General features: G+C 42.4%; 7 protein-coding genes across 23 annotated transcripts; 6 read left to right on the forward strand and 1 right to left on the reverse strand.

The window, feature by feature from the left end:
- Positions 1-3,652: 3,652 nt before the first annotated feature.
- On the reverse strand, positions 3,653-17,612 carry SAR1B (secretion associated Ras related GTPase 1B). Of its 2 annotated transcripts, none has more exons than XM_053956490.1 (7): positions 17,395-17,612; positions 12,869-12,939; positions 9,898-10,017; positions 9,033-9,098; positions 8,382-8,485; positions 8,100-8,231; positions 3,653-6,582 (listed from the first exon to the last, which is right to left on the reverse strand). In XM_053956490.1, the coding sequence occupies exons 2-7, from the start codon at positions 12,921-12,923 to the stop codon at positions 6,466-6,468; spliced, it is 594 nt and encodes a 197-aa protein (XP_053812465.1). In that variant the 5' UTR covers positions 12,924-12,939; positions 17,395-17,612; the 3' UTR covers positions 3,653-6,465. The 2 variants fall into 2 exon arrangements, with proteins under 2 accessions (XP_053812465.1, XP_053812466.1); XM_053956491.1 differs by having other exon boundaries at positions 17,323-17,396.
- A 130-nt stretch (positions 17,613-17,742) lies between these two features.
- On the forward strand, positions 17,743-41,287 carry SEC24A (SEC24 homolog A, COPII coat complex component). Its single transcript, XM_053956467.1, has 23 exons — positions 17,743-17,865; positions 22,490-23,011; positions 24,414-24,572; positions 26,253-26,330; positions 26,645-26,811; positions 27,436-27,608; positions 28,561-28,663; positions 29,449-29,575; positions 29,907-30,016; positions 30,391-30,503; positions 31,159-31,277; positions 31,918-31,973; positions 32,284-32,490; positions 32,781-32,901; positions 33,455-33,613; positions 34,124-34,297; positions 34,388-34,498; positions 34,879-35,054; positions 36,031-36,168; positions 36,842-36,946; positions 37,083-37,175; positions 37,678-37,781; positions 38,181-41,287. Exons 1-23 carry the CDS (start codon positions 17,817-17,819, stop codon positions 38,293-38,295), a joined length of 3,279 nt encoding a protein of 1,092 aa, XP_053812442.1. The 5' UTR covers positions 17,743-17,816; the 3' UTR covers positions 38,296-41,287.
- A 1,683-nt stretch (positions 41,288-42,970) lies between these two features.
- CAMLG (calcium modulating ligand) lies at positions 42,971-49,352 on the forward strand. Its single transcript, XM_053956488.1, has 4 exons — positions 42,971-43,149; positions 44,257-44,711; positions 45,582-45,647; positions 47,361-49,352. Exons 1-4 carry the CDS (start codon positions 42,987-42,989, stop codon positions 47,550-47,552), a joined length of 876 nt encoding a protein of 291 aa, XP_053812463.1. The 5' UTR covers positions 42,971-42,986; the 3' UTR covers positions 47,553-49,352.
- A 147-nt stretch (positions 49,353-49,499) lies between these two features.
- On the forward strand, positions 49,500-69,186 carry DDX46 (DEAD-box helicase 46). Of its 4 annotated transcripts, none has more exons than XM_053956469.1 (24): positions 49,500-49,571; positions 51,862-52,044; positions 52,324-52,464; positions 53,386-53,503; positions 53,675-53,840; positions 54,141-54,292; positions 54,616-54,729; positions 55,335-55,500; positions 55,858-55,978; positions 56,329-56,504; positions 56,936-57,057; positions 57,868-57,946; positions 59,744-59,826; positions 60,673-60,837; positions 61,185-61,347; positions 62,276-62,469; positions 63,006-63,143; positions 63,785-63,934; positions 64,556-64,753; positions 65,338-65,556; positions 66,048-66,192; positions 66,744-66,817; positions 67,279-67,357; positions 67,457-69,186. In XM_053956469.1, the coding sequence occupies exons 1-23, from the start codon at positions 49,555-49,557 to the stop codon at positions 67,324-67,326; spliced, it is 3,132 nt and encodes a 1,043-aa protein (XP_053812444.1). In that variant the 5' UTR covers positions 49,500-49,554; the 3' UTR covers positions 67,327-67,357; positions 67,457-69,186. The 4 variants fall into 4 exon arrangements, with proteins under 4 accessions (XP_053812444.1, XP_053812446.1, XP_053812445.1 ...); XM_053956471.1 differs by having other exon boundaries at positions 68,923-69,186; XM_053956470.1 differs by having other exon boundaries at positions 68,936-69,186.
- Positions 69,187-73,712: 4,526 nt separating this feature from the next.
- C15H5orf24 (chromosome 15 C5orf24 homolog) lies at positions 73,713-85,915 on the forward strand. 3 transcript variants are annotated; one of them, XM_053956494.1, is made up of 3 exons: positions 73,714-73,818; positions 81,247-81,676; positions 83,550-85,915. In XM_053956494.1, exons 2-3 carry the CDS (start codon positions 81,250-81,252, stop codon positions 83,588-83,590), a joined length of 468 nt encoding a protein of 155 aa, XP_053812469.1. In that variant the 5' UTR covers positions 73,714-73,818; positions 81,247-81,249; the 3' UTR covers positions 83,591-85,915. The 3 variants fall into 3 exon arrangements, with proteins under 3 accessions (XP_053812467.1, XP_053812469.1, XP_053812468.1); XM_053956492.1 differs by lacking the exon at positions 83,550-85,915 and having other exon boundaries at positions 73,713-73,818; positions 81,247-82,323; XM_053956493.1 differs by lacking the exons at positions 73,714-73,818; positions 83,550-85,915 and adding an exon at positions 79,084-79,103 and having other exon boundaries at positions 81,247-82,323.
- Positions 85,916-87,922: 2,007 nt separating this feature from the next.
- Positions 87,923-91,644, forward strand: TXNDC15 (thioredoxin domain containing 15). The gene is made up of 5 exons (XM_053956495.1): positions 87,923-88,171; positions 88,259-88,614; positions 89,138-89,301; positions 89,490-89,620; positions 90,277-91,644. The coding sequence occupies exons 1-5, from the start codon at positions 88,120-88,122 to the stop codon at positions 90,471-90,473; spliced, it is 900 nt and encodes a 299-aa protein (XP_053812470.1). The 5' UTR covers positions 87,923-88,119; the 3' UTR covers positions 90,474-91,644.
- A 721-nt stretch (positions 91,645-92,365) lies between these two features.
- Positions 92,366-117,358, forward strand: PCBD2 (pterin-4 alpha-carbinolamine dehydratase 2). 11 transcript variants are annotated; one of them, XM_053956501.1, is made up of 6 exons: positions 95,202-95,306; positions 96,972-97,058; positions 98,028-98,092; positions 99,939-99,996; positions 113,952-114,032; positions 115,494-117,358. In XM_053956501.1, exons 3-6 carry the CDS (start codon positions 98,037-98,039, stop codon positions 115,587-115,589), a joined length of 291 nt encoding a protein of 96 aa, XP_053812476.1. In that variant the 5' UTR covers positions 95,202-95,306; positions 96,972-97,058; positions 98,028-98,036; the 3' UTR covers positions 115,590-117,358. The 11 variants fall into 11 exon arrangements, with proteins under 11 accessions (XP_053812473.1, XP_053812484.1, XP_053812475.1 ...); XM_053956509.1 differs by lacking the exons at positions 96,972-97,058; positions 98,028-98,092; positions 99,939-99,996 and adding exons at positions 92,397-92,467; positions 97,410-97,502 and having other exon boundaries at positions 95,175-95,306; XM_053956499.1 differs by lacking the exons at positions 96,972-97,058; positions 98,028-98,092; positions 99,939-99,996 and adding exons at positions 92,399-92,461; positions 93,077-93,459 and having other exon boundaries at positions 95,175-95,306.
- The last annotated feature ends 23,317 nt before the right edge of the window (positions 117,359-140,675 follow it).

Here is a 140,675-nt window from a genome sequence, read left to right on the forward strand (position 1 = left end):
CCCAGCAGGCTCCAGCCAAGGACTCGGGGTAGGAGCAGCTCCTTCCCCACCACAGCCTCGTACTGTGCAGGCCACCATTGGTACCATCTAATGAGTGCAAAAGCAAAGTCTCCATGAGCCATTTCTCTCACATCTCTTTTTCCTTCTTTTGCAATCTTGAGATTTGCACTTTATTTTTATTTTGCAGAAAGGATCCAAATCTCAGCCACACATCTGTTTATTTCAGATCTGGAACATACAAAAGAAAAATTATTGTGATTTTTTTTTCTAGATGCTGTCTTTGTGAAGTGCTCTTATGCCCACAAGGTGTCTAAGATATTATTACAGAAACTCACAGCATTTTCCTCTTATCTGGTAACACAGAGGATGTTTTTTTTGCTTTATTGCATGAAGCTGCTTCCCTTTCACGAAACATCTTTCAGCAGCACAATGTTCTGCAGCAAGTTTAAATTCGCTCTGTTCTCCCAGAGAGGTGCAAGCCAAATGACAGTTGACCAGGTCAGCCAAGGACTTCACCAGCCCCATCTCCATGGTGTGCATTTCATAATTTCATGTTTACAGAGACATAAATAGACTCATCCCACAGTCACATGTGTGAGGATCTGTTACACATTCTTCACTGCAGTCGGACTCGCAGCAGCTCAGATAACTTCAACTACTCACAGAGGAATTGTTTGGGTTTTCTTCACTTCTCACAAAATAATAAAGCCAAACAACATGTGTAAACTTCATACTGCTTCTCTCTTGCATTGTGCCTGACAATGGCTCTGAAAACACAAGCAGAATTTCTTCTTTGATAGAGGTCTCTCTTTCTCAGAATTTTTAAGTATCAAAGTGTTGGAATAAAGCTTCTCCCAAAACAGCCTTGGACAAAAAGAATCAGATTTTTTTTTTTAAGTTGGGAGACAATTTAAATCACAGATAGGCTATTACAGAAGTGGTAATAGCAGATAGAAGGGTTAGAGGGGAACTGAAAAAATAAAAAATACTATAAATCAAAAAGAAGTTCTCTTAACAAACAAATCTTCAGGTCCAAGTGTCAAATCAACATAACCTTCTTTTGAGGATTCTTCACTTCCTCCATTACACAGGGGGAACTTGGTCAAATATTTCCTAGAGATGCTGACAATGACCTGCAGGGCAGCCCCTGCCCCATGTCCCCAACACTGACCCCTCCTTTAGCCTGCTCAATGCCCACTAGCAAAGCTTTTTGCTTTCACCAAAATTTGAACAAACTCGAACTTAAGTTCTGCCCTTCCTTTCAAGATCCACATTCACACTGAAAACCGAATCCCTTTGCTCAGAACCCCTGTGTGCTACAAAAGCTGAGCTACTCCAGACCTCTCAGCTCAGCTTTGCCAGTGGCTGCTGCAGCACCGGTCCCAGCCCAGCCCAGCCCCCTCGTCCCCAGGGCTGCTGCACCTCCCCTGGGTCGAGTACTCAAATATCACCAAGTGGCCAAAATCAGATCTTCAACAGCTCATCCCTGCCCCAAGCTACTGCCAAGGGTTTGCTCCAGCAAGTGCTGTGCTCCTGGGAGTTCATCGAAGCACTCTGACAGTAAAGTACCACTTTGTGGGGGGAAAAATTAACCAAATATAAATTCTTACTTGCCTGTGCCAAAACCAGGCATTTGGACCCAATACTGAAAGCATGCCTTTACATTCTCCTTTTATGAAAACGTTTATTTAGATTTAGGAAGGAGAATCAGAAATTTTAAATAGATCCAAGCTTTGTAGTGTACACATTGCAAGTTTTTCTGCTGTTCTTTTACCTTGTATTCTACTGAATCTTGTCATGGTTGGGTGCAACACAAGGAATGGCACGCACTTTGAGTGGCTGTTGTGCTGTGAATGCCAGGGACAGGAGCCAGTGTGCCACTAATTTACACAAGGTTTGTGAGGCATCTCCAGTAGCTTCTGTGTGAGGGAGGCTTCTGTCATCCTGTTACAGACATGGGTAAATGCTGCCTACGTTAGGGAGGCACCTCTTCCTTCGAGGCTGCTGTGAGAGCTCTTCTTGTTCAGGCAGAGACCAAGCATGATCCAATCCCTCCAGCCACCGCTGTCACCAGAGGTAAACCAAGGACAAGAGCCCTTCCACTCGCATTAGAAGATTGAAAGTTCTGAGAAATGAAAAGAATCAAAGGCTCCAAAATATTACTGCACAATTTCTTTCTATGATGCAACATGTGCAATAAGAAATAGGGTCATAAGAAAAACAAGGGATATATTTTTAATTATCATTTTATCATACTTGCTCATCAAATTTTTAATTGTAACTCAAAAGCAGCCAAAAAATAATTTGAAAAATGCAACCTAAGGAGAATGTATTTTTAGGGTTGGAAAATAGTTCTCTAACAGTAGGTTAACACACTCTCCTGTGGGCTACACTCGGTTTATTAAGTTTCAACTCAGTGGCAACCCCCACTCCAAAGTCCCACCAACAGGGCCAATCCTAGAGCACAGCTGGATTCTAAGGACGTATCAGTCACCTCTAAGATCATATCTTTCCATCTTATTTTAGAGCTGCAACAAAGGAAAGGCATTTTTTCCATGTTCAAAGAGTTTTCCAAACAGAGGATTTTTTTCCATACACCCATGAACAAAAATGAGACAGAACTATTACTATACCCACCCAAGAAAACCCAAACTCACTCCTAGACCATATACTGAGCACACTTTTTTCCTGATTTTGATAATTTGACAAGAACTACCTGTTTAAAACTCCTTCCAATTTCAAGCAGAATTTTATTTTCTACTCCCAATACTTGTATTTCCAGCATAGGATGGGACAACATAATAACAAATGCATCGACAACATGTTAAAGAACACTTTCATCTTTAGCTTTTCTTCTGCAGTTTATTATATAAATTACGATTTTCAACATTTAGCGCACTCACATTTCAGAACAGAAACACCAGTGCAAAGAGTGGTTTGTCCAAGTGCAAGAAGTTACATGTCCCCACTGACCCCAGTGGATGAGGCTCAAATGTAACTCCTCAGTCCACAACTAACAATAGTGTGACCTAAATGTGAGCACACTGTAGTCAACAGAAACACTGGACTTTGGTTGGTAACAACCAAATACTTTTGACAGGACAAACAAGAGAAGAACAATTTGACCTCCAGCAGACCTGCGAATTCACTGGGATTGGAGACCACCTCCATCATTTTCCTGAACTGACATTATTATAAATAAGTGAATGCCAAATGTTTTATTTGATGCTCAGATCCAATTATCAAAATACAATAAAGCTCCCATGCATGCAGGTACTGTACTCCAGTGAATGCCACAGGTCACCTTTGGCACATCATAGTCAGGACCTGAACACAGAAATAATCCTGATCTGGCAGAGGATAAATGAGAAAGCTTGGAGAGCTTTCCCATCTCCAATGCCAACAATTGGTGCTGAAAAATGTATTAAACCAAGACTGAAATACAGCAATCACCTCTCAGTTATACAATGCATACTAGACCCCAATTTTAATTACATCCAAGCAAAAGGAATCTTATTCAACCCAGAGATGTTAGTAAATGGGGTCACTGCCATGAAATACAGGCCACTGCCACAAGTAGTTATTAGGATCTTAGAAATCTGCATTCATTTCTCTTAAGGAACTGTTGCAATGTAAAAACAAAATGAGACAATTCATAAATAACATCTTTATTAATGAGTTTTCTTTTTCACATTCTTTAAAGTGATGTTCAATTAAAATCTGCATAGTCAAGAGTGCAAAAAAAAAATCATATAAGTCAGACCCAAATGTGAACACTACATTTTTGAAGCAAGACTGGCCACAGTCATAGGAATAAAATAGAAATAAATGGCCAGGGGGATATGGAGGGGGTGGGGATGAGAACCACCAGGAAAATTCTCATCAGTATATTTGTCTATTAATAAAGTCTTCACACAAAGACACACAACACTCATTCACATTCATGTGCACAACAGAATGTAAACTACAGAAGAAAGGTCCTTCCTCTGCTGAATGAAATGAAATAGAGCAAGATTATTTATGTATTTCACTGAGCATTGATCACCTATTCCAACAACATACCCAGCTGGGTAACACAAGGTCCAGGTTTCTTCATGCCCTTATTGCAATAACATTTCAGCCACCATCCCAGAGCAGGAACCAGGAAATCAAGAGTGTTTCCACAACACTGGGAACTATTCTTAACACACACTTTTAAGCACCATCACCTCCCTTCCTTTTAATTTTTAATAGGATTACCCCTTTCTTTAGTGCTGTTGTTCACAGTTGGTTGGAAGAGCAGGTGAAGAGGACCCCTCCAGGCCCATGCAATGGCTCAGCCTGTGGAAGTGCAGCAGAATATCTCCACTTCCAGCTTCATTTCCATAAGCACAGGCAACACAGTCCCAAATCTCTCACATCAACACCACAACGTGACTCTGCAAGTAGTACTTTTAATATTTACACCATCTAGTGATTTAGCTGTGGTTCTCTGCATTATAACCATCATCAGAAACAGCTAGAGAAAAAAAACAAGAGGCACATCCCCTACATAATGGCTGTAGGTAGTAAAGACACACACTGTCCACACAGTGGTGAGAGGCCACTTCTTGCCTCCAGTTTGGATTTATGCAGCAGAGACACCACTCTACAGCTGAGCATGAGTTTAAATGCAGAATTCTCTATGTTGGTCATTTGGAAAAGCCCTCCAATGCCCTCACACTGAACTGCACCACACACAAACTGGGCTTAATGTTTTGCATGTGATTCTGTAGTAATAAACTTCATTTACAATTTATATTAGTTAGGTTCTGAATTATTCAGATGCACAATCTAGGACTGTGGGGAACTGATCATCAATATTCAATCATACCAGTTCAGGTTTGGGCAAGGAATAAGTCTCATTTATTTGCTTTGTGCCTACAGCCTTTAGATCTGAGCTTCAAGCCCAGAGGTCAGAAGAAAGTCATTTGTGAAATCAAACCAGTCAGAAATACATTTGCTGCCATGGATGTTGGAAACATAAGGCCTAAAGTATTTTGGAGAAGATATACAACATGAAGTAAAAGGGATTCAGTACAACTTGCAGCAGTTTGTATTTGTACAAGGGCAAAACAAACTACACAGTGAAACTCAAACCCATCATAGTGAAATGGTGACTTCAGGGCTTGAAACCCCACATTCATCTGACAAATTAGGAGCAAAACTTGCCCAGCACAAGAAAGCACCCACCACAGCTCCCAGCCAGCATCAATAAAATGTGCTGCAACACCTTTTCTTCAAAGAGAACCTGCTTTCTCCTTGCAGAACTAACACTCAAAAGCAGGGAAAAGCAGTCAGGAACTGGAAGGAGGGACTGAATTTTACCCCAGAAATAAGTGCCCTGGGCAGCCAGCAGCTGCCACACTGGCCAGGTTTCAGGGCAAAAACCACATAAAAGAATCCATCTTGTCCTAAAAATAAAACTGGCCAATGAGTGTGAGCTCGTAAACTTGCAAAAGCAGCAATGGCAACCCCATTTTTCTTCTCCTGGAAATTTCATGGGCAAGTCTTCTGGTAGACCCAAAAATGAATGAAATTGGAAATGGGATATTTAGTGCAGTGGTATTCTTATTTCTTCAGAAAGAAACTATTTCTTGTGTTACATCAGGGGTTTAATTCAAGAGACCAGTAGATTAAGACCACTTTTGTCATTAGTTCAAGATTTACTTTGGCACAATTAATTTAGAGTTTTTGTATTTGTGGTAATTATAAGGGCATCACAGTAGATTTTTCCTTTATTATGGAAAAACCTAAAATAAATACAATTTAGTAGTCTGAAAAAACCCACCTTACTCTAATCTACAGCAAAACTACTTTGTGGCCTGCTTGTGTTTCAGGAAAATATCCCACATATTCAGATCAGCCTCACTAGTTAAGACACATTAAAATGAAACATTTTAGATGCCAAAGACTGGATTTAAATTTATTGCATGACGTTGCATAAGAAAGTGTATTATTGAAAACTGTAAGGCATCATGCAATTATCCATCAGCTAATTATTTATTATTCCTTGAAAGATGGTTATATACTCTAAAGTTATAAAACCAGTTTCAAAAAAGTACATAAAAAATTTAACATAAGCATTAAATATTTTTCACATGTTCATCGTTTTCAGCTGTTAAAAAGTGCATTCAAACATACTGTACTGGAAAGTTGCTCTGACCAAAAATGGTGCAGGAGACTCATTAAATTAAAAGCTGCAAAAGGATGCTGCATGGGATTAGAAAGCTCACAGGTTGTGGTATTTAAACTTACAAACTTGCTTGAAATAATTTTGCAATCCTCACACTTACAATTTAGCATCAATGATATAATTAGCTAAAAATGTGTATTTTTAAAATTGAACAGTCAAATGAATTCAAGTTACGTACACTGAGTGATCAAATAAGGAGCAGACAACACTGAGACCCAGGCCAGGATGTGCTGCTGTGATTTTGGCAGGGATCAGTTGATGTACTGGGCCATCCAGCGGAACCCCTCCCCGTAGCCTTGTCTCTTCAGCACGCTGCACATGAACACCTCCAGGGGCCTGGCATTCAGGTCCTTCAGTGGTGTGCTGCCCTGCAGAGAGACAAAAGCATGCCCTTACAGTTCCCTTAGAAACAACATCTATTCCACATGGACATTTGCATCCATGGAATGCTCCTACTTAACTCGTGTTTGACACTGGAATTTTGGAAAATAAATTAATCTAAAATCATAGAATGGGTTGGGTTGGAAGGGGCCTGAAAGCTAATCTCATTCCAAACCCCTGCCGTGGGCAGGGACACCTTCCACTAGACCAGGTTGCTCCAAGCCCTGTCCAAACTGGCATGAAAACACTTCCAGGAATGGGCCATCCCCAGCTTCTCTGGGCCCGACACCTCCAGAGAAAGACCAGAACACGTGACCTTAATCTCAGTAACTTGTGTACAACAACACTGTGCATGTTCTCACGTGCATCCACACTGGAGAGGGGGAGGTACATGAAACCAGAATGGAACAGCAAACATGCAAAGAGAATTTTAGAGCTTATATTTGATGTTCAGTCACAGTTCCCTGCTCTGTTTGCAACAGTTTTCCAACCAGATAAAAAAACCATTTGCTACAAATTTTAGGGCTGAGCAAAGCAAGAGTGCCATGTGTTTGCTTGCTAAGATCAGCACAGTGCAATAAAGCTGCTGTTCAACTGGAGATTCACACTGGCGTCCATGCTTCATCAAATACATGTGATGTAAAGACCAGAAAACAAGAGGGCAAAATGCAACAAACAAGAAAGTAAAGATTTGTTCCTGCCTGACCTGAACTATGACTGGCACTGAACTTAAAGGGAGGCACCTAAGAGTGAATAAGCAAAGAGGAATTGCAAGGCAGGTGCCCTCAGCAGAGCTGGTCAGCTAATGGGAGCTGTGATTGGAAGCCACAGTGGAACGACTCTGTCAGCTGCAGGGAGGTTTCTTTCCAAGGGCCAAGGACACCAAGCACCGTTTCTAATGCTCACAAACAGAGCACTGTATTAACTTTACATTAAGAGGAGCTGAAGTATCACAAAGATCCTTACTAGAAATCTGCCTTGTTGCTACGGATGCCAATAGGAACTTTTTCCTTCCCACAACCTACAAGCTTAGACTTCTACAATGGTGTAAATCTATCTCTAAGCTTTAGGCAAATATGTTAGGTAGAAAATTATTAAAGCTTGCACTTGAAATGAGAAAGATTCTATTCAGTTTTCTCTCATAATTCACTCTACAACTATAGCCTCTGAAAACTGTTTGAAAGTAGTGCATAAGAAAGTTGAAGTACTAAAAATTATTCTAGATACAAGTACATTTTCTCTGAAAAAATATGGCATTATATGACGTAAAAAGTTGTAGTAGACATACATTTTACACACACACACACAAAGAGACTCTGGGATCCGTTCTATATATTGTTATTATGTACTAAGTACTTTATAAATTAGAAAAACATTTATTTTGTATAGCTGGAGCAAACCAGAGTCAACACACAAATAAGGCAAACTAACTGCCTAAGCAAAAAACCTCCTCCCCCCCAAAAAAAAAAAAAAAAAAAAAAAAAAAGAAAAAGAAGGAAAATACCTTTCCTGTTGTCTGGCCATACAGACCAAATGTCTCTCGTAACCTCTCTTCACTGATGGCTTCAGGTCTGTCAATCTTGTTACCAAGAATTAGGATAGGCACATTAGCAATAGTTTCATCTGTCATTAGTGACTGCAAAGGAATGGACAAAGGAGGACTGATTAATTTAAAATACAGAAGGACAAATCACTACTACTCATTCATAGGTGACAGCAGAGGTCTGTTGGGTATTTGGGCTTAGTTCTTAGAAGTTCAAACTTTCAAAAGCTTATTTCAACTTACATCCAGTTCTTCTTTTGATTCAAGCAATCTTTCATGATCTGCACAGTCCACCAAGAACACAACACCATTAATTGCAGGCAGGTAGTTTTTCCACACTCTGCGAGCTACAGGGAAAATAAGAAATAAAAATAAAAGGGAATTATCCCCAAATACAGAGCAATGCACACTGGTAATTAAGAAGCAACAGGTGTGTGTGGGTTTATTAATTTGATTTTTTTTTAATTCTTAGCTTATGTTCCCAGTCTTTGGAATGCAATTTCATGTTTTACAAAGCCTGAAATAACAGAACAAAATTATCATTTGCTCTAATGTTATCACTGTTCTATCCCACATGAATGCTGATGAGTGGAAATGGTTTTTGTTTCCCCAAGAATTATGTCAACAAAGGTAAGTTTGAAGGTAAATGCAAGGAATTCAAAGTACAGAACTCCTCACAGTATTAGTCAAAAGTTTCTCCTCTATTGCAGCTCTTGCTAAAGCATATTTGTGATTTGTGATAAATGGTGGAGATGGGCAAAAGAGCAGCCAATGTCTTTTATGCTGTCACAGAAGAGTTTGGGAAGTCAGTCTCTGCAACAGGGCCGTGTTTCTGATTGGAAGCAAACTCCAGCCCAGTTCAGTGAGCTTAAGTGAGTCAATATACACTCTTACCTTGAGCATGTCCACCCAGATCGAAGGTAGTGAAAGTCATGCCAGCAATTGTCAGCTCTTCTGAAGCTGGAAACACACAGAATTATATTCTAGGTGAAGATTATGCAGTGCTTTGGAAAAGTCCGGCCTTCTAGCATATAGATTTTACTTTCTTTTGGTTCTTTCCAGTATTTTGTTATTCAAGAAGAACATGAAAGTAATACATTCTCTCAAAATCAGTGGCACATTCATGTATCACCAAAATGTTATTAACCATTAAAGCATGTGTGAAATACCTACAATGCTAAGAAGAGCAGAGTATTCCTACATTATTTATCCCTACATATTATACAAACAACAGTTGGCTCTGACATCTGGTTTGCAAAAAAGGTTTTGCATTTGGCATTTTGTTTTCAATACTGTTCAAGGTTTCTCCTCTTCACGTCCTTTCCCAGTTTCTCACCTCCTTACTAGACTTCCTCAATCCACATTTTCAACCTGTGTTGAACTTCTTCTCCTGCAAGGTTACCAGGATAACAATTACACAGCAACCTCTGAGACACAAATACTGATTTTCTAATTATGCAGAGAAGATGTTCCCAAAAATTGCAAGCTCCTATTTCTTGCAGCTTCTATAGTACAAACTCTCTGCTTCATTGTTCTGCTTGTTATTCACCTCTTAATTTTGAATATAGCACTCTGAACTATCCTACACACATTGTTTTTTAAGATTACTTGAACTATCTATGGATTTCAATCCCAACAATCCCTTTGTATCTCCCCAGTTACACTGCTGTTCTTATAATCAGATCTGGCATAATCAGAACCTGCTTTTCTTGCAATCCTTCAAATGCTCTCTAGCTAAGGAACAGCACTATTAACTTACTGGGGTGTAACGTGGGCACATGTTGTCCCAGTCTGTCATCTTTGAGCATGTGCAGCAGTGTAGTTTTTCCAGCATTGTCCAGTCCAAGAAACACTAGCTTGCCTGATTTCTTGTACAGTCCTAAAACAAAAAAGGACCTAGTGATTAATCAGTTCAACTAGCAGGAGTTCATTTTCAGCACTAGAGATGATTTCACTCCTAGGAACAAGGTGTTACAGTCACGGTAGAAAATACAGACCAGGCAAACTCCACCACAGCTTTATCAGTGCCCTTCATCCATGTTGTACAAATGACATTCCCACTTACCACAAGCCTGCTGCAGGTAGCATGCAGCTTACAGGATGCTTGGCAGGAGAGGCACAAATTGGTGTGAATGTGTCAATCATGGAAATGCATTCCATTATCTTAGGAAAAACATGACAGAACAGGACTAAATGCTACTAGTGCAGTTTACTCTGCCCCAGCAAAAGGACAGTTCTGCTCACAGGTGGTGGAGAGGTGGGCATAGACCCAGCATTAACAGCAGGCTCTGGAGCATGGACCATTCTGAACCTGAACTCTGTTCACCTACCTCCAATTACAGCAAAACACTTGTCCAAGACAAAAAAGAAAATTCAGACCTCAATCACAATAATATAGAGAAATTGGATTCAACATCAATCATCATAATTTGTGTATAAATTCTTTAATATTGGTTAACATATTATTTGGACAAAAAGTAACTTTCATCCACACTCCCAGGAAAACTGTTGGCTACATCCTGAATGGCATCGTCAGGACACTTCTGACACACTTTGTCCCATGTGACAATGCTTTCCTAACAGGAATAAGAAATTTTATTTTCATTGGTTGTCATCTTTATAAAAATGTCTTCTGCCCTTCTTCTCCCCCTCCACTTGTAACCCCAGAAATGCAACAGTTGCTATGAAGGAAAGATGTTTAAAACACGAACACCATATTTTCTTAAATTGGAGATTATCAAAGGGCAATTCTCTTACAACTTGTCAACACTGTATCCTCTGCCAGAATTAGTTTTCACTTCAAACTCATTGATATTCAAAGTAAAACATTAAGATAAATTAATTTAAAAACAAAACATCACTCCTGTTCTGTACTGGAAAAAAAACCCATCTTCTGTAATGTGCTATCCTCGTGTGTGTTGGGATGTTCAGCCAGCCCCGCTGATGCCGCAGCATTCCAGGGGCAGAGGTGCCTCTGCCCAGCAGACCTTTACACCACTGCTGTTTGCTCACCTCTTCCTCTGCCTTTGAGCTAATCTCAGGGATCACATTCCAGCTGGGCATGTTTTGTAACTGGCAGGAATGAATATTCTCTCCTATTCTTCATCTTATGTCATTAATGATCTTTATTACTCTAGGTCCTGCAGAGTGTCTTCACAGTTCTTTCAAAGACAACAACTCTTATTTCCCAAACTCATCTTCTCACATGCCCATATACATGCTAACTATTAAACTACAGAGTGGAGAAGAAAGTGTTAATGTTTACAGAGAAAGAAGTGGACAAACATTTTCATATACTAACTTATATCACAGGAGAAACTCCAGTTCACACTCACCTTATGAGTTAAACAAAACTCTACCAATCTATAGGAAAACAATAGTATTTTTCCCACTCTCAGCCTGCAGATCCAGGAGTCTTTGCTTCCCAGTCAGATGTTGCTGATTGCACCACAACATTTCAAGTTTCCCAGGTGTCTTTCACAGAAACACAACACTAACAAACAGCCATACTTCAGCTACTGGCTACACCAAGACCCGAGTTTTCATATATACAAATTAAAAAATGTTTTTGTGCCTTCCAGAAGTATACTTGTGCAAAGTTGTTCTTCCTAAAGTGATCCCATTAGCCTTCTGACAGGACAGCACGGGGAACTGTGGGCAGTTTCCCAGATGTTATGATCTGCCTTCTCCAACTCTAACTGAGAATGCAAAGAGAAAGTCCCTTTTAGAAAAAGAGGGACATAAAAGAGGGAGCTGCTTCAAGCTCCTCTATCTTTCAGCAGAATTAGCCTTTGCTTGCACAGGAATGGAAGAGCAGGCCAGTGTGCAGTAATCACTGTGCAGCTAAAGAAGAAGAGATAAGAAAGATTAGTCAACTTAGTTAAAATTTCACTGGCTAACATTTTGATAGCAGGCCAAGGGTCTGACATTCAGTGCAAAACTTTAAACTTTCAACTGATAAAAGGTAGGTGCCACAGCTTGCTATGACTTCTTAGCCTCAAATGCTTTTTGACCACTTCAATAAAATCTTTTGAACTTGGGAATTGTGCCTTTTACCTATGCGATTTGCAACTTCTGATCCTTTTTTAGTATCCTAAAATTAATTGTATCCTAACATTAATATTCCTCATGGTTGTGTTTTTTTTTTTTCACCTTGGACTGATATGGATTGCAGACTTTTTGAACAGGGAATAATTTTCTGAGGCTCTTGAGTAGACGCCAGTGAAGTTTCACATTAATTTCTGTGGCACAGAACAAAAAATCACAGAACAATGCGCTGCTGAACATGAGAAAGGGTTTCAATATCTGACGCTAGTTTTTTGCAGACAGTCCCTCCTGTTTGCATTCTGAAATTATATCCTCATGTGCAAAAGAACTGAATGAAAATAACTGAGTTCAGTTCTTTACAGCAGAGAAAAATCAGGAAAAGACCCATAAAGGCCAACTGAATCACACCAGCTTAAATGTAGTATGATTAGAAAAGTCTAATCTATTGTGATCATGAAATAAAATGTAATTTTTTTCAAGAAGGATTAATGTAAGATGGAGTGGAGAGCACACTCTGGAAATGTTCAGTATTGATAAGTGAAACTTTTGTTTGAGTGTTACTAAATGTACACCAAACCAAATATTATTATTTATCCAGCAGTCTTATTTGAAGATAACAGAGGTGAACAGATATTTTACACAAGAATAGCAGAAAGGAAAAGTCCCAAACAATAACGACTTACCTAAAAACTGCAATACACTACTGAAACCACTGTAAATCCAATCAAATAGGAACATATCTGAATCTTATAGTCTGAAATAAAGAGAAAACATAATGCATTTAACTTCTGTCAGAACAGCACATTAAGCATTGTAAAGTACTTACAGGTAACAAAACTAATTTAAAATCCTGTGTTAAAAAAAAGAAAAATTAGTTTTGGTAAACTGTATCATAGACCAATTAAAGGACAGTAGCAAAGATTTTCCCCTCTCTTGGGAAAACACTACATGGACGGAAGTCTTTGCAAGAAGTAAAACTAATTTTATCCAAAGTACAATTTCCTGAAGGTGTGTGATGATCCACTGAAGATTTTAAACAGGATTTTCACTTTTTAACTGGGGAAGAGTGGTACTTCAGAGAGGGCACTAGAGGGATATCACTGCAGATTTAGTGCTCCAGACACCCCTAGGAGCTGCTGGGGTTCAAAGTAGAGGCAGTAAGAAGTGAAGAAGTTTTGCAGAGCTGAATCTAGAGAAGTTTGATACCAAATAAATCCTTGTCCACACAGAGCCTGTCTGTTTGGCTTGTTATGGAAAACAATTACCTAGCACAAAGCACTGGAATTACCCTTCAAAGGCAGTGACCTCCTGTATTGCCCTGCACAGTCTGACACAATTCAAACCTTAAATGCAAAAGTTTTGTTTAAAAAAACCCATCAGACTCCTGTATTTCCCCACTGAATTCCTTCAGCTTGGATTCAATAACAGAAGGCTGAGCTGAGAGTCCATACTAAGTTCATTGTGTAGCCACGAGTGATTAATTTCCGAGCTTTCATCTTAATTTCCTCATTATCTAAAGTGAGGATAATCATAGAATTATTGAGGTTGAAAAAGACCTCTAAGACCATTGAGTCCAACTATTAGCCCAGCATTTCCATGTCCAACACTTAAACCAAGTCCCCAAGGCCACATCCACAGGACTTCTGAGCGCTTCCAGAGATGGTGAACCCACCACTGCCTTGGGCAGCCTGCGCCAGGGCTTGGCCACCCTTCAGTGAAGAAATTTTTCCTAATATGTAATCTGAAGCTTTGCTGGCACAACTTGAAGCTGTTTCCTCTTGTCTTGTCACTTGTCACCTGAGAGCAAACACCAACCCCGACCTGGCTACAACCTGTCAGGGAGTTGTAGAGAGTGATGAGGTTTCCCCCTGAGCTTCGTTTCTCCAGGCTGAGCTTCTCCAGCTCCCTCAGCTGCTCCTCATCAAACTTGTGCTCTAAATCACACTGAAAGCACCAGTTTGATACAGTGAACTGTGAGCATTTTAGTTCTCTTGGAGACTAAAGGGCAACATCCTTAGAAGCCTTTAGCCAGCTAATTCCTACTGAAATACATGATCCCTGCAGACACCAGAGTCTGACTGCCCTGGAAAAACTGGGCTACACTGCTAAACACAGCTGGCAGAGGTATCCACACTGCTACAGGGTCTCACCACACTTGTTTAGAAGCTGCAGGGCTGCCTTGGGGCATCACAAGAGGACTTCAGGGCAGCTCTGAGCCTAGAGCACAGTACACAGGAGTCAAAACACAGGTCTGAACCAGCCCAAAAATCCAGGCATCCATCACAGCAACTCATGACAGAGTTTCTTTGCTACGCAACAGCAGGTACATCATACAGAGATAATGTGGAAAGAGGAGTGGATATTTAAATGACCTTTGATTGCACTGGAACAAAATCTGTTCAGATGACGAAGCACCAGGTGTCTTGGTTTCGCCACAGCAAACCCGTAAACCTTTAACCACGTCTACATTACTCTGAACAACACAGCAGCTGCAACAGGCACAATTTTTAAGAATACCAATCAAATATGCTTGTCAATGCATGAACACCCAGTTACACAATGTCATGATTGAAACTGTCCCTTGCATGGCTAAAAATCAAAGGTCAAGAATAAGCAAACATGGCAGAACACACACGTCAGCAGATTTATTTATTGCTTGAGCAAAATACCAATCGAGAAAAGCGTCTGTGGGGCTTAGGGAAACGATCGACTCAAATAACCTGCAAATCAGGGCAAACAGCGTGATGTAAGAGAAGTGCTCAGATTACTGAGGTGAGAATAACTTCAGTGTTCAGTTGTATAAACCTGTTCCATCTATTACACTTAGGTTTCCAAAAACATCAACCAAAACAATCTTCATGCATTACAGAAAAAAAACTTTAAGGGGTGAGATTAAAACGATTAATCTGAGAACAGGATTACTCTACAAACACAGCTGAAGTGGCATTAATACTGGTTCAATTTCCATCACCATAAGAAAAGTGGTGCTGGAAGCAGAGCTACCCAAATCTTCCCAGAACAACCTCCATATCAGCTGGCAGCAGTTAAAGGAAAACCCTTTAAAAATGGGAAAAAAATGGACAGCTAATTGTAAAGGCACACAGGTAATATTTGAATAGCGATATTAAATCTACTCTTATCACATAGGAAAAGTAACTTCATAATTCAGAGCTGTGTCAAATCAAAGCATTACAAAACCACAGTGGCTCTGCTCTGGTTCGAGAGTGGTTACGCTGAGGGCAAATTCAGGGAAGAGCTGAGGCTGTTGAATATACACAGACTCAAACTCTCAGGCTCACGTTAAAAACACCACGAAAGCAGAACAATGAAGACACAGCAATCACTGTTCACAAGCCATGATGGAGACGAAGGTACTATTTTAATGTTATTTCAAGGGTTGATTTGAAAATAATCCACTGGAAAGAGGCAAAAGCTTTGAACAAAAGGCTGTTCTGGACCAAGACAGTCTTTTGATACCAACTACTTTTACAGACATCACTGACTCACTGTATCTCCACTGCAAAGATACCGAAGTTAACTTTCTAGTATCACTTCAGTGACACATGTCTACCACTGAAAAATGTCCCCTTCAACCCTGGTCAATGTTATTTCACCAGCAAAGTGAGTATACACCACCCAGTAACTCCTGTGCAGCCAGGTCCAGCACTCCATAGACCAAGGACGTGGGTTCACTTACTGAGACTCTGGAAAATGAGGAATTCCCCACAGTGGCTCTGGTAACACCAAGCCAGCCTCCTGAAGGGAAAGCTGCTGACAGCATGGACTAGCAAGCAAACTCACTCACACCTCTTTTATCTTCTGAAAAATAGGAAATTTTTTCCGCCTACACTCAACTTGCTTTTTTTCTAGCTAAAAATCATTTCACTTCCAAACCTTAGGACAGTGCTCACTTCTGAAGACTCCTGAAGTTAAGGTAAGAGACAGTACCAGGCTTTTAAAGAGCATTTTAAATGCCTTTATGGAACAATTAGGAAACAGAAACAAGTGACACCCAAGTGAACAGCTCCTGCATGAACTGGGAACACACTGTGCTACACCTGTGTGGGGACTGTCAGCAGGAGCCACTGACGAAATCTCAGTCCAGCCTGAGAGCACCAAACCATCGTTTCAGCCACAGTTCAGTCTGAAACCACAACCTGCAAGCAATGGCTTAAAGCCTACTGCTAAGGGTGTATTTTTAGTTTTTCAAGTAGGGTAGAAACATGATAACTTAAAAGTTATAATTTCACACACGATCACCATAACATTATAAAATATTACCACAGGCAACAAAAGTAAAAATCCCTAGGAAAGCCAGTGGATAAACTGAGATTCTAAACCACAATTTATTCTTTGATTTGAAACTGCACTTGGATGTTGTATTTTAAGAGCTAAGGAAAGGCATAGTTAGAAAATGAGGTAAAAGCACAGACTTTCTTAAAGTATTTTAATAATGTTTTGCCAGTAACTAATTTTTGAGACAGCAGAGTTTAGCTGTGAAGACAGCACTACAACACACGAGTTCCTAAGGGCGCCTGATGTAGAGGTTTAGGCAGCCCTGGCTCACAAAGCCCAGCTGTCAGAGCACATCCTCGCCGCAGGGCTGCTGCACCATTCACTGACTTATGAACAAAACCCTTAAAAGCAGTAACTTCTAAAGACATAACAATACTTCAAACAAGTATTGCCAAGTCGATACAACGTGGCAGACGGCTGCCCAGGGAGGTGCAGGGCATCGGTGGGTTATGGGGTTACTTAACACACCTCACCATCGCAGAGCCACTGAGGCAGCGCTGCTCGGGACCTGCGAGCGCCGTGACAGCCTCACGGACCGGCCGGTGCCGCCAGCGGCCCGAGCAGCCCCAGGGCTGTGCCGGGGGAAAAACAGGGAGGCGCCAGCAGGGATAGGAGGGAAGGGAGGGGAGCAGCCGCCCCCAGGCCCCTCGCAGCGCGCTGCCCGCGGCCCCGCGCAGGCCGCGGCTTGTCGGGGCGCGCAGGGACCCCCGGCCAGGCCCAGCCGCGGCCCAGAGGCCGCTCCCAGCAGGACACGGGAATGGCCCAGCGTCCTGCGGGGCTCGCCCGGCTACCCCGCCGGCCGGGAAGAACAGACCCCTCGCCGTCTGCCCCGCTCACCCACCGCCGAGCCTGAGGTGCTCCGGGACTCGGGCAGCACCGACACCGACCGACACCGACCGACACCGACACTCACCCGCGGCTGCGCCCGCTCCGCCCCCCGCACTCCTTCCGGCACCGGCACCCGCGGCGCACACACTCGGGTGGGCTCGTCTGTCTTCGGGTGGGCTCGTCTGTCTTCGGGTGGGCTCGTCTGTCTTCGGGTGGGCGGGCGTGGTCTCGACTGGGTTGCCTTCGGCTAGGTTCGGCTGGGCTCGCCCCGGTTCGGTCTGTTCGGCTCAGTTCGGCTGGGTTCGGTTCGGCTTCGCTCGGCTCCGCCCCTCCGCGTGCCCGCCCAGCCCCGCCTCTGGCCCCGCCCCCTAAGCCGCAGCGCCGGTCCCGGAAGTGCCACGTGTCCGCAGTGCGGCTGCGCGCGCCGCCCGGCAGTTCCGGTGGGTCCGTCCCCCCCGCCCGGCCGGCGCCGCCACACGGGCGGCACCGAGCGCAGCCGGCCGAGCCATGGCCCAGCCCGCCGGGGCCCCCGCCGGCCAGCAGCCCTACAGCAACGGTGAGTGCGGGGCAGGCTCGCGGGGGTCGGCGCGGGATAGGGCCCGGCGGGGACGGCTCCCGCCCCGGGGCGCTTCCCCCGGGCCCAGGCCGCTCTTCGCCCCGGGGCCGCGGGGGCCGGTGGCCGCGGGCAGAGCGCAGGGAGGGGATTCTGGGGACGGCCCGTTCGCTGCTCGGGCCGCTGGGTTACCCCCGGCTGAGCTCGGCGGTGCCCTCCCTGCAGCCCGGACAGCCGCGGCCCGGCTGGATTAGGGGGGAGAGCAGGAAAGGAGCGGCAGCGGAGCCGGCTCCTGGGGCGACCCCGGGAGCGGCGGGGGCGAGGTGCTGCCGGACCGGGCCCTGCCCCAAGTGTCACTGAGGAAAGCGCAGAGCGGCTCATTAGGCAAAATTAATCTTCGCTCTGGTTTATTTTAATGGCAGAAGTGTCCCAGAGTACATTTGTGTGTCGGTATGAAAAACAGCGTCTTTCAGAGAGCCCGTGTCTGGGCTGCCGGGGTCACACGCACGGCTCGAGCTGCCCCGGGCCGTCCCTTAGCCCGGGTGGGTCCTGTCGGTGACACGGGTGACACAGCCGAGGTTTGACCCTTTGGAACGGGGCTGTACATGTGGCACTGTGGTTATCGCTGAGCTCAGCCTGCGGCGCTGTGGGGCTTTCTTATCTTGTCATTCTCGTAAAGCCGACATTATCTGGTTTTGTGTGCTGCAAACTGGGAAAATCTTGATTGCTTTCTTCCCCTCAAAATGTATTTCTTCACAACGAGATATTGAAGGTGAAACTGAGCTTACTAGCCAGTGTTTTAATATAGGAATAAAAAATTCAGGGCCAGGCTTGTCTCTGTGTCTGTTTTCGTTGCATGTGTGCAAATCTGTGCTGATGGAAGTGTCTCCTGATTTCACATACACATCCTCTGCACTTGCTTCCTTAATTATACACTTGTGTGTTTCAGTAGCTGTGCTGCATCATAAGCAGTTCAGTTATAATGAGATCTTTTGATTTTTCTTCCCCCTCCTGCACAGTGTGTTTATTGCTTTCCTTCAAAGTCATCAGCAAAACGACAATTTGCAATTAACTGTGTAGCTGCTTCTAGGGTCAAGAGAGTGGGAAGAGTATGAACATAATGTGGAGAGAGAGGCTCTGTCCTGGAGAGCTTATGGTCTGAGCAGAGGCTGTACAAAGAGAACGTTAGCTAATGGAGTAACTGAGTGGGATGATTTACAGACTGGCATTGCTTTATGTTTGCTCATTTCCCTAGTGTCAGATTAAGCACATAATGGAAGTTATGGAGAAGGCAGCCGAGAAAGAGGAATTTCAGGCTATTCAGCTGTCAGGTGTATGAAAAATAAAGAACTGAAATGTAGGGTTATGCAAATTAAACAGTTGTTATGGTATGTTAGAGATAAGGTCTGGGTTGCTGGCCTTTGAAATAAATCAAATTGTTCAAGCATGGACTGTTCATAGCGTTGTTTAAAATGTATGTTGAGAGGATGCTGTGATCCTTGATGTTTATACTAACACCAAAGCTTTATAAAAGAGTTTTGGGGGTACTGAGTGCTGTAGTGGTGCTTACAGTAGCCTGTGAGGAAAGAAAACCATCAGCAGGATGATAAATTGTTCTATAGCTGTCAGCCCTTCCTTGCAACTTGTTGCTTGTGGAGTCTGCAGGTAACTCCCTGAGCTTGCATGTCCACTAAGGCAGTAGCACAGAGCTTTGGGTTGCTTAGCAACAACCTTCCTCTCCTTCATTTCTGTTTGTCTTTTAATAAGACCAGTATTCTGTACTCATTTTGCAGGTGTCTAATTTGCTTTCCAGTTGATAGATCTGAAGTGCAAGCAAGAAGGAGAAACAATTCTTTTAGAATGTTTTGCTCTTCTCATGTGATACTTTAGCATGGTACTTTGATGTCATGAGGTGCTTTAGGAGCTGCTGGGTTTGGAATCCATTGGGTCAGCCAGATGAAGTGGACACTGGTGGTGACTGATTCCACGGCATCCGTTGGGATGTATTTTTTCAGAGTGTTTATCTTTGCATCTCCCTAGAGCTTGTGACTGGCAAAAGTGATGTGCTGAGTAACTGGCTTGGACAGTGAAATTCTGTGTGGTAGAAAATATTGCTTGAATCCTGGCCATCCACATTATTACTTTGACCATTTTATAAAACCATCAAGCAACTTTCATGTATATTCTGGTGCTATTCCTGATCTGTTAGAAATATTAAATGGCCTTGTGTTGTTGTAGAGGAGACTTTTGCTGTTAAATAGGAGGCCTTTCTTCTATTACTAATTCATTTCTGTGGTCTCAGAGGGTTGGCTGTTTTCTGCTGTGCAGGTGAAGTAGCTCTTCAGTCCACACAGAATTCCTTGTTTGTTTCTGACTTCCCAGAAAACCAGCAGCATTTGGGGAAAGCTGGACAGCCTAGATCCTCCTTGATGGGTCTCGGTGAAGAGGTCAGGTCAAGATGGGTATCTGGCTGTAGCCAAACAGTGAGTCCTGAAAAGTTTTTGTGCACTGTGAAACTCTTTGTAAAGGGGTTTTGTCCCTTAGTGCTATTGCTATAGCTTTTTTTGGCAGCTTAGTGCAGACTTGTCTTGGAAACATGAACTATTATATGAGGATGTCAAGACTTTTCATTGTGCTTCTGACTTTAAAAATAAAAATTGAAGTTGGGACATTTATATTTTTGCATAAAGTGCTGTAGAAAATATCAAGTAGGTCAGTTTTTGGTATCGCCTCACTTCCATTGTTTTGTTCTGAAGCAGGGAAAACAGTGCATAAGAGAACAATCCAAATACTCTGATTTCTGCCTGGGATAGAGTCATGCCCTATGGTGAAAAATCAAGTTATTAAATCAATTTGCATTTGTTCTGTTTTTTTCCTAAGGTTTATAGTGATGATGTTATATCAATGTTTGTGCGGATGCAGTTAGGTTTGATAAGAATTCATAATTTTTAAAGTTAGCAAGTTTAATTGCCAGTAGGGTTTGTAAATCGATTGTTGGAAACCCATCTGATACACTGCAGGGTAGTTTTTGAAGGCTACTCATAACTGTAAGCATTTTCCTCTTGGTGAGCTTTTTCTTTAAACACCCTTGATTTTAGAGAATTATTAATTGCAAATATCTATGAGCAGCATTGTAAGGACAGTAGGATATAACTGGATTTCCTAACTGAATGATAAACTGCATGTTGAAATTAATGGTTGGAGAATAATATGGGGTGTACCTTTTATGCACAAAGAAGAGGCAGTGAGGATGAGATCACTGGCACTGTAGTAGTTATATGGACCTGCGCAATATTCGGTGAATTAGCAGCTGTGTGTGACCCAGAGCCTAAGGTTTTCTAGGGAATGAGGAGCTGAATGATCAGTGCAGTGTTTGTCCTAACTAAGAATTTCAATGCATTCTGCGTTTAGCTTCATTTATTGTGTGAGTTACTTTAACTTGGAAATGTGAACTTGCTTGCCTTTCAGAATTTAACCATTACATTCTAATAGGAAACCAGCCATCATTTTTTTTAATGTGTAACTGTGTGTGTTTAAGTCTCCAGTATCTAAACTGTGTTTTTAGGGGATGAGGAGAGCCACAGTGTGACTGGCTGAACTGAATGATACAACACTGGAAAATGTTTTGGTAGTTGTGAAGGAGTCATAGCTGGCTATGGCCTGCAGCATCTAGTGTGTTCTGCTCAGAAGGATTTCACTCGAAAATTGATAGCCTCTCTTCAGCATGTCCATTTTGTGGCAATGGTATGAGCAATCTGTAGTAGTACCTTTCCTGATGGAGCTGTTATTGCACTGGAAATCCCATGGGATTCTGTCAATCTGTTCCTCTGTAAAGCAGAAATCTGATTATGTTCTTGCCCACGTTGTTTACTCTTTGGAGAGTTATTAACCTTTTTTTCAATTTTTTTCCTTTAAATGAGTAAAACTTACTTCATGTATACCAACCAACATATGCATAGAGAGCATCATCAACCTGTCAAGTTTTTTTTTCCCTGACTGATGAATTATTTTATGATCAACTTACCCTTCATTCTGTGTTGGTGACCAGCTGGCCACTCGCATGAGCTGTATGTGTATGAATAGTTCTCATACTAAAATTAACTGCAGAAACTTTCATAGATTAACTCAGTCACTTGAGAAGTACTGTGGTGACCTATGCTGGCACTTGGCTGGCGGTGTCATTGTGGTAAGCTGACGTGCATGTTGGTGTCAGCCATCGTGTGAAATGCAGTTCTTGTGCAATGGATCTTCCGCTTTCGATCTGCTCGTGTGTGCTTCTGCCGGTGCTGTGGGACAGTGCTCCTCTGTGGGCAGCTTGCTTCTGGGGCTTTCTGAGGACTGGATGGGATCCTGTGTGAGTTTCAATTCAGGAGCATTGATGGTATTGGAATGCTTAGTAGTTTCAAGGTTACTGTGAAACAAAACAAAGATGTAAGTGTCAATAGCAAAATACTGCTGAATTCATGTCCCTTGCAGTAGTACTTCTGTCACACCTAATGGTTTAAATTAAAAATGGCTTGGAGACTAATAAAATCCTAAGGAAAGACATTCACAGGAACATCTTTTATTTTCAGAAGTGAAACACAACACTGACTTCCTAAAGAGTGTAGTTTTTTTTTTGTTCCAGGCCCTGTTCAAAATCAGCTGATGCAGTCCCCAGATGGTCAGGGATACAGCCCTGCAGTTCCAGGATCGTACTCCCATCAGATGCCGGCAAAGGTTCCTCCACATCAGTCTTCTGGACAGTATAGCTATAGTGGCTCTCAGAATGTTTCTCATTTAAACAATTACCAAGGACCTGGCCAGACTCTCAACAGACCACCAGTGGCAGCTTTCTCTGGGTCACCAGTACAACAGCCAGATCCTGTTCCACAAGTGCTGCCGCCTGCATTACAGAACTCAGCTGCTGTATCATGTGCTGGGAGCTTTCCTCCTGGAGCCAGCCCACCGGTGCTTTCAAACTGGCAGTACAGCCAGACTCCTGTGAGTCAGCCTCTTGGGGCTCAAACAAGCCATTTGGCTCATGTGCCTGGGACAGGGTCAGTTCAGCCACCATCCTCATTACCAGGAAGTACAAATCCTGCAGGGAGTTATCAATATGCTGCTTCTCCGGGGGCTCCTCCACTGCAGAACAGCTACATGAAGCCAGGTAATCAGATTCTTTGATACTCTACCAATGTCCATTTTTCAATGATCTTTTAAAATAATGAGTATAGAACTGACTCTGCAGTGACATTTTGATTGTGGAAGATGGTTAAAGCAGATACACCCATCAGAACTACCTGGATGCTTTCTCTGGGTTAGAAATGAAAGTTCTGTGCCCAGGGTGGGTGTTTCAGCTGGCTGGAGCAGGTAACTCCTGAACGGTGTCCCATTGTTTTGGGATGCGGTGTGTGGGTGATGCTGTTTCTGTGATCTAGACCATCTCCTGGGGTAACTGTTGAAGCATTAGTATGTTTCAGTCCAGGACTTCACCAGAACTTCAGTCCAGGACTTGAAAACTAGTTCTCTTCAGTAAGCATGGTCAGTAACCACTTGATTCAGGTAATTTTCTGAATAGCCTGTCAGGTTGATGCAAATAACTGGAGCACAGCCTGGAAAGAAAACTGAAAAGCATTCTGTACTGTTGAAATAGAGGTCAGTTCAATGGAAAGCTTCCTTTCCCCAAACATGTAATTTTCACATTTAATGATAATTGTAAGTCTCAGAAAGTACTCTAAAGATAGGAGACTTCGCTCCTGCTGCTTTACTGCTGGTATATGCAGTGGTAAGAACTTTTCTAATACAAAATAGCTCTATTGTGCAACTTGTGATTATTGTGGAAACACAGTTAATACTCAAGTTTCTCTTTGCCAAACTGCTGTACATTGTTAGTTTTTTTCTCACTAAGCATGCAAACAGGACTTACGTACAGAAATATTTTCCATGTAAAAGCAAATAATTTTTCTTGTTAAGCACTTTTAGCCTCATTAGAGATTTTTATTGATACTAGTTTTTTTGTTATATGCCTGTTTAATTTTCTTATGTTGTTCAAAATGTCTTAAGCTTGCAGAATTTATTAAACAGATTCTGGCACGTAATTGGAATAAACAGTTAGTAGTTTGGAATTAGTGAGGCGAATGCAGAGAAATTTTGGAAAGTGGCATATGAAATGAGAGCAAGTGTTTGGAATAAGTAATTTTTATAGCCATTCAATCCTCTTGAGTCATTTCCCTGCTATTTTTTTGTATAACAATGATCACTTTTAATTAAACTTGTTTGATGATCATTCTGGACTTGGTTATAGAGTTGGGATATTTTCTGTACATCTTGAAATTCTTGCCAACAATAGCAACAAAGATCAGTAGATACAGGAACCCAGAATGAGAAAAGCATGATAGAAACAAGTTGAAGTTGAGACCCTCTACCCACGTCTTAGGATTATGTATATCATGCCATTCATCCTCTGAATAACAAAAACATTTAGAATTCAATTGGTGCATTTTTGTAACAAAACTTTTATGATTTTTTCAGCTGGGTTAAACTCCTCCTAAAAGTTGATCTCTTTATAGGATCTGCACCTCCACCAGTGACTCAGCCTTTAACACCGCTCCACCCTCCAAGGCCACCTTTAGGACCTCCACCAGTTGGTGGTCCACCTAGGCCACCAGCAGCAGTAGCAGGACCACCTAGTGCACAGTCTCTGCTAAAATCAGCTGCAAGCCAAGAAGGTAAGAAACAATTTGCTCTTCATGTTGAATTCAAGCACTGCAACTTGCTGTAATATGCAACCTTTAAAGCCAAGCGCATCGTTCTATTAGAAACTCAAATTGTAAAATTGATACTAATACAGCTAATAATTTAATCTGAAAAGAGTAGGTAAGGACCTGGAAAGAAAAAAAATTCTTGTAAACAGACATGATAAAATTTAAGAAATTAACAGTTGAAAATAGTTTTCCAAGTGCTGTTTTACATGGCCGTGTCTGCTGTAGTTCGCATCATTTTTTTCCTTTTGTGTGTTGTAAAGTGATAGGGATCTCATTTCTCTGCATCCCTGACTACTGTTAGCACAGAAATCCATGTATGACTCCCTGTATTGTTCATTCTACAGGGAGAGAGAAAATGTGGACCTTGCAATTCCTTGCTATTTATGTAGCTGTACCTTATTCTTCTCTGTTTAAAATCACTGAAATACACATCTTGCATTTGTTAGCGTTCTGAAGGAAGGTACTAGAGGCTGTGGAGTGTCAGCTGTTGAAGACAGATACCTGCTTTAGTGTTTCCTGTGGGCCCTGCACAAATATGCCATTGTTTAAGAACTCCTCGGGGCTCTGTATCAGACAGACTCCAGTTGTTTGGCATTTCGTGCCCATGCTAGATGGGGCCATGTGCGAGTCGGCAGCTTTATTTTTACAAACACAGTTCTGTCAAAGCTGTTGGTCCCTTCCATGTTCAGATTGACAGTTTCTCATGTGTGGTAGCTCTGTGAGCACAAGAATAGTATATTCAAATTTAACTTTGTTTGGAATGTATTAAATGCATTAGAAACAGATTTTGCTTGGAAAATATTTTCTTCATCATGAAAAGAAACATTTCCAGAGCCCTGGAGAGATAAAAATGTTTAGTCTATGAAGCAGGTTGACTGCTGCTAGGAAGATTCAATGTGTAATGTAAGTTCCTTTCTTTGGGTCATCTTTGAAGATTTTAATAAAAAATGGTAATAAAAATAGAGCACCTACTTGTCCTTAGTAATATATAGTTGTGTTAGTATATTTAGACATAGTTGGCTTACCAAAAACTGTCCTTTGGGAGCACTCTCTTAGTCTCAAGGTTTTTCCTATCTTAGATTGAATTTCTGTCTTGACTGGTATATGACTGTGTCAGAGCTGTTGCTGTTTGGTGAGCAGTAGTGAACTAAATGTCTGAGTTTGGTGTTTCTGTGAATGATCAGGGGAAAAAGTTCTTCAGGGTTAAGCTGAAGGTTACTAAGGAAAACTAAGCTACAGGTTACTTGAAAAACTACAGCTAGCCTGAAGAGACTTCCTCTGCTGAGGAGGGAGCATCCCCTGACCCTTGTTGGCTTAGAAGCTATGGCAAATCCCTAATTGGAAGGAGTCATAAAAGATTATTCAACCAGAAGTGTAGGGACTTCTGTTTTCCTTAAGAGAAAAAAAAAGATTATGATGCTTTATGAATGTCCTTTGTTGAGGTCACATCTGCAAGGGATATGTGTGAGAGAAAGAGGACAAAGTGTATATTTAATTCAGTTTCATCCTGGGTCAAAACCAAAGTAGATTCAAACTATGCTTATCTTAATATTCATCCAGCAAGTAGGATATTTTTTGCAGTTATCTCATTAAAACTTCTTCATAACTTGTGCAAATTTTCCCTGTGGTTGTTTTTCTTTAAAGGTGATGCCAGATCTGCTGCCAGTGATGGGTCTGTAGTGCAAAACAGCTACGATGCAATTGAAGGTGGTGGCCTCATGGGTAAGGCTTTGGGAGTAAAAATGGTTGTTATTATTATGGAACTTTTAAGAGTCTGGGAAAGATAGAAGTTTAAGTATTTGTGTACAAACATATGTACTTGGTTCAATGCCTATCTTGGAGCTAAATGCAAAATTTGAAGCATTGACAATTAGCATGTGTTTGTCTGTGATATGTAAAGTAGGTGAGAGCCCTTTGCAAAGTTGACAGCAGCTGTATTTTTTAGACTTAGAAACTAAACAGGCAGCTCTCCTGTTCTACTAATGCCTCAAGTAAGATACAGTTCTTCAGCAAGTATCTGTCTACTCTGCTTCCAGCAACTCCACATCATTCTCCTGCAGCCCCGAATCTTAAGATGAATAGAAGTGTTGGGTATTCTTACCCTGCCTTACCTCCAGGCTACCAACATACTTCTCCACCTGGAGCACCAGGAATGAATGCATCTGCTTTGCAATATCCAGATGGATCAAAACATTTCCACCAGGTAAAGTGGAAATGTCTGGTTTCTGTCTCAGTACTACCACTGGTGGGGGTGTGTGGATAAAGAAAAGTGATGGTTGGCATGTGTTGTGCATCCCTAGGATGCTGCTTCTTTTGTTCCCTGTTAGGGCACCATTTGTTCAAGAGGACAAACATAGCTCAGAATTAATGCTTTTACCTGTGCCTTGGTACCAGTTTGGAAAAGCTGTGTGCCAGCTCTTTGTGAAGTGTTCCACCCTCAAATCTGTTCAGGATGTTTCTTTTGAAACCTTCAGCTGCTTTTGGCATGTTTCTCTTCCATGGATTTGTTATTGTTAGCTGAAGTGTTTGGTTTTTCTTTCCCTGAACTTTCAAAGTGAGCTGACCAACACTTTGACCAGCTGAGCCTCTGTATTTTCAGGAGTTTTATATAAAAAAAGCATAAATTGCTTTTTTCCTCCTCATAACCCTGTTACATTACATGCATAATTCAAGTTCACGTGACAACCAGCATTTCTAAATATATTTATACAATGGCAGTTAGTACATGAGCAAAGCAAACTGAAAGGGATATAGATGTGGCTTTAAACAGACTGTGGGTTTCATCCAAGGAGTTGGTGCTAATTTGTGAAATTTGATTTGATTCTAGCCTGCCCTGGGCACTAATCACTTAACTGCATCAATGGCTGGCCTGAGTCTACAGCAGGAAGGGTTAAGACCTGTGAATCTTCTTCAAGAAAGAAATATTCTTCCTACCACCCTTTTGAAGGCTCCTGTCCCCAACTTGCATGAAGATATCCAGAAGCTCAACTGCAATCCTGAGTAAGATCATGCATTTGCTATAATACATCAAAACAGAAATATACATTCCTACGTACAATTTCACAAAATATTTTCTTAATTTTATGAGTAGAAAATATTGAAAATGGGCTTCACTGTTGCAATAAAGACAGTAAGTGGGTTTAACTTTGAAGAGGGGAAAATCATCTTTGTAGAAAGTATGAGGAAAAAGTTGTTAACAAGGCAGTTATAGATAGGTACAGTATAAAAGTTTTATGCCTGGCAGTGAGTATGGATGAGAACATATAAAATAGGAGTTAATTCAGTCAGGTGAGGTACACCAAAAAGATTGTGCCTGAAGAAACATGGGTGACCTCTGTATTGAAAAGTAACCATTTAAAACAATAAAGTAAATGAAATTTCAAAGAAGAGACTGGCAGTTGGTTAATTAATTATTCTCCCTGAGGAGACCAACCAAACTGTATATAGTCAGGGACTTCTGCTTTGCAAATATTTTTATGGTAGATAAAGGAAATAACAGCGCCTTTGTGACGTTGTTCATGCAAACAAGCTGGACAGGATTTGCAAAACTGCCACATACATCTGCACCTGCTGCTGAGTGCTCAAGACTCAGAAAATTATTGTGGGATTGTTTATAGTTACTATGTTTTTAAAACCACCTTTTAAACATTGCTGGTTCTGATTTATTCCAAAATAACATTTAGTATATAAAGATTTAGTGCAACTTTGAATATTTGACTTGAGTGACTAAAATGATGCTCAATTCTGTGTAAAGAGTATTTGTATGAAATAACAACTCAAAAGTATGAACTGTGGGTCAAGCTCAGACAGAAACAAAATGATTTGACAGAGATAGAGATCTTTCATCTGGAAACAGAAATTCACCATTAACAGCTCTAGAAAAATATACTGTACTACTGAAATCATAATTTATTTGAAAACCTCTGAAAATAACCCTTTGTCATCCATGTAGGTTGTTCCGCTGTACCTTGACTAACATTCCTCAAACTCAGGCCTTATTGAATAAAGCCAAACTTCCTTTGGGGCTCCTGCTTCATCCTTTCAAAGACTTATCGGTATGAGAAATATTCAAAACTTTACATGCTGAAGTACCAACTGTGCCTTTACTAGAGTCCAGACAATGGACAATGAATTATAAAACAAGGGCAGGTATCTTGGCCCAGAAGAATTACCATAGTAACTGACATTTCCTTATTCCATACAGATTGCTGTATTTTTTCTCAATTATTTCTTCCTACCATATTTAAATCTTCAGGTCTCACTTCTTATTAAAAAAGAAAGCCTCCAAAACCTCAAAAACCCCAAAAGCTTAAAGGCAGCACAGAATTTGGACTGTGGTAGAAGACAACACCTAAATTCCAGGTTGTCACATATCAGTTGCAGTAATTAATTTCAAACCTAGTACTAATTCTAAACTCAAGACTTGACAAAGTTGAAGGGATTTGGATGTCATGAAATAGCCAGAAGACTTTGAATTTAGCAGTATCTTTTTTAAACACTGGGGTTTTTTTCTCAGTTTAACTGATTTCTCAAAGATGTGGGGATTCTTTTCCCCTGCTTTTTGATCTGTAATGGCTGCAGGACTTGATCTTAAACCATCGGTGTAAAATTCAAGAATTTAGAGGCTTGGAAAGGGAATCCACACAGTCAAATATGTTAGAGTTCAGTTCCTACCTGTCGTACTAAGGAATTGCTGTGATGCTGTGAGGATGCAGAAGTACTCCTTCTTTCAACAAGGATGCTTTGCCTCACTAGCCAGCACAGTGTAGGTGGTGTTGTTACCACAGATGGGCAGCTGCAGGGTGAGGATGCTTTAAAACAGGAAGTTTTTCCTTTCCAGCAATTGCCAGTGGTCACTTCCAGTATTATTGTGAGATGCCGTTCCTGCCGGACGTACATCAACCCTTTTGTCAGCTTCCTAGACCAAAGGAGATGGAAATGCAATCTGTGCTATAGAGTCAATGATGGTAAGTTGTAGATGTGCTTGAAAGAGTTGCAATTTACCTTTCCCACCTTGGCCTTTGAGACTGGAGTGTTGTTGGCCACATCAGTAGGGGGATTGTTGTCAGTCATGTTGGGAGTCATGAGCAATGTTTCCCAGTGACAGTGGTGTCCCTAAAGAAACACCATGAGCCCAAGTAGTCCCTCACAGTACCCTGCACAAGTGCAAGAACTCCACTGCCTGCTGTAGTTCTCCATGTGTTGCCCAACAGCTACAAAAGAATTGATGCATTTGTTTTAAAATGTAGCACAGCCAATACTAGTGTGAAATACTAATATATAAACTTATCTGCTTAGTTCCTGAAGAATTCCTGTATAATCCTGTGACAAGAGTTTATGGAGAACCTCATAAAAGACCTGAAGTCCAGAATGCTACTATTGAGTTTATGGCTCCATCTGAATACATGGTAAGGCTTTATTTATTTATTCTCTCTCTTTGTTTTATTTTCAGAGGGAAGTCAGAGAAAGCTTTGTTTCAGAGGATGCTTTCCAGTTCAGTAGAACAGCTGTTGCCTTAAGGAGTGTATCTGAGAACTCATTGGGAGGACCTCAGAGTTCACTTCTAAACATTTATGATGTCAAAGTTGTTCTGTATTTGGAATATGTAGGTATCTTTGGAAGAAAACTAGAATTCTACTATTACCAAATAAGAGGCAAATGCATCCAGAAATTTTAGCTATCATCTGTGTGCTGTTTTAGCAGTTTAAACTTGCAATAGAATGAATAAACCAAATCTAACAAATGCTATTTGAAAATGAAAGCTAATCCTTTCTTTGCTCAGCTGCGTCCACCTCAGCCACCCGTGTACCTCTTTGTGTTTGATGTCTCTCACAATGCAGTAGAGACAGGATACTTGAACACAGTCTGCCAGACCTTGTTAGACAATCTTGACTCGTAAGTACTTCTTTCTTAAAATCTCCAATTTTCGTTTGTCTTAAGAAACTTGTGATAGACACCAACATGCCAATCCTTTCTGTCTGGAAGACAAGTTTCCTAGTGTGGGCAAACAATGGCCAGTGTTGTATTAAAATGTGCCATAAAGCTGTGGTCTTTTTCCCATCACAGCTACACCAGTATAAAAGGTAATTTTGAGGCTTGATTTTCAGTCTGACTCTTTCCTATATGCTTCATAAATCCCCAAAAGAATGTAAGCATCATGCTTATCTTTTGAACTGTATTTTTTAAAAGCTGAAATGTAGATAAGCATTTGCTGAAAAGAGTCATACATCTAATAAACTTCTCATAAAATGCATACTATTTGAACTTATATAAACACTACTTGGGATTTTGCAGTTTATTTATTCCTTTTCTTCCACTTCTGATTACCCTATTAAAAGGTTTTCACCTGCCTGCTAGGTGACTCTACCACGAGCTCCATTTTTGTTGTGGCTTTTGTTCTTTCCAAAACGACTTAGTGAAGCTCTTGCAATCTAGCTGTTAAGCTAACTGCTTGGTAACAACCACAGAGAGATGCAGTGGATGTTTAAAAAAAAAAAAGCCTGCAGAAATGAAATTTCATCTTGTTGAACACCATATGTCTCATTTTCAGGCTTCCTGGGAACACTAGAACAAAAATAGGCTTCATAACATTTGACAGCACAATCCATTTCTACAGTCTTCAGGAAGGTCTCTCTCAGCCTCAGATGCTTATAGTTTCAGATATTGAAGGTATGCAAAGATATTTTTTGTGATCAGTACCTATTAATGACTTGTGGTTATGACAGCCTTTAAAAATATATCTGGTGGGAGTTTCTAGATCACACCATTAGTCTCTCTAGTAATGACTTTAGAAGTACCATATGTATGAGTTTGTTTATGGAGACATCTCCCTGATGTCTGAGCAATGCTGTGGCTGCTCATGACTTCAGACATGAAGACAGCTTTCCTAACTTCTAGTTTAATTTGTACAAATCTCTAGATTCCTCTTGAAATCCCAAATACTGATGCTAGATACCTTTCTATAGATTTTCTTTTAGCTGGTGCTTAGTGCTTGCCCTTCTGCCTTTTGTTTCAAATCACCTTTCACTGGATATTACTGGGCAGGGTAGAATAAACACTGGAAATATTTGCTATGTGATTTTATTTAACAGTCTTGATTATCCTTCAGCCCTGTTGACTGCTGCTCTAACATGGGATTCTAGCCACAGGAATGCTTATGACAAAAAAAAGAAATCCAGATAATTATGTTTACATGGGTTAATACACTGATACTGTGTATTTTTTTCCAATAAGTATGATGGTTAGCAAATAAAGTCAGGGAAAGCTTGATGTGTTTTAAAAGATAACTCAAATATTTTTTCCCTTTCAGATGTATTTATACCAATGCCAGAAAACTTATTAGTAAATTTGAATGAAAATAAAGAGGTAAGAAGCAAGGACTTTCTTACATAACTAGTGACATTTACATAATTGGGGATATGTTTGGCAATTTTTTGATTAATTAATGCTCATTAACACCAGCTGTTCAAACACTAGGTTTGAGGTGAAAAAAGAGGTCTTTTATCTATGTCACTGTAAGTTCTTACCAACCTGAAACAAGACAGTACTTCAGTTTTTCGAGGACTTTCTCTTTAATATTAGAAATGTTAATACTTGGTTATGGTCAGCTGTTTGGTCTATATAAAGTAGAAAACCTTGAAGACTCATGGGCCTAATACTGTTTTCTCACTTGTAGCTAATTCAAGATCTGCTGAAGACATTGCCACAGATGTTTACCAAGTCCCTGGAAACTCAGAGTGCTCTGGGGCCTGCATTACAGGCTGCCTTTAAACTGATGTCCCCCACTGGAGGTAGAATCACTGTCTTCCAGACACAGCTCCCATCTGTGGGAATGGGAGCACTAAAGTCACGAGAGGAGCCAAACCAAAGAGCAACAGCAAAGGTTAGGAGAGGAAAAAGGTTGAGAGTATTAACAACTCTGTTCTGTGCATGTAGGTGGTTCTGGGATTTCCTCTCTGGGTTAATTTTGTGCTTGTCTTGCTTCTTTTAAAGTAGCAGAAAAAAACAAAAGAAAAACCCAACAATATAAACACAAATTAATTACTTGATTTTTTAAAATGAAATATTTTTAATCAATGATGGAGAATTTATTGTGTCTCTGAAAACAGGCAATAAATGTATGAATCGATTTGAATTTCCTTTGTATTTTGTAATACTCCACTGTGTTAACAGGATATACATCTGACACCATCGACTGATTTTTACAAGAAGTTGGCCTTGGACTGTTCAGGGCAACAGGTTGCAGTGGATTTATTTCTGCTTAGTGGGCAATATTCTGACTTGGCTTCTCTAGGTAAGTCATATAAAGCTCTTTTGGGGCATGTAACTCTTGTATTTTGAGCAAATACATAGAATCTATATTAATATTTAGTAGATTAACCTGATTTGAATTAAACTAGTGTGTCAAGATACAAACTTGACCTTGCAGAGCAGTGACAGTGAATAGAATGTAATCTTTAAGTCCTGATTTAACCTACTTATTTTCATGTTCTCCCTTCGTGAGTCAGGATTCTTGTGCTACTGATACAAGTAGTGGAAATAATTTCTTCCTTTTTTATGCCTTTTAACCATCAGTGTCATTGCCTTTAGAGCAAATTTTATTAGCATTTTAATTTTTTTTTTTTATTTAACCAAACTTTCAAGTGACAATAATTTCAGGTCAGTGGAAAACTATTTCACACCTGAAATTTATCACATATTAGAATATATAGTTGTAGCTACATCTGTCTCTGTAGGCAGGTCTGTAACTGTGTATTTGAGTGATTTGCAGGTGTGAACAATTGAATATTTTAAAGACTGCAGCAGCAACTGTCTCCACTCTCCAATGTATACTGGTTTTGTTTCAGGTTGTATATCAAGGTATTCTGCAGGTAGTGTCTACTACTACCAATCTTACCATCATAAACACAACCCTGTCCAGGTGGAGAAACTGCAAAAGGAACTGAAGCGATATTTAACTAGAAAAATTGGGTTTGAGGCTGTCATGAGGATAAGATGCACCAAAGGTCTGAATTCACAAAAAACTACTTAGATTTTTGCGGGGTGGAGAAGAGGGAAGTGGGTGTTTGCTGCTCTTTGGGAATGTTTTCATTGGTATTCTAGCTGTTTTCTAACCTCAAATGATTAAAAGGCAATGATTAGAAAAGTAAAATTCAGTACCATGGATAAGACAATTTTTTTAACACTGTATTTGCAGTATGTTTTCTGGCATCCAGGTTCCAGTTTATAATGGTCAAAACTGGAAAATTGCCTGAACTATTTCAACAAGGGACTGGTTTTATAATCTAGATACTTTCTACTACTCTGCATTGATTTGCCTTGCCAATTCCCACTTTTTGTTAGGCTTTGTGGATTTTTGGATGAGTTGTCAGTTTGCAGTACTTACCTTTTCTGAAGATAATGTATTTCATTGAGAGGGAACATTCCAGTACAGTCATATAATTGATGGCAGATCTGTATATGGTGCCTGTACTTCACGGCTATAAGACCCATACTGATTCATTATTGTCTTGTAGGTCTTTCCATTCATACTTTCCATGGGAACTTCTTTGTACGATCTACAGACTTGTTGTCATTACCCAATGTAAACCCAGATGCAGGATATGCTGTGCAAATGTCAGTGGAAGAGAGTCTTACTGATATGCAAGTTGTTTCTTTTCAGTCAGCTCTCCTGTACACCTCCAGCAAAGGTAAGGTTAGATTGAGCCAACAATGGCTTTTGTAGCGTTGCTTCACAAAACAAGTATGGAGGTTACAGTTGTCTTTCCTTCACCTTGCAGGTGAAAGACGAATTCGTGTCCACACTATGTGCTTACCTGTTGTCACAACACTGAGTGAAGTGTACCTAGGGGCAGATGTGCAGGCCATCACAGGGCTCTTAGCCAATATGGGTGAGTGTGCTAAGAGCTTGTTTGGATACATGTGGATTGTATCCTTAAAGGTCTGAGCAATAATCCTCTGGATTAGAAGAAAAGATTCTCCCTCATTCTAAGAGTGCTTTTGAAGTTGCAATCCCAAGAGAGTTTTGGTTTTAATGCTTGGCTTAGATGAAGGATTAGTAGAGCTGTGTATAATCACCTGGGCTTAGGCTTAGTCTGGTGCATCATCATGGGCCCCCAGCTTTTTCCTGAAGCACTTGACTTCCCCTAGAATGTAGTAAAAGCTTAAGCTGCATCAACATATTGGATAAAGTGAGAGAAATGAATGTTTGTGACTGTATTCCTGCCAAGGGAGGAGCCCCTCTTGTTTGAGCCTTGCACTCTGTTTTCAGCTGTGGACCGCTCCGTTTCCGCCACGCTGAGCGATGCTCGGGATGCCTTGGTCAATGCAGTGATTGATTCTTTAGCTGCTTATCGCTCCTCCGTGCTGAGCATCCAACAGCCTGGGCTCACAGCTCCCTTCTCACTGCGGCTCTTCCCACTTTATATACTGGCACTCTTAAAACAGGTAAGAGGGGAAAGGAAGCCAGGCAAGAGGATGATTGTTTGGCAGGTCAGCCTGAAGTAAAAGGACAGCTCTTTGATGGAGAATGATTTAGTTCAAAAGCAGGAATTTAGAAGTGTGTATAAAACCAGAAGTATAAATGTTTTAAGCAATAGAATGGCAAAATAATAAAGACACTGACTAGTGAAGAGAATGTGTCAGGGTACTGATAGTGTTTTCTCAGGAATCTCAATTTTGTGTGTCTCTGGAAATGTAGATCCACACAGCAGTTCAGTGTGGATTAGAAGAGAGCTGGGTGCAGCAGAGAAGGGAGTTGGCTGGCTGTTCTTGCAACAGGTTTAAAGCATTTCACAGTATTTGCTCAGTGTAAGTATTTTTTAATTGAATTTCCCTGATCTGATACTAGAAGTCATTTAAGTGTTGGACAAACTGGTTTCTTGCTTCAAAAAGAAGTTTTGGATTCATAAGTCTTGTTTAGGAATTAACCAGCATGTTCATACTGAGCTTTTTCATGTGAAAGGCTTGATAAGCATTTGATCCAGTCAGGTGGGAGGAGTGAGCCCTACTTTGATTTATAACTTTTTTTTTTTGGTCCCAGCAAGCCAGGACTATCTCTTTCTTGTTAATACAGACCTAAGATTCTGTACATTGAAGCCAATTGTAAACTGCTCCAATATTTATGCTTTTAAATCTCATCAAGTAGCATTTTTGAGGTGTATGTTAGTATTTCAGGGTGCTTTCATCTCAGCTGTAAGAGAGGACTGATGGTGCCAGGTCGAGGTTAATTCTAAAATCCAGAAATGGGAGTGAGACTTGTTTGATTTCTATGTGAAACACTGAAGAGAGCTATGGAGAAGTAAAATACAATGAGAAAAGACTTAGGGTACATCTTTAAAACTTAAGTTAGAAATAAGCAGAAGGCGATGTGTCTTATCTGACTTTGCTTTAATGGTTAAACTAAATGCCTGATTGTTTGCAGAAAGCATTTCAAACTGGGACAAACACACGTTTGGATGAACGCATCTTTACCATGTGTCAGGTGAAAAACCAGCCCCTTGTTTACCTCATGCTCATGACACATCCCAGTCTGTACAGAGTAGATAATCTCACAGATGAGGTGAGTCTTGGCCTTGCTACATAATCTGTTTGATTCCAAAGATCTGTGTGATGTGAAAGTAAATGCGTTAGAAATCTCCCAAGTTTTCCATATTAAAGCTGAGCAGCTAAAATGCAATGTTTCATATTTCCCCACTTGTTGGATTTATGCATTTGTTATTTGGAACTGGATTGATGAATTCTGGAGAGGAGCTGTGCCTCGCTATGGATGAATGGGGAAAGTTTTTTCCTAACTTATTTCACCTTTGCCTTGTGTCATTATCTTGTGCTATAAAATCACATATACATAAAGACATCATAATGTGGTTTTTGTCCCTTTGTAGCTTCCTTTATTTTAAAATATCAAGCAGTTTTGAGAACAGGGAATGTTTATGTAAAACCCTGAACAATTTTAGAAATCACATCTTTGGTACATAACAAATCAGATATTCCAGTTCTAGAACTAATTAACTAAAATACATTTGATGACATTCCCCCTCTCTAAATAAAACATTAAGATTTATTAGTAAATTACTAATTAATAAAGTAAATAATCACTTTAAGTATGGCTTGGGCTAAACTGAGAAAAATGGTCCAGCTCCAGTATTAAGTGTAATAGATCCTCCTCTTACTTAGCATTCTGCTCTGGTTTTTTGCATCTAGATGTGAACTACTGTTTTTCATTCTTCTTTTAGGGAGCTCTTAACATAAATGACAGAACTATACCTCAGCCACCCCTTCTCCAGCTGTCAGTGGAGAAGTTGAGTAGGGATGGTGCTTATCTTATGGATGCTGGCTCTGTAAGTTGTGTGGTGGGGGGGATTTAAAAAAGTATCCAAGTTTATTTGGTGTGTTCTTTCTGAGAACCCAAAATATGTGTGACACTGCTGAGGTGTGTTTTGGGTTTGATTGATGTTATTGTTGGGTGTCTTTCAGGTGATGTTTCTGTGGATTGGGAAGAACTGTGGGCAGGGTTTTATCAGCCAAGTCCTTGGAGTTCCAAATTATGGCTCAATACCACAGAATATGGTACGTGCTTGCTCTGCACATCAGTCATACATACAGTGCTGCCAGAATATCATTTGCATGAGAATTAAAATACACTACTCAGATATTAGCCCTCTAGTGGTATAGATCCAGATCCAAGGAAAGAAGTAATTGCTGTTACCTCTTGGAGTTTCCCCTCATGAAGACACAGTAGGAAGAGGCTGACAATGATTGAGTTTCTCAGACCTGTGGGAGCAGATTAAGAACGCTTGCAAATAGTGAGCACACTGGGTTGGTGGGAAATCCTTCAGTTTCTGCAACAAAACAGGAATCAGTCACAGCTCAGTCATCACCATTCTGACAGCTAATTGCTGAAAGGAGTTGACTGCTCTTCAAGCCCCTTCACAGCAGACAAGACTGAAGCTATACATCACAAAACGTATCTGTCTGGGTTTTCTTTATACCTAATGAGTTGGGCTATTTGAAATGTTCCTTTTACTGTTTTTCTGAAAACTGTGTATTAATGAAACCCTTTGGCTTTTAGACACATCTCCCAGAACTTGAAACGGCAGAATCCATCAGAACACGAACTTTCATTTCTTGGCTGAGAGAACAGAGACCTTTCTTTCCTATACTATATATAATAAAGTAAGTGGTTTTTAACAGTCTTTTTGCTTCTTCAGCAACCTGTTAACAATACATACTTGGATATCATATACTGGATTTTCTTAATGGAATTTTTAACAATAGTGTGTGCTGTGCCTGACAGATTTGACTACAGATATGAGTTGTCTCCAATTAGAATTTCAAAAGACTAAAAAAGACTAAATGTCACAGAAGAATCTTTAGGTAATGTCAGATAAATGAAGTAAATGCTGGTAAGAGCACTTATTAGGATTAATCACTACTAAAGGCTATTTGAGATCCTCTTTTCATATGTCCTTAAGCTTTTGAAATGTCTTGCCACTTGACCTGTAATTTTATTAGTGCATGGTAGCCCATGGCAAATGTTAATTCCACCCAAACACTTATATTTTTGTTTTTAAGGGATGAGAGTCCTTTGAAATCAAGTTTTCTGCAAAATATGATTGAAGACAGAACAGAATCAGCCTTATCATACTATGAATTCCTCCTTCATATACAGCAGCAAGTGAATAAATGAAACACGAGCCTCTGGCTTACTTCTTTAAGGAAAGATTTTGCAGTAAAGAATGATTGTGCTTGTAATATCTTCATTAAATCTGTGGCCTGAGGCAGTTGATGAGAAGTTCTCACTGTGATTTCAACGAACTAAAGCAAATAAAGGACCACATCTGAGAATCAAATGTGCAACTACATAATATTGTACCTTAAAAAAATCAAACTGTTGGAACTGGTTGAGCACCTTTAATTTGCTGCAAATTGTGTTTTTACTGTAAGTAGTTGCAGCATGAAGTACATTTACAAAGGCAATACTGAAAAGGTGAAATACATTTTGTAAAATAAAGAGTTCTTTGTTGTTCAAAATGTATATTTCTGTAACTTTTTTTTGTTTGTTTTGGTTTTTTTTTTGTTGTTGCTGCTAGATATAAAACCTCACAATACTGACCATGATTTGCAGGGAAATTCTTTCTAAGTGCATCCAGTGATTACAGACAGAGCATCTCAATGTTCAACTTAATGCTTAAAGTAGCAATGAAAGAAGTGTTCATTGTGAAATGAACAAATGCTTGTGAAGTGTAGAATCCAGTGCTTGGATTGGATTATGGCTAATAGGACTAAAGGTAAGCTTAACCTGGATAAGGTGGCTGAATTTGTTGATGCTTTTAATAAAGTCAGTATTCTAATTTTAAAAACAGTGGGGAAGAGTGGGCCCTACATGAGACAGATTTTAAAAAGTCATTGCCTGAGTTGGCAGCAAAAGTAGACTTAGAGAGGTTGTAAGCTTTGCTTTTCCTCAGTAAAAGGAATAGTTTTAATTTCTACTTATGAATGGTGTGGGAGGGGAAGAGCAAGGAAGGTTATCTCAGATTTTGTTTGGTTTATGTTCAGTAGACTTTTGGCTCTTGTTTACTTTAAGTGAATGTTGGGCCCTTCAGATCTGGTGTGTTTCTGAAGCAAGTTTGTTGGCAGCACTTCAGATCAAACGTTGGTCTGCAACACTGAATATTCTGACAATAAAACTGGAAATTATTTTTCCAAGAACAAAATTATTATATTGAATTTGAAGATTTGTATATGGTTGCAGACATGCCTGAAGTTTTCAAAAAAAAAGGTTTTTTGCTGGAGCTGTGTAATAAGCCCAGGTCCAAGGCCAGTGTGCACCAAATAAAAGCTTTAAATATACTCTGAGATCCTGCCAGAGCTACAGATTGAAGCTGATATCAGACTTAAAGTAAAAACTTATATGCAAAAAATATTTAAATAATTTTATAGAGGTGTATTGCTAATTCTTCTATTTTCAAGATTAAGCTATAATTGATAGCTACCAATGTAAGAAGTATTTTAAGTTACTGTATTCCAATGCCCATGGAAGTGTTGCATATGGAAAAATCTTGGTTTGCTTTTTTGTTTAATAGTGGTAAGCTTAAAGGTCTTTCAAAACCTACTTTGTGGGGCAAGTAACTTGAAGAGGTAAAACACTTGTGAGTGGTCAAATGTTCTGTGCTTAGGATGTTTGGAGATAAAAATGTCAGTAGGGTCAATGTTTGGGTAAACATTTCCTCCCATTTCAGGCTGTAGCTGATTGTGATTGTCAGGATTTGCCTCACTTCAGGGGAGGAGTTCCTTGGGAAAAATTGTTCTTAAGCACAAGAAGCTGAAGTTCAGAACAATGGTTAAAACAGCATGAAAATACTATTAAAGAACCAATTTAAGTTTCCCTGTCTGCTGCCTCTGTAGCAAACAGGAGTGTATTTACTTGAACTGCTTTTCAGATAATTGCACAGTTTCTAGTCATGGTGAAGAGATGTCTTTTAAGCTTTGACAGTCTGATTTCCACCCCACCCCCCCTGCCCAGGGAGGGGGAAAGGGGTCTCTTTCATTTAAATCATAAATGGAACCTCTGTACTTGCATAGCTTCTGCCCTAAACCTTGTGGTTTTGGGTATATTATCACTCAGAAGTTGAATTGAAAACCATCCTTGCATCAAATAGCCCACCCAAAGTCTATTTCTTACTATGACTGTATTTTGCTCCTATATCCCTTTTTTTAGGAAACATAAATACTGGAGATGGCCTCATTGCTTTATGTACACCAGACTAATGGCTGAAGATGTCAGTCTTTGTGGCAGTTAACAAGTTTGAAGTTGAGTCCCTAAGTTTTACAGAGCAAAACATGATAAATGAGTCAGATGAACCCTCTGGGAGTTCTCTTCGGCAGAAATTCTCTATTGAACTTTGTTCCTTTATTCCCTTCAGTGGGGAAGGCCTGCTGGTTCACTTGTAGTGCTGTAATGGCAATACAGGGAACATGAACACACACACACTACCTGTGATTGCTTTTTTACATACAATTGAAAAACGAGGACACTGAAGATGGACTGCAAAAGTAGGCAAGAGTGTTCTGGTACTTAGATCTCAGCACCACAACTCCACCACTGTAAATGTGTGGTGGAGGTGTGTCTCTCTTTGTAGTCAAACACTTTTTTTTTTTTAAAACTATTTCTTATTTTGACACATAAGTGTTCAGCCAACATTGTTACCATCCATTTTACTTTGCTTTCATTATTGTTTTTAAATTAATATATTTGAGTCTAAGTCCACATAGACTATGTTGCAATAACTAGAATGATTCACTTTTATTTAGAATCAATTTCTAACAGAATTTAATCAAAGATGCAGAATGGCTGTTAAGGGACCATTAAATGTGATTTTAAGGTTCTGTTTACTATTATGGATGTAATCCTTATGGTAAATTTAATTTTGTAAAGTAGTGTATAATATTGTAATATTAAATCTTTGTTCTCTGAACTCAAAGATTTGATCTTCAGTATGAAGTTACAAATCTTCCCCCTTATGAATTTGAGACAGGATTTACTTGTCCTCCTTTTTACAGTTTGTAATTTTCACTGTTTTATTCCTGTAAAAAGTCATTTATAACACATGCAAATGCTTATTTTATCTGTGCTAATTTATCAGATTTGGCTACTCAATAAAATTAATTGAAAGAACTCATGCCAGTCCATCACTCTTTTCTTATAAATAGAAGTACAACAATGTATTTAATTGAGAGAAATACCATGTTGGTCACAGGAACTAGCTGGCAGTGATGGTTGGAATTTAGCCTTCAGCAGCATTCCAAGATGGTGATCAATTTTATTTTAGGTAATCCTGTATCTTCATCTAACATCCCATTATTTCAGCAGCTTTTTTGTAAAAGCCATTCCATCTTAATGCTTGCAAATTTTTTTGAGATGTTGTCACTGCTGCCTCTGGCCCATTATGGATGAGTTAATGCATGAGCTTGGTAGTCTGACTTCTGTATTTAACTGGTTTTAAATACAGAATTCTCTCATTCAATATTGTAGCAATATTAATTGAATTTGTCAGCTCTGGGGTTTTTTTTCCAGTACACATAACACTGTCCTGCTGCTGCTGAACTCCAGCACTCCTGTAGTGGTTTGGGGAGCAGCAGGCACCTGTCCTGGCAGTGGGATTTGGGATGCTGGGCTCTGGAGGTGAGTCCTGTGAAAAATGCCAATCACTTGTTTTTAGAATTTTTTAAAGTTTAATTTAAAAATGGTTATAAAAATAGTAATACAATTAGAGTAATAAAAATTTAGAGTTAGGACAATTACAAGACAATAAAACCCAAAGAATTACAGATGTCCGGATGCTCTTGGACACTTAAGCCCTGACAAGCATGCCTTGTGAAACAAAGGAATAACCCTTACAAGCACTAGCCTCTTGCATATTCATATATCTCATACATGTTGCATAAATTCCTTGCAAATGAAGAATTTTTCTGGTTTTTGTCAACTTCTTCCTCTTAATCCCGGTGGTTCCATAAAGACGGAGAGAAGGTGGAAGAATGTTTGTCTTTTCCGATAAGGAGGCTGTAACTCTTTGTGTGCTGTCGCTGTTATCTCTGTGCAAAGAGTTTCTTGATTATCTTATCCCTTCCTTGAGCTAGTAAAAAATCTTACATTGCAGAGTTTCTATTTTAACATTGTTGTAAAAACTATTTTTAACACACTACTTAAGAGAATTAATACAGCATAACTTTCTAACATTACACATAGAATCTTCATCGTAATATTTGCAAAAAGCCGATCATAAAATACGCATTTTTCCCAGGCCGGTTCCCGTGGCAGTGCCTCCGAGCAGGGCACTGCAGCTCTTCCATGCGAGTGCCGTGTTGACGGGAAGCCTCCGTGTCCTGGGGCCGCTCAGGTAAGGGAGGAGTAACGCGGCAGTTCCGTCACCTGGCACACAGGAGAGCTGTACCGGGCTTTTGGCGTCCATAAAGACCAGTGTATGCCAACTGCATCTTACTGCAAAGAAGTCAATACGCTCCCTGTTCGATTAGGCCAGTGGCTCTGGCGTCCTCGAGAGGTGCTCGTCTGTCGGTGTTTCCTGGCGTGCCCCACCAGTCCCGCGGCGGTGCAGTGCCCGTCACCGGGGTCCCCTTAGCGCCGCCATCGCCCCTTCCCGGCCTCGCACCGTGACGTCACTTCTGAGGCCGGGGCGGCCATCTTGAGTGCGGGCACCGCGCCGTCAGAGAGGGGCGCGCGGAGCGCCCCCCCAGCGCGCCCCGCCCTTCTCCCGCCCCTACGCAAAATGGCGGCGCCCGCTTCAGCGGCTGGAGGCGGGCGGTGCCGGCGCCTGCGCGCTGGGCGGGGCGGGCCCGTGCGCCGGGCCTGCGGTGCCGGGGATGGCGGACGGCGGCGCGGGAGCGGCGCCCGCACCCCCGGGGCCCCCCGCGGGGCTCTCGGCGTCCCAGCGCCGCGCAGAGCTGCGCCGCAGGAAGCTGCTCATGAACTCGGAGGAGCGGATCAACCGCATCATGGGCTTCCACCGGCCCGCGGCGGGCAAGGGTGAGCCCCGTGGCGGGTGCGGCGGGGCTGTGTGAGGGCTCCGGGGCTGCGGTGACGCCTCGGCCTCTCCGGCCGTGACCGCTGCCCGCGGTCCCCTGGTGAGCAGGAGCGGCCGGTTGCCCGCAGGGACAGGGCCGGCTGGCTCCCCGGTCCCTCGGTGCCGCCTTCCTTCGTAGGGATGCTTCGAGCAGCACGACCTGCCCTGCTCCGCCAGGGACCCGCCCATAAAATCCCTGTGCCGTCAGAAAGGCCGGGATGGGCCCGGCACGCTCCCTAGATAGCGAGCATACAAGCTGTCATTTCACTCCAAGTAGTTTTTTTTAGTTGAAGAAACGATGAGCCTCCCCTATGTTTTTAGTCAGTAGCTGTTGGCTTTCATAGCTGGCTTTTTATAGCAAAGTTATCTCACATTTGGATAGTGACATAGATGTTTGTGGTTGTTATGCAGAATTTTCTTGCAGAGCCATATCCTGGGTAGCTCACTTACATCTCTGTACATTCTTCAAATGGGCTGTCTTGTCAGGAAAGAGTTCTCAGATTTTGGTTTATAAGGATGCCCATGAGCTGTGAATCAGTCTGACTTAACACTGAAAATAATCCTGAAGTGTTAGTTCTTGCTCTGTGGTAGGTCCAGACTCGTTCTTGATTTGCCTTTTGTTCTCTGCCTTCACCTCTGTCTCTGTAAGATGGGTGTTCAGGCTTGATACAGAGCAGGTTAGCACTGCTCTGCCTCTGACTGCAGAACAGCAAGCTAGAGTGTGCTTGTGTTGTCTGCTTATTTGTCAGGTATTAGTGCTCTTCTGGTTGATTCACTTTCTGCAAATCTTTGTATTTTTTTTTTTTTAATGTCAGTCCATGTATTTGGATCTTTCTGTTTGTGCGTGCAATGCTCTTGCTTAAGGAAGTTCAGTGTTTTAATATCTCCATTGCTTCAACTTCTGACCTGCATTGCACAGCTTTATGTCTTATGTCTGCTTCATGAAGAGCAGACTCTTTAATCATAAATCTGTCTTTTCTCTTGGGAAGCAGAGACCCTGACCCAGTATAGCTGAAGTGTTGTTCCATGTACACGGTGTGCATAACTCTGTTTTTATTTTTCTTCCTTAGATGATGAAAGTCACACAGAATTAAAGCTTCAGCACGAGCAAGATAAATCAAACTCCCTTTCCATTCCTTCGGTTTCCAAGCGGATCGTGCTTGGTGATTCTATGTGTAACGTGACAGGCTCGACCGACCATGCAGGCAGCGTGGCAGAGCTCCGAGGGGACAAGGACTTGTTTGGTAAAGCCCCAGAGCTGGTCACCGAGGGGACAGGCGAGCTCCGTCAGCGTCACAGGGGAGAGCTGCCCTCTGAGGCTGCACCACGGCCACCGAGACACGGCTTGGAGCAGTACCTGTCCAGGTTTGATGAAGCTCTGAAGCTGAGGAACCAGCTGATGAGCGAGAAGCCAAGCCAAGAGAACGGGAATGCGGCGGAGGAGTTTGACTCCTTCCGCATTTTCAGATTGCTGGGCTGTGCTCTGCTCGCCATCGTGGTCAGGGCTTTTGTGTGCAAGTACCTGGTGAGTTCAGGGACACATCCTGCTGGGGTTTGCTGCTCGCTGCAAATTACTGGGAAATATCTGGGGCTGAAGTCTATTGGCAGTGACCTAGTTGGGAACTTCAGGCACTCTTTACATTTCCAAAAATTGTATAAAACCTAAAAAAATTGCTGAATTCTATGAGATTAATCTGCTACAACCACAGCCACTGTGTAACCACTGAGAGCAGCACATTTGGTCTGTTGTGGTTCAGGAGCACTGGAATAATTGTTGCAGCTTAAATCCCCTGCAAGTTTATTCCTATCTTGGTGAGCATATGAGTCAGCTGCTCCTCTAGTTCAGGGTCTACAAAAGAATAATAGACTAAGAATAGAGTTCTTCTCTGTGGAAGTGTCCAAGGCCAGGTTAGATGAAGCTTGAAGCAACCTGGTCTTATGGAAAGTATCCCTACCCATGGGTTTGGAATGAGATGGCTTTTCAGGCCACTTTCAACCCACATAATTCTGTGATTCTAAGAATAATAGTTGTACCAAGATAAGTAGATCCTACTCATTTATCAGCCTGGGAAAAGTAGTTCCTCAGTATTCCCAGTGCCAGCCAGAACAGCTCAGAGGTGTGACTCAGGTACAGCCATCCAGCTCCTGGATCCCTGGGCTCAGTTTTACACGCTGCCGTTCTCTTCTGCCATTTCAGTTCTTTAGGCTCAAAGAATATATTTTTGGCATGTAACTTGTCTACTTAGATTTGTAGTGTTCAAGAACAACTTTGCTCTGTTCCACAAATTAATTTTTACCTACTAATTTTCTTTTCTGCTTTGGAAGCATTAAATCTTTGTGTTTCTTAGCTATCCTGACCAAGTTAATTTTTATATATTCTTTTCTGTTCCTTCAGTCGATATTTGCACCATTTCTTACTCTACAACTTGCTTACATGGGACTGTCCAAGTACTTCCCAAAGGTAATTTTTTTTTTTCCAGAATTAGATTAATTTGAAGTATTTTCAGTTTAAATTTGTATTTAGATTGTATTGTTTTAGGACCAATGCATGTGAAGTATTCTTCCCTTGTTTTAAACTGTATAGTTGAATAACCAGTGCTGATAGTTTATACTAGTTTTTAATCTTTCCATATTTAATCCAGGATCTTTTTAAAAGTTGCAGTGAAAACTAGCAGCTTGTGTAGCTGTAGCCTAATTAAAAGTGTTTGACCAGGAAGTCCAGGTGGTTCTTTCATGTCTTCAGGAAACTTGCTTTTCTTCTAGACCATGCTCTTCCCTGGTTATTATTTGCTTTGCTAAACAGCTGTTCTGCATATAATATCTGGATGAAATCTGGGAGAGTGTTTGCTAAAAAATGAGGCAGAATGGTGAGTTTTTTCCACTGCTGGTATTGGTTTGAACAACAGCTTGAAATGAGACATTTATCTGTGTGTGAAACTTGCTGCTTATTAGCAAGATTTGCTATACCACTTGCTTTATATATTTACAACAGGTAATTGTTCTTTAAGCATTTGTTAGGTTGATGATTTTGTCAGGTCTGTGGTGCAGAGTGGGACTGAATGATGTTCATTCCATAGATAAAAGGGAAAATTTGCATTTTAAAAGGAATAATAGATTACTTGTAGAAAATCAGAATAAATCAGCTGTTGTTTTGTAGTTAAGTATATCATAATAGTCATTCTAAGCTGATGTGTCACAACACTAAACAGTAAGATTAGTCTTAGATTTGCACCAGCTCATCTGCTACATTATCTTGATCTTGTTTCTAGTGTACTTAAAATCTGCTCTTCAGTTTCAGAATCCAAGAGGTGGCTCCTTTCCACAATTTGCTTTTACTGCAGTTAGACGTGGGTGGATGAGGTCAATCCCTTTGTTAACCTTCATTTTTCTCCCATGAAACACAGAAATATTCTTGAAAGCCTAATTTAGATTGGATTAAATTAAAATATCCAGCAAGTATCATCAAATTATTAGAATTTTCAGCCACTATCACCTTTTCCTGCATGTCACACTTGCATCCTTGGGATTCCTCATCTTAAGGATGGAACAGCTTTCAAAAGGTTTTGGAGCATTTCTGAGTCCAGAGGATAAAACTGCCAAAGTAATTTGTTCTAAAACAGAAACAGTTGGTTTTCAACTCTAAATAATTTTTCTGTTATAAAACTTAACAGTATTTATGGGGTTTTGAGCAACCTGGTCTAGTGGAAGGTGTCTCTGCCCATAACAGGGGGTTGGAATGAGATGAGCATTAAGGTCCTTTCCAACTCAAACCGTTCTGGGATATTGTTTTTTGCTGAATAGTGTGATGGATTAATCCAGTTCTGACAGTGGAGATGCCAGGCTTGGCTGCTTACACCTAGATTTCCCTTGTCTGGGAATGTTCCCACTCATGCAGGAGTAGCTGTTCAGCCTCACATCTCAGCCTGCTGGGAGTAGTAGTGTGAAGGAAGCAGAATATCCAGGATGGATTTTATCTGCTGCTAACCAGCCTGTCTCTGGTAGATCCATCACAGCAGGAATCTGTGTCTAGGATAAGTGCTGTGACTCCTGGAGCGTGTCTGGACAGAATCAATCCACACCTGCTACTGTGTGAAATTGGCACAACATTGGTGACATGTAAAGCAAAATTGGATTAGGAGAGCTAATGTGATACTGGTTTTTCTTTCCCTTCTAGTGTGAGAAGAAGGTGAAAACAACAGTACTGACTGCTGCTCTTCTCCTCTCTGGAATCCCTGCGGAAGTGATCAGTCGCTCCATGGACACCTACAGCAAAATGGGAGATGTTTTCACAGACCTTTGTGTCTATTTCTTTACTTTTATCTTTTGCCATGAACTTACTTTGGTTTTTGGCTCTGAAGTACCATGACGGTTGTAGAATTCCACACAGTAGCTACACTAAAGCTTTCTGTTCCTTTTAACATTTGACTGTGCAGGCAGGTCTAAACCTTCATTAAAATTCTTACCTGTTGGAATGCTTGAAAGGGGCCTTAAATCAAATAATTTTGGGAAGGGGAGAGCAGGGTCCCAGACTGCCAGTTGTGTTGGTTCGGTTTATTTAAATACTGTTTTTACATATTACAAATGTGAAGGTTAGGATGCAAGTGACAGTGGATGATTTGTTTTAGTTAGATGATGCCCTTCTCAGCCTCCTTCATAAACATTTACAAAGCTGCCTTTGTTCTTTTCAGTGAGAACGAGAATTCCCTCCAGCAGAACCATATATATGTGTATATCCTGTATGACTATAGCTAACAAGACCTGCTCATTTTGTGGTGTTCCCATTTTTTAAAGAAAGCTCTAAAGAAAAGAAATCCCTGTATTCTTTTCAAATGTTCAAGTTCAGAATGTTAAACCAAGTAGCTGCTTCTGGAGAATGTTGGTGAAACTTGCCACTTTGTTGTCCTTATCCTTGCCTTGCCATACATTACTTGTTGTGATTGTGATTAATTTAATTTGATGATTGTTGTGGAAAAGAGCTAGGCAAAACCAACAGCAAGAAGGTCTTGGTGCTTATAAAGGTCATTATTCAAAAGGTAAGAAGAAAGAGAACTAATAATATCTGTTTATGAGTTTCCAGCAACCTAATCCTAGTGCAGCTCACACCTATGCTTTCTGATACTTTTTTTTATGTTAACAGTTATCTCATGAGAATTTTACATACTGGCACCCAACTCCAACCTACAGTATTGAGTCTTTGCTCTAGTGTTTGTAAAACTTACAAGGGAAACAGTTTTGTTTTTAATCTCTTAGGAATCTTACACAGTGAGAGAAAGTGTCATTCCAAATAGTCAACGTAAACACTGATAATCTCTGAAAATCTCTGTTGAAGCTAAATTTGGTAGTGTTTTCAGCTTGTAGTTTTCTGTTTAAAATTTGGACTTTCAGGTAGTATAGGCTGTTGCCTATTTTTAGCATGGTAAACCACATATTTAACTTGGTATTTGCCTGCAGAGGTTTTTTTAGGGAGCAGATGTATTTAATTGTACCTCTCTAAATGTCCCAGCTTTTAGCTGATTATTCTCTGTTAAAGCTTCCTCCTGTAATTTTAGTGATGCTTTTCTGACTTTTAAATTAGATACATGTTTGTGGCCTGAATACAAGACCCTTATGTTTTGATTTGACCACTTTCATGGGGGTTTTTTAACTGGTTCTGTTACAGTGAGTATTATATTACAGATGTATAGGGCTGGGTTGCAGAAAATTCCGACTTAGGTCTATTAGCACAGATATTGATTCAGCAGCTTTAACTTTATTTATATTAGATAGTAATTTCAGAAAATTGAAATTACAGTAATTTAAGATAAAGTTGAGATATGTAAATAATGAGTTTGCTCCAAAATTACTGGTTCTGATTCTCTATTTATATGCCCAAATGTACTACAAATAAATTGGAAAAGTCCCTACACCAGTACCTGTAAAAAGCTATGAATTTTTAATCCTCACCATAAACTTAAATCAGGTAAATACCCTTGCAGGGGCAGAGCACCAGGAGGGGCTTTGTGCTTTAATTAAGAAATCTCGATGAAGAAATGGCGATCAAGAAACGACCTTTGACCAAGAAACCAATCTCTTTTATTCCGTTTTTAACTTACCTCTGTTGGTGTACGTAATTCTATTTAATGTTTATTGCCAGACCGATTGTTTTCTATTAAAAGCCTGTTTGTTACCCGCTTGCTCGGCGCTGTGTGCGGCTGGGCCGGGCGGGCTCGCTTCCCGCCGCCGGTTCGTGTGCCCGGACCGGCGCTGCGCCCTCCGCCCGCCGGGGGGCGCCAGCGCGGGGCGCGGCCCGGAAGGGGCGGCGCTCCCCGCCGGACTCTCGCCGTGCGGGCGGGGAATGGCCGCCGCCGTGTAGCGGGAGCGCCGCCGCCATGGGCCGCGAGTCCAGGTGAGGGAGCGGCGCCACTGCCTCGCCCGCCTGGGGGTCGCGGCTCGCGCGGGGGTTGTGGCGCGGTGAGGCGGCCGTGAGGGGGACAAAGAGTGGCGCGGGCTTTCCCGGCCGGCGGGCGCGCTGAGGCCGCCACGGCAGGGCCCGGGCCTGGCGCTCGGGGCTCCGGGCCGGGGCCGAGGGTCCCAACGCTAGGTGGGTCCGAGTTCCCGGGGCTCACCGGCACCGACCCCGCGGCTCCCGGAGCACCTCTGGCCTTCACGGGTTTGTTCCAAAATGTTGTAATTACCCACGCAGAGGGGTTAGCTTGGTTTAGATGTTTTTGTTTGTGTCTTTTGTATTTATGGACCACGTATCTTTTGCCCTCTCCCAGTGATGCAAAGACCTGTTAGGGTTGTAACCCGATCGGGAGTAATGTGCCCTTGTGCTGCGTGTGTCTCGGGCCAAACCTGTGCTCCAGATGATGCGGAGCTGCTCACACCTATCAGGCTTTAAACCGATTCCACAGTTTGCTGGTGCTGTCGGGCATATGCCTCTGTCTCGTGGTTTAATCAGATTTTTACACTAAAGCTGACACAACAATCCCCACATGCAGTTGTACTACACTCTTAACAGCTCCCAGGTCCATAACGGAGATTTGCACCGAGAGAGACAGATGACTTTAAAATTTTAACAACCACCTTGGGCTCAAATTAGTGATCTAGTGCAGAGCTGGGCACTCCCACAAATCTATCTAAATCAGTTCCAGATGAGCTGGGGCAGCAGTGGGTGGTACAGGGCACTGTTGGAGCCTTCTGAATTGAAAACCAAGCTCTGGCACTCCAGCCAGCAGGACTCAGTTGCTTGTCACAGTATAGCTCCTCTGCTGAAAATGACAGAGTTCTTCTGTTTGGGCTAAAAATAATGTTAAAAGTGGGCTTAAACTTGTATTCATTTTCTATTTTAACATACAAAATGTTTTAAAAGTGAAGAAATGGTAAGAGGGTGAGAGTGAATGGTGGGTGGAGATGGGTGGGGGCTGCATGTGCTGGGGTTGGTGTGAGGAAATGTTCCTCACACTGGGGCTTCTGCAACCTGAAATCATCTTTTTGGCTTTATTGCACACTATAGAGGAAAAAAAATTAAAAACAAAAGTAGTTCCCTAAAACTAAAATATTAGAAAGAGAGGAAGTATAGAGCAGATTCCATGGCATTTTGTGATGGAGATGGAAAAGAAAATAAAAATCTCAGTGCTGATGGATGTTCTTTGCAGTCAATTATCCTGCTGATAGGCAGGATGTGGACATATGCTAACTCCAAGTGCATGTGCTGCCTAAATATACCACATAACATAGAGTAGATATAAATATACCACTATTTTTAGAGCTGAAGTATTTTAATACTACCATGCAAATGAAACAAGGAGTAGGGGGCTTAAAGTCTTGCCTTCTCTGCTTCTTCTCAAGCATGACTACTGGGCTTGTCAGGAGAAAGAGTCTGTGGGTCCTGAGCCACAGGAGAGTGAACAAGGGAATTATTCTGGCATGGTGTCCGAAAATCTGGGATTGGAGGAAGAGGAAATGGTCACAGTCAAGGTCCCTCTGTGACTTCTACATTCAGTTGAAGAGTTTCCTAGAAAATTCCTAGCCCTGCTCTGCCCCACAGTGTGGTTGGGATAGGAGCATTAATGAGGGGAGGAAAGGAGACACCTATCTCCCTCATACCCCCCAAGCCTTGCTGACTTCTAACATGTTTGATATTACAGAATTTCTATTGATGTCAGCATGGTAAAGGCATTGACCACAGCTGTGTCACTTCCTCAGGGGTTAATGTTTCTTTAATTCCAGTCTGACAGCTTTTCCATTGAGCAGAGGTATAGTTCACCTACCTTAGATGGGTAAACATTTATTGTATAAAAAGCAACAAAGAGCAGTTTTGTTTGCTTGGCAGACTTTTTGATAGCTTCAAAGAGCCTTCAGCTTTTCCTATATATTAAATGGAAATCAGTGGATTTCTGAAAGGGAAATTGTTCTTGATGTTCTGGTGTTCTCATGAGGTGCTTATAATAGTACTCTAAAACTAAGAGAAAATCATGAGCAAATAATCCTTCTAATTTCGGCATCATTAAGAGTGTATATGTATATTATACATATAGTATGTATATTAATCACTTTGGCAAGATGATTGCAGAAGTTTAGACATTTAAAAAGTCCAAGAATTTCAGATAATTATTTTTGCTTGCTTGAGCACCTGACAAACACCGTTTAACTGTACATGGTTCTGGAGCTCACACTCTGACCGTGCCACGCAGGCATTATCGGAAGCGCTCTGCGTCGCGGGGACGCTCCGGGAGCCGCTCCAGGAGCCGTTCCCCGTCGGACAAGAGGAAACGCGAGGACAGGCGCTCCAGGAGCCGCGAGCGGGATCGCAGGCGGGAGAGGTCGCGCAGCAGGGACAAGAGAAGGTCTCGCTCGCGGGACAGAAAGCGTCAAAGGTACGACGTCAGCTCCAGTCAAAGTATCAAAAAGCGCCTGTCCGCTGAATATTGATGTTCTCCCGCTCCAGTTTGTTACTTTGCTGATGTCTGTGGTGGATTTCACTATGCTTAAGGCTCTTTGCTTATTAAATGCTTTCTGGCTTGCTGGTGCTGGATTTTGTAAGTTCTTAGTGGTCTTGATGATTGGTGGGTTCCTTTTACAACCTGATCCTCAACAGAAGACTAAAGTTATGCTATGAGCATGTCCCAAGTAAAGACAATTTTGTTGCATGTCAGACGTTCAAGGAGTAGAGAAAGGGAACGGAGCCGAGAGAGACGACGATCCCGGAGCCGAGAGAGGAGGCGCTCAAGGAGCAGGAGTAGAGGGAGACGGTCACGATCCTCCAGTCCAAGCAAGAACAGGAAAACAGAAAACAGGTATTCTAGTGTTCTTAGCTTCAGAAACGTGTAAAAGCTTACTGCAGGTCATTGTCTTTTAAATATATCTTGATAAGGTTTTCAGATATAATTGAAAACAGCATATAGTCAGGCTCTGCTATAAAACGAGTGGGAAGTCTGTAAATGAGAACAACAGTCTGTATACAGCATGAGTAGTGATGGCACTCTAGAAATCATGACAACCTGGAATCAGAAAAGCTTTGGGAATAAGTGTATGTTTTGTATCAGAATAGTCCAAAGAAAAAAACTTAATGATATTTAATTAGCTAAAGGGAATTTTATATTTATTGTCATAAGCTAGCACAAATTAGGTTTAGATGCTTTCTTTTTAAATTGGAAGCAAGTGAGTATAATAAAACCTGTTCTAAATGGTTTTTATATTCAGTGCAAGTCTGCCTGTTATGTTTGCATTACATGAGTAGCTTTTCCCAGGGAGAAGAGCTTTTGTCTGTCAGCCAGGACAGTGTGTTTAGGGGAATGTTCACACTTCCATGGCATCACTTTACCTTTCTCCAGAAATTCCACACACAGGAAACTTGTTCTATTTTCTAAATGCTGACTTCAAAGGAGGTGTGAAATAAAGTGCAGAACAACTGGACAATTGTAAGAGAACAGAACAACAATTATAAGAGCTCTGAAAATGATGTCTGCAAAGAAATGAGAAAAGCACATTAATTGCTGGATTGGGTTAGGGTCTACATTACTGATAGTTAGAGGAAGTAATTCCATGACATGGAAAGAGTGTCTGGGAAGCAGTGTGTTTTGTGAGGTGTTTGAAAACATAACAGGGTGATTATAGAAAAAAAAAAAAACAAAACAGACGTTTCTGTCCATCATACATGTATCCTCCCCCTGAGAAAAGCTGTAATGTTCTAAGAAACCTTTGATCTTACCTTTCAGATCAAGATCTAAAGAAAAGACAGAAGGTGTGGAAATCTCCAAAGAAAAGAAAAAAGACAAAGATGACAAAGAGGAAGAGAAAGATAAAGATGCTACCACAAATGCGGTGGCCACTGAGGTAGAGACTTCTAACACTTGTAAATTTAGAAGATAAAGAATATAAAACCAGGAAGTTTGTGGATGTCCAGTCTTCTGCAGCTTGCTCACTCAATGGTTACATTTGTTTCAAGAAGCATAGGCTAAAGCCAGTGGCCATTAATTTTCACTTTTTGGTTGATTTTTTTCATAGAATTTTGATCAGAACAAACTAGAAGAAGAAATGAGAAAACGAAAAGAAAGAGTGGAGAAATGGAGGGAAGAACAACGCAAGAAGGCAATGGAAAACATAGGAGAGCTAAAAAAAGAAATTGAAGAGATGAAACAGGGAAAAAAATGGAGTTTAGAAGATGATGATGGTATTTAACCTCTTTATATATAACAGAATACTTCTGTTCCTAGTAATATTTTTATTACAATATCTTTAAAGCATCTAATAACTCTTCAGTATGTAAGCTGTAAAATAAATAGCCTAAATCTGGTCATGCTGTCAGATGGTTTAAGATACATTTTTGATAAACCAACTGGAGAGATCTGTATGAGGAAATATTATATAGTAATATAATGGGCTGTAATTATTTGGGTGGACAATAATCTGACGCATGTAAGGACTTTTGTCTTTCCCTGTCTTTTATCCCCATCTTTTTCACTCTTATTAGATGATGAAGAGGAAACTGCAGAAGGAGAAAAAGAAGGCAATGAGGTTGAAGATGAGGAGTTAGATCCTTTAGATGCTTATATGGAAGAAGTAAAAGAAGAGGTCAAGAAGTTCAATATGAGAAGTGTAAAAGGTGGAGGTGGGAGTGAAAAGGTAAAATCACTTGTTAAATATTTCTTGCTTTTAAAAGACTGAGGTAACTTTGTGTTTTAATAGCAAAATAACTTGGGAAAAATGGAGGAAAGTGCAAAAAAGCAACAAGTTGCATGCACTTAATGCATGTTTGCTTTAAGTATCGTTTCCTGGTGTTTTTATGTAACTGTTTATCAAGTATTATTTTGATAAAATTTCACTAAGGGAAGTAGGAAATAAATTGCTCAGCATAATGTATCCAGAAGTAGATATTCTGTATGTTTTTTACAGAATGGGTTTTGTTTTATACAATAGTGCATTCATTTTTTTTAACATTTTTATAGAAAACTGGACCAACTGTTACCAAGGTGGTAACTGTGGTGACAACCAAAAAGGCAGCTGCTGAGTCAGAAAAGAAGAAAGGGGAACTCATGGAGAATGACCAAGATGCAATGGAGGTAATGGAAATGTTTTGTATTTCTCTTGTGAACAGGCAAAGTGCCTATTCTTGCTTCCTGTGGTTGTGTGTGGTGTTTGGCCTGAAGAGCTGTGAAGGGTGTGGGTATTTTGCTGCTCAGGAGGCTGGGGAGGGTCAGCCTTGCCTGAGTCACAGACTCAGTACCCTGCAGGCCCTGGGCTCAGACACTTCAGGCCGTGCAGTTCCAGTGTTAGTGGTGCTCCTTCAAAGCTGACCTGGAGGCATCTGTCAGAGCTGTGACTGCAGTGTGACACCACTCTGCTGACTGGCTGCTTTCTCCTAATTTCCTCTTACTGTTCCTTTTGTGTGGCAAGAATTATTTTTGAATGACAGGGCTGGTAGTTGGCATTGATAAAGCCGTGAAAGCGACACAGAACTTGGTGAGAGTTAAGGTTTGGGAGAAACATGAAAGCATTAGAGGAAAGAAAAATTGAGACTTATATAAGTTAAGAGCAGGTCTTCAGTTTCATGTCTAATACAGTAAGAAATACCTGTTGCTTCTGAATAGTTTTGCTATAAACGAAAAAGCCAAACACCTTAATAATTCATTAATCCTAATGTACACAAAAATTGTGATCTCTGCAGTATTCCTCAGAAGAGGAGGAAGTTGATCTTCAAACTGCCCTGACTGGCTATCAGACCAAGCAGAGAAAGCTGCTAGAACCAGTGGATCATGGAAAGATAGAATATGAACCTTTCAGGAAAAACTTCTATGTTGAAGTACCAGAACTAGCTAAAATGACTCAAGAAGGTAAAGACAAATACAACCAGAACACCTTGGGTACTACTGAAGAAAAGAATGGTGGATTTCAGTGTGCTAAGGAACAGCAAATGCTTTGCAATGTAAAAAGCATTTGGAGCAACTTACTATAGTAAAACGTTAAATCAGGTGCATCCCTGTTGTTGATAACTTACTATAAGTATATATGAGACTTTGATTGGAAAATTAACCTGAGTCCTTTCAACCTAACTCCTGTGTTTATGTGTAACAAGCAAAAAGCTGTTTTTCTCATAGTGATAAAATTAGTATTTTATGTTAAGGGACAAAGCAAGTATTTTTTGATCAGGGTAGTAGAGAAGTGTCAAGTTTGGCTCTACTCTATTTCAGAGGTCAATGTGTACAGGCTGGAGCTGGAAGGAATTACAGTCAAGGGAAAAGGCTGTCCCAAACCAATAAAAACCTGGGTACAATGTGGTATTTCCATGAAGATTCTCACTGCCCTCAAAAAGTAAGCAAGCACTTTATGAACTGTATCATCCTTGATTTTGCTCGCTGCTCTCATGTCCTATGTCCATGAGAAGGACCTTTTACTTTGCTGCATAATGAATGCCACATGTCCATGTCTGTAAATGCTACATATATAGTCATTAGAGTGTTTATCACTCTGTGTTGAATTATTGTAGTTAACTATTCTCTGCCATTTGTATCATGCTTTTGCTGCTCATTTTGATCTGCATTTTTTGAAGAGCACTGATATGTATATATAAATAGGGATATGTAAAATAAAATTTAGCACAACTTCATGAGTCACATCTGTCAAGTTCTATTTTGTTCTTAAAATATTTTTTTTGCCTTAAGGCATGGCTATGAAAAGCCCACTCCGATTCAAACCCAGGCTATCCCAGCAATTATGAACGGACGGGATTTGATCGGCATTGCTAAAACAGGAAGTGGAAAAACTATTGCATTTCTGTTGCCCATGTTCAGACACATAATGGATCAGAGAGCATTAGAAGAAGGAGAAGGTCCCATAGGTAAAAAGATTTTATTTTCAAAGTTACTATTTAAATAAATGTAATATCAAGTATATGCTTTAGATGGGATTTCAATTCTTTATGTGGTTATAGGGAGAAGTCCTTACTAATGTCCCTTGATAAGTGGTTTCTTTTTTAGTTAAAGATCACCGTGCTCTTTAATGTTGTTTTGTGATTACTGTGCTATCTCATGTTGTTTCAGTAGCACTCCCATGTCCACATATCTGGGAGACCTTCCTCCCTTGATTTTCACACTTGGACCAGATTTCCACTCCTTCCTCATAACGTTTCAATTATCTTTTCCTTGAAATTACATTCTTAAAAATAGGGAGTAAATTCCTGTAAACATCATTACAAGATATTAATTTCTCTTGTGGAAATAACAACATCTTTTCTATTGCAATGTATGATGAAAATGTTTTGCTTTTCAGCTGTCATTATGACACCTACACGTGAGTTGGCTTTGCAGATTACCAAGGAGTGCAAGAAATTCTCCAAGACACTTGGGCTTCGAGTTGTCTGTGTTTATGGAGGAACAGGAATCAGTGAACAGGTATGCAAAACACATGCCTGGCTTGTCAAAGAGTGCTAGGGCTTCGTTAGTCAGTGTTTGTTTTGTAGCAATGTTAGTTGCTTTTTCTTTTCCATTAATCCAGTACATTTGCAGTCTTCATTATGGCTTTTCTCTGCGGGAATGGTAGTAATGCAAAAAGCTTTGCATATAACTTAACCTTAAACAGGAATGAACCTGGAAAGTCTCAGATACGATCCTTAAAAATTTCAGACTGTTTCTCTTTAGGTATGTACTGAGCATTAAATTAAAATTGAATTATTAGTGGGATATAATAGTTTGAAAGTTACTAGGAAGCTGTATTTTTCTGAAAGTTCCCCTTATGATAACAAAAGCCAGAAAATGATAACTTTGGTTTATTGCATTATCAAATATTGCATCTTGAAGTAACTTAGAGATTAATTTCAAGGTTTTCCACACCTCCACCCCACCCATTTGTGGAAACACCAGGAGTTACCATCTGTGGTGGAACGTGGTGTGTCTGCTATCAGTTGTTCCTGATGTAACACTGACCTTTCTTACAGGCTCTTAAGCGTATTGAAGTCATATCCTCATTAAAACTGCTTCAGGTGGTGGTAACTCAGACTGTCTGGGGTTACTCTTTTTGGAAGCAAATGTCTCCAAAGACTTGAAGAAATTAGTAACTAAAATATTTACATAGTTCATGTTAGTAGAACGGCTGTATTACAGTGTAGGTGGTTTTCTTTTTTGCAAGATGATATATGTTTTAAAAAATCTGAAAGAAATCACAAAGCAAAAACTAATAGATTGTTTACTATGTTTTGAAATCAGATAGCTGAACTCAAAAGAGGTGCTGAAATTATTGTTTGCACACCTGGACGTATGATTGACATGTTAGCAGCTAACAATGGTGAGTAGAAAACCTCTTCCTTTGGAGATTTTTTTACATTTGTTGTGTAATTCTAACAAATTCAAAAGATCATGTATTTTGATAAATGGTCTTATGCAATTTTCTTATATCTCTTCAGGCTGCACTATATAGCTATTGAGAATATATAGCACTAATAATAGGTTTAAGCATATATTGATTTGACTTCTTTGGGGAGGACAGGAAATACTACATTCTTGAAGAGTTTTTGAGAATGTTTATCACTGCTAAACTTGAAATGTGCTGGTCCAAATTTTTGAAGTTGGAGTCATTTAGATAAAGGTTATGTAACAGTTGCTTGTTTTGTCTGCCCATAGAGCCATTTTCTGTGCTAGAGTAGCTCAGCAGTTCCCTGCTTTACAAGAGCATCTGACTCTGCCTTTATCTGTTGGCTTTAAAAAACAGACAAAGAAGCCCTCCCTAAATACCTGCTCAGAAGTAAAAGAACTGACCTTATATCAGATATTCAGATTGATTAAACTGAGCCACTGCAGCTTTAAGAGGTTTTGTCCTAGTGTAACCATTGCATGCTTATTAGATAAAGTTTTATTATTAAATTATTCCACATCAAAACCTCTACTAAACTGTTGACATTATTTAACTTCTGTGAAAAAAGTACCTTCAAGACATATAGAACTGGGCTTCCAAGACTTAAATCGTCAAAGGTAGGTACATTAATGCTGTTCCCAAGTAATTTTACAAAGTTATTATTTGGGGATGAAAGTGTTAAGATGTTAAATAGATATCTAGATATAAGGAATACTTGCTTTGTTCCTTAATATTGAATTCCATATCTTAAAAAATGCAGCGCGTAATGTCTTAAATAATTTGAGAATTCAGCTACAATTTGCTGAAGCTGAGAGGACCAAATTCTTCTGTAGTTTGATAGGCACAAGTCTGAGTGATAGTTGTAGAAAATGTGACAAATCTTTTCCATTCAGAGAGCATTTGGCAGTGTCACTCCACAGTTGTGTGGAACTGAACGTGTTTATATTGTTTGAGAGTATGATTCTAAAATCCTTGAGTTAAATCCTTCTCATGAAAGAGAATCTCTTCACTGTTTGGGAAGGGTGCTAGTTATCCTGTCCATGATAATTTCAAAATGTTCACAGAAACACAACTTATTTATTTTTTTTCAACCTGTCCCAGAGTTTGGGGTGGCTCTTGATTTTAAATTCAGTAGTGTTACTGGGTAGGTTTTAATCTTTATGTAACAGTTATTTTTAAAAGACTGCTTACTCTGTTTTATGCCTATTATTAGCAGTGATCTAGAACTAGTATGGTTATCCTCATATAGTTATTCTTAATTCCAAGGAAGCATTACAGATTGTGTATAAAGGAATTTTCTGAGGCTGCAGCAGTTAGCACTGGGCTTTGCCTTCCACACATGCGCTGTAATCTCTAATATGTTCTTTTCTAGGTGCCGCTGTCAGATACTGGCTGATGTGGCTCCTTGCTTCAGCTCAGTCTTAGTTTTATGATGTGTTTTGGCGAGGGCAGTTTTCTGAATTTTACAGGTTCTTCTGGCCCTATGATGGTATGCAAGAGAAGAATTTGACAAACTAAAAGGGCCTTGTGCATACTTACACATTTCCCAGAATGTATGTGTGATTAAAGTGTGAACATTAAAATTCACATTTAGTGAATTTTTTTAAAAATTAATTAATGTCTTTGTTTGAAGATAGTGAGACTATATAACATTTTTAAAAAATATTCCTAAGGGAAACTATATTTCCATTTGATTTTGTTTCCCATGTGTTTTTTCCTCTCCTTTCACAGGTCGGGTGACAAACCTCCGTAGAGTCACGTACGTTGTACTTGATGAAGCTGACAGAATGTTTGACATGGGGTTTGAGCCTCAGGTAATTCATGACATGAGAGACGGTGCTAAAATATACTGGTTTTCACATCAAGGGTTTTACAATGCTATATTATTACTGCTCCGCCAGTGGGTGTTCAAAAGGATGTGCTGCATATGGACAGCAGTTTCAGCTGACTCTAATGTTTTTATTACTCTCATATCTATTATCACATTATTATAACATCATATTATCCTCATATCTAGTGGAAGGTATCCCTGCCCATGGCAAGGGGCTGGAACTGGAAGATCTTTAGAGTCCCTTCCAACCCAAATCATTCTGTGATTCTATGTTTTGCTTTCAATAAATTCCTATATAGCTTGGATTTTTCTCTAATACACAGAGTATTTTACACAATCATTTTGAATACTTGTGGCCATCTTGTATCCCTGTGTAATTCCTTGATACAGGTATTGTGTTAGTACTTGTAGTCTGTTTATAAAGTCTTTGTCTCTTGGCAAGAAATAAGAACAAAATGTTGGAAATGCTGCTGACTTGTTGAGAGCTTTGGACATCTCGGGTTCTTCCAGTTGTCATGGGCTGTACTGTTCTCCAAAACTAGGAAAATTCCTTTTATTTGTCTCTTGAACTGTAGGGTTTCTGCTGCATTTCCTAGGATTTTTGCTGAGCTGCTGCCAGATTGCATATTGCCATGCAACTTCCTTCTGAATCCAGCAAGTTTTGCCATCTTCCAATGCCAGCAGCTTGGTGCCTACAAGAAATCTGTAAATAACGTTTTGTAGTGTGGGAGGTGCAGTTACCACCTGACTTTAAAGACGACAGCTTTGTATGTGTGTGAAATCGAGTTCCAGGAGTTGGATGTTAACAGGGAATGTTCTCTCACCACAGGTCATGCGCATTGTAGACAACGTCAGGCCTGACCGTCAGACTGTCATGTTCTCTGCTACTTTCCCCAGAGCTATGGAGGCCCTGGCTCGCAGGATCCTCAGTAAACCTATCGAGGTGCAGGTTGGAGGCAGAAGTGTTGTCTGTTCTGATGTGGAGCAACACGTGGTGAGTATCATACATCTGCCTTGCTTATCTTCTCATTTGCTTGCAAAGGATTGTTCCCAGCAATGTTGAATATAAATCAATATACCCACAGAGCTTTTATTTTCAGAAATGTAGTGGCCTTATTAAAAATGAACTTAGAATAAATTAACGACCTAATCTGTAAATGCAGTGTGATTTTTTTTTTTCTTGAAGTTGGTTTGTAGCACTAAGCTGAACAGCTGTTATACCACTAGCTGTGGGAACAGCTGAAAAACTCATCTCCTGTTCCTGATTTTTACTTTTATGCAATCTGGATTTGTATAATGACTCAAGATACAAATGATACTCTTTTGTGTGTCTTTTTCCAGATTGTCATAGAAGAGGAGAACAAATTTCTGAAGTTACTGGAGCTACTGGGACATTATCAGGAGAAAGGATCTGTTATCATATTTGTAGATAAGCAAGAACACGCTGATGGGTTATTGAAAGATTTAATGAGGGCCTCTTATCCGTGCTTGTCTCTCCATGGAGGTAATCTGCAAATTTAAGGACATTAACTACTCCCAGCTAGGATGTTGGTATCCAGTAGTTAAAAATCACTTAGTTCCTGTATAGTACCAATTTTATTACTTCTTCATAAGCAGGTTTTGCTTTGTAATTGGGGAGGATAATTGTCTCTTAATTTGAAATAGACTGAGATTGTGTAGAATAGAATGAAATAGAATGATATTGTGAAATAGAATGATACTGTGTAATTACTCTTCATTGTTCTCTGTGAGATGTCATCAGATGCCAAATCTTGTGTCTGTGCAAGAGGACTGTTACTTAAGAGTTAACACCTCTCAGGGAATATTGCTAACTACTTGTTACTGTAGAGTAGTGAGTGCCATTGGGGAGTATCACATGATATTTTTATTTGAGATTCCACAGTAAAGCAGTTGTCACTTTACTTTTCTTCTATCAAGTAGTAATAGAATGGAAGTAGCAAGAGGAGAAAAATCTCTTTACAATGCTATCCATCCCAGTGTATCTTAAAACTTAAAGTATTTTTTTAGAGCATTTTTTATAAAACCAGTAAGTACAAAATCACTGTTCAGCAGGAATGCAGCAATGGAAGAGGGAAAACTATTCTTGTTCTTCTGAGATTTCTGTTGCCTTTGGAGAACAGACAAAGCCTCCAGATGAGGTCTCAGCTGAAGTGCAAAATAGAAAATAATATTAAAAAAACATCTTGAGGATCTTGGTATGGGGAAAACATCTTATGGTAGTTGAAAAATTAGAAGTTATTCTAAATAATAGAGGTTATTTTGGCTAATGTATTTTGCCTTCACAAGTGTGAAAGTATTGAAGTTTTATTTGCTTGTGGTTTTGGTTGTTTGAAGTTCGAGGGTATTTTGACCTGTGTACATATTCTCGTGACTTAAAGCAGAGCTTTATAATTAACTGCTTTGTCTTGCAGGTATTGATCAGTATGACAGGGACAGCATCATTAATGACTTCAAGAATGGAACCTGCAAACTTCTGGTGGCCACGTCTGTAGCAGCGAGGGGCTTGGATGTGAAGCAGCTGATGCTGGTGGTCAATTACAGCTGTCCCAACCACTATGAGGACTATGTGCACCGAGCAGGCCGCACTGGGCGGGCTGGCAATAAAGTATGTACACTCAGTTGTCAGGTTTGGTTAGTACTGGCATTTTTCCCTTCTCTGTTGTTTGATGAAGTTGTTCCAAGGGATAGCTACAGAAGGAGTAGTTTGTATTGTTGGTGGGAAGAGTGTTTTTAGTATGTTCTGAACTTCAGCAATCTAAAAGTTTGGAAGTTATGTGTTCTTCTGATGTCTGAGTGTTCTTTTAAATCCCATTTGTGGCTGAAAGTTTGGGTGTTTTTCACTGTTGGAAATGTGCCCTACTAAACTGATAAGATTTTAATTTTTCAAACTTTTAATCATGACAACACTGGTTGGAAGGAGAGCTTTCAGTGTTTACTATCTTTGGATGACTACCTCTGTATCAACTTCCTGGGAAATCACATTATTCATTCTACACTTCCACTGAAAAAGAGTTATTGCATGACTGTCATGATTACTGTCATTGACTAGAAGTCAGCATCTGTGAAAGGGTGCTTCAGTAAATTTAGAGATAGTGTCTTTAGAGCTTTTTCCTAATTGTCTCTTAAATGAATTTTGACCAGGGGTATGCATATACATTCATTACTGAGGATCAGGCACGTTATGCTGGTGATATCATTAAGGCTTTGGAATTGTCTGGGAATCCAATTCCTCCTGATCTGGAGAAGCTCTGGGCTGACTTCAAAGACCAACAGAAGGCTGTAAGTAATTCTTTCTTCTGCAGGGGGCTTGGTCCAGGTTTAATGCCTGTGCATGCGTGTGTCCAGTTGCCCAGTGTGCATACATGGGTCACTTCTCTGGGAACACGTGTGTGCTTCGTGTGTCAGTGACCTCTAGACTGGGCTCTTGAATGTCACTTAAAGAACTGTTCTTGAGAATTTAGACATTGTCATCGGGTTTGTAATAGATACCTATGGTATAAGAGGCACTTTGGCTTTTAACAAAATTCACGTACAAGGTAATGAAGCCCTTTCACAGAATTTGTATGATTATTTCTAGAACTCTCACCATCAGAGGATCTCGCTCATGCTGAGAAGAGTGACTTTGGAGTTTTTCTGATATTAAAAAATGGAGGGTTTTTTTTTTACTGCATTTGAAAAGCATTTAAAATGTGTACTTACAGAAAATCCCAATAGGGTACTCTCTGCTGAACTAACATAGGTTTTTTTTATTACATTTCATTGTGAAATGCAGCTTTTAAAACTGAAGCATTTTCTGAATGTGCTAGGAATTGCTTTTTAAAGAACTTCAAAATTGTTTGTATAATCTTAAAGTTATTTTATGACTATGAGAACTAGGATTTGAAACTCATAAGTATGATAATACATGTTTTTGTTTTCAGGAGGGAAAGTTGATTAAAAAAAGCAGTGGATTCTCTGGCAAAGGTTTTAAATTTGATGAAACAGAACAAGCTTTGGCTAACGAAAGAAAGAAGCTACAAAAAGCAGCTCTTGGCTTGCAAGATTCAGATGATGAAGATACAGCTGTTGATGTAAGCACTTGGGAATAGGATTTAAGTTGCTTATGGATTTTCTCAATACATTTGATTTTCTTCCCCAGTAGGTTGCAAAATACATTGCAGAGTGCATGGATTTCTATTACTCTGTGACCTCTTTTACTGACTGCATGTATTCTTCAAATATAGAAATACAGCTGTGAAGATCAGGATCTAGGAAGATTTTCAGTGTCTCTTTTTGACTTGTATTTTACACTTAGCATGTGTAGTTATGTGTAGTAAATGTCACATAAATTATTTGGGATATTAATCTTGCGTAAATGAAATAGAACAATGGTCCTCAGTTGCAAACATATTTTTACTTGAAGTGTTTTAAAGACATTCATGGTAGCATTTTCTATTTTAAATCTTACTAAATACCTTTCTTAATGTTGGATAGATTCCTTTTTGTGACCTTGCAAGTAAACACTGTTTATACTTTTTCCTGTTTAGATCATCCTTTTGTTCAACTGTAGTTTTGGGCAGGCTTCTACCATATATACAAGATTAATTTCTTTAAGAACATGTAAACTAAATGCCCCTTAGTGTTTCTTTCTTTATGACGACAAGATTATATAGTGGTAAATGCAGTGATCAATTAATCGTTATTTTCTTTAGATTGATGAACAAATTGAAAGCATGTTCAATTCAAAGAAAAGAGTAAAAGACATGGCAGCACCAGGAACATCAAATGCTCCTACACCATCAGCTGGGAATGCAGAAAAGTTGGAAATTGCTAAAAGATTGGCTTTGAGAATCAATGCCCAGAAGAATCTTGGAGCAGAGGCACAAGTCATGGTTCCCTTCCACTTTAAGGTCAGGCTCTTTACAGACCAATTTTACTCTTTTTTAATAAAGGTTGTTCAGTTCTTTGTTCTGTGGTTGCCATTTGATTTAGTATTTCTGCACACTAGTAACATACTGCATTGTTTATCTCATTTAAGCTGGGCTGACTCACTTATATAGGATTTATAAGTGAGCTGATATGTTTATAAGACTTATTATAGAACCATAAATGCTTTGTCTGTCCCGGCAAAGAGTTAATTCATTACTCATAACATTACACAGTTAGTTTTGTCAGCTTTGGCAGAGTTGCAGAACATCTTTCTCTGCTGAAGCATGATGTACATGTGATGTACAGTGTGTTTAGGTTGAGCTTAATTGTTCTGGAATATCCAAAGATACTTTAAACTGAAAATACAAAAGACCACTAAGATCTTTTCATTGCAGGTGTGAAGGGAGTTGTTGAGGGGAAGGAAGCAAGGAAGAGCAGAAGTCTGGAGAATGTATTTGTTTTGTAGACAATTACATTACATAGAGAGCTTTAATGAAACCCTTATTGGTTTATATAGGACTTTTTTTGGCTACCTTGTTCTCAGTATGGACCTGTGCTTTTACAGGATGTGATGCAGCAGGCTACAAATGCTATCCTGAGAGGAGGCACAATTCAAGCTCCTACTGTGTCTGCCAAGACCATTGCAGAGCAACTGGCTGAAAAGATCAATGCCAAGCTCAATTATGTACCCATAGAGAAGCAAGAGGAAGAGAAACAGGATGGAGGACAGAATGAATCCTTCAAGAGATATGAAGAGGAATTAGAGATCAATGACTTCCCACAGGTAAGTAACCATTTTGCTATAATCAAGTATAAATGACCATCATTTAACAAAACCTCTCTTCATACTTACACCAGTAAAATACTATGTCTCTATTTCTGATCATACCTAATTGAAATTGCTACCTAACTGGGATTACTTCTCAGGTTATATAAATGCAATGCTTTGGATTTATTCCAGAGACTATCAGAAAAGCAAGTATTTGTTATCTTACAAAAATCTCTTCACCCTCTACCCACTTCTCTAATACCCAATACTGCCATGACTGATACAACTCTTTGTCCTTTTTTTAGTACCCGAGTGTTTCTGCCATTCAGAATATTGCTGCTCTGATCTAACTCATCTGTTATTTTGAGGATTTATATTTCACAGTATCAAGTACACATTCCCTGTATTTATCTTTGAGGTTCTACCCATGCTGGCAGAACTAGTGGATTGCCATTTTGTGTGGTGCCTTTCTCCTTACTGATCCCCTCATATCCTTTACTTTGCAGACTGCCAGATGGAAAGTTACCTCCAAAGAAGCACTGCAGAGAATCAGTGAATATTCTGAAGCTGCCATTACAATCAGAGGAACTTACTTCCCTCCAGGCAAAGAACCCAAGGAAGGAGAACGAAAGATTTATTTGGCTATAGAAAGTATGTATTCTTTTTATAAATGTTTCTGTTAAAGCTATGAGTCTAGTTTTGTAATTAGACATGGAATTTCTGTAGTCAGTGTTTGGACACTTAAGTTATAAGCTCACTGCAGTTACTTTGCAATTACTGAAAAACACTTATTTATACACTTATCAAATGATCCATGGGGATCACAGAGAACAATTAGCACAAAGAGGTCTGTGCCAGTGTGAAATGAGGAAGAAAATAGAAATCTGTTTAGACTGTTAAAGGTATAAGAAATTGCATCAACTACTACAACAAAAACTTGGCAAATGTCATGATGGTTGAGTTTTTCTCAAGAAACCTTGAATCCTACTTATTTCTGAACAGTATCGTTTATGACTGGAGTATCTACCTTAAAAGAGAACACAGTCAAGCTTTGGCATTCTGTGCAATAGAGTGTTCTTCACCAAATAGCTGAGAATATTCAGCAAATTTTACTGTGCTTCTGAAAGTAGACAGCAGTTTTTATGCTGTAGGATTCATATACAGAAAGTGTTTAAGATTATAATACATACTTTTATCCTCAGGTGCCAATGAACTTGCTGTACAGAAAGCAAAGGCAGAAATCACACGACTTATAAAAGAGGAGCTCATCAGATTGGTGAGTGCAGTATCCAGAATGCAGAGGGAAAGTGCCTTAATGTGTGCTTTATGAGATTGACTTCTGCAAATGTTGATGCTCTGGCATAAGGTTTTATTAATATCAGGGACTGGGACCGATAGATCTCAAAAACACTGTATTCCTGAACAGCCCAAAAATCCATGGCACTGGTTAATCAGCCAGAACACAGCTGCTGTCAACCAGCAGATGGAGATAACACATTGACAGAGCTTTTTGGATGAAGACCCCTCAAAGAGTTGGGTCCCAATAAATTTCCTAATTTCAGCACCATCAGGAAGGGGAGAGGATTATTCCCCCTCATTCTAATATTTTATATGTGTTGAGAGATCTGGTTTGCTGTAGCTTTATAACATACCCAGCTAATAATTTAGTGGGGTTTTATTGCAATTCACTTTTCCATCTTCACTTTTAACTGTGATTATCCTCTTCTTTATTTGCAGCAAAATTCTTACCAACCAACCAACAAAGGAAGATACAAAGTTCTATGAGCATTTGGAGTTATCTGTCTACTAGCAGCTGGTGCGTGAAACTTCGTGGCTTCTGTTGTTTTTGCTGTTTACACTGCTTACTGTAAATTAAGAAAATTTTTTATTTCATCTTGTGGACATTTTTTAACAGAAAATTGATATTTGCTGAAGCATCTTAATTCTCTCCACTAAAGTTATCAGTCTTAAAGCAGACCAGCTTTGGTGGAACATGATTTAATTTGAAAGTGCAGTTTATACACTTTTCATCATAAAGAATACGAAATAAACCAACTTGAAATTTTTTGACAGACAGTAAGTATACTGTTAAGTAAAATGAAAGTGTTGGGATTTGTGTTGGAAATTGTTAGAATGTACCTGCTTCATATTGTTGAAATGGTTCACACATCAGTTTATACTGGAAAAATTATAAAACACCAAAATAAAGGCAGGATTTTTCTCCTGATCCATAGCATCTCTCTGGCTGGTTCCACACACATTCATTCCCTGTACAAATGTCCCCCTAAGGTCAGAGAGTCTTGCATTGATCAGAATAGAGAATTTTATCCTTCTCTTGTCCCCATTTTTCTTTATCATCCAGGTAATAGATAACTCTTTGGGGTTGTTGTAAAGTGAAATGTTTTGTAGTATGACAATAGTTGTTTTCCTGTTTTTTTCTAAACATCAGAATTTTAGGATTTGATTTTTTTTCCTCATTTGGTGACATAAGAATGAAAGCCTGTTTTAGTTTAAAAAGGAATTCCCAGGAAAAGAGAACCTCTTTTGTAATGAAATACAACTTTATCACTCTTTTATAGTGTTCTTATATATACATTTAATGTGATTATTCCCCCAGGATTGTCATCTTTATTACTGTTAGGACATGGCTTTAAGTAAAAATGTATAGTGATATTTATGAATGGATACCACAAATACTATCATTGCAGTCAATAAGCTACTGGGACAGGCAAGACTGGTGTTTTTGAGGTCTCATCCCCATAACCAGTAGGATTCATGATGGACTCTACTCCTAAGCATTTAACTTCTGTCTGCTTGTCTGGAGCCAAAGCAGTAGCAATTTGAATTGTCTCATTCTAGCAGCTGCAAGACTTTCAAGATGATAACGTTCAAAAGGACTTTCATAGAAAGCTTTTCTTACCTGACACTGAGAAGAAATGTGTCATTTTAAACCAGCTGTGTATATACTGCTTTAACCCTGCTGAAGACAAATCATACAATCTGCATCATGGCTATATAAATTCACAACTTTTCTTTCCAAACTTCAGGTAATTTAAGTGGCTCTTCATGATTGCATACAATGTCTGTTACCCTGTCAGTGTACCTTATTTACAGTACAGGGAAGAAGCAAAGGAATGACTGTACCAGCTTAACAGTCTACTTTTAGGATAAGAACACTCCTAATGTAGTACTTGCCAGTGTTAATACATGGAGTAGAGCAGAGAGAAGCAGCACACACAGTAACACTTCTCAAAACGTCAAACAGAAATCCCAAACTAAAGTTCTGTCATTACATTTAAATACATGTTTTCCTTCCCTTAAGGACTGGGGTTTGATATCTTTCCTAGAAATTCTTTATTGAATTGTCTAACTTTTGGACAGTGTCTCCTTGCAGAAGTGACACATTTTGTGTATTTAATGAAGAGCACTGCGGAGTTTGGACAGCCTGACACGTCTTGGTTCAAAATGTTCATACATTGATATCTTCTAAAAAAGGCATGATGGAGACGCTTTCATTGGATTTCAGAGATGCAAAAATGTATAATCTTTAACTTCCTGGGGGTTTTAAATGCAATGTCAATATTCTTATGGTTTTTTTTAATTCCAGCAAAAATAAAGGCAATTTCAATGTATATTTTTCAGAAACTGTCTTTCTGAATAGCTTCTGTTTTCTGCCTTTGCACTGCTTCTGTTTTTTTTTCCTATGACAGTTAACCTCATGCTGTTTAGAGAGGGGTGATGTGAATAGCAGCTTGTACTTTTGTTTTTGTGCTGGAAATGCAATGCCATACAGCCCAGACTCAGTTAAGAAAGTCACAGTGAAGTTGTTTGGATACATTAAAACAGGAGCAAAATGCATAAAAGCTGGGGGAAAATAAACTCTCAAATTTACAAATACACAGGGAAATAAACAATGGAAACAAGATGAGAATAAAAGTTTGGAGAAGATGGAATTCAATAATGAAAATATCTATGTAGTTCTTCATAAGAATGTCCATGGATCTAGACAAGATCTTTATAAACATCATGATTTGGCTGCTTTCCAGGGAATCTGCCCTGGTCAGATTCATGTTGCCAGTTGTGGGAAGAGCACAGGGATGCCGATTTTTTGGTTTTTTTCCTTTTAAATACACATAAGCACAGCTTGTTCTGTTACCTGCACAGGTGATAATGCTACCAGCTTTCAAGGTTGCCTTTATGCTCTCAGTGAGTGAATAGTGATGTTCTGGGTGGATAAGTGATAAAAGTATTTGGCACTGGATCATGAATTACCTTTTTCTTGCATGTCACATAATGTAGTGGTGTCACTGTGCAGCAGGCTCACACCAGGCATGGGAAGCAGGGTGAGACCCCTGCTCCCAGCCCAGCTCCCTCATTCTCCATGCAAGTGACCCACCAGAGATTCAAACAGCAGTAACCCACCACCCCTGTGTAGAATTAATGCCCAAGTCATGAAAACAGGAGAGACTAAATCCAGTATTTTGTGTGGGGGGAAAAAAATTCACAGCAAGATAAAAAATGTGTGCTATCACAGTTCAGAATGTTATACTCCCTGAACTAAATGGTTCATGGTGACACCTTTTGTTTAAAAGAGGCAGCTCAAGGCCTATTTTGCATGCTGACTTTATGTTATAAACATAAACCTGGACAGTGAGTGTTGATCACAGCCAGCATGTTCTGTAGCTGTTCCCTGTGCTGGCTGCTTGAGATTTTACTTGTACAATTAAAGCACTGCAATTTAGTTAATGTGCATTTGGCTGCTAATTAAATAAAATATTCAGAGGCTAAAGTGCCATCTGTAGGGGTTTTTCTACTCAAGTCTTCCAAGTGGAAGAAAAAAAAAATCTTGTTAAGCAAAGTTTTCCTGAAATTCTGCAATTGTGGCAGCCAAATATAAAACAAAAACCAAAGGCTGGATTTGGGATCTTCCTAAAAAAAGAATGCTGGAATTTCAGGGAGTGAGAGAACACTTTGGTGTTTCAGTCCTTCAGGCATCTTTGCAGTTGTAAGAAATGGTCATTACTTCAGCCAAAGTAGTGGCAGGGTTACAGACAGGTACCTGTGGCTATGAGGATGGAGCCTGTGGAGCTGGCCTGGATTAGTTTTTATCTTTCTGCCATGGTCATGATACTGTTGATGGTGTGCTGGTGAACAGCTCATTTCCAAGGGTCTGGCTTTGCCCCACATTGCTGCGGAGGTGCTTCTCAGGGTGAGCGTCAGTGGCAGGGAGGCACTGAGGGCCCTGTGTGCCGCTGTGGCCTCCTCACTTGATGCTCTGGGAATGCACTTTCCTTTGATTATTTTCCTTGACCCAGATCTCTTCCAAATATGGTCTCAGCTTAAACAAGTTTGTGTTCTTAGAGCCTGGGTGTATGCAGAAAAAATTCTGGCTTCCAGCTAACCATGGCTGGCTGTATGGGGGAGTGGAGGCAGAGAGCAACCTAAAAATGCAAAAATAAAAGGGGCACAGCTGGATTCAAATTTGTCTCAAAATGTACATTTTGTACAATGTTTATACAGTGCTAGGCAGGAAGATTTGTTTTGATAGTTTTAGCTACAGTGGAAACAATTGTTTTTAAATAAATGACCATTAGTCTGAGTGATTGCCACCCAAACATTGGTTCTCTGAGACTTTTCATCTGAAACAGATTTAAATATTTTTCTTTAGTCAAACTGAGAGATACAAGATTGTTAAGCTGACCAGCATAAGCAGAGGTAAATTAATTACCATCTCAGATCTAAGTTGTTCTAGTGAGCTAAGAAATTATTAATAACCTACTGCAGAGTGAGCATATGATTAAGTTATTTTATACTTTGGCCATTCTAAGTATGAAGTTCATCATCACAAACATTTCTTAAAATAATAAATACCCCATGGCAACTTTTCTGAAATGAATGGCCAAGCAAGGAAAATGTTACACTCAGAGTTAAGATTAAGGATTTTCATTAAAACCTACATTTCCTCTGCCTGTGCATGTTAGCTAGGAAGTGAATTTGTAGAAATGTTAAGCTCTGATAATTCACAGTTAAATAGGAGGTTGTGGCAGCTCCCATACTGAATTCTCCGTTTGCTCAGCATGCTCTGGAGCCCAGGACTAGCGAGAGGCTCCTGTATTGGCGGAAGAAGGAACTTGTGCTTTGAGGCCCTTCCTCTCCTTGAAAATGTGGATCCTTCGGCAAAATCTCCTGAGAGAGGAGGAGAATGGCATTTTGTGGTTTGGATGTGGGAAGGCTCAACATTTCATTGCATCACTTATCTTACAGATAATTAATGCAATCATTGGGTACTGCTAATGAGTCAGTCCTTTAGAGGAAGAAAAGGAGGAAGCACATTCACAACCGGAGGAACACCCGTGCCCCAGGCCCTGGGAGCTGTGACAAAAGAAGACAGTGGCAGAGCAGTTGATCAGTGCTTGGTCCCTGTTGTTATCAGCACAGTTTCACGCGAGGGGACCCGGCCCTGTTGCTACCAGATGACAATTTGGGCTGGCTCAGCTGGTGCGGCTTTGCCTGGAGTTTGGTGCAGGGCACTGACACCAACCTGGCCATCACAGAGCCATGGCCAGTTCCAGGTCAGACAATTAGGTCTTGCTCTGCTCTGCCAGCAACAGCCTCGACAACAGCTGGGTTCCAGCTTCACGGCTCGGGATGGAGCCTTTCACTGCCTCACACTGCACTTCCTCTCCTCTAGGCTCTGATGGCTTCCGTGTTCTGTTGAGAACACAGTTTCTGCAAAAATCAGGAGGATAAGCCCAGCCTGACTTCATCACCTTCCAGATTAAAATACTGCAAGTACAGGACACTGAAAAGGTATCAAACGGAACCATTTTTCATTGGCATTTCCAACAGGCGTTTGAACAGCAGAAAGATGAACTTTGTAAATAAATTGAATCATTTGCTAAATTAAGCTAAATAAATGCTGCTTTTCCCTGCTGTTTTCTTATATTGCAAGTGAGGATTCCTGCATGCATTAGGAAGAAATGGCAAGAATACGAATCATCATCTTGGCAGGATGTTTCACAGCAATTTTCGGCCTGAAGAGCTCCAAGTATTGTAGAAATGGAATATCTTAGTGTTGGAGTACAGCAGTCTGCTCCTCAAACAACAGCAGGAGAGGAAAATATTTTTAAAAGCAGAATTAACTATTTGTGAAAGCTGCAGGTTCTTGTTTCCTGGTCTTTTTTGCTTTTATGATCTAAAACCTCATCTGAATAGTACACAATATTTTTCAGGCTCTTTTGTGTGTCAGTCATTTAAAGACCAATGTGGTCATTCAGACCCTGGACTAAGGGTGCTCTTGAAGGGCAGGAATCTATTATAGTCATTAACAAGTGTGCATTAAAAAATATGGAGGGGAGGTCACAGCCCTCCCCCAAGTGGGCAAAAGGTTGGATGGTGAAATGTGCTGGGCACTTAAAATGTTTCTATGGAATCTTTTTGTAAACAGTTGAAGTTGCAATTCTTGCAGCTGCTGTTCCTTTTTGCAGGTATGAAATTGCGTTTATAAGGAAGTGCTACTGCAAGACTGAACTCTTCAAAACACGGATGGACTAAACAAAGCAAAGTATTTAATAAGCAGCAGTCCCACAGATGGTCCATGCCCGGACCCAACCCCGTGTGAGCTACGCTGGAAACGGCGGCTGCTCCCACTGCAGCCAGCAGGGAGACAGAACTCCTGTAAAACATCCTTCTAACAGCCCTGGAGCTGGACTGCTCCGTAATGGGTTGCAGTGTGAGGTGGAGTGGAGCTGATGGAGTCACCGCCCCTGGAGGTGTTTGAGTAAAGACTGGATGTGGCACTCAGTGCCACGGTCACAGGTTGGCTCGGTGACCCCAGAGGTGTTTTCCAACCCAAGTGAGCCTGCGTGTGTACTTTTGACACAGAAGATGCCACACTCCTCGATCCAAACGGCAGTGATGGAAGCACCAGTAACACTTTCCCGCTTTCAGGGATGTGCAGGGCCACGCACGGTGCCTCAGGCACTCGGGACAAGTCTGTGCCCTCGCCAGCCTCACCTCTGCCCGCCCGCCCCACAAAATGGCGGCGGCCGCGCGGCCCCGACCCTCGGCGGCGGGAGGGGCCTCGCGGGCCCCGCCCCGCGCGCGCCCCCGCAGCGCGGTCCCGCTCGGGAGCGCGCCCCGCCCGCCCCGCCACCCGCGCCCGCCGCAGCGCCGCTCCCTCCCCTGCGCCCGTCCCCTCCCTGCAGCGCCCGGCGCGGTGTGGGGAGGCGGCCGCTCCGCCCGCCGCCGCCGCCGCCGCCGCCCTGAGCTTTTCAGGTAGGTGCGGGTCGAGCCCGCGGGCCCCGGCCCCTGCTCCACGCGGTGGGAGGCGGCGGGCGGGCAAGATGGAGCCGCGGCCGGCGGGGGAGGGGAGCGGAGCGGGGCTCTCCTCTCCCCCCTCCGCTCCCTCCCCGCCGCTGAGGGCGATCCCGCGGTCTCCTCGCCCCAGGTTGCGGCGCCCGGGCCCCGTGGGGCCGCGCGAGGGGAGCTGCGCCATGGCCGCCTGCCCCGCTGTCCCCGCCCGGCCGTGCCCAGGGCCGGGCCCGGTCCGTGCCCCCCGCGCGGGACGCGGGACACGCGAGGCCGCCCCGGGCGCGGCGTCCCCGGCTGCGGCCGAGTCGGAGGGAGGTGTGCCGCCCCTTTGTCCCCTCAGCCGGCCCTTGGCCGCTCCAGGTGGGGCTGGGCCCTCCTACTCTCCAGCCTGCGGCCGGGAATTGTTCCTTTCTGTTCAGCACCCTCAGCTCCGTGCGTGGGGCTGGCGGGTGCGCGGGGCTGTTTACTTAGAGCACATCCCATTCGCGTGGGGCATCTGCATGTGTGCGTACAGCCCATGGATGTATTTCCTGACACACCTAAGTAGCGGATGCCTTCGCTCACCTGCGCATCGGGGTACCTGGAGAGCCTCACTGTGTCCCTTCTGTGCCTCTTTGCCTTTTGATATAACGCGTGTCAGTGCTGCGTGTTCTTGTGTTCAGTTATGGATAGTTTAGTGCATTCTTGTTTGTGCATAGTCCTTCCGGTGTAATTAATTAGTGAATAGTTGCACCTTAAATTTTTGTGCAGTTCTCCCTGGATTAACAGTTATTTTGATCCATGTGGTTTTTGTTTGTGTAAAATGAAAGGGTAGGAGGGGCACTCTGTTAAAATATTTCTTAAATTATTGTTTATTTTTATTTCAGTCTTCAGATGCCACAGTTTCTCTTAGAATTTTGTGTATGTGTCTGTACCCGTATCCCTCATATTTTAGATGCAGTCTTAAAAGAAAATCCCAACATGTTTTTCCATTGGCCATTGTTGAACAGATTCAACAAGTGGACTTTGTCTTTCAGTACTCTCACACAAGGACGCTGCTGTGGCTGTGTTTGGGTGTGTGGACAGGTGTTCAGAGCCCTTTGCACTGCTGAGGTCTGTGGACAGGTGTCCAGAGCCTTCTGCATGGTCCGGTCACAGAGAAGTGAAAATTCACATCAGGAAGGAGCTGCTGGATCCAACTCTTAAGCTTGAAAGTCCTTTTGTGGTAGCAGGCTAGGGAAAGGAGAGGGTAGGTGAGAACACCCACTGAGATGAATGAGCACCTCTTACCTCTGGAGCTATTGTTCGAGACTGCAGCCCTGGGGAGAAGAGCGGTGGGCGAGAACACCCACGGAGATGAATAAGCATCTCCAGCTCCTCAAAGCCCTTGTTCTAGGCTATGGCAAGGACTGCTCCTTTTTATTTGGGAATAGCCCCTTGAGGTGAATGGACAATTCACAAACACTAATAATCCTTTCTTTATAAAGATCCACCTCTACCTGCTCCATCATTCATATGCATATTTGGTTTGCCTTGAAGTTTGGTAATTGCAGAACCACAGAATAATGAGGGTGCAGTTTCACTGAACTCTCCTAAGCCAGTCTGTCTGGCCTAATGGCTGCCTCGATTCTGAGCTGCTCCATCCCCAGCTCTGGGGTTTTTCTCCAACCTCCGTTCCCTGTGCTGTCTTTGGGACTTGTCATGCCTGTCATCCAGGTCTTTGAAGTCCACTAAGACCATCTTTTTGAGATCTTGTTATTTTTTTTAAGTAACAGTACCAGAGAATGGGGTCAGTGGCAGCCAGTGGGTAATGTGGCTTAGGCTGACCTGGCACTGTCTCCGTGCTAATGGAAATGTGGGTTTCTGTTACTCTCTTGCCCCCGTGCCTGCACACTGTTGCTTTTGCTTTCTTGTTGGATTAGTTTTCACCTGGATCAGATCCCTGATGTTGATTTGTCCTGCTCTTGCACAATAGTGTTGGCAGAAGGAGTGGGAATGTGGAAGAAGAGGAAAGGGCAAGATTGTCCTGTTCAGAAGAAGGGCGGATTCAGAGTGGTTTTTCTGTTGATTGTGAAACCAAACTGTCAGTTGTGTCAGTGTGACTGGGTTGCACAGATAATTAAATCATTGATGCCATCTTCCTTAATTTTTGTGAAGCTGTCTTAAGCCTTTCAAGATGTCCTGTTCATCATCATCCTCATCATACAAGATCTTAATTTTGGGGTGGGAAGAAGTCAGCTGACATCCTTGCTAATGTTAGCATCTAGTGAAACTCTGCCCTTGAATATGGCTTATTTGTTTTTCAGGGTTAGAAAGCCTAACAATTACTTGTTTGCCTGGTTTTGCAATCAAATAATGAGTGAACCCTAAAAGTTCAGTTTACTTTACACTTAGCCTAGCGGTGCTTGCCAACATCAACCCTTTGTGAGAGCAGTTGAGCTTTGTCTGTAATACAAAGCTGGTGCTTAGGCTTTGGAGAGCTTTGTTTCTCCTGGGGTGTCTGAGTCAAAAGACTCGAACTCCCAGGGGCACAGAGACCACACCCAGGTTGCAGCTCTCTGGTGAGGAGCAGGAGGCACGATGCTGATGGGGGAAGGCTGCCACTCTGCTGGCACGTCTGGGGAAGGGGAATTTGAAGGGAGTGGGTGTTTCAGCTCCAAATAACTCTTCTCTTAACTTCTGTCATATAAGAAAATTACTCTGGGTCACCAGGGGAAGGACCATACTTGTAAGTTGTATTGCTTGGAGAGCTCTTAATTTCTAAGAATAAACAAAATTCCAAAATTATGTTGTCTCTTGATTTGCAGTCTTGTGTTGTCATGTAGTAATTCTAGGGAGTCACTGCTGTAAAGAAATTATTTTTTATATTTTGGCATTTTATCAGGTGTCAAACAGTGAGAAAATACATATTATGCACTAACTGCAGAAAGGGCTTCATAAGCACTTCATAAGGGCTTCATAAGTGGAAAAGCTGGTTATCAGACTTCACAAGTAGATAAGATTTCAGTTGTACGTTCAGGTGTTACAGTGTATGTTGTGCCACTGATAGAATTTAATACTTAGTATTTTTAAAATATTTACATTTATGTGAATACTCCAGATAAGGTACATCTTTGTGAAAGCAAGCAGTTACAGAGTTTTAAAAACTGGGTAAGACCCTACTTTAGCAAGAGTTAATGTGTATAAAAGGAACTGACAATAAAAGGGACATGTGAAAAACATTTAAATTGATAGAATTCTTAGTGAGTGATGAAAGGATTTCTCACACATGCTGTCCTAAGAGAGAAGAACAGAACTGACACCATATTTCTGTTGTGGTCTTGAAAGGGAAAATATTCCTCCTGCTGCTGTTGCTGCTCAACCCCCCTGCAAAGCAAAGGAGCCCTGTGACACTCCCCAGGGCCGTGGAGCTCAGCATAGAGCGTCCTTTATGAGGGATCCTGAACAGAGCCGGGCCTGTGCTGCGCTCCCGCGGCGCTCACTGGCCACAGCGACCTTCAGAGAGCTCTGCACAAATGATGCTTGTGGCTGCTTGTGTTGTTAAGTAGCGAGTCACATAACTTCGTGTGTGTTGTATGATGATGAAAATGTGCTGCTACAGCCTCCCACAGCCCCATCGATACTGTGGAAAGAAATTATTGCAGGCTCAGTGGTAAAAAATCTCAGAAAAAACAGTGGGTGTTGTATACTAACCCTCATTAAAAGCAAAATCGTCCCTGTTGGTGTGAGGAGTTTACCCTTCCTGGTATTCATCATTTGGAAAGCTGTAATATAGGTGGACTTCAAGTTTTGTGCAGTTTTGCTATGATTCAGGGGTGTTTTAGCAGAAGTCAGAGGCACTTGCTGAGTCAGGTCTGTTCTGGCACTCACCAGGCCACAGAAGGCAGGCTGGGTGTTGAGAGCAGAGCAGTTGCTGCTTGTGCTGGAGCTGATTATTCTGCTCAGTGCAGATAATGGGTCTCAGGTCCAGTACTCAGTATAAAATGACTACTGAGCAAGTGCCTGTTCTGCGGGGCCTTGTGAATGTGTCTGCTTATCAAAGGTTTCATCTTGTCTACACTGGCAGCTAAGTCATGCCCATGAAGAAGGCAAGGTATGATGTTTGAAAGCCAAAGAGGGCATCACATCACAGCCCAAGAGGATGTTTTTATGTAATGCGATTTGAGTAGCTTTGATATTACAATTTTGTGTAGTGAACAGGTCATGAATGGGAATTTCCTGCAGGAGGAAAGCCTGGAGAGAGAGATGGGCCATAACAATACCGGGAGCCTTAGCAGCTGTGAGCTAGAGCTGTATGTTAAGCTGTATTTTAGGGATACGAGGGGGGGTCATGACCATGTCCACACATCCCCCTGTAGCAAAGCTTTGTGGGTCCCAGCTGGATTGTCCCGTTTCTTTCTAGCAGTGCTGGAACTTCTGTGCTTTGTTGCGTGAGAAGCTGCCTCTCTTTTCCCAAAGCCAGCTTATCCAGTGCCTCCTCCTTTCCCCAGCACTTGTATGGATATAAATTACCAGGCACTAAAAGATCCGTACAGAAAATCCTCCATAGTTACTTTCCAGCAAATCTTTTTGAAATACAACTTAATTTCCTTGTTGCAGTGCCTCATCTTAATTGTTTGTTGATACAGAGATATTCAGAGCCAGTCAGTTAAATCAGTTTAAAAACTGATTTAAGTAAACTGTTGCAAATATTTTTACATGTCTATTTACAGGTTTAAAATGAGAAAGTTCTATCTTATTGGAAACTTTTTGGAGGGTTTTATTCAAGAATGATTGCAAAGTTGTTTGTGTTTAGCTATACAGTTTAGCTAGAGTGTAATTTTTAAATTGGCATAGCTTTGCATTTTATACCAATTTTCTTTTATCCTGTATATCTCCCTGCCAAGAAACCTGCTTCCATACCACAGATAGTCTCTCTACATTCTTTTATTCCCTGCTGTAATGTGAATGAAGGAAAATTATGCTGGAGATTCCATGCTAGGGTAATTAAGCTTGATTACAGATTTCCTTTTAAAAACTTTTCAAAAAATGTCTTAAATCAAAGAAGATAAAAGAGGAACCTTGGCTACTACTTGAAATTTGCATGGTTTGTTGAAAAATGGTGCAGAGATAGGGGGAAATGCATTTTAAAAAATCCTGTTGGCAGTCTTCCACTGAAATTGGGGGTTTTGTTAAGCTTCTTCTAGAAAGAAATTTTAAACAGTTACTGATTTTGTACTGTCTTTCTTCGTTCATCCATTCCAGTAATGCTGGCTGTTGCCAGATGGAAGGTAAAGTATCATCAGCCAGGGCTTGTGTGTGAAGTCAGTGTTTGTCAGTGCTATTGCCGTAGACACAAAGCACATGCATATGGTGATGAAGCTCCAGCATTCATCAGCCACAGCAGAATATATTCACTGTCTAGGAGTGCTTATGATGGCTCTCCCCCAGAAAGATGGATGGAAAAATCCCCCCCAAGTGTAATGAGGAGAAGAAGCAGAGAATAGGAATGTAACACAGGAGTGAGTGTGAGCCTGGTTGGCCTCATGAGAAATACCAGGAGCCCCTGCTTTTATTCGGTGCCTTCTCCCTGCTCTGGTGTGTACCTTGGATACTGGGCAGCTCTGCTGATCCTTCTTTGTGGCAGTTGAGCTTGGAGCAGTTTTCTGGGGCCAAAGCCAGTATTCCTGTGTTTAAAATGAGTACTGAGACAAGAGTGCTTCTCAGCACTCCAAGTGTCTCTAGTGGATCAACAAACAGCTGAACAGCCTTTCAGAGCTGCTGGGCTTTACACTCTCCGCACTGAAAGGAACCCTCATGTTTGCAGTTACATATCATGAAAAATCTCAGTTATTTTTTGTGATAATTGCAGGCACTTTTCTAATGGGGTTAAAGAAAGGTAACATTTTTTTACTGTGAATTGTAGAAAACCTTAAGCTTCCTTCTGTATTGCTGCACAGACAAGACCTTCTGTCTGGTCTCCTGACCTGAGCTTATTTCCTTTGTCCTTTGCTAAGTGCAGGCTTGCAAACTATTCTTAGTTGTTTGGCTTGGACGTTAACAGCTGCAATGACAGTGGTTTCACTTTTGTTCTACTGTACCCCATGCTATGCACCAGGATTGTAGTACTTGGATTATCTCTACTAGAACATCTAATATTTAAACCATATTACTATCATAATTTCACTATTTGACATAAACCCATATTCATATATTTGCACAAGAGTAATGCACGCTGTAATGTGCATTTGACAAGCCAGGGTAGATTGAGTGTTCCAAGAGGGAATGTATCCTTTGTAATCAGGAGAAAAGAGCACGGGGATTTACTCCAGGATAAATAGACTGTGCTGTGTGCTTTCTCTCTGGCTGGCAGGAAACATTTGTAACTGCCAAATAAATTCAGTAATCAATGGTAGAATTTAAATTATGTTGCTGTAGGTGATATTCCAGAGCTATTGTAGGGAATAGAAGACTTTATCTTCTTAAGAAATTTAACATGGGAAGACATTTTTTGGTGTCTTAAGTGTGGCTGCAAGACATAGAAATACTCTGAAGGGCCAGATTATTTATTGGCTTAATATTGTCTTCAGCCTGGCTAAATATTACTATCTTAGACTTCGAGTATTTGCAGCTTATTTAAGTTGTAGAACCAGTATAGTTGAATGGAAGATGTAGTTGCTTTATTTCCCAGAGTTGTTGGCAATGCCAACAATATCAACATATCTGAGTGCTGGCATTGATAGCAGCTTGTACGTGCTCTCCTAACTAGGACAGCAGTGGCATTTCGGCAATCCAGCATCTTGTACTTGGTTACAAATTCATTTCATCCCTCTGCTTTCCCAACTATGGCACCATTTTGTTGCCAAATGCCTTATGTGTTTCTTTCTTTGACATTAATTGTGACATGAAATAAGAAAACTGATTTGCACTTTATTCTTTTGCTGCAGTTAAGCAAACAACAAAAAAATCTTTAGGATCCTGTATCTACTATACCAAGAGAGTTATAACAGAGTAAACCAAAGTTTCTTTGGCTTACAGCTGAGTCACATATTAATCTTAGAGGTAGAACAACTAAAATGATACTTGGTTAGAAAGGTTTTGGAATCATAGATGAGCAAATATTGTAGATCTTGGTTTCTGAAATGCTGTTGTTCAGTTTTTAAACTTACTTTGTCCCTAATTACACCTAAGTGAATAATATGTGGTTTAAACTCTCCTTTTTAACTATGTGTAAAGGTTACTGTGCAGAACCTCAAGTGAAGGCTTAATAAAACCAATTTCAAAAGTAATTTACTGACATACTGTTTACTAAAAATAGACAAAGTATTTTGGACTAATTTATGAAACAGAGGTAGCTTTTGAAAGATTCTCTTTTGTGGAACACTGCAGTATTATGCTATATTGATACGTATTTCCCTCTCCTGTTTTTGGTAGAAAATGATGCACCCTGTTGCCAGCAGTAATCCAGCGTTCTGTGGGACCGGCAAGAGCTCTTGCCTGAACGAAGACAATGTGAGGGCTGCGGATCAGTTTGACCTCTACGCCACACAGCAGAGCAAGTACAGCCACGCAGTCAGCCACAAACCCATTGCCTGCCAGAGACAAGATGCCTTGAACGACCCCCACTTGCAGACCACAAGTGGCAGGAATATAGAGACAAAAGATGAACTAAAGAAAAAGAAAAACCTCAACCGCTCCGGGAAACGTGGAAGGCCATCAGGGACCACGAAATCAGCAGGGTACCGAACCAGCACAGGTCGACCCCTGGGGACCACCAAAGCAGCTGGATTTAAGACAAGTCCAGGCAGACCCTTGGGTACAACTAAAGCAGCAGGATACAAAGTCAGCCCAGGCAGACCTCCAGGTAGCATTAAAGCTCTATCACGGCTTGCAAATCTAAATTATACTTGTGGCAGTGCAGCTTTTCCTTACCCTATGGTGCATAACAGAGGAGTCCATGCTGCTGGTGAAACTAGCAGCAAAATCAAACAGCCTAATGAATGAAGGGAGGGAATGAGTTACTCTTTACTAATCTGCTTTATGCTGATTTTGGGCATGTTTCTTGAGTTTTCTTGTAATGTTTGCTTAAGTCTGAGCTTCTAGATTTTGTTCCAATAATGCCATAACCTACAGGTGCAATTAATAACTTTTACAGAATGATGGGAAGGCTTTGGTTTAAAGAGGCTTCTGTTGATTTAAAATCATAATTTATGAAGAAGTCTAAAATGATACATTATGCCTTGGTGTCAATACTTACATAATGTCCATGTCCCTAGTTTTAATTTCAGTTTCACATAAATCTAGATGTATGTTATGCATTAAATAATTGAAATAAGGAGGACAGAAATTAGCTGGCTGATGGTTCATGATGTGGCCTGTCCCACAATAAGCAACTTAGCCAGTTAAGTTCTTACTTGGTAAGAAAAATTAATAAAGTGGCAAGCCACATTTTCCACTTCTGCAGGACCTTCTACAGACCTCAGATAGACTTAAAAACTTAAACAAAAAAAAAAAAAAAAAAACCCAACCTTTTTTTCTAGAGTGATTTCCAGTGACTTTTATTTCTGGAGTTGTAGCATTAAGTGAATTTCAACTAATGCTCCAAAAATAATTTGGAAGATATTAAAGAAACCTGAGCATTTGTACAGTGTGTTACAGCTTCACAGCGCCTTACAAAGACAAGTTACTTTGCCATTAGGTGAGAGCTGTTCCTTTAGTTACACTCTTACAGGATTCTGCTGGGTAATTTTGAAATGCCTAGTAATAAATATACCAAACCACAAATAATTATTTGGTGTTTGAAACATTTTATAAGAAATTAAGTGCTGTTCATTCTAGTTAGGCACTTGATTAATATTAAACAGTAAGTTCTTAAATCTGTAAATAGCTATTTACGCTGGCTTTTGCCTTTCAGATCTGTGCTTAGACGGCGACAGTTTAATAGCTTTTAAAGTAATAACCTATAATGTTTACAAATTAAACTTTTTAAATAGACACTGTTGCCAAATTTTTAGACTCAGTTTTGCCAGATATTCCTGGAAATAGTTATTTCATTGTTAGGCATTTATACTATATTTAAGTTATAGAAGCTTCTATATCTACCAAAGGACACAATTTTCATGATTTATAAAAGCAAACTGTATAGCTGATGCAAACAGGATGCAGTTTACTGCACTGCTAGATCCCAGATATAGAGTAATTCATCTATGCATGCAAGCCAGAAAAAAATGCTATTGGTTAACTGTAAGTACTTTTCTTGACTCAAACTAAAACCTCCCCTCCTCCCAAAAGAAATGTTTCATTTTTCAACTGGGTGTGTGTAATTTTTTTTAAGTGTGGGAGAATGTGTGAGTGTGTGTGTGTAAAATACTTTCATCCAGACTTCAAAAGAAAAAAATAACCAGTCCTCAGTGTTACATATTGTTTGTTCCAAATGAATTTTCTTCTTCTTTTTTTTTTTTTTTTTTAATCTGGAAGAAAGTTTACGTTTAAATAATTTCACATATAAATTGACTTTGATATATTTGTAGCTTGAAATACCTGGGGAGGGGGAATATGTAGATTTTGCAGATTTGGGGGAGAGTAAAATTTGGGTTGAGCCTGTGCTGAATGGGTAATGATGGTCGTTTTTGTTAACATAAATGTTATTCTGGCCTGCTGTCATTTTGACTAGACCTCTTGATTTCAGTGATGACAACTTAAGAAACAGATGTCATGTCTCATACCTTTTTTATCAGGAAAAAAGCAGCAAGCCTTCAGGTGTTCCAGTGATGCCTAACACATATTGAGCTGGACTTTTGCTGTACTTTACAATAGGTGTGTTGAATTGTTTTGGGGGAACTGTGTATGGACTGGCAACTAAGACAATGAACCTCAACTTATACTGGATGGCTCCTTAGTCAGTAGATGAACTAATGGCAGCTAAATTGCTACTAAGGAATAGTTTCTTCATGCTGAAGCTCTGAAATCCAGTTGTACGTTCTGTTCCTCTACAAACTCGCAAGTCTGAAATTTAGCAGTCTCTCTCAGAAGATGTAACTTCTGACACATGCAAAATGCTAACGTGAGTTCATTCACCCTCAGGATCTGTGTTGTATTGGCTATTTTTAATCAGATAATTTTTCAACAAAAGACTGCTTTAAGTTCTTTCTTGAACTCAGCTGGGCAAGCCGTCCTCTTCAGCTGAATGTGTAACTGCAGGAGTGTCACACCTCGCTGGCAAGGAACGTGTTGCATGTCAACCACTGTACCTTGGAGAAACTCCACTCCTTACCTCCTCCTGTTGATCCTGTTTGCTCCTGTCCGTTCCTCACTTGTGCATCCACTCAATGGTGCTGTGCTGTGTGTCAGGAGATAATGCAGATGTATTGCTGTTCTGCTAGTATAATTTGTATTCAAGTATGCTGATGAAATAATGAAATCACCTAAGCAATTTCTGTTCATTACAGTGTTTATTAATTATATCAGATGAAATATAATCCCAGTAAAAACTAATTAATGTTGTCAGTTGTGAAATGATGAGCATCAAATAGAAAAGTGTTCAGAGAGCCCGCAGTATGCTGCTTGGCTCTCTGCATTTAGGAAGGAGATCAGAAGTGCACTGCTGGTATTTCCTAATTCTGCTTTATTTTATATCTGACTAGAGTTTACTGGTGCCATGCAGTGAAGGGAAAAAAAAGAGGAGATTCAAAGTGACTAGAAATGGAATTTTCAAATACTTCTGTTCTTCCTATGTATACTCTGCAGAATACATTGTGCTTTTTTCAACACTTTTTTTTTCCATGAGAAACACTGAAACAGCATGTTAATGCCTAAACTTTATTAGTACCAATGGGAAAACTGGCATTTTCCCCCCATAGTATGAAAACATTACTTGTAAGGTAAATTGCTTATTTTATATTATATATCATAATTCAGCTATTCATAAGCTAGGATCACTGTTGTGTGTTAACACTGTTCAGAAGACCTACATGTCAAGTTTAGGTTTTAATAATTTCTTTTAATTATCAAGTTTCTAATGTCTTATTTATACATAAATGAAATGTATTAGCTTGCTATTAATTCCTTAATGATGCTATAAAGTTCACTGTTTAAGATACATGTAGTAACTACTATTCATTTTCTTGATTAAATTTACTTAAACTTTAAAACCAAATAATTTTGCTACTATAAAGTCTTGCACTGGACAGATTCAAGATGCTAGCACCATATTTTGGCAGAAAAAAATCAGATACCATCAGCAGCTGACTTTGGTATCAAAGATGGTATTTTTAAAATCAGCACTTAGCTTTGTCATTAAAGCAATGTTCTTTATATCTTGGATTTAATTTAAAATAATCAAATTAACTAGAGCCATTAAAGATCTCTCTTCTGAATGAAATATTTTCATTTTGCCTGAATGATCTTAATGTTCAGTCAGGACACAACCAAGCCTTGTCAGTGAAAAGTGATGTATCTTTGAAGATAATTACCTGGAACTACAATACACCGAGCAATTCAGATGAGAATTTAACTCCCTCCCCCATTTTGAAGAGCTTTAAAAGGCAGAGCAATGTGAAGTCATTTGTGCAATGGTTTCATTAGCTGTGGCTCTGCTGTTCTTTGTTATATGTATAATAATGTTTCACACTACCCTTAGAGTTGACAGTTAAAACAGCTGATAACAATCATAAATACTTGGAACTGCAAACTTCATTTCTGATTACAAAAAGTTTATTCTTCTCTATTATAATGCATATATTTTAACACCGCTAAATATATTTATGACTTTAGTACAGACTAGACCTTTCTCCTTGTGACTTTTTTTTGAAATAGAATAATCTGTATTCTGAAATTTGAACCACTTTCTGTTCCTTCGATCTTCCATCATTTGCTTTTCCACAGGTTTACTTTGGGGGTTACAGTAATCTGTTAAATAACTAGTATCAGCACCCTGTCCTCTGCTGTAAAAAGCCTGATTAGATACTGTGTATGTTTTTATGTCCATGAACTTGAGCTACTCGTGTGCAATTATGTGTATGGGAATGGAGTAGTGTTCATGATCTGTATTTACATCATCATATGGATGTATATTTATTAATAAAGTTAATACTTTAAAACCTAACTATTTTTCCCTGTTGTTTTTTTTTTAATACCTTTTAAATTCTGGCTGAAGATGCCAGTTGACAGCGTTACCTGCTGGTTACAGACATGTTACATATGTTTGCATCAAGGCAAAAAGACCATGAGTTGCCAGGTGTCAGGAGATAATGTTGCTTTTTTTAAATGAATTGACAACAACAGTGACAGTAACTTAATTGTATTTGTCCTTTTGCTCAGATTGGAGAAAAGGGGAGCAAAGGAGCTATCACCCTGTATGGATAAATAGTCAACTGCTAACTTTTTCCTCTGTTGCACATGGAAATCAAATTGAAAGTACTCATAAATAAAATTTTCATGGAATGGTGGTCATAATTCATTATTCTGTGATGAATAAGATATATTTATCCCTGTATTCCAGGAATATTTGTGCTATGGCAGGAAGGAGATCATGTTAAGATTAAATTCACAGTAAGAAATTGTTTTCAAGTTGAAAATGCTGTTTTGACTAAAACATAAGGAGAAGGGGGAATGAGGCAGCTTGATCTTTGCTAGTCTGCACCGGTTTGGATTCCCTTTGTGCTTTTGCTTTCTGGCTTGCTCCATATCAGCTGATCTAATTAAATGTTTTCCCTCTATGTGCAAACCTCATGTTTTCTATTTTTAGACTATTATGTCCTCATTATTAGTGCTTATGCACTAATATGAGGACATAATGCAAATTGGACTTCAATGCAAATTGGACTTCAAAAGAAAAAGCTTCAAGCAAGAAAATGTGTGCTGTAAGGAATGGCACAATTGGAGAAGTACACCTGAGTAAAAACAACGCTAAAAGTCCAGTTTCTGTAATAAGTGACCCCCATCTTCATTTATACACAATTACTTGATTTTTCCTTTTGCCCTTTTCCCCATGTGCATGGTTCATGCTCCCCTCGGTCACGACTATCAATTTTTGACAGATGCAGAGTTTTGGCAAAATCTCATTGTGCACTGCTGGCAGTTTTAAGGAAGTGTGTTAAAAACGATTCCAGCGCTTGAAGTAATGTGTTCATTTTCAAAATGTCCCAAAGAGTCTTGAGGCTTCACTATTAAACTGAAATAAAGTAAAAACTAATTCTGCAACAGGAAAAATACAATTTCCTAAAAAAGAATATGGGAGTATTTACCTTGCCTTTCTGCATGGGAGCTTTGGTTGATAAGCTGCTGGACAAGAACTCTTCTTTTTTAGTTTTAAAAATACGCCTTTAGTTTGCTGCCTTTTACCCTTACCCCAGCCTGCTGTAGGTTAAGGCACAGTTTGTGTGCAAACAACTCCCAAAGGGGACGGTGGGAGTAGGCAAATCCTTCGCCAGGCAGCTGCGGCTGTGGGGCAGTGCTGGGGCTGCAACACGCTTGTACCAGAGCAGGCTTTGAGTTACAGGCACTCACTGCTCAGTCACAGCAGCCTGCCGAAGCCATGGGATGGCACTTGTCTCGCTGCAAGAATTTCCGACCTGAACTATAGTGAAATGCCTCCAGCAGCATCAGCAGCCCTACAGCCGGCCCGGGCAGCGGCTCCGGTCACCGTGCAGGCTCAGCACGGTGGTCACAGTCATGGGATGGTTTGGGTTGGAAGGGACCTTAAAGAACATCTTGTTCCACACCCCTGCCATGGGCAGGGACACTTGGCGCTATCCCAGGTTGCTCCAAGCCCCGTCCAGCCTGGCCTTGAGCGCTTCCAGGGATGGGACACATTCCAGGGATGGGGCAGCCACAGCTCCTCTGGGCAACCTGTGCCAGGGGCGCACCATGCTCACAGTAAATTTTTTCTAAAAATAATTTTGGTAAAGAATTTTTTTCCCTAATATCTAATCTAACCCATTCTTCCTTGTCTTGTCACAACACGCGCTTGTAAATAGTCTTGTCCCATCCTTCCTATAAATTCCCTTCAGGTACTGGGAGGCCGTAATTAGGTCACCCGAAGCCTTCTCTTTTCCAGGCTGAACATTCCCAATTCGGGGCTCGGCGGGGCGGCGAGAAAACTCGGTTAAATCCGCCCGCTTTGTACCTAACACGAACAGAGCTCAGACCCGCTCCGCTGTCCCACCACTACCACCCTCACAAGCTGAGAGCTCTTCCCACGGAAATACGAGCGGCAGCGGAACTGGAAGTGTCCCGGGGATCCGGCGGAAGCGGTCGTTGTCCGGGGAGACGCGGCGGCGATCGCCGGGGCCGGGGCCCTGGGTGAGGATGTGGCGGCTGCTGCTGGCGCTGGCCTGGCTCGGTGCGACCCTTCCCGCAGGTGCGGCCGGGGGGCTCCGGGTGCGCGGTCGCGGGGCGGGCGGGGCGCGGCGCTGACACCTCCCTCCGTGCCTCTCTCTCCCCGCAGGAGCGGCGGCGGAGCGGAGCGCGGGCGGCCCCGAGCCGGTGCGGTACCGCACGGCCGAGATGGCGGACGCGATGCTGGGCAGCGGGGCCCTGGCCGAGCAGCCCGTGCTGCTGTCGGCGGTGCCGGCCGAGGCGAGCGGCGGCCCCGCGGGCGCTTGCGATGGGGCGGCCGCGGGCGATGCGTGCGGGCCGGCGGGCGCCCAGGCCCGGGAGCAGCCCGTGCTGGAGCCCGTGCTGCCCGCGCCCGCTGAGGAGCAGAACGGCACCGACAGCGCCAAGGCTCCCAAGGTGAACTGCGAGGAGAGAAACACGACGGGCATCGAGCGCTTCACGCTGCAGATCCTGAACGTGTCCCAGGTACGCGGGTGGCCCGCTCACTGCCCGGCGTTGGTGTGAACGCGTGAGGGTGCCCCGTCAGCCTGCTGTTTTCAGTGCTTGACTTCGTGAATTTCCCTGTGTAACGTCCTACGTTCTACCGAAGAAAATAGATGACTGGGCAAGGAGGCTTTTTGGGCCATTCTGGGCAGGAAAAAAATGGAGTTACGGCTCGCTTCATGTGCCTGTGTGTGTTATCTCTGTGCTTGAAGGGTACTGCCAGCTTTTCTGCTCTGTGGACTGGTGTTTCTCTTGGAAATCGTTAATGGCAATTAGTGCCAGCTCTTTTCTTGTAAGGGTTATGTGTATGTATATTTTTAAGTAATAAACTTTTAAAACAACCTTTAAAAAAGGTTATATACAATTCTCCACCTGTTTCAAAAGGTGCAGCTGCTTGATCAGTATTGCCAAGTATGTAATCAGTTGCTGAATATTGCATCCCTACACAGAATTTAACCCTGTTAAATATGTAATTGTCCATGTTTGTTCTCATGCTTTCTCCAAGGACCTGATGGAGTTCCTAAACCCAAACAGCAGTGACTGTACGTTGGTCCTGTTCTACACACCGTGGTGCCGCTTTTCTGCCAGCCTGGCACCTCATTTTAACTCTCTGCCCCGAGCATTTCCAACTCTTCGCTTCCTGGCACTGGATGCATCCCAGCACAGCAGGTAACTCACACTCCTTATGCTGCAGTTCATTTCTGTTAGCTTTGAGTTTTAAAAACAGGAGTGACTTTTTTTTCTACATAAACTGACAATTTTATTTAGTGAAATTGACACTTTCAGTATTGTGACTGTCTTTATTTCTTCCTCCAGAAGATTTATTTTCCTTCATACTTTGTTTTTTCTTTTTGTAGTTTATCAACTAGATTTGGAACAGTGGCTGTACCAAATATTCTCCTTTTCCAAGGTGCTAAACCTATGGCTAGGTTTAATCATACAGACAGAACTCTGGAAACCCTGAAAGACTTCATCTTTAACCAGACAGGTGTGTAAATCAGCCCTGGTTTGCCAGTGGGAAGAACAGGCTGGCTTTAAGATCCAAATTGTCATAAAGACCCTGAGAGGACCCAGCAGAAGTTCACTTAATCATTTGTTGCCCTGAGCTGGATTTCAGCCTGTGCTGAGAGTAGAAACTCGGCTCCTTGGGCTGCTATCACAGAGCAGGGGGAACGCTGGGGTTTAGCTAGAGAGGCTGCCAGAAGGATGGAGCATATCTTCCTGCCCAAAGATTTAACTGAGAGTGAAATAAATTAAACTCTCTCTGCCACCCAGCTAGCTCTCTTCTAATCCACACTGAAGTGCTGTCTGGATCTGCATTTCCAGAAGTGCACAAAAATGAGATTCCTGAAACACTCTAAATTAAATTTCCATGTGCTGAAAAACCCCCACAACTTGTCCAAGGCTGTGCTGTGGGAGGACAGAACAAGCCTTCTCCTGTTATGCTAATACACATAAAAATCACAAGTTTTTATATCAGTAAATCATATCCTGGGCATATGTTAGTGTGCAAGGGTAATCTCACCAAAATTTTAAGTCTCCCTGTGTTTGAGCCTTAGTCTGAGAGCAGGAGCAAAGCTCCAGGTAGAAGCAGCCTCTCTGTATTTAGTGACTATGGTGTTGACCAAGTACTTTGTTTTTTAGGGATAGAAGCTAGAAGCGATGTGGCTGTGACAGAGGAAGACTGGGAAGGGCCCCTGCCAAGTGTTCTGACGAAGGGCATAGACTGGCTGCTCCTCTTCTCGGTGCTCTTCCTGGCTGGCTTTGTCATGTACGCCACCATTCGCACCGACAGCATCCGGTGGCTCATCCCGGGACAAGAGCACGAACATCAGGAATAACCTCAGATGTTCAAACAGGGACAGAATTTTCCACTTATTGGTAAAGTGGGGATTTCTATGGACTAGAAGTACCTAAGAATGAACTGTTGAATTTGTTGGTTGTAATTTATAATAACGACTAAAAATTGGCTTTATTTATGAACTACTGGATCTGTGACAAGCACATTTGTGGCGATTCCAGTGGTAAGTGAACAAGTATGAAAAAACATGAACTAAAGTATTTATTAAGCTGCTCTGATTTACTTTTTAATGAACTTTGATGTAAATAGTGTTACAGTTCTAATTTGTAGATCAGGGAAGATTTTTACAGCACATTGGTCTGTGTGTGGCACTGCAAGGCAAACACTAGTGAAGGGAGGTGTTGGTACATTAGTTTGAATGTCCATGAAATGAACTATGAAGATGTTTTAAATGATTTTTCACTCCCATGGAGGTGACTGTTCCCATGTCTGGCACTGGGCTTCAGTGCTGGTTTTCTCATTCACTCTGAGTTTTGACTTAGTAATAGTTCTTTATGAGATTTCGAGTCACTTCCAAGCTCACCTTACTATTTCTTGTGTGTGTATACAAATTATTTACCACATTCCTGTTGGATGAAATTGTATTAATTGTCCTTTTAAAAAAAATAAATCAGGTTTTTAGTGTTACCTTTTAAGATGCTTTTTTCAGAAGTAAAAACATGCAATTTCTGAACTATGGCTCACCTGCCTAAATTAGCAAGACCAGTCTTGATGTTTATTTAAATTTCTAGTACCATGTTTGCTAGTTCCACACTCTCCACTTGAGGCTACATAAAGAATTTATGGGTTTTTTTAGATATGATTAGGATGGAGGGCTTTGGATAAGGTATGGACTGGTATGTTGTGTGGGGTTTGGATTATGTGATTGCATAAAATTTATCATGGTGGAGGCTTGCCAAAGTATCCTAATAGGGTGGTTTAGAGAGCAAATTAAGCTAACATAAAACAAAGCCTTAAGACTTATTGTTCGACAGATAGCTCATATCCCTGCAATGTATTTCTTCATTCATTTCTCTGCTGGCTCTATCTTTTCCTCTGGAAACCAAGAGGTCATGTGTCCAAAAAGGAAATGGCACTGGTAAAACTTCGGTGTTACTGAAGATAAACCTGGGATGGATGTTATTAATAAAGATTGTGAACGATAAATTGGAGCATTCTTGCCTCTGCCATCTGGTTCGTTTGAGAGGCCCAGGGTTGGACTGTCCCCAGTGCTCACGTCTGCACCGCTAACAGGGATGTGTTTACAAACAGAACGGGGCTGTTTCAGTGCGGCCCCGAGGGGTGGAAATGACACCTGCCCGCTCACTGTGCGACAGAATCCACCTGCGGCCGGCAGTTCTCCTCCCGGGTAGGTGTCACAAATCATGGCATCGTCAAGGTTAAAACAGACCTTTTAGACCGTCCAGACAACCCCTAAACCACATCACCCAGCGCCAGATCCCCGCGCCTCTTAAAGCCCTCCAGGGCTGGTGACTCCACCGCCTCCCTGGGCAGCCGGTCCAATGCCCGGCCACCCCGACAGTGAAAAGGTTTTCTTTAATATCTGATCTGAATGCTCCAATCTCAGCTTTAGGCCAGTTCTGGTCGTCTCACTGCAGGCACGGCCGAAGAGATCGGTGTCCCCGCACTCCAGCCTCCTTCCAGGGCATTGCACAGAGCGATACGGTGCCTGAGCCTCCTCGTTCCTGACCCGTGGCCGCTCTGCCGGTACCACCCGCGGCCCCGCGCGGCTGTTGCGGCGGAGGCAGATCCCCTTCCTCTGTCTCTCTGTTCCCCCCGCTGCCGGCCCGCCCGGAGCTCCCGGTTCCGCCGCGGGCTGCGGCTCCTCCCGCGGGGCGCGGCGGGGGCGGGCCCGCCGGGCACGCCGGGGCCATGCCGGGCGGCGGGGCCGTGCTGCGGCGGGCGCTGCCGGGAGCGCTGCTGGGAGCGCGGCGGGCGGCGGGCGGCGCCGGGAGCCCCGCGGCCATGGTGAGGGTGAGGGGGGAGCGCGCGGGCCGGGGGCGCGGGCCGGAGGGGTCCCACACGGGCAGGCCGCGGGCTCGGGTCAGTCCCCGGCCCTGTTCCCTCGGAACTGGGGGAACTGGGATTGCTCAGGCTGGAGAAGCCTCCGGGGAGACCTGTTTGCCACCGTTTAGTACGTGAAGAGCCATGGGGAGAGCTGGAGAGGATTTTGGACAAGGGCGTGGAGGGAAAGGATAAGGGGGAATGGCTTCACACTGATAGAAGGTTACATGGGATATCGGGCAGAAATTCTTCCCCGTGGGAGTGGCGAGGCCCTGGCACTGGCTGCGCAGAGGAGCTGCGGCTGCCGCATCCCTGAAGTGTTCCTCCGTGCTAGATGGGGAGAGGAGAAGGTGTCCCTGCCCATAGCAGGGGTGGGACAAGATGGGCTTTAAGACCCCTTCCAGCCCAAATTATTCTATGATTCTCCCTGTGTCCCCCCACCATCCCGCCTCACGGCTGATTATTTTATTTTACACAAAGCTAAATAGTGAACAGCACGTGCAGGGTTCAACTCTCGCCCCTCAGGCATGAGAGTTAATTCTATTTTTTTTTTTTCACTTTATGACTGTTTTACCTGAGCTTCCTCGAAACAAACATGATCCATCACTCGGTCAGTCCCAGCACCCAACAGCCCCTGGGCCCTGAGTGTGGGTCGGGTGCCAACACCTCGGATGCTCGCTCAGCATTGGCACCCGGTGCCTGTTCCTGCTTCCCTGCCCGTGATGAGCTGCTGAGGGCTGAGTGTGGAAAAGACATTGGAGTCTCACACTTTATCTTTCTTCTTGCTGCTTTCTGCTCCATTTCTGAACATCCTGGTGTGTCAAGGGGCTGACTCAGGACGTGACCTCCACAACGTGAAATGTGCTGAGTGTTCAGAAGGGTCTGCATAAAATGTGGTCTCCATATTCCTATTAAAAACTCTGTGATCGAATTTCCATGTCTTGTCAATGGCCATGTGTCAGGTGAGGTGTCAGGAGAGCACCACAGTGTCCCCAGAGCTGGCACAGGACATCTCTGTGCCAGCTGGACTTTGTGTTTGGGACAGCAAAGTCCAGCAGCCCTGGACTTTGCTGTCTCAAAAAAAAACACCACCCTCATGATTTTTTTGTGCATTTGCAGTCTAATTTCATCTCGTGCCAGATAAAACAGTACATTTCAAGACAGCCTTTAAAATCACCCTTGGTGATTTCTGTATATGCTTGGAAATAAAAAAAAGAAGAATGTAATAAATTTATGCCTATGACTGTAGTTATAGCAATGAGAAATCTGAAATTTGTCTTCTTGCAAGCCTAATATTGTGTTTGAAGTGTAAAGAGCCTAAATTAGTTCAGTTTGGGACCTGTAAAACCCATCTCTTGTTACATCTCTGTATCCCCCTAAACACAAACAGCAGCAGTATCGCTGTTAGATTGATTTAGTCCATTTGGGGCTTTTAATCCTATGTTATTGGTGAAAATGTTGCTCCTTGGTCCTCGTGCATCTTAAGGCCTTGCTCAGGTCGCATTAATTGCGTTAATTCCTGCTCTGCTCAGACTCACAGCCCCATCTGGTGGCTCCAGGGCTCCCGCTGGAGCACCGGCTGGCAAAGGTGAAAACTCCTGAGCTGCTGAGCTGGTCCTCACTGCCTCCCATGTCTGAGTGAACCTCTGGAGCAAAACTGCCTTTCTGGAGGATCTCACAAAGCTGAGCCAGCTGCTAAAGTAAAGACTAAACCAGTCTGAATGTAGCTGTACTGGGGAGAAAGGTTCTTCCCACTAAAGCATTGCATTTATCATGAGAGTCTGAGAGCCGTCTCTCAGAATATGTGTTCTGAGGATGGGCTCATGCTCTTAGTCCCTGCTTTTAGAAAAGGTATCAAACCTCTTCCGAAGGCCCCACAGAACATTCCTCTGTGTCTGGCTCTGGCCTTGTGTGTGGTTCAGCCCCCAATTCAGGTATTTAAGCAGAGTGTTAATCTGTCATGTCTGTGCACCCAGTGGCATCAGGAGGACTCCTGTCACTTCAAGTAAGCCATACTTAAACACTGGTGCTTTGCAGAATCTAGTGCTTTTACCAGTAGCTTCAAACTCTTTGTAATTGTGTGCAGGTGCATCCATGTATTGACATTTTTTTTCTTTTGATTTAGTTACAAAGCTCTTTGTTCCTTGTAGAACTCCATAGCATGTGCTGTCTTAAAAGCCCATTCCCACTTTCTTAAAATAGTAAAATACAAAGTAGGTAGAGTTCAATCTCCTGTTTTTCTTCTCTCTTTTGAAATAGGTATTTCCTGATATCTTTTAGCCTTATAATTGTACATTTAGCAAATAATGTAAATCATCCTTTACTTACCAGACAGAATGGAACATTTGGAAATTAAATGTGATGTTACAGCATCTGGATAATTCAGATGACCAAGGGTACAGGTATGCTGATGTCCATCTTCATTCCTGGGAGTCTGTTGCTTTTCACTAGTTTTGTACAAAAAACACTTGGCTGAATTTTCCTGCCCAAATAGAAATGGCAGGGTTTGGCTGGTTTAGGTTAAGCTGGTCTGTGAAATTAAAAATGGTAAGAAACTGCACAGTGAATTTTCTTTGCACCATACATAACCACCATTTCATCATATGGTTTTCTTATTGTTGTACAAAGGAGAACCTCAGCCTCACTTGTGCCATGCCTTTATTTTTTCCCTCAACAGTCCTCTCAGTCTCACTGGTTGACAACAGAGGAAAGGAATCAAGTTTTACTGGATCTCAAAGCTTCAGGCTGGTCTGAGCTGGGAGAAAGAGATGCCATCTACAAGGAGTTCAATTTCAAAAATTTTAATCAGGTAATGATTGTTATATGCCACTTTTAATATAAAGGAAATGTAATTGCTTTAATTTCCATATGATCCTGATGGGAAAATATTTATATTCAGAAATTTGGGAGTATCCTGGTGGGGCCAAATCCTCTTGGATTTGCCCTGATGAATTACTCCTAGATTCTGATCTCATTAGGTGGAGTAAATTAATTCCATGTTGTAGTTGATAAGTAGATTTGTTCTAATATTACAGTTTCTTGATTCTAATATTCAGGTCAGAGTCAAGGTTGGTATTGTGGAATCAGACAAAGCAGTATTTGATCCTGAACTTTTTTTTTCCATTACTAGCACTCATAAATAAATGCTGGAAATACATAACTGATGGGCAGTGGGGATCATTTTTGTCAGGGAAATATGTGAGAAAAATAAGTAAATATAAGAAAGAACAGAAACTTTTGGCAAGCAAGGTGGGGAAAACATAAATATTTCACCTTCTAAACAGGAAGACAAAGTTCTAGTATATCCTTGATTGAATTCTAATAGCTGATCTTGCAGTGTCTTTGGCACACAGAGTGCAGAGTGCTGGTTTTTATTTATCTCACTGGGTTTTTGTTTGAAAACAGGATCCTGAGCCACATCTCACACTCACAAGAACTTGTCTCAGACATTAGTTACCAACTTGCTTTAGAAATACTGAATTTGTCTTGAGATCCCTGTTCAGCTACATTCCACTGAAAATTCCCTTCTGAGGAATCATGACATTCCTTAGAAAAAGTCACATTCCCAGAACATGCATTTCCTTTCTGTTTTATTTCTGAGGGAGGGGTGAACTCTTTCTTGGGAGGGAAAGAATTTCCAGGGGTTTGTTGGGATGATGGGTCTCACTGAGCTGGTTCTTTCCCTTACTACAGAGGGACATGACAAGCTCCAGTTTGGGGATGCTGTGGGTTTGTTGCTGTGTGTAGGGACCAGGAGCTGTGCTGTGAGCTGTTTATATGGCTGTGCCTAAACCCAGAACAAGATGTTTTAGGAAACCACAGTGAGCTGGATAAACAACAATTTGTAATGCTGGCCCTTGTTTTGGCTGTTTCAGTAGTTGCCATATTAAGGAAAGTTCAGGCAGTAGAGAGAAGGTGGGTGAGGTGAGCTGGGAGAAAGCAAAAGAGAAAACAACTGCAGAAGAATCCAGCTCATTAGCAGGACGGTGCTGGTCCAGGGAGCACATCCAGAACCCTGAGTACATTTTTACTACAGAGCAAATAGAACCAAATCAGTTCATTCCGAGGGCAGTGAAGGGGAGAAGCCCATGAGAGGGAGCTCACAGGAAGCCTTGGTGGGATGTGTAGGCAGCTGGGGGCTGGAGCAACCAGGAAGGTGGTGGGATAGAAGTGACCCTTGGAAGAGTAGAGATTTTCTGACTTTGAATATTCATGAAATTACATCTCTGCCTGGTTGTGGTCAAAGTCTTTGTTGGTTCAGCACAACTAGAAATGAAGTTGCCCTCAAAATCAATTAAAAAGTGTTTTTTTCCCACTGTAAATGAGTAACTCAATTTGATCAGATGGATTTAGACAGTCCCTGTCTGCCAGTAATCAGGTGAGGAGACAAATCGGTGTCCTACACCAGCAAATATCTGGAAAACGCACTGCTTTGACAAAAATTTACAAAGTTGTATTTTTTTTTTTTTGACAGTGTAGACTTATCTTACCTACCAGCTTAGGTAGATATCCATACGTCTTCCTGATTTGAAGGTGGATGGAGCACATACCAGTATAGAAAGTTGAGTACATTTAAATTAGCTTGTTGGTAAATGATGAACTATATGTCAATACTTCTAGTGTCTGTAGTCATGGGAAGAGTACTTTTAAAAGTGCTACTTGAATTTTTTGGGAGATATTAGAACAGTGTCTTTCATGCTTAGCTGCTTTCATGGATGTAAGGCAGAAATAAGAGCATAGACTGAGAGTTGGCTTCAAAACAAAATTTCTACCCCTGGTTGGGAGAAAAAGCCATGCAGGTGGGTGCTCTGGGCAGCTCTGGTTGGATCAAGCGTAGATGTGAACATGTAAGGGCAGAATTTCACCTGTTGATTTTTATGCATTTAGTGCATTGTCCCCTTTGCTGTTGAAGAGGGCAGAAATCATTTCTGTTCTTGTAGTCCAGGAGCAGGCTCAACATGCAGATCCCAAGGGCATTAGATCCTTAGCTGGTATTAGAGAGCAGGTATTTGCCTTTCGATAAGTTGAAGCTGAAAATAAATTTAAATTATGCATGTATGCTTAATTTTATTAAGTTATGCACACATACTTGTATTTATAATGACTATGAGTAAACACCGTGTTTACTACAACCTAGGAAACAAATGGCAAAAGTAGAGCTATACCTGCCGTGTACTTTAGGAGAATGTAGTCCTGCAATGAAAAAAATGGAACTTGTAGGTACAACTGCTTTCATTTAATGCAATAAATATTCTATTTACAGGATTTAAAGTGTTTAGTAAAAGTCAAAGGACTGAGAAATGTCATTTCCTCAGTGATCTTCTTCCTGTCCTTTTACAGATGGCGTAAAATCAGGTGTGGAAAAAAAAATCACCCCCAAAAATGAAAAAAAAAAAAAAAAAAAAAAAAAAAAAAAAAAAAAAAAAAAAAGTAGTTGAGCTGACATGAAAGGTATTTCAAATTTATGTTTTGCAGATGATATTGGTATGATTAATGTATTCATTGCTTTTTTTTTTATTGCTTCTTGCAGATAATATTCATGATGCATGGAAAATTCTGTGGCTTCAAAATCTATGCCAGGTTTACAAAGTTTGTGTATGTCAACAGATGTTAAGAATATAAACACAACTTTTATTATAAAGTTGTGCAAATGTGTAGACATGAGCTTGGTTTATGTATATTATTTTCAGCATGAGAATGAAATGAAACTTCTGTGAAACAAGAGTTATTTAGATTCCTGAAGCTTTCAGGCTGAGATCAGTTCAGTTAAAAGCGATCAGCAGTGAGCTGCCTTTGTAAGGCTGACAAGCTAATGACACTTCTGGCTCAGGGAATTAGTTTGTAACCCAGAATTTGAAAGCACTGATGATGTTTGTTAGTATGAGGATACATTTTCACAAAAATGGACTTTGGTGATACAATTCTCTGAAATAAGCTGGAAACCAGCCTGGGGTTTCTGCTGAAAGTGCTTGGTTGGTTTTGTTGCTGTGGATGACCACCAAGCACCAGTCCTGGGGGACTGGATGTCATTGACTGTATGCTCCCAGTATGTGAGGCAGGCTTCTTGTGGGTTGGTGTTCTGCATCTTTTATAAAATAAAGTACACCAGTGGTGGGGGGAAAAATGCAATTCAGCTGTAGAGGAGAGTGCTGTGTCCAGAAGAGCTGTGCTGATGGCACCAATGCCTCTGTTCCTCCATATGCCACTGAGCTATTGCCACTGTGGAGTGGCAGGTAGGCAGTGATGAGTTAACACTGGAGTCTTTTACCTTCAGGACCCTTGATGAACCTTTGAGCACTCGCTCAAAGCCCCTGGGTTGAGTCCCTTTTCCAAAGGAACATGTGCTTGGCAGAAACCTCTGGCTGTGAGTGAGGTTTTGGAGAGGAGGTGGGCTTGGAACACTCCATGGCAAGTCCCAATTCCTGCTATGCATCGAGTGCTTGTGAGCCTCTACAAACCTCACAGCCACATCAGGGAGCTTCTCTGGGGCCTCTCTCCCAGGCTGCAGGGCAGAGAAGAGTGGCTGGTGGGGCTTTCAGGCCATGGTCTAGCATCATGAGGTGATGTTGTCATCCATTCACATCTTTGTGCTACTGAAACAAAATGGTTTTCTTCCAGTGGAGCAAGCCCTCTGCTTGCTCAAACAAAATTGGGAATTGGGATAGAAAGTTAGTTTATGCCTCCAGATCATGCTGGTAACTTCTCCCAGCATTTCAGGTCAGTTCACCTTGGGAGCAGTGATCTGGAAGAGGGGACAGGCTTGATTTAAAGATGTGAGTTTCTCTCAGTTTCATCTCAAGCCCAGTCCTGGGCTGGGCAGGCAGCTGTGAAAGGCTATGAGTGCAGGATGCCAAGTGCTCAGTTTGGGTCCTGTATCCAGCTGCTCACTTTCCCTGAATTTGCAGGAACATCTTAGCTCTGAGACTTCCATGTCTCTTGTCAAACTTGGTTGGATTTGACCAGAGGGTTTAAGGGGCAACTGCCTGTGTGATTGCGTTTCCGTAGGTAATCACACCAAGGCAGCAAATGCAGTTAGGAAATTACAAAGGTGGGCAAGTTTGCTGATGGTCAGGTTCAGAATTTGCAGCTGCTTTCTTTTATAGGGTAAGTTTTTAATTAAGTTTGTTTAAAAAAAAAAAAAAAGATTGTGTAGGAAGTCTCCGTAAGACCTCTAACGTCATTTTCTAAAATGACAGGAAATCAAATGCTCTAAGAGTTTTAAAGCTATTTCAGATACATTTTTTGTCTTTTGGGGCAAGAGGGTGGAGGTGGAAGATGAGTCTGATGGAGGGGACGGTACGGAAATGCTATGCACTAAGAGTAGAAGCACATGTGTCTCAGTGCAATTTCTGTCTTGGGTTTTGAGAACATATTTAAAGATGTGTAAAAAATCTAGGAGTATTAAATAAGTTACTTTTCTCACTTTGCATTTCCTTTCCAGATTTGCTGTCTCTCTTCGTTGGAATCTGGGAGAAAAAAGTCAGACAGAGCATGTTATGGTACATGCCTTTTTTTCTCCCTCCTGGTGATGCCAATTTTTTTTCTTCTGGCTGTAGGAAGACATGCTCAGATTTGTCCCTTTAAATTGGTGATCCTTGTTGTGTGATCCCAGTTACGCATCCAAACGAATTTGGTAGGATATGCAATGCATACTCTTGATTTCTTTCAATGGCAGTACTTGGTGCCAGTGCCTTCAATATAATCTGGGTCCGTCCATCCTTTTTCTACACCTGGCACGTTGCTTTGTTTTTTACATTCATCAAAGGTTGGAAAAATTTGGTTTTATACATATAGGCAGTGTATTTTGTTTCCACTTTATGTACTTTATCTTTTGGCTGTTTGTCTAAAATATGTCCACGCCTTTTACGTATTGAAAACATTATATCCTTTAACTTACAATCTGCAGAGTAAAAATGAATTTTATGGTAAATATTCAGTTGTGGACGACATCTCCAGCTTTTTATATGCCACAGCGGTCTTGTGGTTTTTTTCCTTCTCCATTGTCTGATAGTGAGGTCATTTTCAGTCCTCTTGAGATATTTTATTCCCAGCCAGATGCAGGCCATATATTAAAAGTAGCACCTGTGGCTAATATCACAGCAGCTTACCATAAATTTACATGGTAACTAGGATTATATCTGTCAAGACTGTTAAAAAATGTCTAGTTTTAATTTGATTTCCAGTATTGAAGGAGCTCTCCAACATTTTGCTTCATAACTATATTTTAAAAGTTAAAATCACTCCATTGTTAAGTTTTATAGCACTCCCAGTGCCCATTAAGTTGATTTGTTAAACGGGGGTCAGAATAAAGCAAGTTGGCTACAGGAGGATCGGAAACCAACCCATTTGTGACAAATTTAGTCCTCGCGTGTGAATCTTCTCGGAGCTCGGGGAGTGATTGGATTCAGGTGCAGCCTGTGTCAGTTGTGTTTAACCTCAAAGCCTGAGCAGCCTCAGCCCAACTGTCACTTCTGCTAATCGAAAGTTGGACTTACTTTCATACATTTTGGGAGGAATAGCTATTTTTAATGTAGTAGTGCTCTGCCAGCTCCTTCTGCTAGAGTTTTGCATTTGATTGCCTGTCGACTAAAAAGAAATTATTTTTTTATCCAGCTAGGTAGGTGCTGGTTTTCATATAGGCTTTCTGAAATTGCTTCATTTTCCATTATCCTTTGAGTCCTCTCCCATATGCTGTGATTTGTGCACCTGCAAAGTTATGAAAGTATTTCATAACTTTGGTAGTTATGTTGGTAGTTATGTTGTTCACTAACTTCCCAGCGTTTATGAATACAATAACCAATTTACAATAAATCAGAATTATTTATGAGTGGGTTTACAGAGTTGGAAATCTCTTTGTATCTGAAAATAATGAATTTCGGGCGTATTTGCCTGTTGACATTTTCTTTTATTAGAAACTGATAGTGAAGTTTCTGGGACTGGCAGAGGTTAACCTGCAGGCCAAAACACAGTCAGTGAACTGCATCAAGTGTCTCAGAGCAGAGCACGGTAAAAATATATGATTCCTGGATGGTCACACCTTCCTTGAGTTTATTCCTGGGATTGACTGAGTAAATAAGAGTCTCGCCTCTGAGTCGGCAGGTCGGGGTGCAGCTGTGGGACCTGGACATGATCCACCTGCCCACGCTGCTGCCTGCCACTGCCTGTGGGACGAGGGTAGTGCAGGGTCTGGGGGAAATGACATGAGATGTTCCAGGGAGATGGCTTGTTTGGAAGCTTATGATTCTCCTTCCTTGGCCTTAGAGAAGGAAGAGATGACACTGGAGTTCTGGTCAGCGTATACTGTGTCCAGTGATGCTTCCAGCTAATTGGCAGTCAGTGGTGAGAAGTTATACAAAGCTTGGAGGTCTGTACTGGTGGAAATGTGTGATCTGGTTATGTCTAAGAAGAAATAAAATCCTTGGAGCTGGGAGTTGGGAAATAAGGTATTTATTTTCTTCTCACAGCCATCATGGCCTGCCATGTACAAACCCATAGAATCCTAGAATAGTTTGGGTTGGAAGGGATCTCAAAGCTCATCTCATTCTGAACCCCTGCCATGGGCAGGGACACCTTCCACCAGACCAGGTCGCTCCAAGCCCTGTCCAAACTGACCTTGGACACTTCCAGGGATGGGGCAGCCACAGCTTCTCTGGGTAGCCTGGGCCAGGGTCTCCCCACCCTCACAGGGAGGAATTTCATTCCAATATCTAGTCTAACCCTGCCTTCTGTCAGTTTGAAGCCATTCCCCCTTGTTCTGTCACTCCATGCCCTGGTAAGAAGTCCCTACTTGTCTCTCCTGTAGCCCTTTTAGGTGATGGGTCCTCCTTGTGCTGTTGAGTATCCCATCTCCTCTTTGCCAGGGTGGGTGTGTGCAGATGCCACCACCCTTGTGTCCCACCTGCCTATGACAAGTGCTGTTACAGTATCCACATCACCATTATAATTGCACTGTGGCACTGCCAGTGGTGTCAGGCCACCAGGGTTATTTAAAATGTCACAATATTAATAATATTTAAATAAAGACAATTATCTTTAAATTGAAGACTTGGTCATATGAAGACTTGAAGGCATGGTCATATGTCCTTCATCTCCTTCATCATGCAAAATGTCCCATCCTGGTTGTGGTAGAGTTTGCATCAGTTTTGGGGTTTTTTTTGTGACTTAACTGTAATTTGGCATACTCATTTTCTTGATGAGCTAATTATATTTCTCCCTAGAACAAACCATTATTTTATTGTTTATAATTAGTGGGGTGTGGTGTTTCTAATTGCTGAGTTTCTCCCCTCAGTAGACCTGTTGTATCTCCTTTTATGCACTCCACTGCTTAAAATCTGCCCAGTTGACCTTTGGGCTGCTCTCCAGTTGACTCCAATACAAATGCATTTCTTAACAGATGGATTTATTGTCACTCAAGTAAAAATTATTACAGCATTTGTTTTATACTTGTTGCATGCATCGATCTGAAGATGCAAAAGAAATTATTTGTCAAAATGCCTTTTGGATCTCACAAGCCGTGTTGTAGATTTGTAGCAAAAGAAGAGTTTATCTCTTTTTTTCAGCTGCACAAACTGATTGTTTCAATTAAACAGAATAAATAATGTTCTATCAGCTATATGTGCAGTGCTCAAAGCAATAAATGGGAGTCAATCTAATTTTAGCTACATTTTGGGCATTTCCCATGATAAAACACCTTTGGAAAATGAATGGAAAATTTAATAGGTTTGAATTCAGTTGAATAGCTTCATTTGGGAAAATGCAAGTGTGACAGCCTCTTTTGAAGATGGTTATTCAGATGAATGTTTTTATCTTTTCAGTTAAGGAAAACTGGTTTCTTGAAACTCCTTTATGCAATAACATTTGTTTTTATGGGGGGACTGGAATGATGCTGGTTAAATGCAGTCCTGGTTGCTTAACCTTTTGCATCCCCTTGCTTTTGGAGCAATGCCTGCCTACAGTTTCAAACTGTAAATTGCCTTTAGCACCAGCAGCTCTCACTTTCCCATACTCCCGCAAAGGAGCGACACGCTTTGGGATATTATTCTCTGCAGCTGTAATTAAAAATGGACTCCGGCTGGCAGAATAAACTAAAATAAAGCTACAACGCCCCTATTTCAAAATTAACCATTACTCACCAAAAGCACATCAAACCCACTTAGCGGACATCCGTTAATCCCGCCGTGAGCCGGTTCAGGCTTTAATGCACACTGTTTTACACGTTAAGGGGTTTGAAGTCGCGGGCCAGCGCTGACCTTTCGCATCTGCTCCTCTCGCAGTAGGAATCTCCGCTCGCTGCTCCCCGTCAGGGCGGATTAGCGTGACGAAGTGCAGCTCTTCTGCTGGCTGCAATTTCGGGTTTTGATCAGAATTATTTCTTTCACAAACAATCACATTTGGCTAAAACGTTACATCTGCTCTGAAAAGCCACTGGCAGGGCCGTCGTTTATCAGGGTGAGGCATGTGGAGGTTTTTTAGCCCTCTTTTATAAAGCTGCAAACCCACTTCATGTGGCTTTCTGTGGGAGAGTTTCCTTTCTTGCTCTTCCTCTTGCGCTTTATTCCTTTAGTTTTGTTTGGCTGAGATGAAAAGTCATTTTGGACAAAAAAGAAGCTGGGTGTGATGTCTTGGAGGGGTTTGGTGGGAACACAGTGATGAGTGGGAAGCCCTGTGCTAAGGCAGCGTTGCACTGTTTGGTTTATTTATTGCTAAGGATGCTTTGAAGGAAAATGTTATTTATTCCTAGGATCAGAGGGAAAAGTCCTGAATACATGATCTACCGTGACTTTCCTTGGACTGGGGTGAGAATAACAACAGACAATTAAATATATGTCTGTGTATGTCCAAGGTGTCCCTGGTCGAGGGAACATTTACTCTGTCTTACAATGGGTGGGTGCTCATAGTGAGCAAAAATACTGTTAACTGTACAAGCCCAGAATGCTGGGTTTATGCAAGTATCTTGTAATGCCCAATCTAACAAAAACCCCAAGAGTTGTACAAAGAGTTTCCCTTCATATGAATTTCTGAAAGAAATTTGGTGTTCATCAGAGGACTCAGAATTACTGTTTGCCTCCCCTCCTGAGCCTGTGTCTCTATTTCCATATGGACCAATACACAAGCAGTGTGGGTTACCCAGAGAATCCTTTGTGTTCTGGTAAAAAAACAACCAACAAAAACTTCACAAAATATTGCTCATCGAACATACTCTCTCACTTCCAGGCATGTGCTTGGAACATAAGAAGGGGTCTGAAGACAGTGGATAATGTTAAGTGCAGGTTGAGTACCTGAATTGTTGGCAGTTAGGTGAGCCTTGTTCTAATAACATAGCTTAATGTAGCTGCTTTTATCCTTTTCTCTGTGACCTGCTCCAGCCATTCTTCCAAATAGAATGAGACAGGAGATGAAGCTCAGGTCAAGGTGACCCACAGATCCCAGAGGGAACAGTGAGCATGGCAAACCAGGCAAGGGACCTGACTGTGTGGAGCTTGAAGGATGCCCCATCTTGTCTGGGAAAATCCTTGGTCTGTCCTACTCTTTTTTCCCCAAATGATCTGTTGTTTCTAGACTTGAAATACCTTGTTTGCAAAATAACATTGGAATTTTAGGGTGCAATATAATTTAGCAGCCTGCCAGTGCTGGCCCAGGTAAGTCTCCTCCAGAGTTCACTGCCCCTGTGTATCATCTAAACTCCTCTGCTAGAAAGGTGTCCAAACATTAAAACTCATTCTGACAGTACAGTAGGACACCTTCAGCAGTTCAGCTGAGTGAAATGATTCCCTGACTAGATCTGATGTAAATGATCCTTAGTTTGCTTTATTGCAAATCTCTAGATCTTTTTAGCTTCTGGCTTGGCCAAGAGAATGATGGGAAGACCTGTCCAAATTCCTCAAATCTCCATCATGTTTTCTCTGTTGCATGTTTGAATTGCTGAACTTGTCTTTAAAAAAACAAACTAAACCAAAAAAGCTGATGGGATAGTGGAAGATGAAATGGTCATGAGACCAACATCTTCTCTTAATCCATCATAAAGCAAAGCCTCTCTTACCACTCTTTGATGTGTTCTTAGGATCATAAATGGCAAATATTTAGAGGATTATCAGAGGCAGGATATGATTGCCCTTGGATGCTCAGCAGAGATGTTGGATATTAAACTGATAGTGTATGTAATCTTGGCCAAAAGACCAAGGAGAATTTTGTCAGAGCACCCCTGTGTTATCAACAGCATGGATGGCATGTGAACTTCACTTTCATGTCTACAGAATGAAATCATTCTTTTGCATATGAGTAAAAACAAACATTGGGGAAAATTGCAGAATATTTTGTTCTGCTCCGGTCAAATCTGTTTCATGCAAAATGTGGCATGATGGGATAATGAACTTCTCTGTTCTTCTACACCATACCTGCACTCTGTAAAAGTCAGAGGGTTTGAGAAACTTTCAGAAGTGGAACATTCACTTTAATTAATTCTGATTTGCTCTGGTTTACGATACCTTCGTGTCATGGGCTGGCACTCTGCTGTCAAGGATGATTCATTGCCCTCTGCCTTAGCAGAGGGCTCAGGTGCCTGAATTCAGAAGGAACTGGGGACTCCCTGCACCTTGTTACTACTTTGTTTTTATTGTGGTTTGTGTGATGGCTTTATTACAGTACAGCCAAGGGTTTGATTTGCTGGACCAAACATTAGTTTTAGCAAGTCAAATTATCATTGTTCTTTCAGTTGTGCAGCCAAGAGAGTTTATTATTTTAAGTGCCTGATTACTTTAGCAGGTGCTCAGTTTAATGGGGACTTCACTGTGTTATTTCATGTTTTTAGGTAGGGTGCAAAAAGCTCATTTTAAAAAATCATGTTTCTTGAAATAGTGTTTTTTTGGTTTTTTTTTTTTTTGTGCAAACCTCCTAAGGGCAACCTTTATATTCCATTTTTTAACATAAAGCACACAAAAATGGCTTGGGAGGTGGAGAGCTGCATTGAGCATTGAGATTATGATATGGCTGAAGGATTTCCACTATGCTCTAGTTCAGTCCTGAAACCTGGGATTATTTCCCTCCTTTTTTCTTGGAAAATGTAATTTAGTAATTTAGAGATCTACAATTTTTAATAAATAAAATAATATTAGTCTATATTATTAGTTAGTTATTATTAGTCTAATTAATTAGTCTATAAGAGATGAGGGACCTGGGGGGGAAAGGGAAAAATTAAAGCATTTATTTTCTATATTTTGATATGAAATGATGCATCATAAATACCACATGACTTAGTTGCAGGTGTGGTTGGGACTTAAGGTATCTACTAATTTTGCAGAAGTTTTATGGGCAACTATCATATTTATCTACCTATAAACAAATGAATGTATTTTGTAATGTGGTTGTATTGGCATTGAAACTTTTATCACTTCCAGAAAGTTTTTATGCTGCCTTAAGACATCTCCATGTTCTCTCTCTTCTTCTCCATCATGTCTATAAATCTTTCTGGTGGAACACGTGATCAGTTTTGGTGTGAAGTCTGTTTATTGAATCACCAAGAATATTATCTCTGTTCTGTTCATGAAAGCCAATGACAACAAATGATTGCAAGTGCAACCACTTATAATAAAAAGGAGAATAGGAAAAAATATCCTCAACATGGAGGCTGCTGGAAAAGTCAAGATGTGATGAAGAAGAAGGTAATACATGTAACATTTTGTGTTTTATTATTATGAGTAAGAGAAAGAAGGCCTAAAATCAGCACATTTATCCTGATACAAACAGGCTTAGAAAAGACCAGGTTGAGGTTTGTTGTGCAGATTGCACACAAGGGTTTTTTACATACTTAATGAGGTTGAGAGGAGGGGGAGAGCAAAGCAAGGAGCAGGATTTAAGTGCAGCAGCTGAGTGCTCTCTACCTTCCTCAAAGACCCTTTCCTTGCACTGATCCATGTCCATTGACCATAGCAAAATAATTGAATTTGCTTTTCAAACTGGTTGAAACCCAGATGGGGAAATGACACTTGCATCTGGTTTATGACTGTTAATGGTTTTAAGGTGAAGGAGGGTAATTTCTGTTGGATATAGAAAGAAATTCTTCCCTTTGAGGATGGTGAGGCTCTTGCACAGGTTGCCCAGAAGATCTGTGAATGCCCCATTCCTGGACAAGACCAGGTTGGATGGGGCTTGGAACAACGTGGGATAGTGGAAGATGTTCCTCCCCATGTCAGAGGATTAGAACTAGATGGTGTTTAAAATGCCTTCCAGCCCAGGCCATTCTGTATTTCTGATTCTGTGATGTCATAGCTTCAGTCCCTGCTGAGCTGGGAAGATGAAGCCCTGAACTCCAAGCCCCTTGGAGTACTGTCAGAAGTGTGATGTGTCTAGTGCTGTACTGCGTCTGGAGGGTGCTGAGTGAGTGCAAACTTCCCTTTGCTACAAGTGGCACGGGCTTTTCCTGGGACAGCATTCCTGAAATTGCCTTCTGTCATCTCCTGCGGCTCTGGACATTGTACCGGTACCTGGGTAAGAAACGTCCCCAGCGAGGCAAGGCTGTGCCTCCCAGCTCCACTCCTCTCTGCCTCCATTTATTCTTCATGCTCTTCAAATTGGTAAATCATATGACAATAAACAGAAATACTCTCAGTGAAGAGAGAAGGGGAAACTGTTGTTTATCTGGTCAGGTGGTTTAGATTAGCAGTGATGCTGGTCTGTATTATGTTACTTTAAATCATAGTGTCCCAACAGGACATAAATTATGAAGATTGTTACAGTATGTTTCATCCAATGTAAGATCAACAAATTGGAATAATTTTTTTTAAATAGGAAAATCAGTGCTTTGGCAAGGTTATTGTTGAAGAATTTAATTTAACTTGAGCTTTGCTTGCATTATTTCTTAATATATAAAAACTATTTGCATAATGTACGAAGTATAAACATTTTTAGAATCAAAGGCAAGAATGCCTTTTCCAAGATTACATGGAGTGGCAAACTACTTAGAATAGATCAGTGTTTGTGCTTTTGCTGTCAAAAATGTTTGATATAGAGCTGGCAAGCTGGTTTCTTCACTGACATAATTGTAAACAAGTGTTGGGAGACAGAAACAGCATTCTTTGCAGAACATGGTGTAAAGGTTTGCACATTCTCCACTGCACATCTAACAGCAATGTTTACAGCTGCAATAGGAATGTAAATAGGTAACTTTTTTTAGAGTGTAAAGCAGCATTGCATTTTTGTGTGAATGATGTATGCAGATAAGTATGGGGGATGCAAGTGGTCAGCTCTGGATTTTCAAAGAACATTGTAAACGCAGAAAAGCATTGACAATTCAGTTGGAAATTGGAGTTTGTGGGGGTTTGGAGTTTTTAAGTTTCAGATATTGCTATGAAGACAGAAATGGCATCTCAGTCCATGCCAGAATGTCTTTAGTATTATTCTTCCATCCTTTCCCTTCATTATTATCCTTCAGAGTGAAGAGCACTGCTTTCCCCAGTCACAGGTGATGCTGTGGAATAGGAAGGTTGCCTTTCTTCACAATATTTTGCTGTTTGAGCTATTAAAGAGGAGAAAAACAAATTTCTACCAGTGGTTCATTAGGTGTTGTTCACCTTCAGACCCTGTTGGCTGCCCATGCCAGGATGGAGAGAGTAGGGAATTGTAGGCACAATACCTGATCTGTCTTGTCCATGCCTTGAGGCCTCAGCAGAGAGATGGGGGACATGAGTAACCTGAGTTTAGCTCTATTTTGGTGCATGATTATTTGCATTCTTAATTACTGTCCCGCTGTTCATGGATTGATGTTAAAAAGGGGGAAGGGGAAGCAACGAGAAGATGTTCACCTGATTTATGTTCTATATTAATCCAGACACAGACAGAAAGGAGGAGGAAAATATCTAATGCCATGTGGATCCAGTGTCCCTGAGGATGGTTCAGGCAGATTGATGATGCCAACAGGGAAGAATCCCAATATTTAGATTCATGTGGGTTTGGGGATGAGTACCTGTCCTTCTGTGCTGCCATCAGCTTCCTAAATACTAATTACATTCCTCTTTTTTTGTGTTTTAACTATGTTGTCATTTTCAGATAAAGAGTGTAGCTTTGTGACATGATTTATGCATATTTATATGATAAAAGTATATAGTGGGGGAGTAAATGGAATCAAAATAAAACAAAGCCCAATTTTTTCCTGAGAGCACAAGAGAAAGTGTTGTGAGAGCCCTCATGATTAGCAGCTGATCCTCACTTACAATATCTCGACTTTAAAGAGCTTTTTCCTTTTATCTGCTGGCTTGTAGTTCACTGTTAGGTAGTAATGTCAGCTGGATATGTGAAAGCTTCTGGAGTTTGGGAGTGAACCTCAATGATTGATTTTATTGTTACAAGTGTCAAACTCTAAGGAGAATACATGCTGTACCCTGGGTACCTTTTACTCAGGTGAGTGGAGAGCAAATGTTGAGGTGTAGTCATCTCCTGTGTGTCAGTGTCACTGTAACCTGAGTAATTTATTAATTTCCCACTGATAAATGGTACAGATGCAGCCTGGGAGGTGGGGGAAGGGAAGACAGGTAACCCTCACACTGCAGAAGGTCAGGGTTAATGCTACCTCCAGCATTATAATGACAGATGGGAGGCAGAAACCTTAATGTACTTGTGATGAGCACACGCTTTCCTTAGCTGGGCGTCCAGAGGATTTAAGAAGCCCGAGTGCAAACTTCATTTTAAAACAAACAAACAAAAAAAAAAAGCATGGTTATGTTGTTGAGCCTTTCAGCTGTTTTGCTTAAATATCTCCACTTGGAGTCAAGTACTGTCAGCTGCTTTCTTCTGGAGATGCACGGGAGTGATCCATCACGGGGGACTTGCAGTGGGTGATGTATGAGCACAACACAGCGACCTGTGAGCCTTTGATGTATATAACTCATCAAGATAATGTTGGCAAGCATTGTACAAAAGCAGCATGTTTAAAAAGTATTAAGATGAATGGATTCCTTGCTTAAGAAGTGTGAAAGGAAGAATAATAGCAGATTAGCTCTGAGATCCCACCGTTCTCCCAGAGCTGTGCAGCGCTGGGCAGGGCAGAGGAGCAGATGGAATTTCATCTTTCCTCCCAGTTCTGACAGCAAAGTATCTGGCCCTGGTTTTCCAACAAAAGTAACATTAAGTCTTATTTTGTGATGTGCATTATATCAGTTTCAAGAGCAGCTTGACCAGTCACAAAACATCATGAGACAGCTGAATTCTTTTAAAGTTTACCTTGGGTTTTTTTCACTTACTTAGGTTAGCTTGTTTTTCTAGTAGTAGCCCTAATTTTTATCTCATGGAGACATATTAGGGCTGCTAGTATTTAAGAAACATTTTAGATGTGATGTTATGACTGAAACACCATTTGTTTTTAGTTCCTTCTTTCATGATCTTAAAAGACATGAAGGGAAGAGATGTATCAGTGCACCCATGGCATCTTGTCTGTGCAGGATTGGTTCACTCCTTACCTTGCTCTTCATGGTTTGTTGCAGGGCCTCTGCACTCTGCCACCCCTTGGGTGATGTGGTCTACATGTGGAGTTCCCTGAATGTCTGGATACTATTTTAGCCCAAATGTCCTAAAAAGGTTAGGTTAAAAATGTGTCTAATATGCTATTACTGAGAAACCAGAATACTTCATAATATTTACTACATCAAAGTCTCTTTTAATACTTTTTTATGGCTTCTAGAAAATGCACAAAACCTTTCTTTCTCCTGTCTTTTTATTTTTGAGGGAAAAGCCAGAAAAAGTTCTCATCTGGGGCCGAGGGATTGCAGTTCCCTGTTATTAATAGAGTGAAGGTCAAGACTGTGTTGGGTGTCACTGTCATGAGTGAAGTGGTTGTCCCACTTTCATCAAGAAATGTGTGATGGTCTGATAAACTCTGCCCACCAGTGCAGTCTTGACAATGATCTTGCACTGCAGACTGCATAATAATTTTCATTATTTTTAATTAAATTTGAAGAAGTGCAGACTCCGGCTCAAATTAAGGTTGGTTGTGTTGCCGGAATGCAGTAATTACTTTAATTGATCACAAGATAGTTTCCTTGATCACCAATTAGAGCAAATTACCGATCAAGTTTCAAGACGTGAAGAAATGTCGAAACTGATTTTGTGTAATAGTGTTTTCATATCTAATCAAACCTAAAGATCTTTTCCTTCCAGAGCCAGTTGTATTTTCCCAAAGAAAGGTTAAGGCTCTACAAATATAAAGGTGATTAATAAACAATAGTGTTCCAATTCATTTAATTAGTAAAGGAAGTATTTAAGACCTTAATGGAGATTGTGTTGGTGAAATTGCTCAGTAGAACCATAGCTCATTTTTTTGTGAGACACACATTTTGTGTGTAATTAAAGTAAACTAAAATGCAAGGAATGAGTTGCTGTGGGTAATGTGCAATGAGGGTGGGTAATGCTTCCAGGCAGAGCAGGGCATGCACAAAGGCGAGCAGGCTTCATCCTTCACTGTGACACTGGATTGTCCTGGCTGGGGCAGTTGTGGGCAGCTGGAGCAACAAGCAGCAGGACATGTCCTGGGAAGAGTCCTCTGTGCTGGAATTTATTCCTTTTCATGAGCTGGACAGCCTCAAGTTGAGCAGTCTTTGGTAGGATGAACAGTTTTGTGACCAATGTCCATTTTATCCAGTTGGAGACTCTGTGGGGAAGGGGCAGTGGGACGTTGTGTTCGTCCACTGACTGGGGGGATTTGGTGGTCTACTAATGAGGAGTATTTGTCATCTGAACTGTGGAGGAAGGTCTATAGAGCAAATTATTTTTTTTAGAGTAATTTGCTTGTGAAATTCTCTCTGTATGCTTTCATTGGAGCAATGATTATTGTCTCACCATCAGTGACTGTTTGCAGTGTGATCTGGGTCTGTTCATGGGCAGGTGAGTTCCTGGAATGAACAGACACCAATAGAGCATACACAAACCTGCTAGGGGGTTTTATAGATTTATTTTTATTTTTTCCTTGCTGTTTTCTTCTGTTGCAGGAAATTTGGTTGCAGACACATCACTGTTTTAAACTTTTGAGGATATATCTGTGTATAGATTGCTGTGTTGGAAATAGCACTCTTATTAAGACCCTGGACACTATAAAAGCATTTGAATCATCACTATTAATAGAGAAGTTTTCCAAATCATTGCTAACATCTGATGCACAACTTGCAGCTTTCTACTTCCAAGCATGCTGCTGAAACATGGGCAAACTTTTAAAAGTAATTGTTCACTCAAAGCAAAACTAAACCAAGCGAGAGCCTCAAGGGAAGTTAGAGTCTCCTGAATTTTGGAAAGCTCTTGGGTCAAAGAAAAAAAGCTTTTTAATTGCTGACAGTTTGGTGGTTTCCAAATGACAAACCTCATTGGAATGATTTTCTCTGATTATAACATTTGCATTCATTTGACTGGCAAAGCGACCAACAAAGTCATTCTTCATCCAGGCAGCAATTCTTTTTTTTTTTTTTTTCCTTAAAGGTTTTTGCAATTTGTGAGAGGGAAAAAGACTTGAAACTATTATCAACCATTATATGTTATTCATTGACCACATGTTTGTTTGAAATGGTCATCACTTGGTGGAATGTGGGCTATATACATTCTCTTCCATAAATTAGCACTAAAAACCTACCTAAATCAGGTATGGTTTTGTGGAGCTTGTTGTATTATAATCTGAACCAGACTGTAATGTGGATGTTCCTCCAGCTTTGCATGTTAATTCAGGTCCTGAACCCGATGGATGGAGCTTGGTATGAACAAAGCCTGCTGCTGAGAAGTGTCCTGCTCACGCTCCCAGGCCCTTCAGGCCCCACTGCATAATTACAGTCTTGATTTGCATGGACGTTCTAATTTTCTTTATAATGCAGTGATTTGCTCCTAAGTATTTTGGCAAGAGCCTGCTATTATTTTCCTTTTGAGCCTCTGATAAAACCTGTGTCCTGGGGGAGCATGTAGGGAGAGAGGATTGGAAAACTTCTTTTAACTCATTTAAAGGGAAAATATGTCTCATAAAGCAGAGGGGCAGGCCCACCTGCTGCCTTTTTCTCTGCAGTAAAATAAATAGCAAAATAGTTAAATGGAGGGATGTGTTTCTGGAAGCAGTGTTGGTCATATAGTGGCATGGTGCTTAATTAGAAATGGCATGTTTCTAAGATGCAGTAGGGGATGGGGGACTTGGGATGGATATTTAAAATCCCTGCTGATGCCAGAGGTAGAGTCACTGCTGTCATGCAATAGCTTTGAGTCCTGGGCTAAGTCACGCTGAGCAGGGTGATTTACCAGGGTCTGCAGGGGATCATTTCGGCCCTATTGAGAATGCACCAGTAGCATGAGAAGTTCAAATGCCTCTAGCACACACAAACCCAAGGTGCAGCCATCTGGGGCATCTTGAGGAGATTTTGAGATTTTGGAGTGAATCTTGCCAATCCACTGCCAATCCTGGCAGGTGGAGGAGTATTTTCCTCTTTGCTCTCTCTTTCCCTAGGCTTTTGGATTTATGACACGTGTTGCTCTACAAGCAGAGAAGATGAATCACCACCCGGAATGGTTTAATGTCTACAGCAAGGTAACATGTTCACCAGCCCTAGTTACTCACACAGCAGTGGAGTTAAGGAGACCAAACCACCAGCCCATTCTCTCTGCTTTTATTTGTAGCTTGTCTGCAAGGTAAGGGAATGGGAAGTGTCTCTATAAAGAGATTTGAGATTTTAAAGAGATGCTGAGATTTGCAGTGGTGAGGAATCAAGAATGAAGCTCTTTGTGCCTGCTGCCAGCTGTATGGTTGGGGCCTTTGGCTTCACCTCTCTGGCTGAGATCTAAAAATAAAACAGAAGCCTTTAAACTCTTTATTTAGCCAACCTGAATAAATTACTGTTTTAAAACTACTCACCAGCTCTCATTCCTGTCTGTGCAGCAGGTCAGGAACTCAGCCGTGTAGGGTAGTGGACAGTTGGTACCTAAATGGGAGACTGGCAGTCTCAATTCAGATTTGATTTTTTAAAAAATTGTAGGCTCCTATGTCTCAACATAGCAGCTTATAAAGTTTGTTTACAATATTACCTAACTGATGGTGGTCTTGTATTTACAAGGGTTACAAGGATTACTGCAACCCTCGAATAAAAGGTGCTGTGTGAAGGCAGAAATTATTGCTCTCCCTTCAGTTTTATTTTCTAATACTTCTCATTGCATTGTATCATTTTGTTTGTTGTAGCATTTAGTGAATATATGACAATCCCACTAAAAATGTACCAGAAGAAAGGACATGTGGACAAGCAGTCTGTAGCTCAGACCATCATCCTCAGAGCAGGACATCCCACCTCTCCTTGCAGCTGAAACTCCCAGCACAGACTCTTCCTCGTCAGCCCTTCATGTCACCCTGTTCACAGGACATTAAATGATCACTGGAAAAAAACCTGATCATCTGCTCTTCCTGATTTTCTTGGATTTCTAGAATATTCAGAATTTGTATTTTTTTCCCCTTTTGCGTCTTCCCAAAATCTCAGTCAAAGGCAGGACAAAATAATGCCCAGCTTGTCATCTGGCTCAGTCTAAACAGACCTGTGAGGCAGCTGTGTCACCTATACTTTTTTTTTTAATTAATCTGCATTAAGCTTAAGAATTTTTTCACCTTTGGGATGCTGGTTCTTAACAAAATATGAGCCCCTAACCCAGCTCTTGGCAGCTTGGTCACTTTTCCAGGTTCTTCATGAAACTGATCCATGGAATTTAAATGTAAAGAGTGAATGATTTAATCAGATACCTCTTCTTGGATGAAACCCAAGAATACAAAGCCTGTGTTATTCTGCAGAAGGGCTCATCTGGTGAGATTCCAGGCTCTGTAAAGCCTCCTCACCTACAGTGTCTTCTGGTTTACATGTGCAGGGAGGGTCCAGCTTGGTGCTTGCCAGGAGTACCAAGTAAAAACAGCTCACTACAGAGACACACGACATTCCCAGTGAACTGCTGTTCTGCCTAAATGTCAGAGATCAAAATGCCTTTGTAACCTCTTTCTTTTCCTTTGTGACAGGTTCAGATAACTCTGATTTCCCATGACTGCGGTGGGCTGACCAAGAGAGATGTGAAGCTGGCTCAGTTTATTGACAAAGCTGCTGCCTCAGTTTAACCGGGATATAAATACCTTTAACACAGTGTCCACCTATATTTTATTTTTAAATGTGTCTCTCTTTCCTTGTAATCCTGATTTCCAAAACCCATAGAGGGAAGATATTTTGTAAAAGGAGTGGCTGAGCTTTTCTGACCTTCAGTACCTTAGTCTTGAGACCCCCTTGGATGCCTGAGCTTGTCCTTTCCCATTGCTGGTTCTGCAGGGGGATGCAGTGGATAAACCAGCAATAAATAAGTTTTGAACAATCCTTTTTTAGAAACTAAACTGTGCTGGAATGAAACCAGGAGCCCACCCATGTGTGCTGGTGTTTCCCAAGCTCACAGGAACTGGTGGCAGCTGCCATATGAGCTTCCCCCAAGCCTGGCCACTTCCATCCTATAGGTTTGTAGATCTCTGCACTTCAAACAATGTAAGAGCAGCCCGGCCAGGTCAGTCCCCTCTGTCTTGGTACCATCATCTCTGCCAGTGACCAGTGCAAGGACACTGGGGAGAGCAGTGCAAGCTGCTGCTGAAGTGTCCTTAGAGTTGCAGCTCAACTGGCAGGAACAGCTGTATCCAGAGTTGCTGCTTGAGAGCCTTTCCCCGTCTGAGAGTGTAGAATCACATAAGCACAGACTGGTTTGGGTTGGAAGGAACCTTAAAGCTCATCTTGTTTCAACCTCCTGCTGTGGGCAGGGTCACTTTCCACTAGACCAGTTTGCTCCAAGCCTCATCCAGGCTGGCTTCGACACTCCCAGGTGCGGGATTGGATCTTGGAGTTGCTGAAAGCTTTAGCACCAGTACCGCAAATACAAAATGTCCCGGTGAGCTCCCAGCTCCCACACCATTAAATGAAGCATGTGCTTAGGTGCTTGGCCAGGTCAGTGCCCAGCTCCCTGCAGGATTGAGCCACTGTTGGTGTTGTAATGCTCCAGTACCTGCTGGATCAGGCCGGGGGTGGCTTGGCCAAGTGCCCAGAGCCCTGGCTAGGGCTGCCGGCGGTGAAGGAAGCGGTATTAGCAGGATTCTTGCTAAGCTGGGCTTGACTGAAGCTATGCTCACCCAGTTTTTTTTCATAGCTAGAATTACTCGTTGCAAACACTATTGCAGGAGTTGCAGATCCCACTGACAACGTTTAAAATAGTTTCTTCCGTGGTTTGAATGTCTTTGTTTTTATCCCATGATCCTCCCCGAGACAGATTTCCAGTGCCGGCAGGGAGATTTCATCCTGCTTAAAGCTTGCAGGAGGGCCTCTCCCCCTGCAGTCCCCCTGCTGAGTGTCCCCAGCATGCTCTGTCATGCCCTGCGAGCAGCTCCGGGTGCGGCGCTGCCGGGAGATTGACACCTCCGAAATGCCGGAGCGCATTGCTCGGATGACACCGGCGGCACAGCCACCAGCTACCGAGAAGTGAGATGCACGAGTGCCAAAATCTATATCGGGGGTACGTGCGAGGTGTGTGGTCTTTCAGATATTTTGGGATGCAAAATGCCATGAGCTGCCACCCAAGTGACTGTTGATAAAATGAGAAAGATATTTTTTGTAAATCCTTAGCAAACGCACCGTCACGTGCTAATTGGTCACACACAGGAAGCAAGATGTTGGGGTTTATTGTCAGTAACCCTGCTTGGGATATCAAGTTAATACCTAAAAAGACCCAAATTCAAACTACGTGCTCAGCTGTTCTTTTCTCACAAGTGCCTTTCCCCAGTGAAGTGGAGGATTTCCCTGATATGGTTTGAAAATGGTCACTGTTGTGAAGAGTGAATAAAACTAAAACAAACAACCAGGCTGTGATGTCTCCTGTTACTGGTGGGGAAGTGAAATGAGCTTCACCCAAAGTTTTGACAGCATCTCTAATAAAGTGTGTAAAGTCTGTTGTTCAGAATTGGCTTTGAATAAAACCAATAAAATCAAATTCCTCCTTTGTAATTTGTTTCTTTATTATTGTACATATGTGACAAAGCTGTTTAGTTTGAAGATAAATTTAAGATAAATAATACTTAGTTACTGGGAGGTCTTTGGTTTAGAATATTGATATTTATTTACATACTCTGAGGAAAAAAATCCCTATCAACTAATTCAGCTCAGAGAGCTGCTCTGTCTGGCTATGGCACAAAGCTGTGCTGGGGGTGTTGAGAATCCTGACCAGCAAAGATGCAAAAATACTCAGGAATGAGAAAGACGAAGCTGGGAAATGAAGCTTTGAAATGCTTCGTTTTATGGTCAGTGCTTGTTTAGCCATAATTTTAGTCATTTAGCCATAATGAAGTCTGGGGCATCCCAGACTTGTAAGCAAGGTGAGCATTGCTGTGAAATATAAATAATAATATAAAAATAGGTCATGGGGAAGGGATGCACAGTATCCATGAGCTGGAACTTCACAGCAAACTTGGACATCCACAAGCAAGGATTTAGTGGTAGACACTGGTTTGGGGCCAGGAAACTCAGCCTAAGGCTCCTCTTGAGAAGAACATAATTTGCTCTGCTCTGAGCAAAAGTAGCCAGTGTACAAGGTTTGGCCTTTCCCAGGTGGTGGCATCGCTGGAGCTATGCTGCTCTGTGAAGATAGGGCTCAAAAATGGGCTGCCCAAAATGCAGCTTCCTCTGCTGTGCTGGCTTCTCCTCCTGGGCAGCTCGGTACCTGTACCTGCTCCCCAGGAGCCCACAGAGGTGCACCCAAGGCTGAGTGTTGCTGCTCCTGCAGTCACGTTTCCCTGTTTGCTTCCATGTTCAGATCACCAGTCACCAGCTTAAATATTCCCCTGGAGTGCTAGGGTTTTTTTTGGTTGTTTTTTTTTTTTTTTTTTCTTTAAGGCTGATTGTAGCTTATTTGTATAATATTTGTATAATCCATCAGAAACAGCCTTCTTGCTGGCAACTCCCCTGTGCTGAGGCTGATATGACTTACTGTGTCACCCCCACCAACCTTGACCATGGTGTATGGGAAACACTGTCCCTGGGAGACCCTCCAGTAGTGCTCTGTGGCCACAGGAAATTAAAAAGCAAAAACTCAAGGCTGAGAGAGCAGAATAGAAGAGATGCCTGCAGTGTGCTGTGTGTTGGGATCACTGCTCCGCTCCTGCTCGGCTGTGGATCAGACCTTCACAGCACCAGCTCTGAAACCTGGCCAGAGAATAATGCTTTTCTTTCCCCATAGTGGGAGCTCAGGTCCAGTAAACTGCAAAAATCATATTGAAATGAGAGGCAGTGGCATCAGATGTGCTATGGGGCTCTGGGAATGGGGTTCCACAGCTCTGCAGGAACACAGAAAGTAAAAGTTTGTGAGCTATGGCTCAGTCTGGAGGCAGTCACTCCTCCTGCCCCTCCTGCTCCTACTGGCTGTCCAGACTCGTGCTGGAGTGGCTGAAGAAGAGGTGGGTTTTCTGTTAGTTAACCTCTCACCTCAGACAGTTTGGAGATGAGAAGGCTGATGAGGACCTGTCCTCACCCAGCCAGCTCTCCAGGCTGGAAGGATAGATTGATGTCATTAATTTTAACATGTCCAGGACAAATCCCTGGCTCCAGGACAGGGCTGGAGGGATCAGAGCATCCCTTGGACATGTCTGGACTGCTGTGCTGGTCATTGCTGCCTCTTCATTGGCCTTGTCTGGAGCCTTGGGGGTTCAGCAGAGTACAACCACAGGGTGGATCTCACTGGAATTTTTGGTTGGTTTACGTGCACCAGATGGCTCAGCGCAGGTCAGGGATGCAGCATCCATGGATCTGGTTGATGAGCACAATTCGTGGGTTTGCCCCATCCCTGCTCCAGCACTGTCTTTGTGCTGTCTTGTAGCCTGCCAGGTCCTCAGCCCTGCTTTGCCATTCCCTCTTCTGAGGGGCTTTGCAATCCTGCAAAAAGCAACTTCAAAAGCTTTGCACTCTCCACAGCTTCTTCTAGGTGTCTGCATTTCCTCTGGCCCTTTTAGCCTCAGGTTAATGAGGGGATTGTCAACTAAATGAAGTTAATGAGTTCTTCTGCATGAGCTAGTTTCAATTTTTCACCACTGTTTGCTCCAAGAAACAAATATTTGTGGCTTGCTCAAAGTTACACCTCAGGAAACCTGTGTGTGTCCTGGAACAAGTGCTCACAGAGTGTCCAGACTTGCAGCACAGAGCTGCTGACTAACCAAAGTAAATTGGCAATTGTTAATGCTCTTTGTCCTAAAGATCCAAGGCAAGGAGCAATCATGGATGCGAGCTATCCCACTGACATGTTTACATAAAGGCTGAAGATCTGTCACAGAGCTGGATTCTTTGGTGAGGAACTGGCAACTCATTTGCAAGTGAGCTCTGCAAAGAGCCCAGGAATGGCTGCCAGAGGTTCTCTGGTCAGAGTCAGACAGTCCACATGGACTGCAGGGATGCTGGAGCCTTGGGAAGGGTCCCAGTGAGAGCAAAGGTCTGTGTTTGGGCTCCTGCACTGCTTCCAGACATGATGGAAAGAAGGGAGGACAACCCCCTAAAGTTCAATGGCACAGCCCCTCATGGGAGTGCTCAGCAGACTTTGCTGTTAGCCAACAGGATGGGGGATCCTCTCCATCTCACTGCTGGCTGCTCCTACCTTGGCACAGGGTCAGGCTCTTCCCCTGGGATACCAGGAGGGATGATACCCATGTCCACACACATCACCATGGCTGATTTCCTCCTCCTGATTGGAGCAGATGTGCCTAAACTGCTCAGCAATGCAAACCCAATAAATTAAGAATAATCAGCCTGTGCTGATACCAGAATTTTGTCTATCCAGGACTTTGCCCCAGCATTTGCCTGTGTAGTTTCTTCTGGAAGTGACCTCATAAGGTGGTGGCATCAAAAAGTTCCACCCTCCCAGCGGTGCCAAGAGTCAGTTGGGGAAGGTCCAAAGCATGAAGCCATTGTGGAAATGGCACATGGAGCATCCAGATCCTTCCTGTGATGGATGTGTTGCCTCGAATTTTCTCATTATAGCATTCACTTGAGGCTGTTGCAAGGTGTGCTCCCATGTGCTGGAGGGGCCTGGAGGGGATGGATGGAGGCCATGGAGGGGATGGATGGAGGCCATGGAGGGGATGGATGGAGGCCATGGAGGTTTGGCCCCTGTGGGCACTTGTGGTGGCTGACAGTTCACTGTCCTCCCCTGTGCTATTGCCTGGACTGGCCCAGAGTCTGTATGAAATGCATTTCAGCTTCAAATCCCCTCATCTGTTTGATACCTACCATTCTTAAAATGCAATTGTTTGCTCCTTTACTAGGCAGCCCTTTCCCCCTTGTGGTTTTGGCTCAGCTGGCTTAAGCACCCTTTTAATACTCAATTTGCACATTGAAAAATCCCTCTTGGTCACACTCCTCGATTTCCTTGTCTTACAAAAGCCAGCTACTGTATGCAAACCTCTGAGCCTTAATTGTATATCCCAGTAATATATAGCCAGGCCTGGCTAATGTCAAGAAACCCAGTCACGAGCATCGGAGGTTTCCAAGAGCTCTGGGGGCAGGACCAGGCTCCCTGCAGGGAAGTGAGTGGCACGTGCCAGGCTCCGAGGGGCCAGAGGGGTGCACGATGTGTGGGCAGGACCCCCCACACGGGGCAGTGGCCCCTGATGGTCACTGTGGCAGAGTGAGCAGGGAGATGTTGTTTGGGACATTCAACATGAAAGTGCTGGCTCAGTGTACAAGGTCTGGCAGCCACAGGCAGCTGTCTGGGCTCATCTCCCCCTCTCTTCCAGGTCACAGATCTTTCTTGCTGTTTACACCAATGAGCTTTTGCTGAGGCTGTACACAAGTCCCATCCCCTGCTGAGAGAGGGGCTGCAACTCCTTACAGCCAGCTGCACCCTGGGCTGCTTCAAAATCAGAGTCACCAGCAGATCGAGGGAGGGGACTCTCCCCCTCTACGCCACTCTCATGACACCTCACCTGCAGCACTGTGACCAGCGCTGGGGTGCTCAGCACAGCAAAGATGTGGGCCTGATGGAACAGGTCCAGAGGAGGCCAAGAAGGTGCTCAGAGGGATGGAACAGCTCTGCTCTGGAGACAGGCTGGGGGTTGTTCAGCCTGGAGAAGAAAAGGTCTGAGAGCCCCATCCAGTGCCTAAAAGAGCTACAAAAGAGCTGGAGGGGGACTTTGGACATGGGCCTGAAGTGACGGGACAGGGAGGAATGGCTTTACACTGGCAGGTTTAAATTAGATACTAGGAGGGAATTCTTCCTCCTGAGGGTGATGAGACACTGGCACAGTTTTCCCAGAAAATATGTGGCTGTCCCATTCTTGGAAGTGTTCAGTGCCAGGTGGGATGAGGCCCTGAGCAACCTGATCTAGTGGGTGGCCATGGCAGAGGGTGAAATGAGATGGTCTTTAAGGTCCCTTCCAATCCAAACCATTCTGGGGTTCAAGGATCTCAGCTCATGCTCCTCACTGCCTTTGCCCCATGTGTCTCACCTGTGGACAGCACTGCAGACACCCACCTGGAGGGGACAGCCAAAGGTTTCCAGACCCTCTGCATGCTCAGGCTCCTCAAGTACAGCAGAGGGATGAGTGTGGAGCTCTGGTGTGGTTAAGCCACACCAGAGATGGGGATCCAAACCCAGCAGCTCTCCTGTACCCAGGTGTCAGGGCCACCTGGCCCAAGAGGGGCTGATGCTTGTATTGGCTTATGAGAAAAGGTGAAAATTAATCATTCCTGATTTTTTTGAGAAGCCCATGGCTTGGCCATTGTATTCTTGCACAGTTTCTTTTTCCCCTAAAGGAGGGGTTTTTTTTCTTTTTTTTTACTACAGCAGAGTAGACAGAAAAACCCCAAAACCCTATAAAACACAGGTCATGTCCTATTCTTGGTCTGTGTGTATTTTTCTCTCCAGCACACCATCTCCTACTTCGTTTTCTCCTGACGACTCTGGAGGTTTATTTTTCAGCAAGGAGCTTATGTAGGCAATGAATGCTCAGCCAGAATTTCTGCCTGTAATTAATTGGCTGGGTAGCCCACCAGAAGTGGGATGTTTATGGGCACAGGGCTCTTATAATGTTCACTTCTGAGCCTTCATTCCTCTAGTTTGGATCGTAAACTTCACTTATCACCAGACTTTTATATGTTAATTATTCTGTGACGCTGGGAGAAGGAAGGACATGCAGAAGTACATGAAATAATGAATGATTTAGGCATGGGGGATTAGATGCTCCAGTTTGGGCTGACTGTCTATGAGAGAGAAAATTGATGCATAGCAAAGTGGGGAGAAATTTAAATCAGGGCATGTGTGTGTTTGTTGGTGGAGCCTCACACTTTGAACTTGTGGAACCCAGTGCCAGGAGATGCCTTACCTGAGGACCAGGAGGAAGAAAACCTGTAGGATAAGATTTGGCACCATTCCCCCTTGAGACACTTAAAATGTTGAGGTGCTTTGAAAAAAACCCCACTCAGCACTAATCTGCAAGTTTAAGAGCCTAAATGCCTTTGAAAATCTGGGCCATGCAGGATTAGGTTTTGATGGAAGTCAGTGAGACTTAACACCTAAGGGACTGGAACCACTGGGAAATTGCATCCTGGCTTTGGGTGAGAATGCCTAGAACGGCATTACTGCGGGAAAAAATACCAAACCAAAAAATTATTCAGTGTCTCACAGTCCCTTCCTGTTCCAGGGATGCTATAAATACCCTGCCAAGCCCTACCACGCTGCTGTTCTCCAGCTCCAGGGGCATTTGGTACTTGGCTTTGTGTCCTGACCTGAGGAGACAAGTGCCCTGAGCTACTTGCCACCCCAAGAGACAACCTCTTTGCCTGAAATTTGTTTAAAATGTGATAGAGCCATCTAAATGCATTTTGCTGAAGGTGCAGGAGGCTGTTTATGCCTCTGTGTATATTGTTATTTATTAATTGAAGTCTAAATTAGCCCTCAACAGGTTAGCAGTATTTAATGCAGAGAGCTCAAACATGCAACACATTCTTGGCACGCTTCCCTTTATTAATTAAAAACCTCTTTAAAACACTCTGCCTTCCACCTTGGAGCAATAAATTTCCACCTTGAGGAAATAATTTCCTTGTTGTATTCCATACAGAGACGTTCTGTTAGCTGCGATCGCTGTTTCAGTGTAGGCCCCACTCAGCCTTATTTCAATTTCAAAATAAACTTTCAAAAGGCCAGGTTTTTCTGTTAAAAAAAAGGGGGGGGGGCAGGGAGGGAAGAAAACCTTAAAAAATCAACTTTTTTGCTTTTTAAAAATATATTTGGGATTAATTCTTATGTAGTTTACTGTTTGTGCAGACTGTGAACCACAAAGCTCCTTCTTAATAAGAACTCACAGGACTCTGCAGCAGGTCCTGAAGCAAGCAAAGAATCCTTGGCAGCCCCAAATGAGCTGATGGTCCTGCATGGGGGGCACTGCCTCCCTGCCGGTGCTGGGAGAGTTTTATGGCCCCCCTGTCACCCCAGCTCTGGGTGGCTGGTTTTCTTTATGTGTACCCCAGCCCAAACTTGCCCAATGTCATGATATAACCTGGCAAAAATGTCACCTGATTTTGGGGGCTGAATGGCTTTTGTTCTCCTGCCAGTCCCAGGCTGCGCCTGCCGGAGACCTTGCTGTGCAAGGGAGGCAGGAAAGGTCTCTGCTGGCTCCTCCAGGAGTTCAAACCAAACTCAGCAGGTTTAGAGGTGGGAGATGATTGCAGAATGCTGTCTCTCATCCTGACCCATCCTGCATGGCAGGGGAGGAACAGCCAGGCACTGAGGGCAGCAGAGATATTGCTCTATCTCCAATTTGTGCTCAGAACACGAGCAACCAACCCATCTCACTAGAGCAGGTGGGCTGTGGGCAGTCAGCACTGTCTGCAGATGTCAGATGTTTTTTAGCAGGGAAAGATGTAAATGAACTGCTTTCAGTGGAGGAAAAATTTCCTTTTCTTTCCTTGCTCACTTTTATAATTATCCAGGCTGTAGATCCTATACACCTCCTTGGTAGGTTCATCACATGTGCAGCTAAAAGTATTCCAACAGCACACAGACCTTAAAGTATCATAAAGGTGGGGGAAAGCTCCTGATCAGTTTTGCTGTGCTTTGTCTGAGTTTAACTTCAAAGGGAAGTTTAAAAAGAAGCCCTTTTAGGTCATTGCAAGCCAAGAACCCTGTCCAGAATGGCTTGGACTCACTTTCTGTGAGCACTCATGGGAGGTCGTGCTCCTTCATGCGCTCTCGCAGCCCAGTGAAGTGATGTATCCAAAGTGCTACTCTGGACTTGAAACACATACTGCAGGAGAGCTCTGCACTGCTTGATAAAGGGCTTTTGCAAAACTGTCTTGAAATAAAAGCAGTAAAGCTGTCACTGAAATGTAAATGATTAGAGCAACGTGACTCCCTGCTTCCCCCAATTCTTCTGCTCATTCTTGCTTTTAGCAAATGTAATTTTAAAATAACCAGTTCAGGATGCCTTGGTGGAGAGTGTTCTTGCCTTTGGGTCAGAGAGTCAGTGGTTCAGTAATACACTGAGTGGGTCAGTGGTCTGGGTCCCACACAAGGGCAGGGGTCCCTGCAGAGCTGCAGGTCCAGCCTGCCTGGGTGGGCACTGGGGAGACCCCAGGCTGCTCCCTTGGGATGAGCATCCCCATGCCATCAGCACCCAGGAAGCTCCTGCCCTGCCTGGCACAACTGCATTCTCCAAAAGGATGTTGGGAGTGGGGATCACAGACAACCCCCTTTCCAGCCACAGGCTGGTGTGAGGCAAGTGGAGGGTTCTATGGGGTGACAGCCCCAAGTGTCACCTCCTTCTTGCTGACAGTGCTTTCTTCCTGTGCTTGTTCTTTCTCACAGCACAAAATCACTGAAGATTTCAGTGAGCTACTGGATGACATCAAAAAGACTTAGTGCCACTCTGATGTCATCATTATGGATGGGTTTTGTTTCACTATCCCATTGATTGACCTGTATTTGCCCTTCCTAGATCTCCAGGATGACACACTGAACAGGAACGGTGGAGCAGCTCTTACAAGAGAGACTCCAAGTCACAAAATAAGATACCCTTTAGAGGTAGTGAATTATTTTCTTGGAACAAATGGACATTTTGAGTCTGTTTTCCCTAGGGAAAATGTGTCTGCTCTCAGCATGAGTGGTGCTGAGAGTCTAGGAAGACACCATCAATGTCCCGTGCTGGAAATAGACTGGTTTGGCTCCCATCAGGAGGACTAATGTCATTTCCCAGCACCATGTAGTGTCAGTGTGGGACCAAGGTTCATCCCAAATGTGATCCATTTCCTGCTGGAAAAGTCACTGTTTTTCACTGTTGTTCATCATGCCTGGCCCTGGCATGTCCTGGGATTCACGGGGTCCTGAGTGCAGAGCCCTGAGCAAATCTCCATCCTCGTGGTCTGGCTCTCACGTCCCTCCCCTCAGCACACCTGGGAGAGAGATGAGAGCTCATTCCAGGTTTATGGGGACAGTGGGGTTGGAGAATGTGCTTGCTTTAAAGTTTGGTAGGTGAGGAGGACTTGCCTTCTTCTTACAGCACTGCTCCAGGCTGTTCTGGGCTTTCCCTCAGCAATGGACTTCTCTGGATCTTGTGTGGGGAGCAACTAACCCCAGGCAGCAAGTCTAAACCATGTAATGGGAAAAACCTCCCACAAAGCCCCCAAATGGAGACTGCTGAGTTTTACATATCTTGGGTTAACCTTAATGTGATTCAAGCCTATGATCACAGCTTGATACCCATTGTTTAAAAAACCCGCAGTCTGGCCTGGAGTCCAGAAAAAAAAATCCTGGATATAAAAAAATCCCTTTTACCCAAAACTCCAGGTGATTGTGGTTATTGTCAGGAGTCTCTGTGTTATTTCCTCCCTATCACTTATCAGGACTGGGGCTTCTGCAAATGTTTTGTGTGCACATGGCACATGTTGTTAAACAACTCCTGGACTGCCTCTTTTGATCTTTGGGGAGAAAATTATTTTGAAAGATATTAAAGAGTGTAAAGATATTAAAGAGTCAGGAGGCTCATCACTCAAAATACTTGGGATGTCTCCACTGCTCCTTGCTCTGCTGGGTGGATGGAAGGGTGCTTGCCGAGGGTGCAAGTTCTCCATGTGCCTTAGATGTGGCCCTTCCCATTTTGCACAGCATTTGGGGATTTTTTACCATGCTCTTCTCTCCCTGCAGGTTGCAGCATCACCATTGTGAATGTACTGGCATATTGGGAGAGATTGTGGAAGTCATGAAAGTAAAATCTTCACCAGATCATGAGAAGATGAAAAGTTAAACTCCTTTTAGGCAGAGCATGATCCTTGGTGGCTGTCAGAGCTCTGCCCACAACTTGTGCTTCAAACCTTCATTGAAATAAACCAGAATGATTGACAAACAAGCCTTTATGATTGAAAATCATTCTGGAAATATGTTCTCTTTTTCTGTGAGCTAAATGGGTGGAAATGTAGCCACCAGCTCTGGCCCTGTGCTGAGGGCAGCTGCTGATGGAGGGAGGAACGTCTCCATTGAGAGCTGGAGCAGCTGTGGGCTGGGAACAGATCACAGCCCAGGTCCTTTTCCTGGAAACCTTGTGGCAAGGCTGGGACTAGAGCCCAGGCCTCCAGTGCTCTCCCTGCCAGCTCCCTCTTTCTAAGATCAAGCAGCCTTGGCACAGCAAAGAGCTGCTCCGAGTCAGCAAAGCAACCCGCGCTAAGGAAATGGGCTGTGATCCCTCAGAACAAAGCAGCTTGTTCTGTGCCCTGGTGCTGATTAGCACCTTGGAACAACCTGCTTGGCCTCGTCTGGCAGTTCTAGTGCAAACACACCCACACAGCTCGGGGTAATCGGAGAAGGAAAGGAGAGCTGTGAGCAGCAGCCGTTCCTGTGTGCAGCACGAGGTGTGCCAGGACAGAGCTGCACCCCAAGGCCGGGGCATGGTGACTTGGGTGGCAGAGGCTGATGTGCCAGAGATGATGGAGGCTGAGGCACCCTGACCCCTCCAGTCATGCAGGCAGTGGGGATTGGCAGAGCAGGACTGGCTGCACAGCTTCACTTCGCCCCCAGCTCAGTGTCCTGTTCTTGTGCTAGGGCAGGGACCAAGAAACGACTGTGGGGAGCAGAGTGCTGGAGGAAATGTGTATGTTTGGGGGTTTGGCTCTCTCTTGGCTGGGTGGTGGGGGGAGAGGGGTGTGTGCCTTGCAGCTGGGATGCTGGGGGCTCAGGGCTACTCCTCTGCTCCTGTGCAAACGGGCTCACGCCCTCGATGCCCTGTCAGGCAGCCACAAGTTGTGCCTTTGCTCGCATTGTTGCTATAACATCAGGTGAGTTTTTCTCAGTTTTGTATGACCATTCCCTGTGATCCTGCACAATCAGTGGGAATTCAGCATTGCCAGAGGAACACAGAATCCCAGAAGGGTCTGGGTTGGACGGAACCTTAAAAACTTCTAGTCTGAGCCCTGCTGCCGTGGGCAGGGACACCTTCCACCTGACCAGGCTGCTCCAAGTCCTGTCCAACCTGCCCTTGAACACTTCCAAGTTGGGACATCAACAGCTTCTCTGGGCAATCTGTGCCAGTGCCTCACCACTCTCACAAGGCAGAATTTCTAGAAAATATCCTCTTTTTCACTATATTATGGCTTCCAGCCATAAAATAAATGAGACCCCAATGTGAGCAGTATCTAAGCAAAATTACAGATGCACCCCTACAGAGCAGAGTGGGTCGATCTTGCAGAGCTCTGCCTGCCACTGTTGTGGCTGTGCCTGCCTCTCACCAACCCCAGAGAGCTCGTCTGCATTGCTCTCCAAAATCTGCCTTTCCAATCCCAGCCCTGGGTTGCCATCTGTAGTGTTTGTGTCCCAAAGTGTTCCCCAAGCCAGCTGAGAGCTGAGAACAGGAGCTCCTTGTAAAAGGGTGAGGGAGAAACCAGTGACACGAGCTCCTGCTGAATTTGTTTTTCATGTTCTCATTTGTAATCATTTTGTGTTTTATGAGGGATACTTCCTAAAACTTTGCCAACATGATGGAAACATATGTGGTGCTCTTATTCATGATGTGACCTTTTTGGTGGAGAGATGGGATGAAAACCTGATTTTCTCTGACATCTCCACAGCATATGGTCTAGTGAGATAGAAAATCAGCGGGGTGTGGGGTACCTGATCTTCCCCCAGCCATGCCAACTCTGTTCACTCCTCCAGAATCACAGCCTACATAACTCTGCATGTACAAATCCCAGGTGGTTTTTCTTGCCAGTTATTTATTTATTTATTTAAAACTTTTTCTCCTTCTCTTAAAATTTTGCTTTACTAGGGGTAGCCCAGCTCTGTGGCCTGTGGGTGACACAAAAAGTATTGTTTGGAATTTTCTCTGAATTGCAGGTTTGCTGGCTTCAAGGACAGAGCCAAACTGGGGGGAGCAAACACTATCCCTAGAAATAGCTATTGAAGGTTTCAGAGTTAATGATGCCAAGGTTAAAGGACTTTTGCTTATTTAAATTACCAAATCCCTCTACAAAGGGTATGACTGAGTTATCAGCATCACTGGCTCTATTTGGGCCACACCACACTTGTCACTGAACAGGGACAATTCCTGCAGTATTTGTGTTTGTGTGAGTGACAAGGGTCACCGTGAGTCAAGGAGCCAGGACTGCTGCTATCCCCGGGTGCCCAGAAATGCAGGGCTAGCTCTCACCAGCACTGCACCTGCAGCAGCAGCACACTGCTTGGCACCCCCAGCTCAAGACGTAGGTTGTGGGTTATCCTGGTTTTCACTATTTTAGTGGTGAGAGAAAACTTTTGTGTAGAGTAAAAAACAATCCTGAGCCTTCCTGTGTTTATAGGAAGGGCTCAGACAGGTTGAAGGAATGGTGTGCAAGGGCAGGAGACTGCAGGACAGCAACCAGTGTGAAGGGACACCTGTCATAAAGGTTATGGAGATATTTTTTTAACTGAAAATAAAATGTTAATGGCAGGAGAATGCACCAATGACAGTGGTGAGTAACTCGGGATAAATACAGGGGCGAGGCATCAAAAGTAGCTACCTGAAAGGTAGAGAGTGGTAAATTCCTCTAACCTGACCATGGACTGAGAGAGCTGGAGTTGTTCAGCCTGGAGAAAAGAAGGCTCCAGGGAGACCTTAGATCCTCTTCCACTGCCTAAAGGAGCTACAGGAGAGAGGGAGAGAGACTGCTTACAAGGGCATGAAGTGACAGGACAAGAAGGAATGGCTTTAAGCTCAAGGAGAGTAGATTTAGATTAGATATTAGAAGGAAATTCTTCCCTGTGAAGGTGGGGAGGGACTAGCACAGGTTGCTCAGAGAGTGGTGTGTTGGGATGCTGCTCAACTCCTTTGATCAGGCAGGCAGGGCAGTGAAAAGCAGCCCTCTGAATAATGTCTCTGGTCTTGGGAGGAGCCAGCAGCCGCCCTGGTGCCCAGCAGACAGTGAGGTGCTGCCCTCAGCTTTGTCCTGGGGAGACTCGCTGAGCACAAACTAGAAATGGGGGTTCTCAGCAAGGAGACCCCCACTTATTAATAAGGCAAATTAATGAACCTTGTGAGTTGAAGTCTCCTGCAGTCTGGGCTGGTGAAAATTAGGACCAGGACAAAAAAAGTCAAGGAGGCCTGCACCGTTGTGAACCAGACTTCATAAAATAGAAAGGAGAGGCCCCTTTTGTCAGGCAATGGATTTTCCTCAGAAGCTAAATGATACATAATGTTTATATAGTGTTTTGCCTCTCCTAAATGCAGGCTAGACATTAATTGATTCCAGGTTTGCTCTGTGAAGTAGGTCAACTCTTTCCATTTTGCAGATAAAGGAGTGGTGGGGATTGCTGAGAGGTGCACGGGGGGTCAGCGCCAGCGCCGGGGCACCCACATGGATGGCTGCCCTCCCCATGGGACCATGCTGCCACCCTAAATATACACCACTTCTGATGTATGTGGAAATCAGCTGGGACTCTGTAAACCCAGCTGCATTAAGCCCGGTTCAAATGAAATCTGTTTATGTCTCCATTGCTCGCCACTGGTCAAAGCAGGACTTAACCAACCTAACGCTGTTTGTGTTCAAAGCCTCTTAAACCCTTGCTCTGACTGTCTTGAAGTGAGATATAAAGTACTTGCTGGGACCTGGCTGGAGGCCAGGGAACTGTTTCAGACCCCCCTCTCTCTTCTGCTCATGGGGCAGTTTAGAAAAAGCATCGTACATTTCAAACAGTGATGGAAAAAAATAATTTTAATTCACTTCTGTTTACATAATGTTGGAAGCTTGGGAGGGTTTGGGCAGACAATTATTAATGGTTGAAATTGGCGTGATAAAAATGTTGCCTTGGTCTGGGAACATGAGCTGGCTCCGCAGGCCCTGGGTGCTGGGTCAGCCAAGCGTTGGCTGCAGGATTCAGGGAGCGAGGACCCAATGGCTGTGTGGGTCCCACTGCTGTGTTTCCTTTTGGCACCTTGGAAAGAGCCTCCTGCCCATTCTGCTGAGGCTGAACTGCAAAAACCCAAAGCCTGGATCTGGGAAAACACCCTGCTCTTCCCGGTCACCTCCATTTCTGGATGCCCAGCCTGGAGGTGTTTGGTGATCAGATCAGAGGGATGCAGAGCATGCCCACCCTGGGAGCACCACTCCTTCACTGCAGTCTCAAAGCTTAACTGCTTAAAGATTTTGGTCCAGCCTCTTGGGAGCATGGCCCTTTAGTTTTGGTTACTACCTTGTGTGAATCAGCTCCAAAGCAGGTGGAGCCATTCCTGAATGTGCAGCATGGGAGTGAGAGGGTAATTGGGTCCCATGTAAAGTGCCCTGAGCTCTCCAGGGGTCAGAGGAGGTGGGATGGGCAGGCACTGTCCCAACTACAGCCTGAGCCTGGCCTGTGTGTTCCATCCTCACATCCATCCCTCAGAAGACTCAGACACAGTTTTACTGGACTATTGCTCAGCGGGACCTGGCACCTATAAAACTGCTTTAATTACTTCCCAAGTTACTCACCAGGGTGATGTTGATTTTGTCCTATAACCCAATAGGACTCTGCCTATTTAGTATGGAGCACTGCCCACCATAACTCTGTTGTCTTATTTTTCGTGTGTGATCATACACTGTGTGCATGTGTCCATGGCTGGATTTTGGACAACACTGGGCTGCTCACAGAAGCTGCCCACGCTTTTTTTGCTTTCCAGCCTGTGCCTACCACCCTGCAGCACCTCCTCACACAGAGCTGTGATGCTGCTGTGAGGCTCTAGCAGGTTTGTAGTGCCTGCACAAGGGGTAACAGCATGAGAAGCACCTGTGAGCCTGTTTTGGAGGGTGACAAATTCCAGGTCCTCCCTCCCGGTATATCCAGCTCACACATTCATAGGAAGCAGGGATTGTCCCCTCTAGCCATGGCACTGACTGCCTCTGATCTGCTTTGCTCTGCTTTGACACCTGAGATTAAAACAAGGGCTGTAGTAACTAAGAAAATAATAGAGAAAATGACAGTTGAGAAATAAATCCATGCCAGCATCAGTTCCTGCAGCACCTAGACACTGCTTTGAAGCTCTGCCCTCAAAATATTCCCTCCATGATCCGTGGGATTACCTTGCACCATGCCACCTGAGTGCCAGCATTACGAAATTCATAAGCACATGCTTTATCTGCCTACTTTGCAAGTCATCCTTGCACAGCAGACAGCAGGGCTCTGCTCAAAGGCATGTTGGTGTTGGAGGCTGTGTCTCTTACTGCTGCCACTTTGGCTTTGGTGAAACCAGGCTGGGACTAATCTGAGCCCATTAACTGCCTCTGACGTATTCAAAAACCAAATCTGCAATGCGTGAAATATTGTATTCAAAAGAGAAAAAATAATTTATGAGGATAAAGTTTGGAGGTTTTATATGCAGCCCAGTGACTGGTCTTCTCCAGAGGACTTCCTTGAGGGGTCATGACTTATTTCTCCAAGGCTGCAGACCCTGGGCAGTGAGGTGTGGACAGAGAAGAGGTTTCCCTCTGCGATCATTAGGTTGCAGTATGGTTTTTCCTGTGCTGAGAGAAGGTGTTGGATGAAAGATCTGTGAATAACACATGGGCTGAGAAATGCTTCATGAGCTTAGTCATCACCTGGGTGAATCAGACAGGGAAAATAGCCTTTATTCTGCAAGATAACTGCATCCCACAGAGATTTTCCACTTGAGAAAGGGCTCAAAGTTTGTTCCAAAATTGTGCTACTGAGCGGAGTCCAGCCTCACTCTGCACAAGAGGTAATATTCAGATGGATGCTGTGTTTGATATGACACTCATAGGTAGCATCATGCTCTGATACATAAAGTCATGTTACCTGCAGCCATCTCAAGGAATATTTTAGAGAAGGGTTTGAGCTCAGTGGGAGCTCCCCTAGTTCAACAAGTGGAGAATCCAGTTAAAAGAAGATTAGGAAAAGTCCTGAAAATGGGTTTTCTGTTATAAAAGGGATGAGTACCTGAATCCTGCTATTCGTGCTCCTCTTGCATGCCCATGCACCAGGGCTTGTTCCAACTGATGAAGTTATCCTGGACTGATGCTAACGTGGGAAGAGGATCAGACCCACTGCTTTGAGACTGTCATTAAAATACTGACAGCTATGAAAGAGCGTGTGGGGAAAATGCAGCTGGGGACAATGGTAAGAGGAATAGCACAACATCTCAGACCAGCACAGAAGCTGGTGAATGTTTCATGGCTTACCACCCTCAGCATGGGATGTGTTCCAGAGGCTTCTTTTCTGTCCAATTTTCCATTTTGCACTGGAACTGGGCACTTCTGAACAGATGCATGTGGATTTCTGTTGGCCTGATGAGCTGCTGCTCTGCGTGGCACGCTCTCCTCTGGGATATCCCCAGGCAGGCTGAGCCCATGCCAGGTCCTGCCTCACCGTTGGGTCACTGCCTGTGGGTGCAGGTTGGTGATCTGGATGGAGACATTCTGGAGTCAGATGCTCAGCCCCCAGGCTTAGATGCAACAAAGAAAAGATGGTAAATCAAAACATTTGGAAATCTGTTTCTTATTTACTGTACTGCCAAGCTGCTGTAAGGCTTGCTGGAATCACAATCCCAGAAAAGCAGAGTGGAAAGGATTTTCCTACTGATATTGTTGGCAGTGGGAGAAACCTCGCTGCCTGCTGTGGGCTGGGACAGGTGGGGATGGGATCAGGAATGGACTTTCTTTTTGCTTGTGAGGCTAAGGTAAACATTCCTTGTCTCCCCTCAACCCTTTTCAAGAAGGGCATTTATTAAATATTGGGAAGAACTGAAGGCAGACTGGAATATTTGGGGAAGGGATGCTCAGAGACACGTTTTAGTGGTGACAAAGAGTAAACGTGTCAGATCATAGTGGCAGGAGAAAAGAAGTCAGGTGCTCAGGCCACAGCAAGTTTTGTTGGATGTTTTCATGCTCACAGCATCACCTGAAAGGATCTCCCATCACTACTTACCCATCAGGCATGGGGAGAGATGCCAAAGTCTGCAGAAGATGGTTTATGGAACCAGGGGGCTCTTCCCAATGTATCAAGGGCCCACATCTTCCCTTTCCCCTCTGAAGTGCCTGCATCTCTCCTGGGAATGTCAGACATCATCTCACACACTGCAGCCAGGGTAAGCTGAGCAGGGAAAATTTCCCAGAGACTTTGGGCTGTGATGCCAGGAGTCATAATTGCCTTGGCAGAAGCAGCCACAGTTGTTCAAACCTGCCCTCTACCCGTGAGTCAGAGTGGAAGTGCTGGAGTCATGGAATGGCTCGGAGCAAAGATGCAAAGCTGGGAGTTGCTTTCAGAGATTCTTATTTCCTTGAGGGAAAGTCTGAAAAAATATTAGTATAAAATTTTAGTATAGTCAAATATTAGAGGGAGCTAGAGAAAGTCCAGCAGCCTCAGAGCTGTCTGCAGCCCTCAAGGGCAGCACTGAGCTCTGCCAGCTGGGATGGCAGACAGTAGCGCCAGGAGCCTCCACTGCCTGCAGGGGATGGGACCATCTCTGGGGCCCCCAGTAGCAGCAATGCCATGGAAAGCAGCCATGCAGTTTGTGGGTGCCCATGGGTGGGCTGTGGCACCAGGGACATGTCCTGTGAGCTTTCAGGGCACATTTTGCAGAGGCAGCATTCACTGGGCAGCCACCTTCCTGCTTGGAGCACAAAGGAACACAGCCCACAGTGGGACAGAGCCCCAAGTCCTGTGGGAAGGTCATGTGGAGAACCAAACTCCCATGTGCAGGGCTGCATTTGTGAGCGTGTCCTCCTTAGGTCAGAAAGCATGAGAAGATGGCTCAGCAGGGTTTCCTGAGGAGAAATGGTTTTGGGCATCTCAGAGGATCCCTGGTAGTGAAAGCACTTCTGCTCAGGGGGTGCCAGTCCCCTTCTGGTTCACGGAATGGAGGAAAGAGCAGAGCCGAGGGGAGATGAACCCTCAGCATCACCAGGTGGGGGACAAGGAATGCGAGCTGCTCTCTCTCCCAGCATCATGTCCTTGCCCATGACACCTGGCTCCATCTGAGCATGGGGAGAGGCAGCAGAAAGGACTGGGGATTGAGGGAGTGTGGGGTGGGTGTGGTGGAGCCAGCGCTTTGCAAAGTTTCTGTGGGGAGAACTTGGCATGAGACCTGCTTCCAACACATGGAAACTGGTGGGATACAGTCAACCTGGGATACAGTCAACCTGGCTCCACAGGATGGCTGAAGTGGTCAGAAGCTGGTGGTGGCAGGGATGTCCTGAGGTGGGTGTTGGACCAGCCTAAAGGAAGGTGGGAATGGAAACGCCAGTACCGAGCTCTGCCCAACCTTGGGGAGGTCCCGTCACCTCCAGACTCCAAGTTCATGGCTCAGAGCCATCTCTTGTTTAGTCCCAGTGAATTACTGAGCCCCAGGAAGCCAGCCTTACTGAGGCTTTTGTAGAAGTCAAGGGCTCAAATTGAGCAGGAGCTTGGGGAAACCGTTTCCCTTGTTAAAATAAATGTATTAGTTTAATATGTACCAGGAGAGGATAGGGAGTTCTCCTTGTTAAATATTTACCAGTCAAACCCTGCTGAGGACTTACTTGGAGCAATTCAGCTTTAGTGATTTCCTTCTATTGTGGTCTAAGTCTCCAGCATTGCTGGGAAATGCAGCAGGGCCAGGGCAGCTGGTGACAGACCTGAGCCCCAGGCAGAGGAATTGCAGCTGGGATGGCCACCCGCCTCTCTGGGGACACTGTGGCGCCTCAGCGTGTCCCCAGATCTGCCCTGGTACCTAAATGGAGATGTGGACACCTGCCTGGAGAAACAGAGGGAACAACCTTGTTCCCCAAGGGGAGCAGAGCACAGGACAGATGCCCAACAACCAGGCAAAAGAAAACAAACCTTAAAAAAAGGTGAATGGACACCAAAACGTTGCTCTGTGCCTTACCTGTCTGTCATTCCTGAGAGCGTCCTGACATTCCAGACTCACTACAGTCCATTTAAACAAGAAGCATTATTTCTTTGGGGGCTCATCATCTTGGGAATGGGAATAACTGTAAACAGCACAAATTGTGAATTACCTTAATTTCCCTGAAATGTCCCTTCTGCTACCTGATGGTGGAGTTAAGCCATATTCAATAGCTCAAGATTTCCTGACATAGTTGTTCGATTTATCGGACCAATTTTATATTTATGTGATTTACATGTATATATATTAACCTGACACATTTACATAAGCAATTTGTCATTTACAAGTCTATATTCCAGGAATCTCTCCAGTTCTTAAAACTGGAAACACATTTTTTTGTAATCAAGTTAAATTCGGAAAATTTCTATTGTTGATGACTCCACATTGTTTTGTAACACTGTTGCTTTCCCTTAAACTCCTTAGACTAAAATGGAAAAATGAAGGGCATGAAGCATCTCTGTGGAAATGCTCCTGCCTTGTTGGTTCTCTGCTCTCCTGAAGGCAGCAATTGCAGATTGTCACGGATTGCGTCTCCGTGTATTTTTTGAAGAATGACTCAATTAATAATCTTAAGAGAAAACAGATGCATGAAGTTTGCAACTAGAACTGTGGATATTCCAGGAGACATCAATTGTTGGAAGTAAACAACAGTCCTGATTCAACAAAGCTCTTAAGCAGGCGCTTAACTTTGAGCATGCACTTAGCCCAGGCTTCAGCGAGGTGTTAACATATGTTCTGCTATATAAGGAGGGACTTAAGTGCGTACTTACAGTTAAGCTTGTGCTTAAGTGCCTTGTTGAATTGGGGCCAACAATTCAGCTCTCCCTCTGTCTCCCTGACATTAACTGTGCCTGACATCCAGGAAATTCAAACAGGGGCTGCAGTAGTCACCTACCAGCAGAACTTTTCCCTTCAGAATGGGGCTGCATCTATTTTGCAGCACGGTCGAAGTGCTCTGGGTGGGAGGGTCAGGTCATCCCAAGCACCTCCATGCCCCCATCACTCCCCATCCCTTGGGATCCCCACAGCACCACCTGTAGAGAGACAAAAAACCCAATATATTTGTAAGTCTCTGTGAAGACTCAGCCTCAAAATCTATCATCTTTTTTACTGTTTTTTAAAATCAATAATTTTTTCTCCATAATGTTCTGCATGTGTGTCAAAGATGTCTGCTTTCTTTTTGCTTGTTTTCAAGTAGTTGGGGTTTTTCTAAGTCCTGAGTAGGAAGAATTGCAATGTGCAATGATTTAGCATCCATTGTCAACCTGTATGAATGAGAAGCTAATTTTTGCAATTTTTTGCCTCTGTAGTTTTTTCTCCTGCTACATCCTCCATCTGCCGAGTTGTACATAGCAGGTGAATATGGATGCAAAGGCCTCAGTGTCTCCACAGGTTACTGATGACCTCCTCAACCAGCCTGGATGCTCTGGATGCCCTTCCAATTATCTTAAGGCCCTTCTCTTGGCTGTAGGGCCCCTTCCTTTCAGACCCAAATCACTGAGGATGAAGGTCTTTGCTCACTGTGATGACACTTTGAACAGCATCACTGAAAAACCCAAAACCCAGCTCCCAGTTGTGCCTTGGGATCAGTTCATCATCACTTGCCAGATTTTATTTGCAGTAAACCAGATTTCTCTGAAAACTGAACGGATCTTGTTTCATGAGCCAGGGAAAGCTCAGTGAAAGCAGCTAACAGAGTCAATACCTCCAGTTCCAAATCACACAAGGCAAATCCTGAACCAAACATCCCCACAGGTTTCCTGATCTGATCTGAAGTTCTGCCCTTCTGGTAACCAAAGGGAACTTTTGAATTTGCTTCAATGGTGCCAGAGCTGCTTTCTCCCCAGGATTTTATTTATGGGTGGTTTTTAAACTGTGGGTATAGCAGTTGTCTTTCCAGTCCCAGCTTTCTGTCTATCCTATTTCTGTCCAAAAGTCACAGCTGGGGAACCATGCTCACTGCCAAAAAAAGGAGTGTATTTTACCTGCCAAAGCCAGGTGTGAGGGACATGTAGCCCTCAGTTAAAAGTGTCTCAGAGAGTGTCATCCAGGTGCAACACCAAGTTTTCTTGAATAAAAAAAATATTATATAGACCTCAAGGACCAGCGCTTCCCTGCTAATTTTCTTTTCAGATGGCAGCATCCAAGTTCTAGTTATTTCTGTCTTGGAAAATAAAAAAGTCTACCAGAGGAAAAGGAATGTGAGTTTGCAGCAGAGTTTGGTACCTGGAAGGCTCCAGGCTGGAGTGCACACTCCTGATTTATGGCGTACTTGTTAAAACCACTTGTTCTTGTCATAACAAAACAGATCGAAGTGAAGCTGGGTAGAAGGTCCCCTTCTAGCTGGCACTTCATCATGGCTTCTTACTCTGTCTTAGGTTCTGGGGTTTACAGTTATATAAAACTTAATGAATCAGTATACTTTAGATTTCCTTCCTAATGCATATGGGTTCAATTAACTGCACTGTTTGCTTATTTAAGCGTTTTCATTAAATTGCTTTACTATATTTTCCCGCAATTGAAAGGGGACATGGTGGGGCTGATGCCATCTGCCACCATCAGTTTAGTAGAACCTTTTTCTTTGTTCAGGTCCATTCTTTTTTATTAGAAGAGACCCTCCTACCCCTGGTTCCCTGTGTGCCACGCACTTATTGCATTCTCCTCTTCTGACTGCAGACTGATAAACAAAACCTGGAGCAAGGGCCTTCATGCATGGTATTTTTAAGGGTCTCTTTTACAAGATCAGTTGTGTTTTGCCCCCCACCCCCTTCTCTCCCCCTGCCTGCAGATCCCTTTTTTGCTCCAGCTTGTGAATAAAGGATTGTTGCTATTACAAGGCTCTCAGCTCTTGCTGCCTGGCTCTGCAGGGTGGAGGATTGCTGTGGCCAAAACACCCAGCCAGGCTGCAGGCTCAGCCCAGGACAGCAAGAACAAGGCAGGAGAGGTTTTCTTCTCCTTGTTAAGGAACTGATGATCCTAGACATCTCACCAAACCTTCCTGAAGGTCCTTCTCATGGCAGGGGATGGTGTCCCTGCCTTCACCCACAGCTTATTTTCTGGATCTGGTGCTCTTAGGCCTTTACATACAGTTCTCCCCCCTGCACAGAGGGGGTGTTTTATTACATTCCTCCTTGTTTTGCTCCATCCTTTTGAGCTGCATCTTGCAGTGTAAGTGCTCATTGTGAGTGGCCCTGTGTGTCCTAAACGGCTGGTGGTGCCAAGAGGGCTCCTGCCCATGTCCCTCCAAACACCCCACACTGCCCAGGGGATGGACAGTGCCTTCCCCTGTTCTACAAACTAAACTGAATAAATTCACCCAGATGATCTGGAGTGCAATCTGCACCCTGTTACACAAAACCAGTGCTTTATACACATCACTAATAGAAAAAAAAAACATCCTGGAGAATATAACAAAAGAAGGAAAAATATTCACCCTGAAGGACTCTTGTCCCAAGGCTGGATTTTTTTATTTGGAAATGCAGCCTTTGATATTGCTTTGTTTATCTGCCATCTCAGGGTTAGGAAGCAGAGAAGGCACTCATGCTCCTGGAGCAAAGTGATATTTTGCAATACAGTGTGAGGTGGAAAACGCCTCAGCATTTAACATTTTCTGTTCTCTGCTACAAGCATTTTATGTAAGAGAAGGTGCAAAGACAATAAATAACTTGCCCTAAAGGCACACAGTGAATCTGTGGCAAGGCCAGCAAGAGAAAGGCTTTTAACCATTGGTTGCAAAAGCCCTTGTCCTCCCACGAAGTCTAAGGGAACTGCTGTGTTTGTGGAGGGTCAGAGGATGCTGTGCCCCTTTTTGCAGAAGGATTTCTGTTTGTGGAGCAATGTAGCAGACCAAACATCTCCACAAATGAGACAGAGACAGAGACAGAGAGAGAGAGAGAGAAAGAGAGGAAAAGATAGAAAGAAATGAAAAAAGAGGAAGAAAGGAAGAAAAAGAAAGAAAAGAAAGAAAAGAAAGAAAAGAAAGAAACGAAAGAAAAAGAAAGAAAGGAAAGAAAGGAAAGAAAGGAAAGAAAGGAAAGAAAGAGAAAGAAAGAAAGAAAGAAAGAAAGAAAGAAAGAAAGAAAGAAAGAAAGAAAGAAAGAAAGAAAGAAAGAAAGAAGAAAGAAAGAAAGAAAGAAAGAAAGAAAGAAAGAAAGAAAGAAAGAAAGAAAGAAAGAAAGAAAGAAAGAAAGAAAGAAAGAAGAAAGAAAGAAAGAAAGAAAGAAGAAAGAAAGAAAACCACCCTTTAAACTCTTTTGTTTACAGTAAAGTGCAATTAAGAAAAAACAAAATGTGGCAAAACTGAATTTAAACTGAAAGCCGAAGTCTTTCTCCTAAGTGGTAAGACTTTTTCTTCCTTTTCTTATTTTCAAGAAGGTTTTCCCATTTCTGTTTTTTTAATCAAAAATGCAACCAAAGCACCAAAGATGTTGCAAAACACCTCTGAGTTATAAAATTAACCTTGCAGGGCAAGTGAGAAGTGGGAATCACCTGGAGAAACATCAGCTTGTACCCTCGAATATATCCCAGTTCCCATCCTGCTCAACAGCTCCTGGGCACAGGGACCCCAACCTCTCTTAACAGCCCCAGGTACAGCTGCTGGGATCTGCCAAAATCATAAGGAATCACCCAAAAAAACACCCAAACTGATGCAGAGTCTGGACTCTGGGAGACTTTTTGAGAGAGTGGTTTGACAGCTCTGCCAGGTCCAACCTCTCTTTCTGGTGCCCTTTCTTCTGTAAGTGAGGCATAAAATAAATTTAAGCTGCTGGCTGTGGTAAACATTCCCTCCAAACATGCCTGTTCTTGATG

Source organism: Vidua chalybeata, chromosome 15 (genome assembly GCF_026979565.1).
Source record: "Vidua chalybeata isolate OUT-0048 chromosome 15, bVidCha1 merged haplotype, whole genome shotgun sequence".
Classification (NCBI taxonomy): Eukaryota; Metazoa; Chordata; class Aves; order Passeriformes; family Viduidae; genus Vidua; species Vidua chalybeata.

Bases quoted from the DNA above. Each gene is read 5' to 3' on its own strand.
- CAMLG (XM_053956488.1), top strand. From the start codon at position 42,987: ATGGCGGACGGCGGCGCGGGAGCGGCGCCCGCACCCCCGGGGCCCCCC. The intron at 43,150-44,256 runs GTGAGCCCCGTG...TTTCTTCCTTAG, and splicing joins CCGGCCCGCGGCGGGCAAGG to ATGATGAAAGTCACACAGAA. The intron at 44,712-45,581 runs GTGAGTTCAGGG...CTGTTCCTTCAG, and splicing joins CTTTTGTGTGCAAGTACCTG to TCGATATTTGCACCATTTCT.
- TXNDC15 (XM_053956495.1), top strand. From the start codon at position 88,120: ATGTGGCGGCTGCTGCTGGCGCTGGCCTGGCTCGGTGCGACCCTTCCC. The intron at 89,302-89,489 runs GTAACTCACACT...TTCTTTTTGTAG, and splicing joins GATGCATCCCAGCACAGCAG to TTTATCAACTAGATTTGGAA. The intron at 89,621-90,276 runs GTGTGTAAATCA...TTTGTTTTTTAG, and splicing joins CTTCATCTTTAACCAGACAG to GGATAGAAGCTAGAAGCGAT.
- SAR1B (XM_053956490.1), bottom strand. From the start codon at position 12,923: ATGTTCCTATTTGATTGGATTTACAGTGGTTTCAGTAGTGTATTGCAG. The intron at 10,018-12,868 runs GTAAGTCGTTAT...TTTTTGTTTTAG, and splicing joins TAGTGTATTGCAGTTTTTAG to GACTGTACAAGAAATCAGGC. The intron at 8,232-8,381 runs GTAAGTTGAAAT...ATTCCTTTGCAG, and splicing joins AATCAAAAGAAGAACTGGAT to TCACTAATGACAGATGAAAC.
- C15H5orf24 (XM_053956492.1), top strand. From the start codon at position 81,250: ATGATGCACCCTGTTGCCAGCAGTAATCCAGCGTTCTGTGGGACCGGC.
- DDX46 (XM_053956468.1), top strand. The intron at 55,979-56,328 runs GTAAGCAAGCAC...TTTTGCCTTAAG, and splicing joins ATTCTCACTGCCCTCAAAAA to GCATGGCTATGAAAAGCCCA. The intron at 60,838-61,184 runs GTGAGTATCATA...GTCTTTTTCCAG, and splicing joins CTGATGTGGAGCAACACGTG to ATTGTCATAGAAGAGGAGAA.
- PCBD2 (XM_053956509.1), top strand. The intron at 97,503-113,951 runs GTATTTGCCTTT...CTCTTTCCCTAG, and splicing joins TAGCTGGTATTAGAGAGCAG to GCTTTTGGATTTATGACACG. The intron at 114,033-115,493 runs GTAACATGTTCA...CCTTTGTGACAG, and splicing joins GGTTTAATGTCTACAGCAAG to GTTCAGATAACTCTGATTTC.
- SEC24A (XM_053956467.1), top strand. From the start codon at position 17,817: ATGGCCCAGCCCGCCGGGGCCCCCGCCGGCCAGCAGCCCTACAGCAAC. The intron at 31,974-32,283 runs GTAAGAAGCAAG...TCTCACTTGTAG, and splicing joins ATTTGAATGAAAATAAAGAG to CTAATTCAAGATCTGCTGAA. The intron at 36,947-37,082 runs GTAAGTTGTGTG...GGTGTCTTTCAG, and splicing joins ATCTTATGGATGCTGGCTCT to GTGATGTTTCTGTGGATTGG.